We start from the raw sequence: 144,179 nt of genomic DNA on the forward strand, positions 1-144,179 counted from the left end.
CCTTTTTCTCAACAGTACAGATTGTTTTGATGACGGGACGTTTTTGAAAATTCACCGAAAAACTTTTAATAGCTTCAATTTTTACACCTTTTAAAGTCATTTCCTCAAGCAAAGATAACGATTTTGAAAAAAATATTTCATGTCAAACCCCAACTATCATCACCATTACCTCACCGGGGTTCCAAAATCGACCTGCCCTAATGTAACACTACTATATGCTGTATAGCAACTTAAATTATAAAACAGAAAAATTATTACCCAGAGCGAAATATGTTGTTGTTTCTAATTATTAAGACGAGATTCTCATCTTGGGTTTTTTTTTTGACAACGTTTCGGCCGTTAGTCAAAATAATACAAAAAATAATTATAAATCCTCATCTCAAAAATACATATTCATCATATCAAAAAACCGGAATGGACCCGGAGCTATTAATATAACACAAAATAAGGCGCTATTTGCATTTTAATTTCTAGCGGCTGTGTTCGTTGGGAAAGCAAATAAACCAAACATTTTTTCACTATTCACCAATAACATCCAGCACCTGAAGATGGCCGGAGGTAACATCGGCCGAAACGTAAAAAAAAAAACAACAACAACCAAAATGAAAATCATAGTCCAAATAATACAAGACATGATCTGGATTTTGTTATTTATTTCTGGTGCGAAAAACTTTTTGAGGAAAATCTAGCGATAAAATACATTGCCCAATATTTAGCGAAAAGAAAGGATAAGTTGGGGGATAAACAACTGTGTGTGTAGTTTTAGAACTTTGATGGGTACTTCTGATAATTTCATAGCAGATTTGCAAAAATGATTTTTGTTTTAAATTTGATTCGTCGGAAAAGGGTAAAGGTAACAAGTTGGAATGTATTATATAACGGCCGGGAATACTTGTGAAAAGTAATGTCAATTTTTTTTTAACACAGTGATCACCACTTATCAAGGCCCGGGAGCCACTCAGGGATAAGGGTTATTGCAAGTACATTACGTTAGTGTGGATATTTGATGAAGTGTTTACTTAAGGGGGCGGTTCATTAGGAATTTGTTAACGTTGGACTTGAGGACATCCAAGTTGGAAGCAGGCAGACGGAACAGAGTTCCACAGGCGTGCAGTTCTAAGAAAGAAGCTTTGTTCATGGAATCCGCGTTTTGATTTAGGCACAGATATAGAGTGGGGGAAATTTTTCACAGTGGATTCAGCTAGACGGGTGTTTTTCGTGAAAGATTGGCGAGGGGGGACCAGAGATTGGAGTTCAGACGACCACTTGCCATGGAAATAACGATAAAACAAGGATAGGCTCGCAACGTCTCTTCTGTGGGAGAGGTTGCAGGGTAGAGAAAAGGGCACCCCCCACTAAGCCACGAAGTCTATTTTGTACTCTGTCAAGGCAGGATAGGCTGTTTTTAGCAGCTTCAGTCTAGATATGGCAACAGTATTCCATCCTTGGACGTACTTGGCTTTTATATAGATAGAGAATTGCATCAGTAGTGAGATATCTTCTGGAGCGGTAGAAGGATCCCACCATTTTTCCAGCGACCTTGGCAACAGACCTGATGTACGTGTTCCATTTCAGATCAGGAGTAAAGGTCAAACCCAGAAGCTTGTCAAAACACGGGGCCCCACCCAGTCGAGAGCCATCCATCACAATTGATGCCAGATGGGGATCAGAGCGTTGATGATGTAAGGATAGGAGTTTGGTTTTGGATGTATTCTCCAAATTTACCAAAGAAACATCCGGTTGCAACTTACGCGCTTCAAACTGTGTGCATGTCATGTAGCAGTCATCGGAACAAGCTGTTTATTGTACTTCCTTGATTCGGAGCTACTTTTTCGATCTTCCGATTGTTGATATACTGCAAGGTTATTTGAAAGAGAATAAAACATTTACTTGAACTTTACATAGTTAGTATAACAAATTTACTTTCTGTACCTTTTATAAAATGGACCCAGAGTTGTCAAATTCCAAAATGAACTTGCGGTCAAACTTCCCATCTGTGACCGTTAACTCCTATCTCATCAATAGAGGCGTCGAAGATTGGTTGAAAATTAATGCTAATATGCATGAAGATTATCAATAAAAAAAAACAATGTATGCTTATCTTAGATTAACCACTGAACTAACGTAAAAATAATATCAAATAAAATATAAAGTGGTCGTCTATAGTCGAAGGCAATCTGATAGCTTCCTTTTCATAAGCTACTGAGATGTAAGTGAAGGCGCCCCTCATTTTTATATGATTACAATATAGAGTAAAACTGCACTTACCCTTGATTCTTCTCTCATACTGCCGAGTGTTTAACAAATGAGCATACAATACTACTTTTTGAGTCATTGGTGTGACTAGACTAAGGATGGATCCTTAATCTTCTGACTCATTAGCAAGAATTAGACCAAATGGGCCCGGTATAAACTTGCCCAATCGAATCTAAACAAATAAGGATGCATAATTATTAAAATTATTTAAAATACGAGTAAAGTGATTCGTGCGAAGGAGAAGTAGCTTTCCAAAATGGGGTTCTTTGATGTGCTCAACTGGTGAGTGAGGATAGCAGATCTATCTTCCAGTTGTTGATATACTGCGAATTTGTCCAAGGTTATTTGAAAGGGAATAAAATATTCACTTTTACTCCAAAAACTTCCCATCTGTGACCGCGAACGCCTATCTCATTAATTGAGGCTTCGGAGATTGGTTGAAAATTAATATAAATATGCATGACAATTCTCAATTAAAAAAAATGTATCCTTATGAGCTTTTCTTATACAGCATACTCACATTGACACACTGGTTCCCGTCTGAGCACCAAAGTTAAGCAACGTCGAGCTTCATCAGTACTAAAATGGGTGACCATTTTGGACTTTCAAGTGCTGTATGCGCTCTCCGCTTATCTCAGCATTGTTCCCAGTCAGTCTTGGACCTCTTCTCGACACTGGATTCAAGAGAGGGAATGTCACAGCTCTTGCCTTATAATTACAAATTGCCTTACAATTACAAATGTACAAATGTAGCCACCCTTATAGGGGTGTCCATTGTCTCTTGAGACTGAACGGAGGCATCGATTAGCTTTTCTTAGATTAACCACCGAACTGACGTAAAATAATCTTATAATAAGTAAAAAAGTAAAGTGGTCGCCTATAGTCGAAGGCGACCCGATGGCTCCATTTTCATAAGCTTCTGAGACGTAGGTTGAGATGTCCCCTAATTACCCAAGATTACTCCACTTAGCCTTGATTCTCGCCTCGTAATGGCAAGTTTTAAGCAAATGAGCATCAAGTACTACATTTTGAGTCGTTGGTATAGCTAGACTAAGGATTGACACTAGATCTTCCAACGAGCATTCTAACCATCATACCAAATAGGTCAGGTATAAATATGCATAATTAGATCCTATAAAGTAAGGATGTATAGTTATTAAAATTATTTCAGGTAAGAGTTATGCAGAGGGGTAGTAGCTTTTCAAAGTGACGTTATTTGATGTACTCGACTGATCTCCATGCGCAAAACACCATGTGATGTGCCTAAAGTTACTTTTGTTGTGCTATAGTCCGTAGTTAGTCCATATATAACGAATGTCTGTGCGTGGCAAAGAGTTACATCCTTCACAAAATAACATAAGTAAAATGCATTGAGATAGAACATAGAACACGTCAGAGGTAGAGAAGTATAATCGCGATAAAAGTATCGCAATCTTTTACAGGTAGTTTTAATTCCTATAGCGATCATCGATGCACGGATGCTTTAACAGAGATGAAGTGGCGGTATCAGAATAGGCTATCTGATATGATAATCAGAAGATACTGAAGGTCAAAAGGGGAAGATAGAACAGTTGCTGAGCACTGCTTTATAAAACACAGTTTATACCTTTACTCAGTTATCGTACACCCATAGTTTTCCTAAGATCAAAGAAAAGAGTAGAACAGTATCTGAACACTGCTTAATCAGAAACAGTACATAACTTCAATTACAGTACTCTTATAGCGTTCCGATATAAAAAAAGGGTAGAACAGTAGCTGACCACTGCTCAATAAAACACAGTTCATAACTTTACTCAATCATCGTACGCTCATAGCTTTTCTAAGACCCCCCAAAAGCGAGACCAGCAGATGAACAATTCAATAATTCGCAGTTCATACTTTTGTTAAATCATAGTACTCTCGCAGCATTTCTAAGATCTAGGACGAATGTAGAGTAGTTGCGGAAAGACAGCTAATACTTGTTTTTCGAGTATCAAGATCAAGGATAAGGGTAGAACAATAGTTTAGAACTGCTAAATAAAACACGATTCATAATTTTTCTTAATCAACTTTGTAGCGTTCGTAAGATCGAGAAAAATATAGAAAAGTAGTCCACCTCTGCTCAGTCAAATACAGTTCAAACATTTAATCAGTCATAGTACATAACGTTCCTTATCTTTCAACTAACAATCATCCAGTCTTATTAACTTTATCCTCGAGTGGCTCTTGATGATAACCATAACAATTTATAATCTATTCCAGCTGGATTATTCGGACTACTGTTCTCATCTTGAGTGATATTCTTACAATGCTTCGGTGAATGTGACCTTCGACCTTCTTCAGGCGTATTTTATCGAATTCGTGAATATTTCTGCCGAACACGAGAGACTATGTGGAATTTTGAAAAAAAGGGGGTTGTTCGAAATTCCATGCAGAATCCGACAGAAATATTCCCGAAGTCAGAGTTTATGTAAGTCGAAAGATTTCGAAAATAACATTGAAGATGAGAACAGTTGTCGAAATAATCCCAATAATACCAAACATACCTCATAGCAGAGGTGTTTTCAATATTTCCCATCTGTAGAATACAATACTACGGGGCTACTTTCCAGGTGACTGCATCGTGCTCATTTGTAAATCCAATGTTAACAAAATTTTGTCTAACTGCCCGGTTACATAATTAAATTCCAACCTTCGTTTCCAAACTTACCAATGTGCTTTTCATCGATTCTTGACAATTTCATTAATCCTTATCCTTGAATGACATTTAGGCCTGGACAAACGGTGACTCATTAGTAAAAAAAGCTGACGAGAAATATAATACACCTACATCATTGGTGCACATAGGTGTTAGCAGCCATCAAAAGATTCAAATGACAATTCTTTGAAAATCAACTCGAGAAAATAGAAGAATTCTCGACTTGATTGCTTAATTTTGGATGATATGTTACTAACAATGTTCAAGTACTTCAACTAGTTTTAAACTGATGATGATGTGTCTTATCGGCCTTGGATTCCTGGGAAATTTCACTAGAAACCAATTACAGAAAAGTCAAACGAGTTTATTTTCTCTCACACATACAAGCTATGATAAAAACAACATATAATCTATTAATAGAACAAACGGTCCTTTCTTTAAAGCTCTATAAAAGATTAACAGATTTGCTTGGATTTTAGAATCGCATCAGACTTTTCAGTCGATGTGCATTATTTTTTGTTGGACAGCGCCTTTTTTGCCAGAGTAACTGCTCCCTGTCATCTTTCGTCTGAAGAAGTACCAGACCTTTTGATCAAGTTAAAACAATGAGGTGAGATTTATGTTCCATTTTTTCTTGGTTCTTACTTAAGAATATACACAGTTGGACATTGCTATTTCAACATAATCACGAGAAGTTGTTCGAAAACTGACACATGTTTTTCAAGTAAAAATAATATAAAAGAGAACAATACCTCATTCGCATTATTCGGACAACTGTTTTTATATTGGATGTCACTTTCACAACGTTTCGGTGGATGTAACTTCCTATCTTCTTTGGGTGTGTCTTACCGAACTCGGGAATGTTTCTTTCCAACTCTGGAATTTTCACGGAATTTTGAGCGGAACCATTTATTTAATTCACAGGGATAGCATGCTCTCATTCCCGTAAATTGAATAAAGGGCCTCATTCAGAATTACGTGCAGATTCCCGAGTTCGACAGAAGAATATCCGAGATCTACGAGATGCAAATAACAAAGGTCGGAGATTACATCGACATAAACGTTATGAAAATGACACTCAAGATGAGAACAGTAGTCCAAAGAATCTAAATAATACGAATAATCAATCCTCATCTTATAAATTCAGAAACATTTATTCTTCACTTCTTATATATAGACAGTTTTTAAGTATGTAATTGGGTTAATATACAAAAAACGAATTCCATTAAAAATAATATAAAAGAGACCAATTCGTTGATGCTCATATTGCTTGGTATTTAATAATTACAAAATCATTACGCATAAGTTATATTATTGTTTTCAATATTAATTATAATGCATAATATAAAAACCTTATTTGGTAATATATTCTGTGTGAACTTTTTATGTATTTAATATATCTTTTGACTTATTACTACAAATTTTATAATACTTTGAAAAATTTAGCAGGTAAATTTAAATATAGTCCCTACATTTCCTAATGCAGATATTAAACCTAACCTTAAAATACTCATTTCCATATTCGATGGACACGTATATCGGAGAAGATTGTCAAAAATATATACAGTAGACCATCGGTTTAAGAACATAATTTATTAAATATTTTTAGGTATTTAATGATTTAATATACAAAATTATTAAGCATCGGTTATATGTTTGCTTTCAATAATAAATATAATATATAATATCCCACCTTATTTCGTAATAAATATATATCGTTATTTGCATGAACATTTTGTGATTTTAGCCACTTTACTATGCATTTTATAATATACTGGCAGGCCGCCCGGCATTGCCCAGTCGTAAGATACGCTTAAATATGATATTTTAATTCATATTTTAAATTATAGAGACACTTCTCTATCGATTATTATATTGAACCTGATATATAGCAGTGAGATCAAAACTAATATATATATATATATATATATATATTATATATATATGAACAAATGATTAATAAAATATGTTAAAAGACATCTTGAAAAAGAGTTAAAAACATATTTAATTTTAAAAAAGGAAGCACAAGATAAGTGGATAGTCCTTAATCCGCGGAGTTTCGAAGAAATACTCTCCTTCAGGGCAGGAATTAGCAAAATGCAGGATCGGATTTTGCATATAAAAGTATTTAATGAAACTACAAGTAAGTCAAAGATCTTACTTGGTTAAAAAAAGGGTGAGGTAAGGGGAACAGGAGGCAAAAGAAAAATAATAAAAAGATTTCACATGAATGGATAGTCCGGTGAAGGGTAAAAATCCAAAAATGGTAAAATCCAAAACGGTCGAATTTAAAATTTCAATCCACTGGGTAAATTCCAAATGGTCCAAACCCATCCAAAAGGCAGAGTTCCTTGGAAAAAAGTGCAAATGGAATGAATTCCAAATCATTAAAAGAAAAGTACTAGAGATAATATTTGAGACACGTCTGTCAAGGCTGGATGAATCAAAAAAATTATTATATATATATATATATATATATATATATATATATATATATATATATATATATATATATATATATATATATATATATATAATCTAAAGAAGTTTCGAGTAAAAAAGTAAAAATAAAAATAAAGAATGCAATTTAAATGGATTTTCACGAGATCAGTATCATTTGGAAGCACGATCCTCTGGACGACAAATATCGAAAAAATGGCAAAAAACATTAATTCATTCACCCTCAACTGGGCACTTTTCTACAGGAAGGTGTCGCTTTTTTGCCGATATTTTCGAAAGTCATCCCCTCTTTTCGATTGTCTAGCCTTAATTTAAACATACTTCACTTTCAGTGTGGCGATGGGCGCAATAGCAACGATGTCAGGTTTTTTTTTCACGTCTTTGCCCCTTTCGCAGGACGGGTTTGAGCCTGCCTGCCTACTACAACTGTTTTTTTTTTTTGCTCAATACACATCTGAAAACACCCAGGTCACGCAGACTAGTTAAAAATATAATTACAAAAGACAAAACTTCATTTTAAACTTAAATTCAAGCCATTATCACCGCACAAGTAGAAAGGCGCGGCATATAAAATCGACAGTATGTTTTTTGTTATGATAGGTACGCGTTCAAAATGAATGTTTCTGTTTAGAACACAATTGAAGTATAATATGTATTTTAAACTTTAATTCAAGCCATTATATGTAAAAATAATTTTATGAAATCAACAGTAGGTTCTCCACAGTGTAACGTAGATTACAATGTATTGTGAACTAATCATTGCGAGAGGCATGTAAGCTTCCTCCCGGTGAACCGCGATGGTTCTCAACTAGAGCAAGCAATTAATCGATTTTATGGAAAAATGAGCAATTTCACTGATTTCTATGACAATAATATGGGAGTGTGAAACATTTGTTGATCATCATTTAATCCCGGGCAACGTCGGGTCTCCCTGATAGTCCCCCTCTCTCTCTCTCTTTCTTTCTTTCTTTCTTTCTCTCTCTCTCTCTCTCTCTCTCTCTCTCTATATATATATATATATATATATATATATATATATATATATATATATATATTAGTGTTGGGACGATTAATCGGAATCGGGAAAATTTTAGCCTATTTTCCGATGCCAAAACCGATTCCTTTAATTATGTATTTTATTTTGTTTTTATAAAACGTCTTCCATTGCTTGTATCAATAATAAAATAATAACTATTTAAAATCTCTAGATCTTTTTTTTTTACACGGTGGTCACCATTTATCAAGGCTCGGAAGCCACTCAGAGATAAGGGTTATTGCAAGTACAGTATGTTAGTGTGGAGATTTAATGAAGTGTTTACTTAAGGGGGCGGATCATTAGGAATTTGTTAACGTTGGACTTGAAGACATCCAGGTTGTAGTCAGGTGGGAAGCAGGCAGACGGAACAGAGTTCCACAGGCGTGCAGTTCTAAGAAAGAAGCTTTGTTCATGGAATCTACGTTTTAATTTAGGCACAGATAAAGAGTGGGGAAATTGTTCACAGTGGATTCAGCTAGACGGGTGTTTTTCGTAAAAGATTGGCGAGGGGGGGACCAGAGATTGGAGTTCAGACGAGCACCTGCCATGGAAATAACGATAAAACAAGGATAGGCTCGCAACGTCTCTTCTGTGGGAGAGAGGTTGCAGGGTAGAGAAAAGGGCATCCCCCACTAAGCCACGAAGTCTATTTTGTATTATGTCAAGGCAGGATAGGCTTTTTTTAGCAGCTCCCGCCCAGATATTGCAGCAGTATTCCATCCTTGGACGTATTGGGCTTTTATATAGATAGAGAATTGCATCAGTAGTGAGATATCTTCTGGAGCGGTAGAAGGATCCCACCATCTTTCCAGCAACAGACTTGATGTACGTGTTCATTTCAGATCAGGATTAAAGGACAAACATGGGGCTTCTCCTAGACGAGAGCCATCCATCACAATTGATGCCAGATGGGGATCAGAGCGTTGGTGATGTAAAGATAGGAGTTTAGTTTTAGAAGCATTAAAGGTAACCAACCACCTCTTCCCCCACTGAACCACGCGCTCGAGATCAAAGGAGAGAGAATCAGAGAGAACTTTGTCATTTACATCTTTTGATGTGTTGCCGTAGATGGTCGTGTCATCAGCATAGATGTCAACGAATGATTTAAATATGCGTTTAGGGAGGTCATTGATGTAGATCAGGAAGAGAGTTGGGCCCAGGATTGACCCTTGAGGGACTCCAGCATTAATACTGCAGGCCTCTGATTTTTGTCCACCGTCACAAGTGTGTTTTTACGTTTGAGAAAATACATGCACATTTAAGATGTGTTTTTACAGTAATCGGGATAAAATAACAATTTTATAGTAAAATATTTAGAGATTTATAACGAATCGGAATCGGAATCGGTAATTGTATCGGAATCAGGAAAAATATTGGAATCGTTCCATCACTAACACACACACACACACACACATACACACACACACACACATATATATATATAACAAGTAAGAATACATAAAGCAAAATAATATATGAACACATACATTTTGTACATTAATTATATAGTATATAGCTCGAAAATATGCTTATAAAAAGTAAACTAATGTAATAATACAACTATATATACATATATACATGTATATCCATATATGTGTGTGTGTATATTATAGCATTCAACACACACTAAAACACCTCATTTACCGACGTGTGTGTGTGTGTGTGTGTGTGTGTGTGTTGTGTCCACATGTGGAGTTATATGTGAGCCTTCGTGTAGTAGATTGGTTGTTTTCATATCTATTGAATATAAGATATGAATATTCAAGTTGTTTTGACGACTGTTTAATCCATGCAGAGTTTTATGATCAGTGATGGCGGCTAGTTGATTAGTGAAGACTAGTTATCTGCGTTACTTACATTTTGTCTTATTTTTACGATTTGTGTGATTTTTAGTACAAATATTTAAAATAAGAATCGCTGAGCAAGTTGTGCAGTCGCTGAAAGGACGCCATCTTTACAAAATCTATCCTCGTGCATTGTTTTAATGGTGAATTAATTAATGCTTGTTTCTTTACAGTTTGCCATTCTATTTGAATTTTATTGCCGCTTCCTGTATATTTATTTTCGGGATCAAAGGACAATTCCCAAGTGGTGAGTTATTTTGTTTTGTTCTTTTTGTTTCTCGACGTAATAATAAATCATATATGCTTATATACATCCAAGGAAATACATCAGTAATCTAATCTGATTTTCTGCGCGAATTAAACATGAACCTATTTGTGTAGCTAAGTTTTCATATATATATATATATATATATATATATATATATATATATATATATATATATATATATATATATATATATATACTCCTACTAAGCAATACCCACGGATTGCGCACTGTTGAAGTAAATACTAAAATATAAGTACACACTATAAGATACCACCATCTTATTATGTTATATGCGTATATACATGAAACAGAACGGTCTGTTTGTCGTCTGGTTTCGTTTTAATTCTACAAACTAAAAAATACACTTACTATATACTCCCCTAAGTTACGTTAGAGAATTTCGAGTACATATTTATATTTTATCACGAACGTTATTACCGACGTATCAGTATACAGCACTTTATAAACTGCTGTTAAATAATGACAATATTTTGTTTACCAAAAAAGAACACGATCTTTTCGTTCCTTCATGATTTGAACCTGGAACACGCACAAGAAGGCACCGATACATTAAAATGTTAACCTGTCTACTTCATAAAGTAATCTTAATTTTCTCCTTTCTACTCTGGTAGCATAGAAATATAAACAAGATCGCAACATATAATTCCAATATGGTCAAGCTTCTTGGCAATGCCTGATATTTGAAAAATAATCGTCGTTTTTTATGGATTTTACATTTTCATACATTAATTCCGAGCAAACTGATTCTCCCAAACAAATTACTTAAAGGATATAGAATGAAATTTCATCGAATCATAAATATATACTAATACTCTGCCAGCATTCATCAACAAATTTCTTTCATCGTATCTACTTCTAAAAATGTCCGATATTGTTTCATTTACGCATTCCGTTAAATTATATTTTCCTTTTACTACTTTCTTATATAAATAATATCCGTTTCTTTTCACTACAAACTTTAATTTCCCGACATTATTCAGATGAATGATTTACTTTTGCTGAATGCACATCAAAATAAACATGACGTTTAGCTAAAACCACTTGTATAAATACAACGGTAATATTAAATTTCATACATTCCTTTAATTACTGACATTTCATATTTACATGTGACCATGATACTTCATTCGACTAGTATAATATACATTGAATGTGTAATAAAAGCCGGCTGCTTTAAACTCAGTGGATATTAAACGATTCAATGGTTTTAATTTGTAATTATAGCGTAATTATAAATTGATTTCACTTCGGTCAAAGCTAAAAACATGTCGCGTATCAAGCAAATTAGATTTTATTGCAACGGCAGTTTTATTAGCAGTTTTTTTATTGCAACGGCAGTTTTATTAGCAGTTTTTTTTATTGCAACGGCAGTTTTATTAGCAGTTTTTTTTATTGCAACGGCAGTTTTATTACCAGTTTTTTTTATTGCAACGGCAGTTTTATTAGCAGTTTTTTTTATTGCAACGGCAGTTTTATTAGCAGTTTTTTTTATTGCAACGGCAGTTTTATTAGCAGTTTTTTTTTATTGCAACGGCAGTTTTATTAGCAGTTTTTTTTATTGCAACGGCAGTTTTATTAGCAGTTTTTTTAATTGCAACGGCAGTTTTATTAGCAGTTTTTTTATTGCAACGGCAGTTTTATTAGCAGTTTTTTTTATTGCAACGGCAGTTTTATTAGCAGTTTTTTTATTGCAACGACAGTTTTATTAGCAGTTTTTTTTATTGCAACGGCAGTTTTATTAGCAGTTTTTTCCCCTTGGACCAGAGTCTAGGTCATTGTTGAGATGACTTGTTCCTGCTGACTGAGGTATGTCGTTGATCCTGCGCAGCTCTAGTACGTCCATTCTCCAGATATTGCCTTCTCCCTTTGAGAAGGGGTTAGTTTATTGCTAATCACCTGCGTTGAGGGAATGCCGACGGAACTGCCCAGACATTTTTTTGTCTGTCTAGAGTGCTTTTTCTTTATTGCGCTGATTTTTTAAATCTAATTTTTTTTATCCTTATCACATTATCCCGTCGTGTTAAGAAGATAAGTAACTTCATCATCGTCGTCATACAATGAAAATAAAGGCAGAATTTTAATTAATTTTTTTTTATGTATATGATGAACCTGCAGAGATGCAAAAAGACCTTTGATTACATTGGAGCATACTTGTTTACAATAATCTGGTTAATGACCCCGGTGAATGTCAGACTATGGAGGTCGTGTGTCTCTAAAATCCATCACGGAGTTTATGAAATACAGCGTGATTTATAAAACATGACTATATTTCATGATTGAATATTATATGAAGGAGACATAGTAAAAAATTAAGCTTATAATACAAATATAGTATTTAATGCCTAGTTTTATTTCACATGTTACGAGTGCCCAATATTGCCCCTTGCAGCGCAAACAACATCAATACGATATGAGAATTCTTCCCAAACACGTTGAAGCATATAAATTATTTAATTATAATTCATTATTGAGATGAGTATTATTTATTAATTTTATTTATTGCGGACTATTATCTTCTCAATTAAGAAAAGATGAGGATAATAGTCCGCAATAAATAAAATTAACGTTGAAGCATATCAGGATCAATTGAATTGTTCGCTGTTGTTATTCGATGTTTAAAGTTTTCCAGGTCAGTTGATAATGACAAAACCTTTCTTTTTTACATAGGGGTCATCACTTATCAAGGCCCGGAGGCCATTCGATGATAAAGGTTACTGAATGTACTGTAGTCAATGGGATAATATAGTAATCGTTAGTAGTGGAAATTTGGTAAATTGGATTACTTAAGGAGACGGCTCATCAAGAATTTGTTTACGTTGGACTTGAAGACAACCAAATTGTAGTCAAACGAAAGAGAGTTACACAAGCGTGCAGTTCTAAAAAAGAGGCTTAGAAGATTAAGACTTTATCTTTTACAAACCCCCAGAAAATAGAACACAAACTGTGAGGTCAGGAGACATACGAGATCAAGCAGAAAGAGCAATGTCACGGGCCCCTGTCCGACCAATCCATCGCTGAGGCAGTTTTTCATTTAAACATGCTCTTACTCAGAAGCTCCAGTGGAGAGGCGCTCCATCTTGTTGAAAATGGGTCCATTTGAATCAGCTTCCATTAAGGGGAAGAATCTGTTTCGTAACATATCCTTATCGCTTACCCTGTAAGAGAGTTTTCCTAGAAACCTTGTTGCAAGATACAACGCAGAAAACGTTTACTTTAGGAGAAATTCCTTTATGTTGAATAATTTCGTGAGGATTTTCGGTTTCACATTTTGTCGGTCGACGTTGCCATTCAGATATTAGGCTTCCTCACTGAAAATTAACAGGGAACAGAAACTTTCGTCGTCCTCCATCATTTACAGCATCTGGTTGCAAAATTCCATTCGTCGTAGGTAGTTATTGTTTTTAAGTGCTTCATGGAGCTGCAGCCTGTACGGTTTCGAATGCAGCGGGGTTTTAAGCAAACACCACAGCGTGAGTTGAAGAATTGCCAGCTCACGACTTGCATGGCGCATGGATTTCTTTGGGCTCCGAATAAACGCAACACGGATTTTCTACACATTTTACTATGAAGTTGCGATCGCTTTTATACAGGCATCCGTTCTCTTCAAACTGCTTAAACCACCTTCGAATGTTCTCAGGAAGAGGAGTATCGCAACTGAATTTCACTCTGAATGTACGCTGCACTGTAATCACGTATTTAGACTGCAAACTCAAGGACAAAAAATCTTTCTGTTGACGGATCGCCGTTTGTTTTTTTTTGCTGTCACTGCCAGGCGTATTCATCACGTGACAATCATAGAAAACAGGAAAATCTGATCTTCTAAACACTCACTCCCTCATTCTAATTCATAGATCTACTTATGAAATATTTGATCATGAAATAGGGTCATTGTTTTTGAATCACCTTGTATTTCCATTCTATAAAAGTTTACTGTGAACGCAATCTCCACAACATTATTGTGCCATCTTTGGACTGGACAGATACTGTTCGTTATTCTTCATCCGATGGCTAAATTGAAGTATATCATACTTCGAGTTCTATGTTCGAGACAACATTTATATAAAAACTAATCTGGGTGTCCGGCATTGCCCGGGTGTTTGGAGGTGTGTGTTTAGCAAAAAAAAAAAAAAAAAAAAAAAAAAAAAAGCGGTAGTAGGCAGTCAGGCCCGAACTCATACCGCAAAGGAGGAAAAGAACGTGAAGTTTAAAATCAAAACTGTTGGAAGCTTTAGGCAGAAATACATACATACATAATACATACATGGTGATGATTGCAACATCTTGTCAGACGAGTGCCACTCTCTTAGACACTTAAAGTCCACGAGCCCCAAAATGACTTCAATCACCACAGGACCATTTTAATAGACAAATGCCTGAGGGAGTAGCTATACACAGATGATGTTACAGAGTCTTAGCTTTGTACGACAGCTAAGTCTCTCTCTCGGTTCAAAATGTTGAGATCCAGCAACAAGCAAGAGCAAGATAGCTAGCAACAAGTTAAACTGCAAACCAGCTTAATGCGGGTACTGGTCTCCCGCTTTATGGTTTTTTAAATCAGAGATTTGCTTCTCATAGAAAGGTTGCCTTCACCACGGCTTACAGGAGCCCTCTCCACCCCAACACACACACACACACACGCACACATACACACGCACACACACACACTATGTGCTAGTTGGCCGTTGACCCCGAAAAAGGGTTCATTCGCCCTTTGGAAGGCCTTGTTTTAATCCTTCAGGTAGACTAGCCACCCTCCTTACCAAACAAGTCATACATACATACATACATACATACATACATACATACATACATACATACAGGTGAGATTTATATTATAGATGAAATTTTTAAAATGGCATTTTCTGCACTGCATTTTCGGTAGTCTGGCGATGCTATCTATTACAAAAAAGGGTTGGGTGATAACATACATATGGAAATGAAATTGCCTTAACGTATTATTATATAGATTATGATATTTTTAGTGCGTGAAATTTTTATGACGAGAACTAATGATTTGATTTTCTGATTAATCTTTTTTTTTTTCTTTTAACAGGTTTTCTGATGTGAGTATTCTACAAGGCAATGCACATTCTGGTGTACATCATTTTTCTCTTATTCAACCCAAACAAGGTACAGTGACACTTAGATATAGGGCCTACTATTTAGGACCATATTCACAGCGAAACTATGTAGGTAGTTGAGCAGCAAGATGTCTGTTCACATTACACTTAAACTTCTGCACATTTGAAAGAGTTAGGGAAACAATTTGATTGAAGAAACTACTAGAATAGAAGGCTTTCCGGCATCTAGGGATCTCTTATAGTGAAGGGGTGGAATTTTAATGCTTGTCAGATTAGTCGCGTGTATGTTCTATGAGTTCGTCAGAGCAGATTTCATTAACATACTTGTAAAACAGGAACAGGAATGTAACATTGCTGCAATAGGACTGGGGTTCGGAGTTTAGTTGATAATGCGAGACCTCATTAGGTTAGAGACTCGGGTCTTAATCCAGTCTAAGAGAGGAAGTGTAATGGTAAATGTATTAGCCTTGATGTGGCAACAATACTACATGAGTGGTGTTTATTTAGGGATACAGGATACGTTTAGGTGTGAGTCATTTTCTAGCACGCACGATATATATGCAGAAAACGACCTGTCATCCGGCGGCTATTAAAAAAGCGTAAAATATTATTTTTAAATGTATAACCTGCATTACATGTTTCTATCTCTAATTATATATAAATGGCACTTTGTGTGTGTTTGTGTATGGATTTTATGTGTCTGGGTATGTTTTTGAGATAGGTTTTGTATCGGAATATTTTCGATAAGTATCGACGATGAATAATCGGAAAAATCCGATTAAAGAAGAAACAGTTTGATTTTCAGCAAAGTTAACACCTCTATACAGTCTAAAATCAAAAGTGCATTTGAAAAGTTTTATCATAGCACAAGCAGAAGGGCCCAGCGCATAAAATCAACAAGTTCTTTCATAAAAGATGGGTTTGTTTGAAAGGAATGCGTCTGTTTAGAACACAATTGAACCATGATACTTCATTTTTGCATTTTAAACTTTAATCTAAACCATTATATAAAATAATTTTATTTAATCAACAATAAGATCTCTACAGTGCAATGTAGACTATGATGTATTATGAACTAAATCACTGTTAAGCTTTCTCTCCCTGCACGGCGGTGGGTCTCGGACTAGAGCAGGCAATTAATCGATTTAATTAAAAAATACTCGATTTCATGAAAATAAAATATTGAAAGTGTGGATCATTTGTTATTCCTCATTCAATCCTGGGCAAGGTTGGGTCTTTAGGTTAGTTTTTAATGTAAATCTATTCTAATTAAAAAAGAAAAAAAGAAAAATACTGACAGTTTTCTTTAAAATATTTCCCCTGAAAATTAGCAAACATAATATTTTAAGAAAGATTTGCTTTTTTATTATTATTAATTAAATTACTGTAATACTTTCTTTTAATACTAGCAATTGCATCTATATCTGAAAATAATGCAATAAAATTACAAATAAATAATAAACATTAATGTTGGGGAGAATGAACACTTCCACACCTTATGATTACGGCTACCAACTCAACGTATAAGCGAGTGGGCACAATGTGAATTACTGAGTGAGTTAGAGCGAGTGCAAGAGAAAGTACTCTCAGTTATTTAGAACGCGCCCCTGTCTTATAAAATAATCTACGATTGATTTTATATGCTGGGCTTTTCCACGACTACGGTGATAAAACTTCTCAAATACACTTGTGGTGTAAGGTTGTATAAAAGTGTTAACTTTGGTAAAAATCGGCCTTCCTTCTTTAATCGAGGTTTTTCAATCATTGATTTTCGATGCTAATAAGACGCATTCCGTTTCAAAGCCAGCGTAAAAACACCCCAGATACGTCAAGGAGCTTCATAAGAATTTAAAAAATCGACCTAGCTGTTTTGGAGTCCATAAGGAAAGAACACACACGCACACACACACACACATTCTCAAAGTTTATTTTTATATAATAGTAGAGAACAACAAATCTTTATTCATAGAATAGTTAAAACGAGATGATTTGCTCATAGCCAAATTTCTCGATATTTTGAGCGATAAATCCACGAAAGATATGGTTTGTATCTGTGGTCAGATGTTTTATCCAACTTTTCCATCTCCTGAATTAGTTGCCTAATCAACAATTAAGAGTTGAGTGGATATTAATATTTTCGTTCTGTCTCCGTTGACTGAGGTATGCCACTGATCATGGCAGGAGAAATAGATTCACATTTCTGAAAAAAAAAACAAAAAAACAAAAAAACTCAAGTGAAATAATATATTAATATATAATTTTGTTTTGTTTTTGAAGTTCTCTATTAATATAAAATTAGGTATCTGTATATGTTTTAATATTTATTTGAGCTCCTGCTTTATTACTTAAATAACAATAAACAAAACAATACACATTTTAAAAACAATTTAACTCTTTATGCGCTTTCCTCCATTCTCAATCAAATCCATCAGCCACCTATCAACAGATGATGTTAATTTATACACTTATTGAGGTGTGATTTCAGAAGATACCTCCTTAATCCTTCCCCAAAGGTCTTTTTTTACTGCTGAATTGATGCTTGTTTTCGTAAACCTTCCTCTTCAGAATCGACCAGAGGTTATCTGTCAGATTTAAATCTGGAATGAGGTGGCCAATCCATCAGATGTTTACCAGAGATCTCCGTGGCTGAAAGCCAAGCTTTTCTTAACCGAGAAGCATAGCTTGGGGCATTGTCTTGTTGAATAATGAGATTCTGGTTGACAGCATCATTTTGTGATTTCAACCAGGGCAATAAATTCTGTTCCAAAAACTTGCAGTAGTTCACAGAATTCATTTTGACACATTCAGGGACAAAAAAAGGGATAAGAATCTCACTACCAATAATCCCAACCCAAATCATCACTCCCCCTCCTCCCTGTTGACGTGTGAATTGCAAGTGTGGAATATTGCCTTTAAGAAGCCATCCCTTGGTCCAACCATCGGGGCCATCTAGGGTTGCTCACAGAATTCATTTTGACACCTTCAGGGACAAGAAAAGGACCAAGAATCTCACTACCAATAATCCCAGCCCAAATCATCACTTTCCCTCCTCCCTGTTGACGTCTGAATCGCAAGCGTGGGCTATTGCCTTTTAGAAGCCATCCCGTCGGGGTCATCGAGGTTTGCTCTAGTCTTCAGCCCAAAGAACATTTTGAAAATTGTTTTTGAAATATTTAGTGGCCCAGTTTAGTCGCTTCTGACAGTTGAATATCACTCAAAGGAGGACCATTTTTTTAGTGTTCTCCGGTCCGCTATTTGTTTCAAAATCCGATTTCGGGTCCTTTTAAAGATGCCAGACACTCCTGCATGATCGAAAATAGCGTTGCTTGTGCTGTGTGGGTTTGCTAGCACACTGCTCTGTATTTTTCTCAAATCTCGTGGTGAAGTCACCTTTTTTTCTTTCATCTTTTATGCTTTTTTCTTTCATCTTTGCCGTCAATATATATATATATATATATATATATATATATATATATATATATATATATATATATATATATATATTATTAATAAATTTAGGTTACCTGTATAAATCTATGGCTCACCTGAAAAGAGAAACATGTTTAACAATAATTGAATTTTTTTTTTTTTTAAACTAAAAAAATAAAGCAAAATTAATAATGAAATAAAAAATAGGTCTGCAAACTCTTTTTTCCCCCACAGTATATATATATATATATATATATATATATATATATATATATATATATATATATATATATATATAATATAAAAATATATACAGATGCCTACTTTTATATTTAATAAAATTATGTATTTGTATATGTTTTAATATTTATTTGAATAGGAGGCACTTCTAAAACCATTAATCAATAATTATGAATTTTAGAAAAAAGTTGCAAGGCGTGAGGGTCCAAAATGTGGGCTATATTTAGTTTGATATCGTTTCATTCAGGAAGTAAAAATAGGTGTGGGCGGAAGCCCGTCTTAAATATTCGGATACATTCTATTTTTGTGAAAGTTTAGCAATATGTGTAAGACAGCAATGGATAAAAACTTCTCAGATTTATCTCTTAAAATATATTAAAAGACTTTACAAAGGATAATATAAATATAAGCCCCCTCCATTAAAAAATTCACACATTTTACATTTGCATGACATTTTAGTTACAGTCATTAGATGACAATAGGAACGCATTTTATTTGGAAATTGAGGTTTAAAATACCATGTTCAGCATAAAATGACAACTAAACAATTGTTAATTGATTTAACAATTCCGATTAGGATGATCTACAAAAATATTACCCCAGTCTCTAATGCTATACTAGACTATCCGTGACCCGTTGGGTCAGTATGTTATATTAACTATGGAATTAATGTATGAACGTGACATTTGTGACGTAAAGAAAATATTTTTTTTGCGATATAACAGAAACATTTCTATGAAAGTATATTAAAATGTAAAAAGAATATAGATAGATTTCTATGAGTCGTTCTGTTTATAATTGTTTATTTTTGAAGAAACAAACAAACAAACTTACAGCCATTGAATTATAAGTGGTTTGCTATACTTATAAGTAAATGTGCACTGAACAGATACCATAATACTTAAAGTTAGATTCAAATTTTGATATATATTTTAATTTAAACGCGAAAAAACAAAAACAAATGGGATGCTGAAAACGTAAACAGTAAACTGATACGTTTTATTGCCGCGTTGATTATTTATTTGTAACGCAAATAAAAAAACATATTTTCGGGATTATTTATTTATGTTGGAAGTGTAGAAGAAAATATATGAATGTTTTTTTTTAAGAAAGGTGTGTTAAAAATGTAGAATAAATTAAAAAGAAGTATAGCGGTGGACAAATCGCCGTTGTAAAATGCTCTTATGGTTGTCAACGGGTTAAAGTAGATTTATTTGTAAAAAAATTAGCGTTAAAATAACTTAAACGTTATACGAAAATGAACGATGTAAAAAAAATGCAGAAAGTATTAACAATTGTTTATTCGGATAATTTAAACGTGAAAAAAAAAACAATTGGGACGCTGAAAACGTACACAGTAAAACAATACGTTTTATTGTCGCGTTGATTATTTGTTTATGTACGCATGCGCAACCGGAAGTCGTAAACCGGATGTTGGGTTACAACACCAGTTACAAGGTCATTTGAGTTTTATAATTATATAGATTATATGAACTGTGTGTGTGTGTGAGTTTGTTCTCTATGGACTTTAAAACGGGTTGGCCGATTTTTATGAAATTTCACACGAAGGTATTTTAAGTACCTGGCGGTGTTCGTAGATATGTTTTGCATCGAACTATTTACTGCTCATAATGTGACCTTGTACAACGCTGGCATCGTGAATTCAAACACGGCCGAAGTATGTGGAAACAGCTCCCAGACCTGGTCGCCCCCTTCTGCCATTGATGAGGCATCTGTCCGTCAAGTTGAGGCTGCCATTTTGGAAGATTGGTGCATAACTATTCGCCAAATAGCCCAATATGTCAAGATTAGTATAGGGTCTGTGGAAACAATCATTCATGACCATTTGCATATGCATAAGGTGTCTGCCAGATGGATTCCCAAATTGTTCACACCATCCCAGAAGCGAGAACGCGTCGAGTGCTCGAGTATGAATTTGGAGATGTGCCAAGAAGATGAGTCAAAGTTTTTCAAAAGACTGATTACACAGGATGAAACCTGGGTCCATCACTGTGATCCAGAGACCAAAGCCCAGTCAATGCAGTGGAAGCACTTGGACTCATCACCTCCAAAGAAGGCAAGGGTGCAGCTGTCCGCTGGCAAGGTCATGCTCACAGACTTCTGGGACCAGGACGGAGTAGTGATGAAAGATTTCCTGGCAAAGGATATCACAATTACAGGAGCCTATTATGCTTCACTTTTGAGGAAATTAAGGGAAGCTATCAAAATCAAGAGACGGGGCAAGATCAGCAAAGGTACCTTCCTCCTGCAGGACAACGCTCCGGTACACAACTCACATGTCGCCAGATCAGAAGCACGGGCGTATGGTTATGAAATCCTTCCCCATCCTCCCTACTCTCGTGACCTTGACCTTCTGACATTCACCTCTTCCCAGCCATGAAGTTGTTTTTGAAAGGAAAGCGCTTCCAGATGATGCAGCATTGATTTCTGAAGTCACATCGTGGTTGGAGGACCAACCTGGGGTGTTCTACAAAAACTGTCTCCAGAGATGCATCAAACGATGGGAGAAATGCATAACTCTGTGTGGTTCCTATGTAGAGAAAGACTAATAACTGTGCCAAGTTTCGTTGCTCTAGTGCTATAGTAAGTCAGGGGCATTATTTATTGCACGCCTCTCGTATATATATATATATATATATAGTTATCCACATGCAGTACTGTTTCGCTGTTTCACAGCTCATCAGTGCGGCTAGACAGGCAACTACCTTAAGCCAGGATTGAAACCCGACCGTCTGTACGACAGTCAACGCTCCTAACCATTACGCTATTGGCGGCCGCTGAACGAGTAGTGAATTTAACGATGTTTTGACATCGTCCGAAATACCCCCGCTCAATTTGTTTACACAAAGAGCGTCGCTTATATGCTAATGGTAATTCGTATATCACTTCTCAATATGCTCAACTCAAGGTGAGGAGAATTAATAAATATTTTTCAACCTAAGTAAACATTTTCGAACATCCATTCTTGTCAGTATAGGAAGTAATTACTACCACTCGGAGGATTCGAACTCAGTCACAAAGCAATCCCTAACTCCGCAGCATGGTATTCGACACATCGGTTACGGCCAATTAACACAACAAGTAAGAGAATTAAGTCCTATTAGATTGTCACAAATAGTAAAAATCAAATAGTTTTCAACGACAGGAAGTCAAAATATTGCATTGCGCTTAGATTACCCGCTTATTCTTTGTTCCCTGAAGAGGGCTTAAATTTTTTATAGTGGCCTTTAACTATAATATTTTTAAAAGTGTTTATAATTATATTCAAACTTACAGACAAATTTCGCTCTTGGTTCTCTCTCTCTCTCTCTCTCTATCTCTCTCTCTCTCTATATATATATATATATATATATATATATATATATATTGTGTACAGAAAGTTGTTAGTTGAGACAGATCATTGGTACTGTCGGTTTCAAGCCCGATAATAAGGCCCGTTTAAGGTATCCTTATCAAGCTCTCTTCAGCCAATATTCGTTCTGTACACAAAATATAAGTACGCTCTTAAAATTTGGATTTTCCTTTTAATTGAGCACTCTGCTGGAATTCTTTTTCCAAAAAAAAACTAATCATATATATATATATATATATATATATATATATATATATATATATATATATATATATATATGTATAATCTTTTTACATGAATTATTATAGAGTTTACATTGTTTGGTTACTGACTTAACATGTATTTTTGTCGTTCCAATTAGGCAATCTCCTCAAGAGTTTCTGTCGTCCAATACCTGTCCTTACTCGCCAACAATCACTTGTCCTACCAGTCCGACGTTTCGTCTTATTGATGGTTCTTGCAACAATGCAGGCTCTCCTTACTCAGGAAAATCAGGAACTCCTTACGTCCGCATCACACCTCCTATGTATTTAGGTGAGTAAAAACAAAACATAAAAACTTTGTCAATACACAATTCGCATGAATCACCATCGGTTACTTTTTATACTGGCTAAATTATCCTATTTGCATGTCCGCGATTAATTTTAGAAGCAAGTGCTTATAGAAGGAACTAGGTAAAGCAACATGTCTGACGAAAGAGATATATTCGTTGAAGTAGCTGAGTGGACTTTGCTACTACTCGAGTAATACTTTCGTGAGTTAACTAACTAAACGAGTTTTCGTGGGCGAAGCTGTTATTCCGAGCATGAGGCTTGAAGCTACCTTCAATCCAAAAGGAAGACAATTCAGTTTAAAAATTTCTTTATGCATGTATATTGTTTGGTACTTCGAAATTCTTCACTGACTTTAACCGGAGGGTAACTTCAGACGAATCCAGCTTTGTAAATCACTTTACCTCCGTGTAATTTATTGAATATATCTTCTGGGGATGTTGGAAGGTATCCATGATCTTTCAAACAATCAGTTAATCCAATCGAAAAACCAGCACCTACTTTGATTTTTAGACTTTCTTTTTTATATATACGATTGGAGACGCCCAATCTGTGTAATCGACTTTAGAAATGGCATCATATTTTTGAACCTTTCTATTTCTTCAGTTTTGAGTCAAGTGTCAAAAATAGTACTTTTTGGGGGTTTAAAAATTGATTGAACATTTTCTTTTAATTCAAAATCAGTTTCTGCTTTTGTTAGCAAAAAAGAAAAACAAAACGCAAGAGAATTCGCTTGTCAGATTCGTTATAGGTCTTTCTGTTCTCATCGTCTTTTCTCTACTTTAAGTTTGTTACAGAAAAATAATTGTTAATTCCCATAAGTTAAAGAGTACAATCCAGTCTAGTCCAAAAAGACTTTCTAAACCAGGAAGTACATGTATGAGGTTTCCCATGACCGAAATGTTAAATTTGAATTCTTCTTTGAATTTTAATTTTTTTACCTGATATCCCTCTGGAAATTATTTCTGTGTTTGTTAACGGTTTAAAAGTTTAAAAGTTTGTTCTTTTATTAGCGAGATATCACTTCACGAATTGAGTTATCATTTTACGGTTTTCCCATTTATTTTCTTCTTTGATCCTCCTTAATTTCGTTTTAGAACAACCTACATTTATTAGTGCTTGAGACTTTGGTTTTATTTGTTTTTGTTCCCCAGACAATGGAAACATTTATGACTCACATGTCCACAATCAAAATATATTGTATTTTTGAAGAAATTTTCCTATGTATATGTTTTCCTTCACACTCACTGACTATCACATTTTCTTTTATTTTGATTCGACTTTCGTATTACAGTCTGTATTCATAATATGTTTTCCCTTTCAATCCGATTTATTATCCTTAATATTCATTAAATTCTGGCGTTTATCCGTTATGTTTTGCAACATAACTCGAGTGCTTTGTTCCAAAATATCAAGAATTCTTGATCTACTTTCTTTGTACTTCGGTTTTGAACCTGGCGCTCGACACTGGGCGTTAACCATACCTGCATATGTTACAAAATAATCATCCTCTTGTTTTACAATATTTGAGCACTAATATCAAGTTTGAAACAGACTATTTCTTTGTTTCGACAAATTAATCACTATTGCATCTCTAAATTACATGCCTTCCCGTTTATTTAGAAACATTTAATTCACGTATTTAGTAGGTTTTTTTTGTTTAAAAAATTTTTAACAATAGAGTTTTTTTTTTCTTCTTCAGATCATTGTTCACATATTTTATTTCAAACCTACGAAAATAAGCTGAGAACGTTGTATTTAAATTCAAATAGTAAATTTGAAAATTCTTCAGCCGAAAAAAAAAGACTTATGATTTTGTGGTCTTTGATAATACGTCTTCTAAAAGTGTTTTATTGTCATTTGCCTGTTATTTGAATACCTTTTCAAACCTCTCTTGTTGTTGGAGTTGCTTTTGTTGTTCCGATTATTGTTGTTGTTGTTGTTGTTGTTGTTGTTGTTGTTGTTAAGTGGCTTGTAATACTTTGGTCGATTCCGAAGTCTGTTCTATTTTACTGACGTATTAACAAGGTAGAAAATTTATATAGACAATAAATTTTATCAATGCCAACAACAGAAAGGGGGAAATTCTTACTTTATGTATGCGTTAAAAATCTTTTTTATACCGTCCTCGTTAATAAGTTCGAAAAATGTGGAGAAAAATACTCACTTTCTGTATTAACGATAAGTCTTTCTAACGCTCTTCGTAATTTTTTTTCTTTACTAGTGAGGTCGTTTTGAATCATTCGTCGTTAGTATTTTTACTGTTGAGTTCGTTTAGAATCCCGCGTCGTTAGGTTTTTAAACTTGTAAGTTCGTTTCGAATCCTCTGTCACCACTGATATGTTCTGCGAAGGGGATATATTCGCTGAAGTAGTTTGGTGTCACTTGCTGTAATTTTGAGTAGTAATCTTGTGTAGCCTTACCGAACGAGTCTTCGTAGTCGCCTTACTGAACGAGTCTTCGTATTCTTAGTGTTAGACTTGTAGCGTACTTTTCGATGTCTATCCTAATGGTTCTCCTGGCCAGTTTCCATAGCTTACCAGCCAATCATATTTCTATCATGAGGAAAAAAATGAATGTACTCATATTCATTACATCATAAAGATTTTCAACATCTGCAGTGAAAATGAGACCATGTGTCAGACATCACTAACAAAAAAATAGCAGCAAATCAGTTGTCTCTGCCGATACCATTTTCACTACTCCAGGCCAGACGTACGTCACACATTCTTAAAATAGATGATTATCAATACAATAAAATTATACAATAATATAAATTATTGTATTATTATTTCTGTATTTAAATATTTTGACTGAATTGTCAGAAGGTTTCTTTTTCAGTTCGAGTCACAACACCCTAAAACAAGTTTGCCACATCTGGGGAGGACCTGCTCAGAAGAGTCCTTTTTCTACCTAGATAAGGTTCAAAACTTCCTTCGAAATATAGTAGGTGATGTCCTTTTCTCTTCTTTATAAACTCTTTCTCACAGAAGAAACGCTGCGAGTCTGTTTCTGCTCTGACATTATTGTCATGTCAAGTGCTCGACTGAGTTTTAATCTATGGTCCCCCTGTATAATATTCACAACAAACACTTATTTAATTACAACTGCTATCAACAATTTCCCCCACTCTCTATCTGTGCCTTAAACTAAACGAAAATTCCATAAAAAATTTATTTTCTTAGAACTGGCCGCCCGCCGAACTCAATAAAACAGTGGTGTTTTCCAACTGACTGCAACATGATAGCGTTCAAGTTCAATGTAAACAAGTTCTGGTTGAACAGTCCTTTTGAATAATCAAATTCTACCCAATTTCTGTAACTACAATGTTGTCTCACGAACCACTTAACACTCATTAATCCTTATCCTCGAATGATCTTTGGGCCTTGATAAGCAGTGATCCTTTGTAAAAATTACTACCAGCAGCAACAGTTAGCCTCCATATGTTTAAACTAAGGTGCTGGTTGCATCATGATCGCTGATCTTGGGATGAATCCTTCTCAGTTGAGGAGCCGAGGATGCGAGGGGAAGCGATTTCTGGTTTATATCAACGAGAATTAAAATTTACCTTTCCTGAAGATTTTAATCCCAGTGCAAAATCATTGTTTCGAAGAGACTTGGCAGAAGATCAGCTCTTTCATCTCAATAGAAGAAAAGTAGCGTTCTGTGACCGTGCTTGTGCTCCGTTGAACAACTTACCAGAGGATATAGTAACGATGCCTGCCATAGTAAGTCGTCCCATACGAGCATTAAGACCGTATATCAGTCTACCCAACTTCTGTATTTTTATATAGCTTGTTACACTTTGCTATTTTTCCAGAAATTTGATTTGATTGGGTTTAAAATAATCATCAAAGGTTGAATTTGAAAACCTCGAATGTAGAAAGAAGGCGGAAACGGATGTAAAAGGGAGGCCATGACGAATAATAGTATCCGGTTAAAAGCAAATCGTGGAAAAAGCCAAAGTAATGAACGTGTAAGCGTTAAATAAAGACCGATGAACAACTATCCAATAATACAACAACTTTTAAAAACTAACCGCCAAAGACGTGCCTTATATATATATATATATATATATATATATATATATATATATATATATATACATATATATATATATATATTCTCTCTACATTTAGATAGGGATCCACATCATTAAAACACGTTTTATACAATTATTTTACAAGTGGATCATCACTTATGAAGACTAGAGGGTCACTCGAGGATAAAGGTTAATGAATGTATGGTGATCACTGGAACAACAGCGTAATAATCGTTAGCAGTGGAAATTGGATATAATTTTATTATTTAAGGAGCTGACTCAACAAGAACTTGTTTACATTGAACTTGTAGACGACCATATTGTGGTCAGTTTGAAAGCAGGCCAGCGGAATGGAATTCCACAGATGGACAGTTCCAGGAAATAATCTCTGTTCATGGAATCTGTGTTTAGATTTAGACACAGATAGAGAGTAGGGAAAATTGTTATTAGCGGTTGTAGCTAGACGAGTGTTAATGTATGAAAGTATTGGAACACATGATTATACCACTTTTATGACAATTGCATTCTTCTGTCTGTATTAGTCCGCACCTTTTTATGTCATTGTATTCTGTCTGTATTTAAATATTGGATTGAATCGCATAATGAAAACATCTTTTAAAAATAAATTAGAAGTCTTTCTTTATTTTATGTCACCACATGTTTTACGGGATTGTCTGATTTTTTTCTATAATTTTATATTAGACCGACGATTAAAACGCATATACAGTAATTAATGTTGCGACGTACCTACTTTTTATAGGTGAACCCTCCGATGGTTCTCCTAAACAATGTTTTATTTTTAATAAAATTCTACGGATATAAGAACAATGGAGCTAAATTGTATTTTTTTTTTACTTTGAAAAGATGTCTCGCGTATATTAATATGTTTTATATATTGTTTTATTCTTTTTAAACAGGTACACAGACTCCAAGAAATATCAGTTTCTTTGGTACGCCATTACCTGATCCACGAAAAATAAGTCTTGACTTTTTCCAATCGACCAGTGCCGAATCTTCAGACCTTTCTGCTATAGCTTCTACCTTCGCTCGCTTTGTGGAACATGATTTGTACAAGACCAAATTGTTGGACGGTAAGTAATCTGACTTGTTATTTTTTTAAAAACTTATTATTAATGTAAGCGTGTTCCTATGCTGAAAACAATAACACAACGTGGCGACACAGTCACATTTGCTTAAATGATTCCATTTTCTTTATTCGTTTTGTGGCTAGAAAATGGAAGCAATTAAAATAATAACAAATAATTCTATTTATTTCTCTGAACTTATATTCACTTCTTTAAACAACAGGTATATCAAGATGAAGTGCACCATCCACTTCCAAACTCTAATAAAATGTTAGAATACCCTAAAAACTGGCCCGGTCATTTTAACGCCGAACTTTCCCTGGACGTAATTTCTTGCACGTGTTATGTTATGTAGTCAGGGATTCATATCGGAGACAATATATAACGGGAACTCGGAACAGAGGAAGATTGCGGAGGGGACGGACAATCAATACTCGGAAGGGGGTTATGGAAAATTCGTTTATAAGATGATAGAAAAACACATTTACCCTTTTCTTTTGATGGAATGACGACAGACGAAAACAACAGTTTACAAATACAGACGATTATTTATTCCAGCTGGGTGATTGATGATGGTCAGGGATTCAAGCCTTTATGATTACATGGTTTGGTCTCCTCCCCCCCTCCTTCGCCTCCAAGAGCGTCAGCTCTCAGTCTGACCGACTCTCTCTGAGTCTCTTCTCTCTCTGGTTCTCTATGACTGTCTCACTAACTTCGAATCCTGCCTCAATATATTGGGAATCTCCTTTCTTTATGACGTCACGTGAAATTCATTTACGTGGATTTTATCTATGTACGTCCAAACGCACTTTTGCCAAACAAGAATTCCTAATTTGAATTGTTTAATTTATAACCAATTTATTTCCAAATCTAACCCATTTATTAATCAGTACTTTTAAACTGCATTGTTCATATCTAACTCTGACATAAATAATATTTAGTTATTTCCTAAAAACAATGACAATCGGTCTACATTCCTAGGACTTCAATATGTATTGATTTTTTTATTTACTTCTTACTGGGTTCGATTCTAACCATTTCCAAATATACTTTTCAACTTATTTAGTTTGCTTTTTTACTTACTGGAGTCTGTCCCTTTTTACATAACAGTTAGCCTAACTTGAACTGTAGTAGAAAATTCCATTAACTAACCTTACGTGAAAACGAAACTACTTGGATAGGGTATACATGCCTTAACGCCCAGCATTGATTTAAATCAATTTTTAAATCTTTAAATAATTATAAAGCTCTATTAATATAAAAAGACTAGATTTTTCAGCCCGTTACGGCCGTTTAACTTAGAATTATTGCTTTGTGTCAAATTGATGATTTAATATGCTTACATTTGTCTCATGTTTGCATTAAATACGAATCCCTATTAATTTCTCATAATCTCTTACTGTGCATAGAACTAATACATAATACTTAGTTCGCAGCATCTTATGATAATAAACGTCCATACAAATTTTCAGTCAGATCGGGCCAGTAGTGCCCGTGAAAATTTCAAGATTAAATGTAGTATTACCGTTACTAATTATCAATCTATCAATCTATCACTCTGTCTGTCTGTCTGTCTGTCTGTCTGTCTCTCTCTCTCTCTCTATATATATATATATAATATATATATATATAAGACAATTCCTTATATATATATATATATATATATATATATATATATATATATATATATATATATATATATATATATATAAGGAATTGTCTTATGCGCATTCAATTAATGTCTGTTACATGTTATGGCATATCAACACTTTTTCCGGTATTTATTTTTGTGTTTTAATTTGGGTCATAAAAAAACGAATAGAACCGTCAAACTAATGGATTTCTCAACATGATTCGCAAGGAAAATATTTAGAATTGCAAGCTTCGCCCACATCGTTATCGCTTCTAAATTTAACTCGTGTTCACTACTTTAAATCATCGAAACGAAACTAATCGAAAGATAAAGAATACAAAACTAAAAAGATAACAAAATAAGGCAAATCTAATCAATAAAAGACAACTAATCGATAAGAAAAAAAAAGCGAAACTAATCGACAAGAAAAGTGGACAAAACTAATTTTTACCCATAAAAATGTAATTTCCAGATGTGATTATTTTTTATTTACTCATTAGTTGTCGGCATTTTTAAAAAAATAAGTCTACTCCTACTTTGTCTATAAAATTGACATACTTGATTATTCATACTGCGAAGCGAATAGGACACGCGTTCGTTCAATTTTATTATTTACCAGATTTAATTGGACTCATTGGGAAAAACGGAATTAAATAATTTTCAAATTATGAAATTTCATCAAAAAACCAACTTTCATCCTCTCTTAGCCAATTTTTATTTGTCATTTTGTATCGTATTATTTGCAATATAATAACGTAAGCTATTAAAATACTTAGTCTAGTCCAGACGATTGGTAATGTCGAAACATTTTTAAGTAATCACCTAGAAGTAAAAGATCATAAACGATTTCACACTATAAAAGGAATTGTGATATAATGTTTAAGATGAGTAAACAAATAACACTTAACAAATAAATGACTATTGAGTTAAAAATAAAAACTTATAAATTCAGTGGGGTTCTAACAGTATTTTGTATAGTTTTTTATTTTTAACTCATTTTCCCAAACTTACAGTGTTTCACAGAAAGTCGGGCGCCATTTTAAATTTGCCAATACATCGGTAAACACTACATGTCTTTCGAGCTGAATAAACATGTTATATTAAATATAAACACTAAAAAATTATCCAGTTAGGTAGAAAAGTAACTTATCTTCTCTTTGATAACCTTTATTTGTTATATATTTGTTTTTTTTTTAACAACTTTTTCGAATCTGTGTGCACAGTAATACAAACCCGATAATTGATACATTTCAAAATCAACATCTTTAAGTAATTTCGAGCTGGTTATATATATATTTTTTCTGTTTACAGAGTGAAATAAGTTCATTTTTGTGTGGATAACATTTTTATTCTGAGATGAAGTAATTATCTTAACTACCTCTGATATGCAAAGCTGACAGAATGTCGAGCCTGGTGCATATGGTTTTGACTTCTTAAGTAATTGCCCATTTAATAGAAATAGATGTGTCTTTAGATCCAAGGTTTTTAATTTAAACCAAAATGTTTCTATCAATTTATCATAGTTATCATTATTAGAAGAATTACGTGGTCTGATATCTATGATTTAATTAGGGTGGAAGTCGCTGTAATCTATGTAAGATTTTAAGGGATGTCTGCATTATGTCATTAGTGTAATTGCTTATATTAAAATTAGGTGGTGCATAACTTATTAAGTTTGATTCGTTCGTATTACTTCGGGTTTGGATTTTGGGTGTGGAAATTGCAGAATGGGTATCCGGGGGATTAGATAGAGGGTGTGGAATTTGATAGTGTGAGTATTATTGGGTGATAAAAACTTGGATCATTTATTGGATCTGAACTATGAGTATTTATTAGAGTAATTGTTGGAATAAGTGAATTTTATATAGATCAAATAGAAAGTGATTTGGTTGTAATTCGGTTACGCTGCATGAATAAATTACATCCCCGTTTACGCACTCATTATTAAGTGGGTATTGCTGTTTATCTAGGCAATTGCAATTAGTATTGGGAAGTGGATTGATTGAGCTGCTTTAATTTTCTTATAATTCAATGCGATTATTGTTTAGGTTAAGTTCGGCATTGTGGAATGGAGTATGAGATTTGAATAGAATTATTATTTAAAATAGTGCTATATCTGTGTTGATATTAAAAAGCGTTTTCTGTAATTTTAAGAATTCTTTCGGTATAGTGGTTTTAACGTTGCTGCTATAAGGGGGATTGAACCACATATTTTTCTTCCACCTTATGCGCTTGCGTGAAGCAAAATAGTCTGGTTTATTCGTTGGGCTTAATCTATATGCATTAAGAAGGTTGTTTTATTATTATTATTTGTATTGGATCTCATTAATATAGTTTTTTTCATGCATGATTAAGGCAGTTGGTAAGAGGAGGTATATCTTGGCTAAATTTTATTTTCTCATAGTCTGAGTTTAGTAGGACATTGTCAAAGAATGTAGAATTTTGGTAGTTTGTTTTTATCAGTCAAAAGTCTAGATATTCTGTTTTAGATCGAGGATACTATTGATTTTATAATTTAGTTGGATCAATTAGAAAGTTTATCGACATAGAATAGCGTTAGGTTGGGCTAATGGTAAGACTAGAGAATTTAGTTTAGTGAGACATCAAGGAAGTTAAAGTTTTTTTCACAGGATCAATGTTGTACAGAGACTGAAATTATTAAAGAGAGCATGTAATTTATTAATGATTTTATTGTATTCTGTTGGTTTAGTTTTAGTAATAAGAAGGGCATCATCTGTATATAATCTTCTGGGGATGGTCTTGAGTTCTTGCTTTTTTAGTAGATATAAGCCTACTATCTCTGTCACTAGGCCGAGTCTGGGGTTCCCATAAGAAGTTATTTGGGAATCTTTTCTAGTTCAGAAGTTATTATCAAAGTGTAAAAGGGATTGTCTAATTAATATGATTAATTGATTTTCTGAGATCAGTGTGGTTAGAGTTCATTTTAGCAAAGCTTAGGGATTTATTTAGGAGTATTAGTAATATTGACTGATAATAGTCATTATTGTCAAAGGTTACAAAGCTCAATCTCTGTTTACCTTTAAGGTTAAGAAACCAATTGATAACTGCGTCAAGACTTTGCACAAAGTGGGAACGTTCTATCTATTATTTTTTTTAATTACTGATCCTAAGTCAGAGATAGAAGTGCAAAATAAATCCAATAGTTGGGTTGTCATAGAAGATTGGCTTGTGATCTTTGAAGGAAGATCTTGGGGATTTCGGTATAATTTTAAATTTTCATTGATTTTAGGAAATTTTTAGCCTTGATTTTTATATCATTTAGAGTATTAAGTGGAGCAGCTTATAGGATTTGTTGAGTTCCTTATATATGTTCCTTATATGTCAGGTAATCAAGTTTATAATGTTTTTCTTGTCAGCGGGGACGAAAATCTGCAAAGCGATTTATTTTTTTTTTTAGGGTTGGGCGGTGTTTTTGTATTTTCAATTTGATCTAGGTCTATCATAACATTTTCAAAGTCATCAAGGTGCGGATTATGTTTGCGGTGGGATGTAGTTTTTAGCCGATATTAAGGTTAAACCTTGGGTTTCTCCCTTTAACTTTAAATTAAAGCATTTAAAACTTGTAAAAACTGTAATTTATTACTCTGAAAATTTTCCACCGGCAACCTCATCACTTAAGAAATATATAATCTGAATATCCCAATATTGCCTTCATATATATATATATATATATATATATATATATATATATATATATATATATATATATATATATATATATATATATATATATATATATAATTAATCACTTATACCTACAAACACTAGTGTTCCTGCTTATGTTGTGTTGTGTAACAATTCCTGACAGCCAAGGGTTTCGAACCTAGCCACGAAGACACCTCTTGTTCCATTTGCAGAACCTCTACCTCAGGGGCACCATTCATGAATGAAGGGAATTAAGAACTATTAAACGCCGGATTCAGGCGAATACAATGACAGTCTAGAGTCTTCGTACGATCGGAATCGTGAATATCGAATAGACACAAGTGAACTGTCTTAATCATTATTCCTCAGACAGTATCCATCTTTAAGTCTTCTTAAAAGGGGCTTGATAATGATAATTAAATAACAATTATTCATTTATATCTATAGACACTAATGTTTCATGCTTACGCAATCATCAGTGTAGGGTCACAATTCCTTCTGGTCATTCGTAAAGATGTATGATGATTATAATTAAAGAATAATTGTTTATTTGTTATCTACAGACATTAGTGTTTCATGCTTACGCAATAATACGTGTAGGGAAACAGTTCCTACCGGTCATAATATTCGAACCCAGCCACGGAGCTACCTTTTGCTTCACTTGCTAAGCCCCTCTCTTTCTTTCTCTCCGTCTCTTTTCTCTCCGTCTCTTTTCTCTCTCTCTGTCTTTCTCTCTCTGTGTCTGTCTGTCTGTCTCTCTCTCTCTGTATATATATATATATATATATATATATATATATATATATATATATATATATATATATATACCTGTGTGAGAGCGCGTATAGACTTTTCCATCGTTTATTTTGTGATAATCCATTTAATGTCTTTATTTTTTTTTCAGCAAGTACCTGTTGCACTGCGTAAGTAGTATTTAATTTTCTTCTTAGTAAGTCTTCTCACCAAGAAAAATATATTTTTAATCTATTCTGGATATGAAATTATATAAAATTATAACATGTCGAGTTGACAAAGGAATTTAGTTTAGCGTAACGTGGATCAATTATTTGATTGCAACTGATTCCCCGGACGTCAGCTTATCATATTAGAAACTTGCCGTCTTGATATGTAGATGACAAGTAACGGTAGTTTGTTGTCCTTCCTTTTTGGTTTATGTGTAGATGACATATAGCAGCAGTTCGTTTTCTTTCCTCTTCTTTTTTGTTGCAGTGTAGATGACACGTAGCAACAGCTTGTTTTTTTTCCATCTTTTTGTTGTTGCACATAGCACTTCAGTTCGACAAAAAGATTTGACATCTAGCATTCCCGAGTTCGACAAAGATCCCCGTGTTCGACAAGATATATTAGAAGACGGGAGGTTACATCGAATGCAACATTTTAAGTAAAAGTAGTTATAAAAATTAAGCGTTAAACAACCTTGTTAAGAAATACACATCATTTTCCGGAAATTAGACATTTTAAATATTTTACTCTTTCGCGAAATAATTTTGAATTTTGTTTTGATGGGACAAAGAGCCATAGCACTCAATGTTGCCTGTAAATTTTCTGTTTTAGTGCTTAACCTTACATATAATAATGCACTTTATTTATTGTCATGTTATGTATTCATTTTTAAAAATTCACTTACTATAATTGAATTCAAACTCTCATTTCTGGTTAGAATCAAAATTCACTTACTATTATTACCGGAATAATATGTCCTTCAGCGTTTATGTTGAAGTCCTGCATTCATGACAGTCGGACTGACGTATACTTACACTCTTCATTTGTTGTATTTACTTTTTTATTCAATGTGTTCTGTTTCCACCAATTATTGAGTTGTGTCTTCCTTCCGGACCCTTACCAAACCACAGCACTTTTATTCTAACCACAAATCAGAGTTTGAAGGCGGCAACATCAATTTGCGTTTTTCACGTCATGACCATAACGGCAATTTCTTTTATAGCATGGTTGGGAAAAATTGCCGTAAAATATTAAAAAAGTTTATTGCTATTACCATAATGTTAGCGTCTTCTTTCAATTTGTTATCGACAAAGCGATTACTATTTATGAAATAAACAGAACACCTAACCAAAATAGTGAATTAATATAACACATAACAGAAAAATAAATATAAGACAATATTTAGCATAACAATGAATAGAATAAACACACAAATTAAAATATATAAATCAATGTATGACATTAAAAATAATAACAACACACGAACTCAATACATAACATAATAATTAATAACACAGTACATAATATAATACTAACTAAAAATAACACATAATTTAACAATAAATAAAAACAATACTTAAACATGACTTAAACTAATAACAAAAACGCATCACACAAATAACAACGCATAACCTTACATAATTCAAAACAATACAACATTAAAAAATAAAAACAATAAATAAATTAGTAAATACATAACATAATATATAAAAATTACTCCAATTTAAAGCATAAAAACCATACATATGAATTTATTAAAAAATATTATATTAAATAAAGAGACTAGATAACATGGTATTAAATAATATAACATAACAATAAATAAAAAAATCATAACATTAACTAAAATAAACACATGACATAAAATATTGAACCATGGATAAATAAAACACGCAATACAATAATAAATAAAATAATACATGTAATTAGATAAATAAAATCAACTCATTATGTAAGCAACAATGCACAACTTAATATTAATAAAGATACTCAGCATTAAGCAATGGCAGCAACAGATAAATATAGCACCAATATATGGCTAAGCAATAAATAAAAACTATGCATAACATTATAAAATAAAAACAACACATAAAAATCAATAAAATACAATGCATAAAAATAAATAAAAACAGTACGTTATAACATGAGATAAAACAATAACATTTAAAAACATTAATACATAACATAACAATAAATAAAATAATATATAACATAAGAATAAATAAAACAATATTTAATAATATTTTAAAAAATTAATACATAACATAGCAATAAATAAAACAACATATAACATAATAAATAAATACACTAAATGGCATTAAGAATAAAAACAGCTCATAAAAATTAAAAAAAATAAATGCATAATATAACAATAAATAAAAACAATACTTTACCTGACATTAAATATAAACTTCACATAACGTTATAATGAATGAACACAAATCATAACATAATATTAATAAACAAATAATACATAACATTACGCTAAAACAACACATAACGTATTACTAAATAAAATACATAACATAACAATAAATAAAAATAACACATAATATAAAGATAAATAAAATACATAATGAAATAGAAATAAATTAATGCACAACGTAAAAATTTTAACAATACAAAAAGCACAATATATAATATAACAATTAATAATAATAACAACAACACATAATAGAACAATAATAATAACAATGTATACCATTACATTAAATAAAGGCAGAATAGAAAAGAATAATAAATATAAACAATACATAGAAAAATACAAAACAATGTAAAACATTAAATGGAAACAATACATAGCATAAAATTGAATAAAAACAATACTTTAAATAAACAAAATAAAGTCAATGCATAACCATGAATAAAACAATACCTAATATAACAATAAATAAAAACAATACATAATATAACCATGAATAAAACAGCACAGAATATAACAATAAATAAAAACAATAAATAACAGCAATTAATGAAAACAATGCATAACATACTAAGTAATGCTAATAATTGTTCATTGAGTTATTTTATAACAAAAACGCCAAATCTTAATTGGATTTTAAAATCATGTATGTAAAAATGACATTTAAAAAATAATTTCCAAGTTACACAGAATCTATTTAAATTCATTTATACTAAATATTTTAGAGTGTTCAGTCTTTAAATTTTGAAAATATACAATTGATTTTTACATTTAAAGTTGTTGCAATTAAAAGAATCTTTTATGTGCATTAATCAAATTACGTTTCTCGTTTTCATTGTTATATTCACAACATTTCAGCCCATTTTACCTTCGATCTTCTTCAGATACATCTTTTAGAATTTTAGAAACTGAGAATCGAACTTGAAAGCACACAAAGTAAACGCTTCACTTAATCCTCAGTGTAAATTGTTCTCATAGGATTTTGTGAATTCACTTTATTGTTATTATCGTCTGTTATAAGGATTTAATTTGTAAACTGGCCCTGTCGGTGGGGCATTAGAATACGCCGACTGCCCCCCTGCAGAGGGTAAAAGTCCCTCAATGGGGGTCCTGGATATGACCTTAAACTATATCCAGTGGTGAGGACCCAGCTTGTGGGCTTTGGGGAGTGTAGAACCACCCTTTAATTACCATTGCTCCCAGCTCCACTCTGATCCGGAGTGGTAGTACCTGTTAGGGTCCCAACTATGGGTTAAATAGAAACCGACGTGAAAACAACAAATATATTCTATTAAAATAATTTTTTTTCCAAATGTTTGGATTCGGCATTAAATAACCCAAAAAGGGTTGATATGCCGTAAAACAAAAACAACCAACCAACCTTAATTTGTAAACTCCAAAATTACTAAATGTATAAAAAAATAGTGTATTGATGAGAAAACATTTACACCTTAATTCATTTTTTTTTTCAGATCCCAAAGTGCTGGGTAAGAATATATAAATTTTTTAAATACATTTTATTTTTGCTTTTAAAATTTAAGATTTACATTTTAAACATTTAACTTTGTACATGAAACTTCGAATTTTGTTAAAACTTTCAACTTTATTTTACTTTTGCAGCTTTTAATTTATCAATAATCTTCATAAGTTTACCTGTAAAACTCAGACTATACATTTGAACGCTTTAATTTTGATTTAGAATTTTTAACTTTGTATTTACATTGCTTTAAAAGGTATTATTTGACTTCGGAAACATTCAAGTTTGCTTTTAAAAGTTTTACTCTTAAAACGGTTTTGTTCTGCTTTTAAAGTGTCAAATATTTTTCTTTACGTTTAAATTTATGTTTAAACATTTCAACTTGGTTTCTAAAACGTTTAAAGTCTGACGTATAAAACTTTCAACTTTGGTGTTTAAACTTATAATTTGTTTTTTAAACTATGTTTTTTTTTCAAACTTTTAACATTACATTAAAATTAGCTAATTTTTATTTTCAATATTTAACATTACATTAAAATTAGTTGATTTTTATTTTAAATATTTAATATTGCATTAAAATTAGTTAATTTTTATTTTTAGTATTTAACATTACATTAAAATTAGTTGATTTTTATTTTTAATATTTAAAATTACATTAAAATTAGTTACTTTTTATTTTTAATATTTAACATTACATTAAAATTAGTTGATTTTTATTTTTAATATTTAAAATTACATTAAAATTAGTTACTTTTTATTTTTAATATTTAACATTACATTAAAATTAGTTGATTTTTATTTTTAATATTTAACATTACATTAAAATTTGTTGATTTTTATTTTTAATATTTAACATTACATTAAAATTAGTTAATTTTTATTTTTAATATTTAACATTACATTAAAATTAGTTAATTTTTATTTTTAATATTTAACATTACATTAAAATTAGTTAATTTTCATTTTTAATATTTAACATTACATTAAAATTAGTTTATTTTTATTTTTTAATATTTTACTACTATTTTAAACTTTACTTTCAAAGTTTTAAAATTTTCTTTTGAAACTTTCAACCTTTTTTTTAGAACTTTTACTCTTCATTGGAAAACTGTTAAGTTTCTTATTAAAACTTTTAACTTTGACCTTAAAATGTTTAACATTTCACTGTCGTTTTAAAACGTTATATTCACTTAAAATTCTGAAAGCAAATCTTAAAAGACCTTAAAGCGTGGTACAAATATAAATGAACTTTTATAAGTTTTAGCTTCCGTTATTTATATCTGTACCACGTTTTAAGATCTTTTAAGATTTTAAAATATATTTTCGTCTTTTTTCTGTCTTTTGTAGAGTATGTGACAACATAGCTATTTCCGACACAGATACATATTTCCAGACATACTTGAAAAGGTGCTTGCCCAAAGGCAACATTGTTGCTTCTAAGAAACTCGACTGCCAATCAGGAGGTACTACTACTACTACTACTACTACTACTCTGCCATTATGATTACTACTAGTGATAACGATAGTGTATAAAATGCAACCAGTGAATAAAAGCATGTTATTCATATAGATATGTGCATTTTCAGTGTATTAATACTTTTAAAGGTGCATGCTAGTATATTTATCCCCCCTATGCAGTCACAGGAAGGGGTGACACAAGGTCGGAAAGTGGGGATTGAAAATCCAACTCACAAGAGAAATTGTTCACTGGCCCACATAAATGCTTGAGACTCCTCGTAGGTATTCCTCGGCAGGGGCGCCTCACGCGATTAGTCATACAATAAATCATCCCCAAAACGTGGAAGGTTGAACCACTTAGAACTGCAAAAAAGAAAAACTGTTTTGTCGGTTTGTAGAAGGGGAATTTTAAACCGTTGTAATCTATTTTATGCTTATTGTCATTACTTAAACATACCATCATAATTAATTTGTCACTTATTATCATTCATATTTTTCTCATGTTTACTCGAAAACGACCTTCTTTAATTATCAGAAAGAGAGTAATCTCCCATCATGATAATGCTCGTCCTTGCGCAGCACTGATAAATTTGGTTGGGAAATCTTGTCCTATACGACATATTCTCCTAACTTAGTTTTCTCGGATTATCACTTATTTCGATGGCAGCACGAGAGAAAATTGGATTATCACTTATTTCGATTGACAGTCCGAGAGAAATTGGATTATCACTTATTTCGATTGACAGCGCGAGAGAAAATTGACAGCGCGAGAGAAAATTGAATTATCACTTATTTCAATTTTTGAATTATCACTTATTTGAATTATCACTTATTGATTATCACTTATTTCGACTGACAGCGCGAGAGAAATTGGATTATCACTTATTTCGATTGACAGCGCGAGAGAAAATTGAACACGAGTTATAAATTCATTTTTCATATAAAAACCTAAAGAATTTTACAAGCGATGCATTTATAAACTCATTGACAGATGAAATCAAATTATAGGGAAACAAGGCCGCCATGAATAAAAAATTAAAAGCAAAAACAGTTTTTAAATTTTAAGGTGAAATTTTAAATCAGCAAAATCTTTTGCACTAAGTTGATATGTGCATACCTTTAGATGTATATCTGTATATATATCTTTAGATTTATAGGCCTGGTCATAATTGAAAATTTCTCCTTGTGTTCTTTGCCAAGAACAATAATGAAGACTGAAACGCAAATATAGCACTATGTTATTAAAAAAGAATGTCCCCAGATGAGAAGTGAACAATTGGAAGAGAGACACATTGGACTTAAATCGCAAAATTTATGCATTACTTGTTATTCATTGACACCAGCTCTAAACACAAACTCAATCTGAAATGCAGTATACCATCAAATTAGCTCAGACAATTGTAATATTAAAAGTACATGCATTTTTGGCCACCACAACTGGTATTAACTTTTTTAATACCAGGCGGGCAACACCGGGTAACACTGGGTAACATCTTGGCCTTCGGGACAAGATCACAGTGTAGTATCTGTTCCGGCAGATATTGCACTTAAGATAATTTGTACCAGTCAATGGAGGGGAAACCCTCTATACTGGGACAATTATTATTTTTGGTAACCAGAGTGCCCCCTTTTTGCCTACTTTTAGGAGAGCTGGTTTTTACCTCACATTAAAAACGGCCTTGTGCCTAATTTGCTCAGTGGGGGAGCAAATAAATACCATCTGTTCTTCAGATGCTCCACTTCAATTTCTTGTTCTCTGTCAGTGGAGGAGAAATCCTTCACGACTGAGACAATTTTTTATTTTTGTTCCTTTTCTCCACGTTAAAAAACGACCCTGGTGTCTAACTCTGTCCCGTGGGGAGGCATTGTAAATAGGAACATTATGAGTTTCTTTGCAAATGCCATCTGTCTGTATGAATGTCTCTTTTCAACTCCAAGTAATCCCGCTAGTAGTGTCGTATATTTCATGCTGATGTATGAAAAAAGCCATACTCCTTTCCGACGACAGAAATTAAAAATAAAATGACAAGAGATCAACATCTCGAAAGTGATATGCATCAGAACATTGTAACCCTGCTAAAAGCAGAAAAGCGATCTTACTGCCTAGTACTTTGTGAAGTTTTAGCACAAATATAATAATTTGAAGCGGAAGAAATCTTGAGATGGTTTTCCGAAAGATAAATAAAGCGCGAAACTTGAACATTAATTTATTGTTCAGACAGATCAGATTATGAACACACTCAGCTTGAAATTGAATATACTATGACGTTTATAGAAACAGTTTACTCTTTTATATGAACAAAAGAAATCTGATAAATCAATTAGCCAATATAAGTTTATGTTTTTTTTTATTCGATTTTTTTTAAAATTCTATAAATACACAATTGTTAGTGTAGTAATTGTTTTAGAGACAGAGCAAGAGAACCCTGTTACTAAATATGTTGATAACTGGAGTCACTTATTAATTTAGATTGTAGCACAACATTCCTTGATTCCAGACTAATATAATATCTTTGGCCGGCGTCTTGTGGTACAAAGCTAAAGTTTTTTTTTCGTCGACGCATCGTAAGTTGTAGCTTACTGGATAGCGACGTCTCTCTGTTTCTTTCTTTCCTGCTTTCTTCTTGTTCCAGTCGCCCTCTTAAATAATAAAGGTGTCAAGCGATCATTTTTACAATATACGGTATAGATACATTATATTAATAAATCATCATCCATAGCGTGGTAAGGATCAGTTGTCCCGAAACTAATTGCAATACCTCGCTATATACAAATAAAGAGAAAGAATTGACCAGCTTATCTTTATGTCTGCGACGGGATATCTAAACTTATAACTTCTATTTGAAATTTCAAATATTCTGCTCTAAAGAAAATTCCACTTTTAACATTCTTTTACTCGAGTCCTATATCGTTGAAGAAAAACCACATTGGGTTCTTTGTCTTTCATTACAAATACGAGAGATACTTTACGAAAAAATACTCGCGATAAATTTTACTTAAAAACAAGCTAAATAAACTCGCGTCCTCTTCTAATTATGCAGATAAAACATTTGTTTTTTTTATAGAGTAATTAATATTATAGTCACAAAAATAGAATATTTTCATCGAAAAAAATGTTAGCTTTTTTTTTTATCAGTTAGTAGACTCCTCTGCATTACACATTTAATACTATCAATTATTATTACGATTAAGATTGACATCCCATCTTTCTGATATAAATTAATTTGAAACGAGCTTCACTCATACACATTCACATATATTACTAATTATTTGCTTTCTTTATAATTTCAGGTCCCGTAGAGCAAATTAATGAAAATACGCACCCATTGGATCTTTCTAACATTTACGGATCAACATCAGCAGTTTCAGATCGACTGAGGGCGAAAACAGACGGTAATCCTGTTCTTCTGTAACATTTGCATTGTATTATCAGAACTGACGGCAGTGCTATGGTTGCTAGTGCTGACTGTGGTTTCATTGGTTTGAGTTCAAATTCCATCTGTACTACTTCCATTAAATCTCACAGAAAAAAAACTATTACTACATCACGCAATTATATAGTGTGCAGATTATTTTGTAGTATATTTCTTGCGTTAAAAAGCATTATTTTTTCTCATTTTAAGCATTTGTCTATTTGATATACATTTATATATCTTTATCATTCACAGATACACACATCTATCTATCTATCTATCTATCTATCTATCTATATATGTATAGTCATCCACATAAAGTACTGTTTCACAGCTCACCAGTGCGGCTAGACAGGCAACTTCTTCAAGTCAGGATCGAACACGACCGCCCGTAGGACAGTCAAGGCTTCGAACCATTGCCATAATCGGCAGCTGCTGTGCGGGTAGTAAATTAACGATGTTTTGACATCGTCCGAATACCTAAGCTCGATTTGTTTACACAAAGAGCATCGCTTAATATGCTAATAATATATCTTGTATCACTTTCCAATATGCTAACCCTCTCTCTCTCTTTCTCTCTCTCTTTCTCTCTCTCTCTCTCTCTCTCTCTCTCTCTCTCTCTCTCTATATATATATATATATATATATATATATATAATGTAGCCTAATTTACTATAAATTTATTTCAACACAATTGGCGCTTTTAGAATAAGTAAGCTGTTCGAGGTTTGTCGCCCGACCGAGAAGTTAAAAATAATTCACAAACCGTTTTAGATGTATTAAGAAGGGGAAGAAAGAAAGGGTGGAGTTGGAGGTGGCGGAGAGAGTAAGGAGGAGGAATATTTATCATTGCAATATCATCGCTAGGTCGAGATGCCAACGCCCGTCTACATGCCTCCATAAAACAGGAATTTATTTACTAAATACTCTGGAACAAATGACTTGATAATTAACAGTTTTTGCATCTCATTTAGATTTTTCACAACACTAAAATGACAAAAGCATAAATAGCTTTTAAGTTTCGATTTGGAAATTGTTTATAAATTCCGATTTTTTTGTTGTCCTTTTTCGTTCTTCGAACTCTTCACTATATTTGCCCTTCTGTTAACGTAAGATTATAGGCAGCGTGGGACTTTTTTGATTGGACCATTTTCGTTTTGTTTAGTCTGGTTTTTTTTATATCGTCCCCTTACCGATAATATGCCAATTTTGTCCCCAACATTAAATCGTTCTGTGGTCATGAAATCATAGACGCAAGCACATTTTCGATCATTTTGGCAATGGTTTATCTTTCCCCAATAGTTTTCTGAAATATCACTTAACAATTATTTCCAATTAATTATCTTTCGCCAATAAATTATTTTTCAAAATGTTTTTCTCCAATAAATTATTGTTCAAAACAATTTTTACGCTCGTATAAGCTAAGCCAAAGCCTAACCCTAGACTAATTCTAAACGTAACTATCACCTAACCGTAATTATCAGATCCTTGTTAACTGCCCTAAAACGCTACAATGATTCGAAAATGGGGATCGTTTTATGTTGTTTTGCCTGTCTTTTTCTTTTCAATGTGTTCACACGTAAACGCCTAAAAGGTAGAAATTTCCTTTATTTAAAGGGAGATTTAGTGGAGTGTAAATAGTATATACATTTTAGAAATCAACAGATATTTTTTGCATCGCAAACCTGATAATAAAAATGCACAATTGTACAGTTATTTATCTGAGCACGTCTGTTTCTATTTCGCGCTAGGTTTATTGAAAGTGAGTGACACAAATAATCTTTTGCCGACGTATACACTGACAGAATGTAAACTTCCTACACCAAATACAAACAATGAACATTGTTTCGATGCTGGTAAGTGCCCACATTTTCGATATTTCCCATCAAGCAGATAACGAATTACAAAAAGTACAAATTCAAATATATTTTTTTTCAGAACCAAAAATTTTATTGTTTAAAAAAATACTCCATCAAATAGTTATTCTCGATTGACACGTATTGATACATTTTATCTAAAAATTATTTATTATGCTTAATCTGAGTTATTCCCCCTTGATGCAATTCTTCTAAGAGTTATTTCCTCCTAAACGCAATTTACTCAAGAGTTATTCCCCCTTGAAGTATTTTATCAAATAATTCTCTGATTTCACTTAAGAATCATTAACGCCTATTCTCTTTATCTACGAGTTATTCCCCCTTAAAGCATTTTATCTAAGAATTATTCCCCCAATATGATAAATGGATAAAAATTGTACAACGAATAACCTACCATATATTGCACCCAATATATTGTAATGATGTCAAAAGTTTTAAAAGAAATATGACTTGAATGCTATCAGCTAGAATTGAAACAAAACATTTAACTATCAGATAAGTAATATATTAACACACTTATGTACTAGTTACGACATTGAATCCGGCGATTCTTTACGATTAAATCCTGCAGGCGTCTTATCTAAGTTTATATATATATATATATATATATATATATATATATATATATATATATATATATATATATATAGGTGGTGTTTGATCAACACTGCTATATATATACGCATACATAAATATAAAGAGAAAGAAGTTTGTGTTTATTATACTCTTTTTACGCAACTATTACGCAAGTATAAATCATGTAGAATATTTGCATTTATATAATTACACGTAATACTAAACTAAAAATGATCATCCCACAGTAAACTGAAAAAAAACCCCAAAAACTAATAGCTAATCAATTAAAATGAATGTTTAAAAGAATATGCAAATTAGCTAGATCTTTCGCAGATGAATGCAATTCCACGACCCGTATAAAACAAAGTTGCATTTTCTTTTTAAATAGAAAAAAAGGGTTTTAATACGAATATCAATACAAACAAACAAACAAACAAACAAACAAATAAATAAATAAATAAATAATTTTTAGGAGTATACAAATTTGTTGTACATGGGTTGTGAAATTCATCTGCAAAAGATCTAGCTAATTTGCATATTCTTCTGAACATTAATTTTAATTAATTTCCTAATAGATTTTTAAAGTTTTCTTATGGGGTGATCACATTTATTTTAGTATTACGTATCTATATATCTATAAAAGTAACGTGTCTGTCTGTCTGTCTGTGTGTCTGTCTGTCTGTGTACATTTCCCTACGCAATAACTCTGTCAATTTTTAGTCTATAGACTCGAAATTTGAAATACCGGGTACTGAGATTTGGGAAATCGATGTGACGGGTGTCAGCCAGAAATTTGGCTGTTAAGGGGTCAAATTTCAACGATTTGACCTTTAAGAACTCTACCAAACTCCTCCGACAATTTTGGGTCTAGACACTTGAAATTTTAGATTTAGGTTCCTTGAACATGGATCTTAATAAAGTGATTTGAGCCCGAAACAATAAATTTTAAAGGGTCATAATAGGGGTCAAAGTTTTAAAAAATTAACCATTTTTTTTGTTTTTTTGCTTTTTTTGCACAGCATACACCTCCAAACACCCGAGCAACGCCGGGCACCCCTGCTAGTAATTATATAAATGCAGATATTCCACATGATTTATACTTACGTAATAGTTGTGTAAAAAGATTATAATAAACACAAACTTCTTTCTCTTTATATTTATGTATCCGTATATATATTTGTTAAAAAAATTTGCCTATCAAACTGCTCTGTCAGTTTTTGGTCTACAGACATTAAACTTAATGTATAGGGTATTCGGACCCACGCGAAACTTTATATTTTGGTTTTAGCCGGGGAAAAATCGGTGAAAAATTGTGAAAATGAAAAAAAGTAAATTTACCAGGTAAATATTACGAATATGCATGCATGAATAATAGCTATTGGTTTGTGTTTTAATTTTTAGCCTTGCACAAACAAGTTTTCATAGCTCAGACATTAACGTCAAAGGAATTAGTAAACCATAATTTAAACGTTTTGGTTTCTATTCTCGGTGGTGGCGCACGAGTTATTAATTTTTTTTTTAAATCAATAGCATTTCAGCTCGGTGTTGCCCGGTGTTTGGATGTGTATGTTGAGCCAAAAAAACAAAATAAAACAAAAAAAAGATCATTTTTTTTTTAACTTTGACCCCTATTATGATCCCTTAACATTTATAGTTTTGGGCTCAAATCAAGTTAGTAAGTTAGATCAATGTTCAAATAATCTATATTTAAAATTTCAAGTGTTCAGACCCAAACTTGGCGGAGGGGTTTGGTAGAGTTCTCAAAGGTCAAATCGTGGAACTTTGACTCTTTAATAGCAAAATGTTTGGCTGAAAACCAATTACAAAGATTTTCCCTACTCTCAGTACCCTGTATATCAAATTTCGAGTTTGTAGACTGAAAACACAGACAGACAGACAGACAGACAGACAGACAGACACTTTCACTTTTATATATCTACTAGCATTTCAGCCCGGCGTTTCCCGGGTGTTTGGAGGTGAATACTGAGCAAAAAAAAAAAAAAAAAAAGAAAAGTGGTAGTAGGAAGGTAGGCTCGAATCCGCAGCACAAGGGAGGAACAGAACGGGGGAAAACATGACGTCTTTGCTGTTACGACCACGGCCAAACCGGAAGGGACGTAGGTTAAAATTAAGGCTAGACAATCGAAAAGAGAAGATGACTTTCGAAAATATCTGCGAAAAAAGCGACCCCCTCTGTGGAAAAGTGTCCAATTGAACGTGAACATGTTAATGTTTTTAGCCAATTTTTCTATATTTGTCGCCTGAAAGGTCGAACTTCAAAACTATACTGATCTTGTAAAAATCCGCCGCCTCTGTCGAAAGTTTAGTCAGACACGCAAACATACATACATACATACATACATACATACATACATACATACATACATACATACATACATACATACATATATTTATATATTGCTACCTAAACATTTTCGACCCAAACCAATTAAAAAGCTTACCCTATCTCTGAATACCATTAATGTAAAATTTCAAATATTTAGACCAGAAATTGTCTGAGTAATTTGGTAGAGACCGCGGAAATCAATTTTTTTTTACTTTGACCCCTATTTTTTTACTTTGACTCTTATTATGACACCTTAACATTTATTGTTTTGGGCTCAAATCAAGTTAGTAAGTTAGATCAATGTCCAAGGAACCTATATCTAAAATTTCAAATGTTTAGACCCAAAATTGTCGGGGGAGTTTATTAGAGTTCCCGAAGTTCAAATTGTTGAACTTTGACCCTCTAACAGCCAAATTTCTGGCTGAAAACGATGACAAAAATTTTCCCAAAATCTCACTACCCTTTTTATTAAATTTCGAGTCTGTAGACTAAAAATTGAGAGAGTTATTGCGTAGGGAAATGTACAGGGGTACACAGACAGACACACAGACACAAAGAAACACACATACGTTCACTTTTATAGATAACTAGCACTTCAACCCGGCGTTGCCTGGGTGATTGGAAGTGTAGACTGAGCGAAAAAAAGGGGGGGTAATTTTTTTAATTTGAACCCTATTATGATCCCTTAAAATTTATTATTTGGGCTCATAACAAAGTTATTAAGTTAGATCCATGTCCAAAGAACCTATATCTAAAATTTCAAGTGGTTAGACCCAAAATTGACGGAGGAGTTTGGTAAAGTTCTCAAACGTCAAATCGTTGAACGTTGACCACTTAATCGCCAAATTTTTGGCTGAAAACCGATCACATAGATGTTTACAAATCTCAGTACCCTGTATATCAAATTTCGAGTCTGTAGACTAAAAATTGACAGAGTTATTGAGTAGGGAAATGTACACACACAGACACACATACAGACACACAGACAGACACACACACAGATACACAGACGCGTTCACTTTTATAGATATATAGACTTGCATTTCAGCCCGGCGTTTCCCGGGTGTTTGGAGGTGTATGCTGAGCAAAAAAACAAAAAACAAAACAAAAAAAAAAACCCAAAACAAAAAATAAAAATAAAAAATAAAAAATAAAAACAAAAACGGTCAATTTTAAAAAATATTTTGACCCCTATTATGACCCTTAAAATTTTATTGTTTTGGGCTCAAATCAAGTTATTAAGTTAGATCTATGTCCACGGAACCTATATCTAAAATGTCAAGTGTTTAGACCCAAAATTGTCGGAGGAGTTTGATAGAGTTTTCAAAGGTCAAATCATTGAATTTTGACCCCTAAACAGTCAAATTTCTGTCCGAAATCCGATCACATAGATTTTCCCAAATCTCAGTACCCTGTATATTAAATTTCGAGTCTGTAGACTAAACATTGACAGATATATTGCGTAGGGAAATATACACAGACATACATACATACATATAGACAGACAGACAGACACGTTCACTTTTATAGATATATACATATATCTATAAAAGTCAACGTGTCTGTGTGTCTATGGATCTAACTTAATAACTGGATTTGAGCCCAAAACAATAAATGTTAAGGGGTCACAATAGGGATCAAAGTTAAACAAATTTACGCTTTTTTTTTGCTCAGTATACACCTCCCAAACCCCGGGCAACGCCGGGCACCTATGCTAGTATAATAGATTACTATATATTGGGTCAAATATAATATAATAAATAATACGAAAACTGCATTGATCAAAATATCATATTTAAGCGTATTTTACGTACATAATACTTGTTAAATGAATCTAAAAATTATTTTTATATTTAAAGTTTCATGCTTATGTAGTTATCAGCGGAGGAAGTCATACTTACTGTTGTTTAGGGGGTTTGAACCCAGCCACAAGATCAATCTTGAATTCCTAGGGTAGCATTATACCTCAAATCTACCGACAAGTCAAACAAGAATTATTGGAAATTAAATCCTTATACATACCAAGTCAGCGGGCTTACTTAGCGAGTTTTATACAACCGGAAGTAGGAATGTTGCGTTTGCGATAAAGTTGTTTTTAATTCCTCATAGAGGGCTCAGCTTTAATTTCTTAAAAGAGGGCTTATATCAATAATATATTTTAAAATAAATATTAAGAATTATTTTTTATACCTACAGACACCAGTGTTTCATGCTTAGTGCTGTTTTCTTTCCGTTTATCTTTTCTTAGGCGATCTACGTGTTAATGTTGATCCCCTGATAATGACTATGTATACTGTATGGGTACGTCATCATAATGTTATTGCCTCAAAACTGAAATACATCCTTAAAGATGCCAGCGATGAGAATATTTTCCAGACAGCCAGGCAGATTGTAATTGCGCAATACCAGCATATCGTGTATAATGAACTTTTGCCGGTTTTTGATAAAAATACACCATCGAAGACGGCAGAAACTGGGACCAGTTTATACGTATCTACTAAAAAACCATCTATAGTTAACACATTCAGCCTTGTGTACACTGCGATCGTTGATTCAATGGTACCATCAAAGATTACAGTCGATGGAAGCGAAATGCTATTGGATACCGTTTTTTACAATCCAACACAATTATTTAAAACTGATGGCATAAAAAATATGTTGGAAGCAATGCAGAAAGCAAAGGCAGAGAAAGTTGACAGGTATTTGTTTTTTTTGTTTTAATCTTTTTATCTATATAATAAGAGAAAGTTCTCCTTTACTCCATTGACTATTGTAGCCTTGTGTTCTTCCTTTTTTAACTAAATTAATTCATGCTAATGTTAGGGCCGTTTCTCGCTCTAACGGTTAAGTCAAAATGCCTTATTTCAAGATAATTCGACTTAAACAATAGACGCATCACCTTTATATATCCTGCATACGTATATACGATACAAATCACAGGATCAACTGATTTGCGTATTAGTTTTATAAAAAGACGTCGCATCAATTGATTAATTGATTATTATATTTTAATGATTATTTTGGTTTTGACATAACAAACAGTTCTGTTCCCAATAATATTTTATTTCTTAGAAAACTATTTAACATTTGTGTTTAAATGTCCTTGGCTTTAAATGGGCGGACCTGAATTTCATCAGGTAACAATCTAGTTTTTAATTTCTATTTGTTTCTTTACAACCACGTTAAAAAGTAAATAAATTTGGATTGAAATTACGAAAATATTAATGTTTATCTATCTATTGGGTTGGTGCAAAAACAATATCGTTTTCTCACATGTTACTTTTATATATGATTTCTGAATACATAGATACAGCCATGTTATATGTCATTTTGAAGCGCGTTTTTGGCTCTACCAAATCGTATAATTGACAAAATTCCAATCCTCAAGATTTTCTTGTTCCAGTTCAACTAGGCGAAAAGCTGCCAAGACAGCTCGTGATATCAATAATGCATTTGACCCAGGAACCATTCTGGAACACAATGATGATGAGAACCTCGAAGATGAAGACGGTCACGGCCGGCCGACTGCGGTTGATAACGAACATTTGAAAGCCTTAATTGAAGCCGATTCTCGCAAAATCACGCGAGAAGTTGCTGTTGAACTCGAGATCGACCTCTTAACAGTCGTTCACCATTTAAAATAATTAGAGAAATCAAAAAGTTCGATAAATGGGTGCCGCAGGAATTGAACGATGATAAAAAAAATGTCGCTTTTAAGTGCCTTCCACGCTCCTTCTGCGCAACAAAAATTACCCATTTCTTGACCGGATTGTGACGTGTGATGAGAAATGGATCCTCTACGATCAACCGGCGACCTTCGGCACAGTGGTTGGATGCTGTAGAAGCTCCACAACACTTCCCGAAGCCGAAATTACACCAAAAAAGGTTATGGTGACCGTTTGGTAGTCTGCGGCCGGTCTCATGCATCGCATGCGAATCGATTACGGCTGAGACGTACTGCCGACAAATTGACGAAATGCACCAGAGACCCCAACGAATGTGCCAGAGATCGGTCAATGTGAAGGGACCAGTTCTCGTCCATAACAAAGTTCGCCCACGTGTTGCTTAATTAACCCTGCAAAAGTTGAAGAATTAGGCTACGGGACTGCTTCATCCACCATATTCATCGCATCTCTCGCCCACCGATTATCACTTTTTCAAGCATCTCGGTAACTTTCTGCGAAAAATGCTTCAAAAGCCGAGATTATGCCGAATCTGCCTCCAATGATTTAATCGTTTCCAGAACTCCAGGTTTCTATGCTAATGGGATAAATAAACTTGTCTCTCGCTGTCGATTCTAATGGTTCTTATTTCGATTAATAAAATTTATTATGAAAGAAGTTATGATCTTTTGAAGTTGAACGCCAAAAACAGCATCATTTTTGCACGAACCTTATATATGAATAAATGAAAACCATTTTGTTTTATTTTTTACAACAATTTATACGAATAAAATGTTCTAAATAAAAGATTATAAATTATTATTTAATACGTATTTCAAGTATTTTAAGTAGTGAACTTTGCTAAGCGATATCGGGATGGCAGATCCAAATAGTTTTTATTTAGATCTGCAAGATCTTCGCCTATTTAATTGACGTTAAAAGCTTTTCTTATAGACGTATATAAAATATGTTTCAGCTATTAATTTGTATTCTTAAAAACTTTCTCGATGTCTGGGTTGCGCCCCTTACATAAATATTTTATAAGAAGTTCATAGGGCCTTATTTTGGTCTGGTAAACAATAAAACTTGATGGACTAATAATTCAGTAGTTGAAAGTTGGTGCCAGATATTTAATGAATTAATATACTTTCCTGTACAATGCCGAGACACTGGTAAGCTAGTATTATATCTATACTCCCATTTGTTTTTAGTATGAAAAACCTTTTTCTCTATTTATTTAAAAAGAAAATTTGTTTTATATGAGTCGTGGAATTGAAAACATCTGCAAAAGATCTAAGTTGCATATTTTTTTAAACATTGAATTTAATTATTTTCCTATTATTTTTATCAGTTTTATTATGGGACTATCACGTGTAATTATATTCATGCAGATATTCTACATGATTTATACTTGCGTAATATTTGCGTAAAAAGATTATAATAAGCACAAACCTCTTTCTATATATATTTATATATGCATATATAATTTTATTTAAAAAGATTTGCCTACCATACCCTTTGTCAGTTTTTTGTCTACAAACATTAAACTTAATATATAGGATATTCGACCTCATGCGAAACTTTATATTTTGGTCTTAGCCGGGGAAAATCGATGCAAAATTGTGAACATTAAAAAAAAGAAGAAATTTGCCAGATGGAGGTATAACGACGGCATTACGAATATGCATGCGTCACGTAATAGCTATTGGTTTATGTTTTAATTTTTAGCCTTGCAGCAAGCATGTTTTTACAGCTCAGGCATTAACGCCAAAGAAAAAGTACACCGTAAGCTAAAGGTTTTGGTTTCAATTCTCGGTGGTGGCACAGGAGTCATTTTTTAAAAAAATATAATATAATATAGTAATAAATACGAAGTCTACATTAATAAAAAATATATTTATGCGTATTTTACAACCAGGCAATGCCGGGCGGCCAGCTAGTATATATATATATATATATATATATATATATATATATATATATATATATATATATATATATATATACATGCAGGTATGGCTACATTATGTAGCCAGACTTTGCGGAAGCATCCTATAGATTATGTAGCCAGACTTTGTGGGCACCCGGTATATATATATATATATATATATATATATATATATATATATATATATATATATATATATATATATATATATATATATATTCAGTAATGTGATTGATAATTTAAAATTCAAATTAGAATTAAATTAAAAATCCGTTTCACAAGAAGGAACAACAACAAAGTCATTAATTTGTACGATCGTTTCGGAAAACAATGTTTTTATTGTGGTAGACATTAAGTCACGGACAATAATTTATCAGAAAAAGTATTGGGAAGGGTTTTTAATATATGTAAAAGACACCATAAATAAACCTAGCATTAAAAGTAAGGCAGATGTATCTGGAAAAAATAAAAATAAAAAGTATTTATTTACTTGATAAGCAAATTAGTATGGGTTAAAAATAGAAATAAAATAGAATTAAATTATAAATCTGAATTTGGTTTAAATATAATATTATAATAATATATTTCTAATAAAATTCATAGACACACACATATACATATATATATACATATATATATACATATATATATACACACACATATATATATACATATACATACACACGCATATACACAGATACATACATATATATTTATATATATAAATATATATAATTATTTACCTTTTAATTCTTCGCCTTTTGAAATCAGCAATTAAGGTCAAAGTATTCATATGGATGTTTATTGTAGCTTTTCAACTTATGAAATGATAAATTTTTTAAAAAGAACGCTCATGGAATATTTTATATCGGTTAGCATACGTTTAATTAAAACGCTAAATTTAAAACTGAAGAAAGAAAGGGGAAGATAATCTTATTTCTTTAATTAAACAATGCAAGGGGAATAATTAGTATTTTATTTATTATTAAGGAATAATAAATCAAGCAAACAAAATATTATAATCTATTTTTAAATTACTGAATTGAATATTTGATAGGCTCATGTAAAATAAAAAATGTAGTCTATAGCTGCACAGTATCCAAAAACCCAAATCTAAATGAATTTAATAGCAACCATAACTCAACCCCCCGATTAAATAATGACATTAACTTTAACCAATCTACCAATCAAATACAGACCAACCAACCATATAATAATCCAACACCTAATCTACCGGAAAATAATTACACTAAACAAGAGGCAATATATTTTGGATCCACATCTAGCTTAATAAAACAGAATTTCAACGCACAAATATTCTTTTAAAAATCACTCCCTGTTAAACCAAACTACCCTACCCAAGCATATTTTGCGACTCAAAGATAACAATATTTCTTTCAATTTTAAATGGCAAATAATAGGATCTTACAAAGCATACAAGCCAGGAGATAAATTCTGTGCACTTTGTACAAAAGAAACCCTAAAAATTTTAAAATATGAAGATATAAAAAATAGAACCAGTCTCTTAAATTCAAGAGAAGAACTTATTTTCGCCTGCAGTCATAAACGTTGGTTTAAATTTAATAAATGTAAACCACCTTAAATCATTAAAAATGTTACTTATTAATATTCAATATTAAAATTAAACTATAACTTGACATGCTTATTAATAATAATTTTTGATCATCAATATTATTGTTATTATTAATTGATCTGATATATCGACCATTATTATATGTTATTAAAATATATTATTAACCTTAACCTATGATATATTTTTTAATTTCAGTAAATAAATAAATGATCAAATATTAAATTCAATAATTTCAAAATAGATTATAATATATTGTTTGCTTGATTTATTATTCCTTATTAATAAAAAAGTTAAATATTAATTATCTCCCTTGCATTGTTTTAATTAAAGAAATAGGATTATCTTCCCCTTTCTTTTTTTAATTTTAAATTTAGCGCTTTCAGTCAAACGTATTCTAACCGATATAAAATATTCCATTAGCGTTCTTTTCGAATCTTAACATTTCATCAGTTGAAAAACTACAATTAACATCCATATGAATGCTTTGTCGTTGATTATTGATTTCAAAAGGCGAAGAATCAAAAGGTAAATAATTATATATATATGCGTGTATGTATGTGTGTGTGTATATGTGTATGTGTGTGTGTATATGTGTATGTGTGTGTATGTATATATATATGTATATATATATATATATGTATATATATATATGTATACATATATATATACATATATGGGTGTGTCTTGGTATTTACTTTTTAAGTTTTATTAGAAATATATTATCATAATGTTATATTTAAACCAAATTCAGATTTATAATTTTATTCTATTTTATTTCTATCTTTAACCCATATTAATTTACTTATCAATTAAATACATACCTTATAAGTTTTTCCAGATACATCCGCCTTACTATAAATGCTAGCTTTATTTATAGTATCTTTTACATATACTAGAAACCGTTCCCAATACTTTTGATGATGAGGAAACTTAGTTTTTTTTTAAATACTATATGTAAAAATTATTGAAATTAAACTATAACTTGATATGCTTATTAATAAAAATTTTGATCATCACTATTATTTTTAATATTAATGGATCTGATATATCGACCATTATTATATATTATTAAAATATATTCTTAGCCTTAACCTATGATATTTTTGATTTCAATAAATAAATAAATTATCAAATATTAAATTCAGTAATTTCAAAATAGATTATAATATTTGTTTGCTTGATTTATTATTCCTTAATAATAAATTAAATACTAATTATCTCCCTTGCATTGTTTTAATTAAAGAAATAAGATTATCTTCCCCCTTCTTTCTTCAGTTTTAAATTTAGCGTTTTAACCAAACGTATGCTAACCGATATAAAATATTCCATTAGCGTTCTTTTTAAAAATTTATCATTTCATAAGTTGAAAAGCTACAATAAACATCCATATGAATACTTTGACCTTAATTGCTGATTTCAAAAGGCGAAGAATCAAAAGGTAAATAATTATATATATATATATATATATATATATATATATATATATATATATATATATAATATATATATAGATTTATAATTTTATTCTATTTTATTTCTATCTTTAACCCATACTAATTTGCTTATCAAGTAAATCCATACTTTTTATTTTAATTTTTTTCCAGATACATTTGCCTTACTTTTAATGCTAGGTTTATTTATGGTGTCTCTTACATATATTTAAAACCCTACCCAATACTTTTGCTGATGAGAAAACTTTGTTTTTTAAATTACTATATGTACAAATTATAGTCCATGGCTTCATGTCTACCACAATAAAAACATTGTTTTCCGAAACGATCGTACAAATTAATGACTTTGTTGTTGTTCCTTCTTGTGAAACGGATTTTTAATTTAATTCTAATTTGAATTTTAAATTATCAATCACATTACTGAATATTAAATTAGCTCTAGGATATTTATCTATCGAACTTATTATATATCTAAATTACAACGAGCGCCTTTTCTTTTCCTGTATTTTAATTAAATTAGTATTTTTTATTGCATTTTCATCCCAAACAAGGCACATTGCCACTTTGTTGTAGGGAGCTACTATCAGGGACATAAGCATCAGGGTTACTATGTAGGAAGTTGGGCAGCAAGATGTCAGTTCACGTTACACTTGAACTTCTGCATGTCAGTACAGTCGGGGAAGCACGAACCCAGAAGGGAATTCCAAAGTCTAGCGGTTCTGGGGAAGAAACTACTAGAGTAGAAGGCTCTCTTGCATCTTGGGATCTCTACTGTGAAGGAGTGGGATTTAGCTGCTTGTTGGGTTTGTCGGGGGTATTTACGTTGAGGGCGCACAAGTGCTTGCAGTTCGTCAGAGCATTCACCGTTAAAGTACTTGTAGAACAGGCAGAGGGATGCAACATTTCGTCGATGTGACAGAAGCTGAAGTTTAGCTGACAGTTCAGGACCTATCAGATTGGCGACTCTCTTTTGAACCTTGTCTAGGAGCGAGAGACTAGTAGCCGATGCACCAGCCCAAATATGACAACAATACTCCATACACGGGCGAATGGTGGCCTTATAGAGTTATAGGATACTTTCGGGCGTTAGTAGCTTTCTAGCACGGTAGAGAGAATCCACCTTATTCGCAGCGGTCCTGGCAATGTTCACAATGTAATTGTTCCAACTCATGTTTCCTGTGAACGTTAGGCCGAGGATTTTAAAAGATGTACTTTCAGATAAAGAGTCATTGGCCATTGCTATTGGCGGTAGGGAAGGTTTCTTGTAATTATTGAAGGAAACAAGTTTAGTCTTGGCAGCATTAAAGGGGACCATCCATTTTTGTCCCCATTCCATTACGGATCGGAAGTCTTCCTCTAGTGTTTGTGCCATTTCTTTAGATATGTGTGCATTTGTTTTCCTGTTGTGTCTGTTATAGAGCGTGGTGTCATCAGCATACATACCCATCTCACAGACAATTTTGTCAGGGAGGTCATTTATGAATATTAGGAATAAAAGAGGTCCAAGGATAGACCCCTGAGGCACTCCCGCATTTATATCATATTGTTTAGATCTACGACCGTCGAGGACAACCTGGATTTTTCTCTTATTTAAGAAGGATTTAATTGTTAAAGATTCTTCCAGTGATACCGTATGATCTGATTTTCTTGAGAAGACCCTAATGCCATACCCTGTCAAAAGCCTTAAATATATCTAGAGCTACCGCGCTACCCTCTCCCGCTTTGTCCAGTGAATGGTATATACGTTCTGAGATTACAGTTAGGATGTCTGGTGTGGAACGGGCATGCCTAAATCCATATTGTTGGTCAGTCAGAAGTTTAGCATCTGTAAGGTGATGGACTAGAGCTTGGTTAATTATGGTCTCAAATATTTTGGTGAAAAGTGGTAGGAGACTAATGGGGCGATAATTTACTGGGTCATTTCTTTCGCCAGAATTCTTGAAAACTGACACTACAGAAGTTTTCCAGCAGGCAAGAAAGCAAGATTCATTAAGGCATTTGTTGGAGAGAACTGGAGCTACTTTGGCGGAGCACTTTTTTAATAGCACAACCGGGATGAGATCAGGTCCACATGCTTTTGCAGTGTCAAGCTTTCTTATGATAGCATGCACCTGAGCAGGGGTGATTTTCAGATCGTCTAGTGTGGCGTCTGTCCGCAAAGGAAAGTCAGACAGGAGGTGGTTAGCAGAGTCCAGTGTGGAGTTGGAGCCCAACCGTCTGGCAAGCATGTTAGCCTTCTCAGTTGCAGAGCAACCAACCTCATGATTGTTGGATAGTGGGGGAATTGTTGATTGCCCATTATTTATTACACTGTTGGAGATTTCCCAGAAGTCTCGGGTTCCTAATTTCTGTGCTTCGATGCGTTTTTTTGGTGGTCTCAGTAAATTTTCTCTTAGCTGTCGCTATTTCTTTCTTACAGTTATTTCTGGCTTCTATGTACTTCTGTCAGTTTGAACTGGACTTATGTTTGTTAAATTTGCGGTACGCATGCTGCCTCTGCGCTATGGCAGCTGCACAAGTAGAATGAACCACTGGGGAGAGTAGGGGTTGCTATAGAACGTATATATGAAAGGAATATTTCCATTATTTTCATTAACGTTATAGTTTATTTTTAACAAGAGTTGCATAAACATATGTTTCAACAGTCATTTATTGGTTCATGTTCTTAAAAAAGTAATTTTTAATGAATATTTATATTTAACTTTGACCAATATTTCATTTTGTATATAATTAGAGTAGAGAGTTTTTATTCTCTAAATCAGATCTACTTCTGCACTACCCATAATCACTATGAAAAATTAATACGACACACTTTTTCTATTTTTGCTTATTTTCAGGTTCGTGGTAGAAGCGTTAACAAATACATACTTGCAGGGGGCACCTGGCTCAGGCACGGATAAAGTTGCTTTAAATATTCAACAATCTCGAGAAAATGGCGCTGCATGTTATTTTATCTTCTATAGTATCCTGAACGGCGTATTTGATGGAACATTAGCAGAAAAAGATACGTCTATCACGACAGTAGACGTTCTGTATCCGTAAGTAAATTGATCAATAATAATAATAATAATAATAATAATAATAATAATAATAATAATAATAATAATATCAAGAAGTTCTACATCCCCATCACGCATCCACTCCCATTGTCTCATCAGCGTCAAGTGTGATACTAAATAATGATGATGACCTATGAGAAAGCTCCATGCAGCAAACAACAGCAACAACAACAACAACAACAACAACAACAATAATAATAATAATAATAATAATAATAATAATAATAATAATAATAATTCATGTTACCCGACTATTTAGATAACACAAAATGATTTACAAATGTTATCAAAGGTGGCGGAGAATCCTGGAAATACTTGAATAAAATAATAATTGTTTACATTCTACAATATTTTTTAGCGAAAAAAAAAAAAAACCCAACAAAAAATAAAAAGCAAACAGTATGGCAACCTCTTGGTCCGTCAAAATAAAAACTAGGTGGTTTTTGAACATTTTTTAGACACAAGTGAGAAGTAAAAAAAACAATGTAAACAAAATCATAATTAAAAGCAAACATCGAGAATTAAAAAAAAAAAAAATGAAATACAAAAACCAAACAAATAGTATCCCGGGATTTAATATAGTACAATTGTGAATTATTACAAGGGTAAATAAGAAAGCACTGGGCATGTAATTACATTGGCTTAGAATTGGTGGATCATTTTCTAATGATTGAGAGAATAATTGAGCTGCAAATAAAAGTCAGATAAGCATAGATGAAATGCTGTTTAGATTTAGTTCTGGGCATAAAATTATTACTGATACTATATTTATCCTGAGGCATATATAAATGAAGTACATCAAGTATGCAGAGAAAGCTTTTGGATAGAGAGCCAAGCAAGATTCTCTGGTGGGCTTTGCGTAAACTATGCGAAAATAAGTGGTTGAAGATTGTGCATAGAAATCAAAGTCGTGCTAGAATTAACAACATAATTGATGATAAATTTAATGTTAAAGTAGGAGTAGATCAGGGCTATAAACTGAGTTCGTTGCGTTTCATTTTTCATTGTAGAAACTGTTCTAGACAAGGTATGAAGCCACTTGGTGTAAGAAGCTAACAAGAACGAAAATGATATTAGCAAAACGGCAGATGCCTCTTGGCAAAAAAAAAAAAAAAAAAAAAAAAAAAAAATCAGCAGGAAGAGTGTTCTATAAGTCTGTAATTTTATGGAAAGAAGCTACGAAAATAGGAAGCTGCATTTTAATGAAGTATTAAAAGCGAATTCATGTAGAACACTGGAACAACGAGTCACACGAACTGGAAAAAAAGGAAGGAAGGAAGGAAGGAAGGAATATATGAGATAATATTCTAATGAACACATGCCATAATAGTATTTATAGAAACAACTGAGACTAGTAGAAATTGCAGAGCAAAAAGAAAAGGGTTTAGCCAATCAAATTACAGATATGTCTCTGCATCTTATCAAGAACTCTCAAATGGGACAGAGATTCACCAGCTCAAGTATGACAAGTATAGCAAGGTGAATCTCCTAAAACCACTGTACGAAATCAACAATTCCTTCGCCGGAAAAAAAAAAGCTATATCAGCAATGTTCATACTCTGACAGTTTTTGCGCAGAGGTAAAAACCGCAGTAGACGTTGCTTGTGGATTAAAGAATCAGCAGGCCTACAAGCATACGCCTGGTAGGCGGCCATAAGCAGTAGACACGTTCACCAGTTATATTTTGAATTCCATTATGCAACTCAGCTCAAATATTTCACTCTACTAGATTGTTGAGTCCGTTAAAACGGGCAAAAGTTATAGAACATTGATTCAGAATGAGTCATTTATGCCAAATTAATGCTTAAATATGCTAAAATATGTGCTCATATTTGTGTTTAATATGAATACCTATTAATTATAGCTAATACATAATTGTGCATCAGATAAATACTGCAATATTTACTTCGACGCACCTCATCATAACAAAGGTCCCTACAAAATTTAAGCTAGATCGGAACAATAGTTCCCCAGAAAATTTCTAGAGTAAATGTGATATTTAGGTGACTAATAGCTATTAATCCCTCTTAACTCCAACTGTGCATCGGATAGATACCATGACACTTAGTTTGCTGCACCTTATCATAACAAAGTTACATACAAAATTTCCACCATATCGGCTCAGTAGTTTTCAAGAAAAAGTGGAACGGATAAACAGACAGACTAAGAGGTATATAATATAGATTACAAAGAATTCTAATCAGGAATTAGTGTTTTTTTTTAAATCTTTCGTGCACATAAATTTCATTTATGAATAGAAATATTAACGTGCACTCTATATTTAGAAATCCTATATTATAGTTTCTATTTTATTTTTCGCAATCAGGAATGAAGTCGATATTGAGCTCTTGCCCGGCCTCTTTTCTGAAAATCTTGCCACTGATGCACTATACGGTAAGACGACGCAGAAATTAATGAACAAGCAATTCGAAGATTTAAAATATGGCGATCCATTCTTTTACAGTCACTCAGGAGTTTTTACACCAGGTAAGTTTTCATTTCATTTCTTAAATATACAGGTGTACAAAATGGCACTAAATATTTTAGCCTGAATCGTGAAAACTTGGATTGATCAGCAAGATCACCAGATTTAAGCTCTCATGATTTTATCCTTGAGTTACTCAATGGAAAATGTCGTCCAATATCGTTCTCGAATCTTTGAGGTTTCCAAGGAAAGAAGCAAAAAAAAAAAAGTGATTATATGACAAACTTACATAAATGACTATATCAATGTATTGCCAACAACAGCTGTCTTGAACTTTTGTCTAAGAATAATAGCAATAGGAATAGAATAGTATCTGTTTTGAAGCATGTAAATGGGAAGAACGTACGCAATTTGTTTTTGTTTATGCAATATTAGATTTACTCTTTTATATCTGTGTAACATTCGTGAACTACATGTATTTTAGAGAACCTCTCACCATGACGTAAGCAACATAGGATCGAGTATGCCGTGCATAACGACAATGCTAACTCTGTTGAAGTAAATACTAAGTAAATATGAATGATTGCTATTTGTCTTTTATTTTTGCTCATGCAATATTAGTTTTAGATTTTTACCCATATTAAATTATTCGTGACATACTTGCAACAGAGAGAACTTATCATTATGATGTAAGCAAATTAGGATGGATTATGTTATTTTAAAATCCATAAAAACAAAGCTATATTTTATTTTATTTTAAAAGATATGTAATCAGTTTAATTTCCAGTATGTTTGACCTTTTATATCTATTAAAATATTCGTTATATTTATAACCCAACATCTACATACTTGTAATAGACAAAACCTATTACAGTTACGTAAGCGACACAGAATCTATTGTGCCCGGCATAATGGCGATTCAAATTCCGATAAAAGTAGAACGCTGTCACCACGAAGCATTTAAAACAGGCGTGAAGCGGTTATATAATATTAGCATAATACAAATGTAATATCATATAAACCTCTTTTGTAATATAAATCTATTAATAAAAATTGAATGGTTTTTATATGTATAGAATAATATATTTTTATTTTATAGAAAAGTTTGCTGACATTAAGAAGACTAAATTGGCGAAAATTTTATGTAATGGAGACTTGGTTGACGTTCTCCCAAATGCTTTGAAGGTAGAAGCAACAGAGTAAGTATAACATATTTTTTCTTTCTATTTAAATATATAATTTCACATTTTAAGCTGAAATACTTCCTTGTTTTTTTTTTCTTTTAACAAAGTGTCAAATTTCTTTATTGAAATCTTAAAACTGCTAAATTTGCTTTTGAATGAGTTCATACGGCATAACCACGTAAACACAGATTCCCATCAGATAAACGAGGTTTAGCAATGTTGAACCTATCTAGTAATGGATTGGTGACCATTTAGGAATACTAGCCGTAATATATATACGGCGGTGACGATCAGTATACATATTCAACCATTAGAAAAAAAATGAAACCAATTACGACATTACCTGAGCTCAGAATATGTCAATGTTTGATCTTCCCTATGTGGTGTGGTAGGGTCATTTTGAGTTTCGATTTCATCTTTGGGTATTGCAAAAATCACATCAAAAATTAATACAGTGTTTATAAAAGTGTATTTATAAATAACGAAGAAATAAAAACAATGGTATAAACGGATGCATGCATATTAAAATGGAAATAAACGAAACATTGAAAAATATTTGGGCCACCAGCAAGCAAGTGGTAACTTAACATGAACAGTGTTTTTTGAATGAAAAATTAAAGGAAAATGCATCTAAAACCAAGCTTCTACCTTTACATCATCTACACTCTGATGCCAATCTGGCACCAATTGAAATGAATGGCTCTCATCTTGGGGAGGCTTCATTTTTTTATAAGCTTCTCGGCTTGACCTTTACTCCTGACCTGAAATGGAACACGTATATCAAATCCATTGCCAAGATCGTTGGAAAAATGATAGGATCCTTCTACCGCTCCAGTAAATATCTCACCCCTGACGTAATTCTCTACCTATATAAAAGCCAGGTACGGCCATCGATTGAGTACTGTTGCCACATATAGACTTCGTAGCCGTTTTCTATTTCCTGCAATCTTTTTCCCACAGAAGAGATATTGCGAGCTTGTCTCTGCTTTATCGTTATTTTTATTGCAAGTGCTCATTTGAGCTTCAATCTATGGTCCCCCTCACCGAACTGTCACGGAAACCACTATCAATAATTTCCCATACTCCTTGTCTGTGCCTAGACCTAAATGTAGATTCCACGAACAAAGTTTCTTTCTTAGAACTGCACGCCTGTAGAACTCTCTTCCGATTGCCTGCTTTCCAGCTGACTACAATCTGATTGTCTTCAAGTCCAATGTAAACAAGTTCTTGATGAACCATCCCCTAATGAATCCAGTTTACAAAATTCTCACTACTTATGTTTACTACGCTATAATCACATTAACTAATGTATACCCATTAACCGTTATCCTCGAGTGGCATCCGGACCTTGATAAGTGGTGATTTCTGTGTTAAAAAGATCACAAAACATTTATATAACATTTATATAACTATCAGTTTATAAAAAAGTAAAAACCACTTTTAACCAGGCATTTTTATTTGCGAAAGTTTATACAACTCGTGTCTTTAATTGGAAAATGTTTCGTGAATAAGCAGACGTCTATATATATTTGTTTGGCTAAATACGCACGTATGAATAATAAACAATGTGAGTATTAGGCAGCGTGGCACTGTGTGTGTTGGTTTACCTTGTTTTCGTAAGTGCATATGTAGATGTGCGAGAGATGAGGAAAAGTGCACTTGAGGTTTTGAAGTATTCCTTTTCACAACTCCGACCAAAGGCACGTGTAAGATAAAGTTCGAGGTAATTTTCGAGGTACATCGGGTTGAATCTTGGAAGAATTTTGATTATTTCCTAGCTTTCATGGAGACTTCTAAATTCGTATCGGTTGGTTCGATTTTGTGCTTAAAAAGGTTTTTATTAGTTGGAACATTTTAAGTTATCACATTCTTGTTAAAACTGCAATAAGCTTCTGGAAGTGAAAAAGAAAGCATATCACAAAAGAGGCGGAAGAAAGAAGAGTGTAGCTATTCAAGCCAGTCAGTTTTTGTGTTCGTTCAAATCGCATATCGATCTGACTACACACTTACTGGTATAAGATGATTCAACTCGGGGAAAATCGTAGTAAAAATAAAACTCCAACTTCGGAAACTGAAATGCAGTTAGCAAGCACAACGTCATGTGCAATATCTAACACTACAACCGTTTTGAATGCCACATCATAACCTGATATTGAAGGAAGGAGTCCCAGTTATATTATTAAGAAATATTGATCCACCTAAATTGTGCAATGACACACGGTTAGCAATAAATCTTTGTAAACTAATGTTCTGGAAACCATTATAATAACTGGACATTTTAAGGGTGAAACTGTTAATTCCTTGGTTTCCTCTTATTCCTTCTGACATGCCATTTCAGTTCAAGCGTTTACAATTCCCAATAAAAATTAGTTTTGCCATGTCTATAAACAAAGTTCAAGGTCAAAGCCTAAAAACTGTTGGACTTAATCTTCAGACACCTTGCTTTTCTCATGACCAGTTGTATGATGGTTGTTCACGCATTGGAAGTCCTGAAAACGTTTACATTTACACACCTGTTAGAGGTCACACTAAAATTAATGCTACAGGTTCATTTACCAGTTTTTAGATATGCACTGGTAGAAACTTAATTTTAATTATTTCATTAACAGAATAGATTTCTAATGCCATATATATATATATATATATATATATATATATATATATATATATATATATATATATATATTGTACATTAAACAGTTAAAACAAAGAGAGTTAACAGTTTTGAAATATGCAGTAAAATATAAAATAATTGCAATTCTTACATCATATTTCGAAAAAAGTACTAGAAGATCAAAGATTACACTATTAAAAACGATTAGGTCTACTGGCGAGACCTATATAAAATAAAACGAACTACTGCTTCCACCACATGGGGTGTGTGGAAAAAGAATCCATTATGAATTTGTTTTGTTGAGTCTATATTTATTATAATGTACGAGGGCAAAATATTCAAATATATCATATACAACCTGGCAAGGCCGGGTATTTCAGTTAGTCTAGAATAAATTTCAGATGGGAATATAAAAGTATGTAAAATAAATATACATAAACTAGGGAATTATAGATTGCTTCGAAATAAATTCTAACAACCACGGAACAGTAACAGATAGCATTACCATATTACATTATTTTTAAAAATTTATTTTTTAATTGTTTTCAGAAATTCACCAGGAACCTGCGCCAGTTTGGATGATATAGATATTTGTCTTTGGTCAACTGCTGACTGGTCAGATTGGATAAACCTTGGTTGCTTCATGGGAAAGAGTGTACATACCCGTCAATGTAATATTTTACCTGGCAGTTCGTGCACATGCAAAGGAGAACCAATCAAATTCGATTCATGCCCAATGTCACTGTTTCAAAATATTGTGGACGTTCAAGCAATCCAGAAAATAAACGATACGTTTTACCAAAATTTTGGTCATGATGGTAAGCCATTGAATCCGAATACACCAAATTTTGTTGATATTTTGAGAGGGCTGGCACTATAAAATTGTTCATTATTATTTCCAATGCTTTCGTTACTTACAAATTTAACAATAAAAATTTGTTTGAAAATCTGATATTTAGTAAATTTAATAATCAATTTTGTAGTATATCAAAGTTTTCAAACGAATTAATAACTGTTACAATACCAGAAATATGAAGAAACAAATAAAATATTTTGATCGTTGTTTTGAACCATTTTCTTTTTTATTATTTCTTTTTACATTTATAACAGGAAGAGAAATTCATAAGATGCGTTAATTTTTCTCTGCGCATATAGCGATGCAAATGCTATCCCAAACCTTTGCGAGGTAATCAATAAAAAATATCGTTTCAACATAAGGGTGACAGAATTTAAAATATAAGTTCGAACATAAGCATGGCAGAAAAATAAAAGTATTCTTTCAACTTAAGCGTAACATATCAACGCAAACACTCCTTAAACAAAAGCGTGACAGATCAATGCAAATACTTTTTAAAATAAACGTGACAGACCAAAGCAAATACTCTGTCAAGCAAAAGTGTTACAGAAAAACGTAAATACTTTTTCATACATAAGTGTTACAGACCAAATCAAATATTCTTTCAAATATAAGCTTTACAAATCAACGGAGATACTTCCTTTAATATAAGCGTTACAGATCACGAACGAAAATACCCGAAATTAAATATCAGCATTAATGCCTAACACAAATACGCCTTCAAACATAGCATTGGTATACTAAGCTTAATACGCTTTCAAACATAATCCTGACATACTTTTTGAACATAATGCTATATAGCGAGATCCATATAAACGTGTATAAGCACTTTACAAAAAAATTCTATTTGAGATAGCGGGTTTATATATGTTAGATAGTAGCAGGGTTAAATATGTAAATTATCTATCTATCTATCTATCTATCTATCTATCTAACTATCTATCTATCTATCTATCTATCTGAATATTTATCTAGCCAAAGTTATGAGGACAAGAGATCTAAAGCTATGTTTTGACAGGTTATCAAAACATGTCAAACTGTGACCTGATCAAGTTTGCACCGGAAAGTATCCAAATGTTCAACGGAAGTAGATGTGTCGAATGTCACATATTCCGGTTTGACAAGCATAGTGTTGAGTTGGATTTCAGACGTTGAATAGAGCGAATGGGTTAAACGGATCTCTCTCCCCCTGAGAGGGCGGTGACGTGTTTCAAAATGAAGACTTAGAGAAACCCAAAGGCCAGATGTTCACTTTCCATTCTTCTGCATAACGACACCTGGGGAGTGAAATAAAATCTTCATATAAAACCAATCATTCGTTTTGGGTTGTTTGAAAGGTCTTTGACCAACAGATTTCAGCTCCCCCAAAGACGGAGAGCATCCGCAGGAGGGGGCAAAAGACAGGTCCCACAGTAGTTTTAAAGATGTTACCGATTAAAGATTGTATACAGACAGTGCTAAATTCCGTTTACATGGTCAGGTAACTTTTACCACGAAAACGAAACGGCCCCCAAACCCTTATTTCGGGCTTTTTGTGTGACTAGGCGTTGTTCATTACATACAATATATAGATAAGGGCAATCTAGGGACTCACAGGAAAAAAAAAGAAGTTTTCGATTCGGTGCATCCGTTTGAAAGTTTTATTGGTATGTATACACGCACATAAATAAATAAATAAATAAATATTTAGAATTTTATTAATAGTGTAGATAACTTCAGTTCATAGATTTGTAAATTTCCCCGGAGATTTCTCAACTTCTCGCTAGTTCTTATATCCTAAATGCGTCCTTTAAAGCTTTCTGAACGCAAGAAACAATTCTTCCCGAGCAAATCTCTTTGGTAGATCGAACTCAACCCCCATTTGTTTATTTAGAAAATCCTAGATGCAACGGAAATTGGTGTCTATTTACACCACCCTCACGTAAAACGATCAACACTTTGTTACAGTTAACTGTAAACATTTTAACATATTTTGCTCAAACAAACTCCCGAAGTCCTTTGTTTATTGTAACCATCCTGCGCGTATTAAATTCCATTTTGTTATTGTTTATTCCATAACTTGCTTTCTGACATTCTTTTTGCTTACGAAATATTTGCAATTATTTCATTGTCACAAATTAATTGTCTTTGTATCGTCTGGGTGAGGCCCCGTGTTTTGACAAGCTTCTGGGTTTGACCTTTACTCCTGATCTGAAATGGAACACGTACATCAAGTCTGTTGCCAAGGTCGCTGGAAAGATGGTGGGATCCTTCTACCGCTCCAGAAGATATCTCACTACGGATGCAATTCTCTATCTATATAAAAGCCAAGTACGTCCAAGGATGGAGTACTGTTGCCATATCTGGGCGGGAGCTGCTAAGGACAGCCTATCCTGCCTTGACAGAGTACAAAATAGACTTTGTGGCTTAGTGGGGGATGCCCTTTTCTCTACCCTGCAACCTCTCTCCCACAGAAGAGACGTTGTGAGCCTGTCCTTGTTTTATCGTTATTTCCATGGCAGATGCTCGTCTGAACTCCAATCTCTGGCCCCCCCTCGCCAATCTTTCACGAAAAACACCCGTCTAGCTGAATCCACTGTTAAAAATTTCCCCCACTCTTTATCTGTGCCTAAATCAAAACGCAGATTCCATGAACAAAGCTTCTTTCTTAGAACTGCACGCCTGTGGAACTCTGTTCCGTCTGCCTGCTTCCCTCCGGACTACAACTTGGTTGTCTTCAAGTCCAATGTTAACAAATTCCTAATGAACCGCCCCCTTAAGTAAACATTTCAGCAAATCTCCTCACTAACGTAATGTACTTGCAATAACCCTTATCCCTGAGTGGCTTCTGGGCCTTGATAAGTGGTGATCACTGTGTAAAAAAAAAATCTGCTAGTTAACGTATCTGGGTCTTTTCATTTTCAGGGCCCTAATATGTTACAATAAGAGTTAGAGACCGACGTAAATACTCTTTCAACATGAGTTACATACAAACACAAATATTCTTTCAAAGATGACCGGTATAGACCAACGCAAATATTCTTTCAACATGAGAGTTGTAGATCAACGGAAATACTCTTTCAAACAGAAGCGTTACTGACTAACGCAGATACTTTTTCAAATATAAGCGTAACAGACTAACGCAAAAACTTTTTTAAGATAAGAGTTGGAAACCAACGAAAATACTTTTTCTACATCAGTTACAGACAAAAGCAAATATTCGTTCAAACAAAATCGTGACAGAATAACGTAAATGTTCTTTAAGAATGAGAGAAGAATTTCGTACACATGGAAATACTCTTTGAAACATAAGCATGGTAAACCAACGCAAATACTCTTTAAAATATAAACGTGACAGACAAACATAAATAAGCTTTCAACATGACAATTACAGATGAATGCAAATACGTCTTAAATGAGAGAGTTACAGCGCAACGGAAATATTCGTTCAATTTTCTCAAGGCAGGAAAGGGTGCCCAGAGCAGCTCATCTCCAGATGTGTAACAATTCTTCATTTTAGGACGTATTTGGTCCTTGTACACGTAAAGATTGCGTTGGGAGAGAGATACGTTCTGGAGCGGTAGAATGATGCAACCATTTTTCAGCGACTTTCGCAACAGATTTAATGTAACTCCGCCATTTCAGGTTAGGAGTTAAGCTCAGTCACAAAAGTTTGTCGAGGCAAAGTGTGTGGATAAATTTATAGAAGCTTTGGCTGCATTAAAATTAACCGACGGCCACATGTTTATTAAATTGTTAGTTTAGAAAAATTTAAGTTAAGTTTATTTACATTCTTTCTTGGAGAAAAAGAGGGCCTTTCCGTTAATTGGGAGTACAACCACTCAGGAGATTTACCTCCCCTGTTGTTCGTAACTTTTCACAACTGCGCCCGGGCCAATCATGCAAAACACGATAAAACACGATATTTTTTTTTAAATGATGAGCATACTTATTCTTGCATTATAAAAAGTATCTAAAACAACTTTTATTTAGGAATGCAATTTTCTAATGAGCTTTTAGTTTTATAAGCACCAGAGAAATAAATGATCTAACTTCCCGTTTTCCTTTTTCAGAAATTATCGTCTATTTGCCATGTACACCACACTTTAATCTTCACATTTCTATTCAAAGCAGTGGTTTCGTTTATAAGTCATCTGTTCACAACGCAGAAAATGTTTTAGATGTTCAATTTATGAGGTCATGTGTAGGGTACAATCAACAGAAAATAAAATTCTGCGCGTTGTAACGGTTGCCTTCTTAGAGTAAGGAGCCATTTGCGATTGAATGTGAAGTCATACATTTTGGTGCAAACGAAAATCTGACTATTTATAATTGTGCCATGATCGCCCAAGCCAGAGTGACTGACCAGATATATTGCAGATAAAACAGAATTTAGAGCAATTTTAACCCTATTCAGTAATGAATTAGACGCAAAAAGCTTATCCTATGTTAACGGGCTATGACTTTTTCACCAGTTTTATTTACAATTTTTATGAATTTGGTCGGTTGGTTCTTATGGAATATCGAGATAAAACAATTATTTTATTTTCAATTGAGTGTCTATGCAGGAGCGGATGACGATTATCTATGGAAATTGTATAGTTGACATCATATCATCCGGTTTGGCTATAAAAAGGAATTGGACTATAAACCCGTCGGAATCGAAATAAATCGCAGAGGCTAAAATCCAAGATAATACATGTGCGATTGGCATTCACCCAATAGCTTTTAGCAGGGAAATTTCGTGGCTAGAGTTGATTGTTATCTAAGAGGGTTGAAATCACCGACTCATTGACTTATTATCATGAGTTATTTTGATATAGTCTCGCAAAGACTTGGGGAGGCATGCAGTCGGGCTGATTAGATATTTCGTCATATCTAAGAATCAAAGCCATAGCACAACATCCACAATTCTGACAACAAAGTTTCCTGACGAGAAACAAAAAACTCGAAGAAATAGAGAAATAGCCGGAAAAAATTACTAAGGCGGTAAACTGACAAGATAATACATCCTTATAAAAGGATGAAGGCAATGGCTTAAATCCGCGATTCCGTCAACAGAGTTCTTTGAAAAGAAACAAAGTTCGGAGAAATAGAGAAATACCCGAAGAAAATTGCCAAGGCGATGAACCGACCGGATAATTAATCCCTGTAAGAGAATAAAGGTAATAGCTCGAAATTCGTACTCCTATGCTAACGTCGCTCGAAACGTGAAAAGGGAAGGATACTATGGTGATAAAACTCCCCCTCCCCTTCTCACTAAAAGCATATACAGTCACTGCTATTTTTATTTACTTCAGTTAGTTTTAATAGATCAAGTAACTCCCTCTTGGAGCTAGCACTTGATTCCATTACGACTTAAATTTATATCCAAGGACTCTTTTAAGAACAGACGCCTTTTCTCTATATGACTGCTATCTGTATTTCGTAACAGCTTGGTTTTCCAGCAGTTGCTCCTACGTATTTATGAAGATTCTTTTTTAATAGACTATTGCTCCTATCACGACTAGTATGATGTTCATTTCTTTCCGATATCATGTCGTTTTTAGATTATTTTTTAACTCCTGATATTTTGTTTTCTTTTCTCGTTCAGAGAAATATCAAACGGAAAAGTGACTGTATTCTATGACAAAGATATACAGGCGGGCAGATAGATAAAAGACGAGACCATCAAGCCAGACATTGTAATATGGAACAAGCCCGAAAGCCATTATTACATTTATTAAAGCCAAAGTCATTTGGGACTTGTTCCATATTACAATGTCCGGCTTGATGGCCTTGTCTTTTATCTATCTGACCGCCTGTATATCTTTGTCATAGAATACAGTCACTTTTCCGTTTGACATTATCCGTGGTGAGTCATGTTCCCAGATTTTCAACGATCTGTCAAGTTGCCTCTCTCCACAGATCTACCAGTTGAGGTATTTACATACTTTATTATAGCGGACAGTGTAAAGACTATTTGCCAATAAGAGCATTGCCAAGGCTGTTGCAAGAAGGTGGGCTCTCTCTACCATGCTAGAATGTTACTTACTCCTGAAAGTATCCTGTACCTCTACAAAGCCACCATTCGCCCATATATATATATATATATATATATATATATATATATATATATATATATATATATATATATATATATATAATTATTTTTTTACTATAATAATTAAATATATATATAAATATATAAATATATTACTATAATAATTAAAATATATATATATTTTTTTACTATAATAATTAAATATATATATAAATATATATATATATATATATATATATATATATATATATATATATATATATTTATACTAGCATGAGTACCCAGCGTTGCCTGGGTTTACATACAGTTCCGTTTGGAACACACCTGCTACACTAATCATTTTAATCATGGGTAACATGGATACCCTCACAAGAATTCCATAAATAAAAGAACGGATAAATACATATAAATTTAATCGTTCCTTAAAAGAAGAAGTACCTGATACCTCTCCACCAGATATTTCGGCAGAATGGATACAGATAGAAGAAACTATTTCCCGGATATTGAGTACTATAAATACTCACCCTAAAAATAAATAATTAAAAATAAATCATTAGAACTTTTGTTTCACCAAAGATAGCAGCGAATGCCCGCGTGATCGCAAAAATAAATAAATAAATAAAAATAACCAAGTAGATAGTGTAACCAAGTTATGGGGTTGATATGCCGTTATATAGAAAGAGCCAAAAGAACGAAAAAATAGGACGATCAAATGACTCTTTGGTTAGAACAGACAAAGGAAAAAGTATGTCAAGAGATACTTATTGTTGTAACGGTCAGAGTTTGGAGTGAGCTGGCTGTTTATTTTGAAACACAGAATTCGAGATAAAATGACAGGCGGTTGTTTATTTTAGAAAACAAGGTTTGAAAGCTGATGACAGGCAAGTTTTCTTGTTGTAAACAAATACAAACTCGTGATGTTTAAAGGGCATTGATGGATATGTATATATTCCTCGAACACAGAGAAAAGAACAGAAGGAGAAGAGAGGAGGGAGAGAAGAGAAGGAGAAGAGAGAATTCGATTTTGGCGAATTCAGATGGTGTTAAAGTCGGGCAGAGAGGGCTTTTGACTTAAAACACGTATCTCCAATGGCCGAAAAACTTATCTGAACTCGAGCCACAAGCTACCGTTTTAAAATAGCTACAGCCAACTTCCTTCAAACTCTGAAATATTATTAGACCATCATTATTGTGAATAAACCCAGATTAATTGTTTATTCGTGTGTGGAATCGTTTTTATTTCCTTTTTCACCACACTAAAATCCACGGCTCTCTTTTCGGCGATGTTCGCCGGTAAGTGAGTACACAACGATAGGTCCGGAGTATAAATTTAGACGATCAACTGATAATTCTGTCATTACCTCATACCAGCAACATTAAAACGGCTAAGAATTATCACCGGCAGTGGTCACTGGAAGGACGAAAATAGTGATCTGCAAACCGCCAGAGTCGGGTCGTTTTCAGGCTGCCGTAATTGGAGTGGAAGAGTTTTGAGGTTGACGATCGTCTCAACCGACCGGCTGAAGGGGGTGACATTTGGTGCCGTTGACCAAGAATTATCGAAATCAGGAAGAAGGTGTGTTAGCTAACCAGGCAGACGGATTCAAAACCAAACAAAAAAAAAACAGGAGGTTTACTGTTTACAACAGGTGGGACCTCCCAACAAGCGAGTCAACAAAAGCAGCGCAGAACCAACAACATCTCAGCGATCAGGTAGGAAACCACCTTATTTTCGTTCTTATCACTTTCTTTTGCTTGTCGGTATTCGTTTTTGGACTTCTTGTGGGCTTTTTCAAAGAGCACTTATATTTTTTTTTGTTTTGTCGATTGTTATTTAATACGTAATCCGCTAGGACTACTACCATGAACGGTAGGTCTGTAGAGGAGTTAGGGCGTAGGATTGAAGAAGAAGCGGGACGGCTAACCCCAAAACTTAACGTAACGGGATCCAGAGTCCCACTGTTCACAGGTTTGGCTGTGGAGTTTGGACCCTGGCTCAAAGCAATAGAGAAGAAAGGGCGCATCTATAACCTGTCGGATGCCGATATGATTTCACTGGCATACGACTATACCGAGGATGCTGCTTCAGAATGGATTGGACAGTATTTGGATAAATACAAATCCCAAACCAACTGGAAGATGTTTGAAAATGACATCCAGCGGCACTTCGGCAGTCACTCGAGCCGAACGGAGGCAGCTCGAGCGCTGGTAGGTGTGAGGCAGAGGGGTGGCGAATCCATCGCTCACCTAGAGGGACGCATGAGCGTTCTCGCTAAGGTAGCTTACCCAGATCAAGATCGGAGAAATGATCCGGCTACCCAGGCCCATCTGGCAGAGTTCTTCACGGACGCTTTGAGCAATTCCCTGTTGCGTGAGGACGTGGCAAGGGCACAGCCTAACACGTTGGAGGAGGCCTTTGCACAGGCTCGAAGAGCTGAAGCCCTCCTCCTGAGATTAGGAAAATTAGAGGAGAACCAGACAGCCTGGTTGAAGGTCTGCTACGGATGCGGTCGACGAGGACACATCCGAGCAAAGTGCCCTGAGCTTCACCAGAGTGGGGAAGAAGAAGCCTCGAATCCAGAACACTGGGACTTAAGGGAAGGGGGGAGACACATACCCCATCCCAACTTTAAGAGGGGTCTAGTGTGCTTTGTTTGCCAGAAAGAAGGGCACAGGGCACATGAATGTAGGAATAGGGATAGAAAGAATCCACCCGGACCCAAATTAAAACTCACGTCCCCTAAGAAGATTCCAACAAGGAAATCTTTAAACTAGTTAGGGTTGCCCCAATAGCAAAAGGGCGGGTGACCCCTAGGAGAGATAAGAATGTCCGGAAAAGCATAGATGGGGCTTTAAAATTAAAATGCTACAATTGCGGAAAAGAGGGGCACTATAGTTACCAGTGCAGAGACGGGGTGCACTGTTTCAACTGTGGCCGCCCGGGACATTCAAAGTTGCAAGGCGAAAGAGTTTGTACGGTGTGACGAGTGTAAGGAAAGAGGGCACACAGCAACTAGCTGTCCACTAAGGAAGAAGGAGACATGCCAGGAGTTTGGGAAGAGCGGGCATTTGTGGGACAGTTGTAGAAAGAGGAAAAGTAAGGTTAAGAATCCTTCGAATAAGGATAGAGAAGGGATTAGGGCAGCACAGAAAAAACGTAACAAACGAGTCAATGATGGAAGGGTCAAGAAAACATATGACGTTGGCGACCCAGTATACTACAGAGCACAGGTTAGAAAAGGAAAATTAGATCCTAGATGGAAACCGTACTATAGGATAGTAAAACAAACGGGACCAGTGACATATAAAATATGGGATCAACTGACGAATAGAACGAAGAGGGTTCACGCGTCAGACATCTGTGAAGCCAATATTAGGGAGTGGAAAATGCCTAATATACAGACAGATAGACCTGTAAGGAAAGCCACCCTGATAGATCCGGAAGGAGATTGGGAAGATACGGATAGGTGGGCTGATGAGGTAGCGGATGAACAGGAGTTATAGTTAGAATTTGAGGTAGAGAATACCGACTCGCTACCAGAGATAACAACTACGCCTCCAGATTCGGAAGGTTGGGAACCTGAAGATGATATTCCGCTATCGGTACTGAGAGATAGAGAGGCTGGTAATGAGAATAGGGCTGAAGAATCAGAGAGCAATGCGATTCCGTCGACACAGCCCCCAGAGGTAATAGGCAATGTTAGGGGACCTAGACTTTTGCGAAGCAGTGTAAGACGACCTATCAATGTTATCTCTAAAACGAGGAAAGTTACAAATAGCGATGAAGAGGATAAGGAAGACGAAGAGGATGAAACTGATTCTTTCGTTAAGTTATTTATGGAACTGGAATTGAGTGACTAAAAATAAAATGGAACAAATAATAAAGGAACGTTACTATGTGTATTTGTAGGATGCGGCGTCTAATAATGATGATGGCGGTGATGGTTGGATTGACAGTAGCGTTACGCCACACACACAGTACGGTATTTAAGAAGACCAGCGAGGTAACGATTACTCATTCTAAGTGGATCCTGACGTTCGTCATTGATCTGAGAGCGTATCGGAAGGTTCAAATGGAACTAGAAGACGAAGTTAACTTAGCAGCGCACTTAAAGCTGCAGATGCAAAAAAATCAATCAAAACTTGGGATAAATTCTAATACAGCGTTATTTGTATCACTAGGAGGACGGTTAGATAAGATGAAACAAAGACTCCGATACATTGGAGGATATTTTAGGGATATTGGATTGCTAGCAGCAGATGGGACCCAAAAACGAGTTAGAAAGAGATCTATACTTCCGTTCGTAGGTAAAGCACTACACGTATTATTCGGGACCGTATCGGAGAGTGACACAGAAGTATTAGAAAGGCATATAAGCAGTTTAGAGGAAAATCAGCAGAAGATAAAGCACGTCATAGAGGAAAGCTTATCAATAGTGAACGTTACTAGATACGAACTGACAGAACATAGACAAAGAATAAACTGGCTATCCCATACAGTCGTCAGCCTAAACGAAAGTTTGACTTTTATGGCTAGAAGAATAAGTATGGTAGAGGTTGTAACTAAGCAAATACTGGAACTGATGACGATGACAAACCAACTCGACTCATCAATTCAGTTATTGACAGTGGCAATGGAACATGTTAGGACACAATTAGATTTACTTTCATTAGCGCACATGTCACCGAGCATCATACCCCCAAAGACTTAAAAACAATACTTGGGATGCTTCAGGCAGACTTGCCACATACTTTACGCTTACCAGTAGATCCAAAGAAGAGTCTATGGGAATATTATAAAACCTTGAGTTGTGCTACGATGTTACAAAATGATAAGATTTACGTAATGGTTGAGTTACCTTTATTGGATAGAAATAGCGACTTCGAAGTATTTAACGTAATTAATTTACCGATACCATTTCCTACTAATGTCACTGAGAGGAGATCAGTAGCAAGGTACAAAGTTGAAACCGAAGGAATAGCTTTTAACCCAGCCCGAACCAAATTCATAGTGTTGTCACCTAGCGAAGCACTAGCGTGTAGCATGAATGCACTAAGAGTTTGTGCAGTAGAAAGTCCCATCTATGCAACTAACGGACACAAGTTATGCGTAGTTCAATTATTCCAAGGTAATGAGGAGGGGATCAATAAATATTGTGGAGCAGAGGTGTCGATTGATATACTAACCCACCAAGCTATACATCTATCTGATGGTGTTTGGGCAGTTGCCTCAACTAGTGAACGGAAGTTGTCGAAAGTCTGTAAGGGACGGCAACAAGGGGAAATACTTATTCATCCACCTATGACCATTATAGATCTACCTACGAGTTGCGCAGCGTTTGGCCCAACTCTAGAGATCTTGCCGTCCTACAGATTTAAAGAGAAGTTTGAACTCAGAAATGACTTTCTGTCATTAACTAGAATACCGCGTGTAAATTGGTCAAAGGTATGGACACCTATCACTAAGGAATTTCCGAAGATAGAAGCTCGCGAAATTCCACCTCTTTTGAAACTGGACGGAAAGATCGATATGAGCGAGTTATTAGATGAGTTACGAGCAGTGAAGAATGGTAATGAACCAGAAAAATGGCGATGGGAAAAAGTAAGTAAATGGTTAAATCCTACAATAATCATCTTGGTCGTGATAATGTTAATAGCCTTTCTAGTGTATGGGAAAAGGAGAGTTAGCTACATCAATAGCCTCCTAAGGGCTGGAAAGGATGCTAATAAAATAGATAAGGACGAGAGTAACCCTCAATTAGAGCGCTTAAAAGGAAAAGTCCATTCGTTGTTTGAAATGAATAGGGATGAGCATGAAGTGAGGGACGCTACCGTGGTTTCTGATAAAAACACCAGACCTGATCAATCTGGTACAGAATCAAGACTACCAGTGAACCCCGCATCTAATACCCTACCAACGTTGGAGATACATATGTGAAGAAGCCGGATAACCAAGAAAGAGCCATGGAATGAAATCCGAGGAAAAATGGACTATTGACTAAATAGTTGCATGCATTGAAATGTGTATATGTATATATAAAAAAAAAATTAATGAGGTTTATGGACAATCGTATGAACTGAAAGCAGATTTGAAAAACGCTAAACACTAAAAGACAACTTTTTGCATGTGCATGAATGATACAGTTTTTTCTTTAAGAACGAATCGAATTGATGAACTATTATAAATTGTAAAACCACAAAGAGCCATGGTATTAAGGCCCAGAAAGAAGAAGTGGGTTAGAAAAAATATTGAGTCCAATATTGTTTCTTTTAAGTGGGGGAGGTATGTAACCAAGTTATGGGGTTGATATGCCGTTATAGAGAAAGAGCCAAAAGAACGAAAAAATAGGACGATCAAATGACTCTTTGGTTAGAACAGACAAAGGAAAAAGTATGTCAAGAGATACTTATTGTTGTAACGGTCAGAGTTTGGAGTGAGCTGGCTGTTTATTTTGAAACACAGAATTCGAGATGAAATAACAGGCGGTTGTTTATTTTAGAAAACAAGGTTTGAAAGCTGATGACAGGCAAGTTTTCTTGTTGTAAACAAATACAAACTCGTGATGTTTAAAGGGCATTGATGGATATGTATATATTCCTCGAACACAGAGAAAAGAACAGAAGGAGAAGAGAGGAGGGAGAGAAGAGAAGGAGAAGAGAGAATTCGATTTTGGCGAATTCAGATGGTGTTAAAGTCGGGCAGAGAGGGCTTTTGACTCAAAACACGTATCTCCAATGGCCGAAAAACTTATCTGAACTCGAGCCACAAGCTACCGTTTTAAAATAGCTACAGCCAACTTCCTTCAAACTCTGAAATATTATTAGACCATTATTATTGTGAATAAACCCAGAGTAATTGTTTATTCGTGTGTGGAATCGTTTTTATTTCCTTTTTCACCACACTAAAATCCACGGCTCTCTTTTCGGCGATGTTCGCCGGTAAGTGAGTACACAACGATAGGTCCGGAGTATAAATTTAGACGATCAACTGATAATTCTGTCATTACCCCATACCAGCAACATTAAAACGGCTAAGAATTATCACCGGCAGTGGTCACTGGAAGGACGAAAATAGTGAGCTTCAAACCGCCAGAGTCGGGTCGTTTTCAGGCTGCCGTAATTGGAGTGGAAGAGTTTTGAGGTCGACGATCGTCTCAACCGACCGGCTGAAGGGGGTGACAGATAGAACTCCTAAAAAAAATAAAGATCTTTCAACAATTAATTTCAAAACAATTAAATAACATTTTTCATCATTTTATGCTTCTAATGTAATCTCCCTCTAAAATAACAAAAATGAATTTGTCATATGTTGGGGTTCATTTTGTTTATAAAAGTGTAAGGTGAAAGTACAGAATGGTGTCATAAAAATTAATTAAATTTATAATTATTTTATGTTTCAAATGTAATTCCCACGCCCACCAAACAAAAAAACTGTATTTGTCATGTTTTGCCCCATCAATCTCGATCGCTAAATTTGAAAAAAAAAAAAAAATGCTAGAGATGATATATCTCGTTGAATGCTTTGTGGCCAAAAATGGGTGTTCATTTTTACGTTAAATTTATATAGAAAAGTGATCCCCCACTTTAAAATGTTAATTTTCTTTTTTTCGAAATTACTTCTTTCATATTATTTATAAAGAGTGTTTAAACGTATTAGGGCCCAAAAAAAGTAGGTCCTAATTTTTTTAGGGATTAAAAGACTCTGATTCACGTCGTAAAAATTTACCCTTTTTTTTTTATTAGAAATTAAAGTTTGTAATCGATGAGATTAACGTGAGAAAAAAGAAAGAAAAGTGTAAATTGTGGAATTCAGAGGGGGGCAGTAGATGCTATTTTTTTTAGGTATTAAACAACGATGGGTCACATCGTAAAATTTGCGATTTCTGTATAGCTGTTTAAAGAATAATAACAACAAACAAATGAAATGATCGGAAGATTCTAAGGGGCAAATAACTCTAAAAGTTTTTTAAAAATTCGATGTTGAAATAATAATTCCCCCCAAAATAAATGTTATCCATATAATTATTGTTTAAAATGTATTAAAAACAATTTTAAATAAAACACTGAAAACAATTCTCTCGCTAGAAACATTAATTAAGATACCGCTATTTAATAAAATCGATTTTTCTTAATGTCATATGCAAATGACATAATCTTTTTATTGTATCTAGTTTCCAAGAATGAAGCTATATATAGAAATAAATGCAAGAGTAAAGTAAGGAAACTTTTGTATATATTAATCAAATTGTGAACAAACAATCAAACAAACAGACAGGATTACGGATTTATATATATAATAGATAGATAGATATATATCGTAGAAACATTAGCGATGAATGAGAAATCAATTTGTACAAAGTTCTGATTTTCTGTTAAAAAAATAAACAAAATAACTTGTGCAAAAAACTAATATATATATATCAGGCTGCCCGGCATTGCCCGATCGTAAAATACGTTTAAATATGCTATTTTGATTAGTCCATATTTCGTATTTATTAATATACTAGCATTTCAGCTCGGCGTTGCCCGGGTGTTTTGATGTGTATATTGAGCAAAAAAAAAAAAGTGTTGATAGGAAGGCAAGCTCGAACCCGTACCGCGAAGGAGGAAAAGAACGGAGAAAAAAAGTTGACGTCTTTGCTGTTACAACCACCGCCAAACCGGAAGTGACGTAGGTTTAAATTAAGGCTAGACAATCGAAAGGAGAGGATGACTTTCGAAAATATCGGCGAAAAAAGCGACCCCTGTAGAAAAGTGCCCAATTGAAGGTGAAGATATTAATGGTTGTAGCCAATTTTTCAATATTTGTCACATGAATGGTCGAATACGATAATTATCTTGGTAAAATCCGTCAGCTCTGTCGAAAGTTTTAGGCAGATATGCAAACATACATACATACATACATACATACATACATTCATTTATATATCGGTAACTAAAAATTTCGACGCAAACCAATTAAAAAGCTTGTCCTATCTCTGTATACCCTTTATGTAAAATTTCAAATATTTAGACCAGAAGTTGTCTGAGTAATTTGGTAGATACCGCAGAGGTCAATTAGTTTTAACTTTGACCTCTATTATGGCCCCTTAATATTTATCGTCTTGGGCTCAAATCAAGTTATTAAGTTAGATCCATATCCATGAAACGTATATCTAAACTTTCAAGTGTTTATACCCAAAATTGTCAGAGGAGTTTTGTAGAGTTGTCAACGGTCAAATCGTTGAACTTTCACCCCTTAATCGCAATATTTCTGGCCGAAAACCGATCACAAAGATTTTCCCAAATCTCAGTACCCTGTATATCAAATTTCAAATACGTATATATATATATATATATATATATATATATATATATATATATATATATATATATATATATATATATATATATATATATAAGTTCATATAAGTTAACATATATATATATATATATATATATATATATATATATATATATATATATATATATATATAAATATAAAAGATACAAATAAAAATACCAGCGGAGGTTTACGTTATGTTTTGAGAAAAATAGAAAAACCGAATGAAATTATTAAATTTCGTCCTTATTTCAGAGGACATCTTCAGGATATTGAAGTAAAAATGCAAGAAAATAAAAAGTCAGCGATCACACGAAAAAGAGAACAGTTTTTGAATCCTACCCATGTCGGGAAGGACAAACATATGTGTGCGTATGGGAAGGTTGGGTTGTTCAATGTCTATATATACACTTTTAAAAATGCGTGAAGTAAATATGTACATTTTTTTTCTGTAAACTTATTCATTTTGTTGAAATATTTAAGGAAAACGGTTAGCCAGGATCTGTTTTGATATTTTGTTCTCTGATTATTATTTTCCCTATGTTAGGGGCTAAATGGTAGAAGCCTTTTCTTTGCGTAATAGTATTAGTATTTAATATCAGTGCTGATTCTAAAAGTCTTCTTTTAGCTCCATCTATCATGTATTTAATAATTTTCGCATGATCTAAATTAAACGAGTGATCGTGTTCTGCACAATGGCAAAAGCGTGCATTTAGGGCGTTACCATTCCTTATATCTCTTCTGTGTTCGTAAAGTCTTAATTTCAATTTTCGCTGTGTTTCACCTATGTACGCTTGTTGACAGTTGTTACATGGGATGGAATATATACCGGCGTCGGATGTGAGGGTTTTGGGAGAGTGCTTGGTAGTTTTTAATGTCTGTTTTATTGTTGAGGAAGTTGTTTGTATCAAGTGAAAACCAAGTCTATTCAGTGTGTCGTAGATTTTTGTATTTTTGGTCTGGGTGGGAATGAAAAGATGTCTGTTTAGTAGCGAGGTATTTGTTTTATTTTTCTGTCTGTTTATATTATAGTGTATTTTCGTAGCTTTTTTTCTTGGCATAAGAAATGAAATAGGATGGGTACTGTAGTTTTTTTAAAACATTCGTAATGTATTAAAATTCATCATTAAGATATTGGGGGCTGCATATTCTAAAGGCACGCAAGAAAAAACCAATAATCATGGCAGTCTTTATTTTATCATTGTGGTGCGAGTAGTAGTGAATATAATCGTTTTTGTGTGTGGTCTTTCTATGTACTTTGAAACTCAGATCGGTTTCTGATCTGATGAGGAGTATGTCTAGAAAAGCTAGGGAGTTGTCTTGTTCGGATTCATGTGTAAATTTTATAGATGGTTCCACTGAATATAATTTATTTCTAATTTGTTCTATTTGTGTGTTTTTAGGTAGGAAAATAAGAATGTCATCTATATATCTAAAATATGTGGAGTTGTTAGGAAGTCTGTGTTTAAAAGAGTTGGTTTCTAAGAATTCTAAGAATAAGCAGGCTAGTACACCACTAAGGGGGTTACCCATAGGGAGTCCAAATTTCTGTCTGTAGTAAGAGTTATTAAACTGAAAGTAGGTTCTATCGGTGATGAGTTGTATGATTTGTATTAGTGTATATGAGGAAAAAGGTAGGTCGACTTTAATTTTGATTAGCTGCTTGTGAAGAAGATTGAGGCATTTTTTGATTGGAATATTGGTGTAGAGAGAAATTATGTCTAAACTATGCATGGTTTTATTTTGTATGTCCATATTTTTTATTCTATTTAGGAGGTAACCAGAGTTTTTGATATGTGAAGTGCTGATGGTGCCCATTAGTGGAGTTAAAATTTGGGCAATAGCTCGTGCTAATTTATAGGTGACGCTTCCAATGTTAGATACTATAGGTCTCATAGGGACGTTTTCTTTATGTGTTTTGGGGAGGCCGTATAATACAGGAATAGTGGGGTGGTATTCTATGTTATTTATCCATTCTTTATCATTTCCGATAAGTTTTTTTACGCATTTATTAAAAGTTTCGAAATCTTTTTGTATTGATTTTAAATCTATCGGAGTATATATATCTCCGTCTGCCAATAGTGTGTGCATTTTCTTTAGATATATGTCTTTATCTATTATAACTATACCGCCTCCTTTATCGGCTTGTGAAATGATGATGCCTTTATTTTTTGTTAAAAGTTTTAAGGCATCAATGTATCTCTTTGGTAGTGCTGATTCTTGAGGTTGGGTAGTTGTTAACGCTATTATCCCTTGTATGAAGCCCTTAGTAAAATCCGAGTCATCTTGTCTATAATTTTTTAGGGTTGTGTTAGTGGTGATTTTCGAATGTTTGTCGGTAGCGAACTTAAGACCGAAACTGAGAGCTTCAGTTTCAATATCCGAGAGTGGTTTTGAAGTAAGTTTTCTCATCGCTTTTCAATCTCCGGATAATTTTTCGATTAGATAAACCTGGAAAGTGGAGATTAATGACACGTTGACTAAGAGAAGTTCAAGGTACATGGACTAAATGCTACGTTTTATAACCTGGAACAACAACAATTACGATTAGAGATGCTAAAAAGTGGATATTTTAAGCTGTTTATAAGCCCATTTATTGCTGCAGAGTTCCTATTTTTCTTCTCGATTTGAAGCTAATTTTTTACATTGACGTGAACACTAGAATACTTCAATTAAAAGTCAAATATGAACAAGTAAACTTATAGAGGAATAAAAGTCGAATCAAATGAGATATAGGTTGTTTAAACAGTTACATTCAATTTAGCTTAAATTTGCAGTTTTTTGAAAAATGACAAGTGCAGACTTTCTTTTTGGCGGTACTTTATATACTAGTTGTTCGTTACCTGGTCGTAAATACGCTTAAATATTATATTTTTATTTATACAGACAGATTTCATATTTATTATTATGGAGACAATATTATATTGATTATTATATAGTTGTCATTCTAAAAGTTAAAAAATATGACTTTGGTGCCATTAGCTCGAATCGAAACCGAAACATTCAGCGCCCCAGCCTTATTCGTTACCGTTTGGGTTAACGAAAGGTAGATATGAAAACCGTAAAATTGAACCCACTTTAACGTATATATTTATATTTGCGCATGCGTGAAAGAGAACTTTAAGTCGACTTACATCTGTAGTATCAATATTTCGTTGCATTCCTATATAAGTTTTATAACTCGTAAATACCTCTTTAGGGAAACACACACGTAATATTGTTATGTAATCGCCGGGCAACGCCGGGTAGAAAGCAGTTATAGGCTTATCTATTTATCTGGTTGTTTGTCTGCCTTGCTAAGCAGATGATAGTTTGAATAGTGGGGAATCATGGGTTGAGCGTATACAGGTGTAGAAAGGGTCAAAAGGGTCAATATTGTGACATGTATCAAACTGGGTGACTGGCAGCTGCAACAAAAGCTAGGTAGATGGGGCCGAATCTAACGCGTCAAGGATTCCGGGTTGAAGAAAGTAAGCCAAAGATCACCATTCGCTCCAGTTTGCTCCGACGAAAAACGCCCGGGAGCGAATACAATAACATTTTTTTTATCTGGGTAGGAGCTGCTAAAAACAGCTTATTCTGCCTTGACAGAGTACAAAATAGACTTCGTGGCTTAGTGGGGGATGCCCTTTTCTCTACCCTGCAACCTCTCTCCCACAGAAGAGACGTTGCGAGCCTGTCTTTGTTTTATCGTTATTTCCATGGCAGGTGCTCGTCTGAATTCCAGTCTCTGCCCCCCCCTCGCCAATCTTTTACGAAAAACACCCGTCTAGCTGAATCCACTGTGAAAAATTTCCCCCACTCTTTCTGTGCCTAAATAAAAACGTGGATTTCATGAACAAAGCTTCTTTCTTAGAACTGCACGCCTGTGGAACTCTGTTCCATCTGCCTGCATCCCACCTGACTACAACTTGGATGTCTTCAAGTCCAACGTTAACAAATTCCTAATGAACCGCCCCCTTCAGTAAACACTCCATCAAATCTCCACACTAACGTAATGTACTTGCAATAACCCTTATACCTGAGTGGCTTTCGGGCCTTGATAAGTGGTGACCACTGTGTAAAAAAAAAACATATATAAAAAACAACCGATCGTCTTGAGTTTTTGGACTTGAAGCGTCTTGTTGCAGAACCAGCTTCCAAGACGGTTGTAAATCTCGCAAGGAGGCAGCAGAAAACAGGTATCTCGTCAAATATGTGTATTATTTTATATTCGGACAAATACCGACACATAAACATTAACTAAACGGCCACGAGCCTAATAAATAAGAATGATAAAAAAAGTAAACAAGACAGCTAAAGAAATAGAGAATGGATACACAAACAAATAGATAAGTAACGCACCACCTTAAAAACAAATAATATAACAATATAATCGTCGAAGACTTCGTCATGTGGTGGCTCATTACGTAATACGTCAGGTTGTTGTTACAGCTTTTTTTTTTACTCGTTACTAGAATGTTTATATCGTTTTTTCTATCGTTCTTCAGCCGTTCGTAGGGTTATAGCTGATTGTTATTTTGCTCGCCTCATAAAGAGGGTTTTTTATGTTACGTATTTTCGTCAAGCTCATAGTCACCAATCTGAGAGCTTCTATATATATATTTTTATAAAGTAATAGGGTTCGTGTGTTTCTGTCTGTGTGTACAGCTCTCCATCATCAACGAAATATAAAGGAGGTAAGAGGGTAGATCTCTCCTGGTAGAGAAACATTAGAACCCATTTTAGGATGTTTCTGTTATAGGAGACATAAGAATCTTTGCCTAATTTCTTTATATACTATTCTACAAACCACCCCCATATCGAATGACTTATGCTCATTTGCATATCACATTATATTAAATCTCTTTAACTAATTACCTCGACCTTATTACATATTGGAAATATTCTAATCATTTCAACTGTACTATTTACAAAATCTATTTAACATTTAATTATTTAATATATTTTCATTTAATTTTATATTCGATTTATTTCACTTTACGTATATTATCTGAAAGGTTTACTGTTTGTGCAATCGGAGATTTACGTCATTACATGTTGTCTGTAATAGATATTTTTCTTTTTATTGGATTTTTTTTCCACTTATTTTTATTATTAAATTTACCTTTTTAAAAAAAATAACAATATGAAAATGTTTATAATTTTAACTTCTGGTGCTTACGCATTAACACTTGTTTAACCTATTTTCAAAAATAAACAATAATTTTTATTTATTTTAAGCATAACTTTATTAATACTTTTGTTTTTATCTAAACTTGAAATTTCACAATATTTATTTAAATTCCCACCCCCCTCCTCACACTACGAATGCCTTTCGAAATAATAACGTATTCTTTCCGCACGCTACCAAACCTACAGACATATCTACGTTTGCTCTATCAACTGCTGGATTTTAAGTTAATACAACATTAAAAAATTGAAATTAATATTAAAAAAGGTTTGTGAACAATATTTCTTTCAAAATTATTTTTTATATCACTGTTCTGTTTATATTCCTATAAATTTATATTGTGAAAATTTACCACTTACCAATAATATAGACGAATTTAGGAAAACTCGTCCCGGGAAAACTCGTCTCGGGAAAACTCGTCTCGGGAAAACTCGTCTCGGGAAAACTCGTATCCGGAAAACTCGTCTCCGGAAAACTCGTCCCCTTTCGCTAGGTAGGAAAACTCGTCCCTTATTGAATAAATATCGATTGAAAACACATTTTATGATCGTTCTTGAAGGAGATATTGCTTTTTAAAATAGACTATAGCCCCCCCCATAATATTTTTAAAAAAATATTTTTATTTGTTTAATGTTTTTTTTTTTTCTTAAATAAAATCGATTGCCCGTTTTCTACCTAACTGGCTAAGTTCTTAGTGGTTTCACTTATTTTAAAGCGTTTAATATGTTCATACAAAGTTAATTACAATTTTTTTGTTTCTTATTTTAACGATGTTTTTTGGAGTCATAAAAACAATAATAAAAAACAAAACCAAAAAATTAAAAACTGGGAGCGTTACTTTTTTGTTTTGGTTTTTTAATTATGATAGTTTTTTGTTGTTATGTTTTTGTTTTCTCTCATACCAAATGCACTCATGCGTTATTTAAAATTATAATTTTATCCATTATCAACATTTATTGTCGTCCTGTCAAATTTTGCAAAAATTAACTAATAAATTAAAAGCGAAATATTTTTTTGGCGCGATAGATGCCATGTGCTTACAATCTCTCGTTAACTAATTTTTAATTTTTTAAATTTTTACTTCAAAATTCTAAAATCAATCATTCAGAGAAAAAGTAATCACTAGATAAATTTATTAATCAATTTTATTGAAAACTCCGCTATCGTTTATCAAGAATCTTTTTAATTTTATTTTTTATGTTAAATTCATCACAAGATGAAATTCAAGAAAGGCAAAGATATGCACTGGAAAGAGAAGCAATATTACGATCGAATGAATTATATGAGGTAAGTAGACGTACACAAGGTCAGTTGAGAGTGGCTCAACGACATCAGAATGAATCGGAAACCCAACGAAGCTTTCGCCTATACCAAGGGCAACAACGAGAGGCTGCATGGAGAGAGAGTATGACTTTGCCCCAGCAATTGACAGAAAACGAGGCAGCTAGACAACGAATGACTGCTTTGAGACACCATGAAATAGAACACTGCAATAGAAAAGGATTGCTCTACAACAAAAATGACTCTCTCACTACAGCTGATATAGGAAAAATGAACAAAGTATGTCAACATTGCTCAGCTGTAAAATTTAAAGGAGAAACCCCTGGTTGTTGTTGTTCTTCTGGCAAAGTTGTGCTTGATAGCTTTCCACCACTGCCTCAGTTGCTTCAAGATTTGCTCTCCGGCAATGGTCCCATCTCTAAAGATTTTCTGCAAAATCTACGCAGTTATAACAATTGTTTTGCAATGACATCATTTGGTCACAAAATTGCGGCAGTACATGGGTGGAATCCTTCTTTTAGAATTCGAGGCCAGGTTTGCCACCAGATTGGGAATCTTTTACCACCTGAAGATGAAACAGCAAAGTTTATTCAAGTCTACTTCTTGGATAGTCTGGAAGAGGAACTACATAATCGGGGACGTGACAGTAGACTCAATAGAGACCTTCTCCGAAGTCTGACTGAATTTTTACATGAGAACAACAGCTTCATTTGTCAGCTGAAAACAACAAAGGAGAGGATTGAAGAAGAACACTTGGTAGAACATAAAGTTGTCATAAGGGAAGACCGAAGGCCGCAAGAAGTGCATCCACGGCGGTTCAATGCTCCAACAACAACGTATGAGATTGGAATATTAATGGAGAATGAACCAACAGCTAACCGGGATATTGTCTTGCGTTTTAGAAATGATACATTAAAACGGATCTCCGAACTACATCCCCTCTACGATACTTTAATGTACCCGTTAATGTACCCCTATGGTTCTCCATCTTACAACATCTACATGAAGGCATCCAATGGGCGAAAAGTTACCCAACAGCAATTTTATTTTCTCTGGTACCGAAGGCTATTTCAACAATGGCTGGTGGATGTGTACTGCAAGATTGAAACAGAACGTTTACAGTTCCTGAGGCGTGAGCAACAGACCCTGAGAGCTGACAATTATAGCAACTTGAGAGATTCAATTCTTAGGGAGTATGGGAATCCAGAACAGTTTGGTCAACGAGTTGTACTTCCGGCAACTTATACAGGAGGCCCTCGATACATGTTTGAGCGTCAAAGTGATGCCATGGCATATGTTCGGCGAATGGGCCGAGCCGACCTCTTCATCACGTTCACAACAAATCCAAAGTGGACAGAAATTACAGAAAATTGTCTTCAAGGGCAAGACCCTCAGGATCGTCCAGATATTGTTGCCAGGGTTTTCAGGCAGAAGCTAAAAAAGTTACTTGAATTTATTAAAAAGGGAGGATTTGGCAGGTTGAGGGCTTTCCTGTACAGTATTGAATATCAAAAAAGAGGACTGCCGCATGCACACATCCTCACCTGGCAGGCCCCAGAGGACAAACTTCTACCAGAAAAAATGGATCTCTGCATATCTGCAGAGATCCCTGACAAAGAGGAAGATCCTGATCTTCATGCTAAAGTGATGGCACATATGGTGCATGGACCTTGTGGACCATTTAATCCAAATTGTCCATGTATGATTGACAACAAATGTTCCAAAAAATACCCAAAAGAATTTCTTCAGTGTACCGAGCAAGGCCAAGACTCTTACCCCAAGTACAGGCGAAGAAAACCAGAAGATGGAGGCCAGACTGGTACAATAAGGATGAAGAGAAATGGTCGGTGTGTTAATCAAGAAATAACAAACCAGTGGATTGTTCCGTACAACAAGGTCCTCCTTCAGCAGTTCAACGCTCACATTAACGTAGAAATTTGCAGCTCGATCCAAAGCATCAAATATGTCCTCAAATACGTGAATAAAGGATGTGATCAAGCAGTGTTTGAACTACAAAGAACTGATGGAGCAGCTAACCAACAAGGCCAAGTACAAAGTCACATTGTGGATGAGATCCAGCAGTTCCAGAATGCAAGGTATGTCGGCAGTTCAGAGGCGGCCTGGAGGATATTGGAACATCCCATCCATGAACATTTCCCCCCAATTGTACAACTTTCTGTTCATCTTGAAAATGGGCAGCGTGTCATGTTCTCAGCTGATACTGCTCTGGAACGAGCCCAAGGTCCACCGCCTGCCACAACTTTGACAGCATTTTTTCAACTCTGCCATGAGGATGACTTTGCAAGGGGTCTCAAATACGTAGAAGTCCCTGAGTTTTACACTTGGAACAAATCGACAAAGAAATGGATGAGAAGAATGCGTGGGGTACAAGTTGAAGGTACTGAAAATGTATGGAAGGCACCATGCATTGGGAGAATCTACACGATTAGTCCAAAAGCAGGGGAGTGTTATTTCTTACGCTTGTTGCTCAATGAGGTTGCTGGTCCAACTTCATTTCAAGATTTGCGAGCATACAATGGTCAGGTGTTTGAAACATACAGAGCAGCGTGCCTTGCTCGAGGCCTTCTAGAAAATGACCATCACTTGCATCAAGCAGTAGGAGAGGCAAGTGCCACTCAATCACCTTCAAATTTGCGAAGCCTATTTGTGATAATTTTAACAGCCTGTGAGCCAAGCAATCCTCTTGAGATCTGGATGGCTTTTCGTGATGTAATATCTGAAGACATTCTTCACAGATACAGGCAAGAAGTTAACAATCCAGAAGCAGATTTTAATGAGGACATCTACAATAAAACTCTTTGTCTAATTGAAGAAAAAGTTCTCCTTATGTGAGGTCAACCATTGGCAAGCTATGGATTACCTGCACCAACGCAAGGGAGAGATGAAAGACTCGCGAGAGAGTATCAACGTGAAGTTACTTATAATCTTGAAGAACTTTCCCTACAAGCAGAAAATATGCAAGAAAAACTGACCGATTCTCAAAGAGAAGTTTACAATTCATTCATGGCAATGTTGGAAGCACAAGGTGAAATGAACAAAAACATGATGTTTCTTGATGCTCCAGGTGGTACGGGCAAGACTTTTGTAATCAATTTGATCCTTGCAAAGATTAGATCCATGAGAAAGATTGTGCTTGCAACAGCATCCAGTGGCATTGCTGCTACTCTACTACAAGGTGGCCGCACTCTTCACAGCACTTTTAAAGTACCCTTGGATACTCATCGAATGGATCAGCCAGTTTGCAAAATTACTGGTAACTCAGCCATGGCAAATGTAATTAGAGACACCTCTGCAATCATTGTAGACGAAGCCCCAATGACGCACAAGAGTGCTTATGAAGCAATTGACAGAACACTGCAAGACATCACAGGAAACAAGAATCCCATGGGTGGCATTCCAACCTTATTTTGCGGTGATTTCCGTCAAATCCTCCCAGTGGTTAAAAATGGCACAAGGGCTAACATTGTCAATGCAAGTTTGAAACAATCCTATCTTTGGAGGCACGTTATAGTGAAGGGACTGACTACTAATATGAGAGCCTATATCTCTGATAACACAGCTGCAGCAGACTTCTCAAAATTGCTTCTCCAAATCGGTAATGGTCAGTTTCCTATCACTTCTTCACCTGACACAATTAAGATTCCAACTGCGCTTGGTAAATGTGTCGGTAATCAGAAGCAACTGAAAGACAAAGTGTACCCAGACCTGCAAAACAATGGAAAATCACCGGATTGGCTTGCTGAGAGGGCTATTATTTCGCCATTAAACAGCAATGTGAATCATTTGAACAATTCAATAATGGATGAATTTCCAGGAGACACAAAGCAATACAAGTCAGTTGATTCGGCTACTAATGAATATGAAGCTGTTCACTACCCTGTGGAGTTTTTAAACTCTTTGGAGATATCTGGAATGCCTCCACACATTTTAAATCTCAAAATTGGATCGCCAATCATGATTCTTCGATCCTTGGAACCGCCAAAAACAACAAACGGAACCAGATGTGTTATCACCAGATTGCACACCAATGTACTTGAGGCCACCATTTCCTGTGGTCCCTACAAAGGCGAAACCGTTCTACTGCCAAGGATCCCCTTAGTTCCATCGGACTCAGAACTTCCATTTAAATTCCGGAGACTCCAATTTCCTGTGAAGGTGTGTTTTGCAATGAGCATAAACAAAAGTCAAGGTCAGACATTTAACACCATTGGCGTAGACTTGACATCAGACTGCTTCAGTCACGGTATGTTCTACGTCTCCATCAGCCGGACAGGAAGTTCAGAAAAACTCTACATTCTGGCTCCAAATCAAAGCAGCAGAAATGTAGTTTACCCTGAGGCTCTTCAGTGAAAAGTTCGAGAAATGGATATGAGGAAAAACTGACATGATCTGATTGTGGTAAGTTTTTAGTATTGAATGTGCAAGATAAAATTTAAGCAAGAGTTGAAAATTACTTCAATGAAAAATTTACTATGTAACATCAAGTAACCTTCCTTTTTGATGAAAATGTTTTGTGAAGTTCCTGATTGAATTTCAGTCACTACAAGAGGTAGTTAAAATGTTAATCACCTTATGCAATCGTTGCTTTTACAACATCAACTTACTGGAAAGGTGCCCACAGATTTTGGTACCCGAGTGCGCAACAAAGCTCCGTGCGAAGCACGGGTATCTTTGCTAGTATAAAAATATTTTTACATGAGCAAGAACTTCTGAAATATGTAAAATGAATGTGATGTTCATTACAATAAAATTCCTGGTGCTACTAGATCAGGCTGTCTGAATATATTGGCTTCCTGAGACGAAATGCAACTAACATTGATGCCTTTTGTTTTTCTACTTCTTTTTGCAAAACTTAATTATGTTCTGTTAAAACAAATACAAAAACAACAACTCACCTTTTCCTCCTTTTCCTTCCTTCTATTTTTCCTTTCTCTTTTTATCTTCCCCACTTCCTGACTGCTTCTCTAATTAATTATGTAACCCTTTTCTCTCTCTCATTGGCAAAAAAACAAAAAAACAAATCCCCGATAAAATCCATTATAAAACAACCAACAAAGCTAGCGATTGAAGATACAAAAAGCTTAAAGAATAAAAACCTTCTACAAAATAACTGGATGTAACATGAATACTATTTCTAAAATAATTGGATTCGGCATGAAATAATCTGAAAAGGGTTGATATGCCGTAAAACAAAACAACCAAACAAAACCAAACTAAACAATAAAAATCGAACCTAGCTTACCTTTTGTATCTCATTCTCGTGTCTCGTGACTATGTCTTCGAAGTGCTTGCTTCCCGCCGTTCTTCGCCTCTGAAAAAAAAATGAAGCTTTCTCAGCACATAGTAATAGATACGAGTCTCTATGCCCCTGTCCTCGACAAGTGAGTTTTATTTAGCATCATTAATTGTACCACAGTCGAATTCGCGTAGCTGATTCTCGCTCCCTTAGGAGGGAGCAGGAATCTTTATCTTGCTATGATATCAGCCGCCATGTGCTTCTTGTCAGCTTTACGAGAACTCTAGTCGATCCGAGATCCAGAGACCGACTTAGGAACTACCCACTGAGCCAGACTAACTACGATTTCCCCAATCAGCTGTCACGAAATATCATCACAATCTTTCCCAAATTGCGTTTTCACAACCATGTCACATTACAATCCACGACAACACACCTTGTGTAAACAATTGCTTTGCACCGTGTGACCCATTTCTCTAGTGTGATCATGAGACTTTTTGTAAATAATTGTAGCTGTAGGCGTAACAGATTATTTTTAACTCAATAACTTTCTAATCTAGAACCCCCCCCCCCCCAAAACAATGCAATGAACCTCGATTTTCAATTCTATGTATTCGTACTAGCCAAAACTGCCAGTCTGTCTACGTGAGGTCCATTATACAACATGCCTGTCAAGTTTCATTGTTTTTCAATTTTGAACACTCAGCAGCTATATTTACCGGCTAAAAATCAAATCGAATTTGTTCCATAGGTCCGAATCTACCATCTCTCATGTTTATATATATATATATATATATATATATATATATATATATATATATAGATATATATATATATATATAGTAAGTTATAAAATATATATGGCGATTACGCTACACTGAATATTCCGCGTTTCATCCACTCTAGGACTCTTCAGGCTTATGCGCGAATTCTGTGGTTGTTTGTCGTTTTTATACGCGCATCTCCTATTGAGATTTTAGTTAGCCAGTCAGCTTTCTAGTATCCACCGAACCCTTCCTATCAGCCAATGAGCATGCATTTATCGGACAAAGGCCTATTTGACCTCTGGTTGACCTGCTCCTTTGTGTGTGCGCTATTTAGCCTGGATTTTAGTTTCTTGATCTGTTTTAAATCTCGGTTAGTGTTTTTTTAAATGTTAGTTTATATATAAATATATATATGTGCACACACATATATGCACATATATATACATATAGATACATACATATATGTGTGATCGTTTATGTATATTCATGTTTATTTAATTTATTTATTTGTTTATTTTCTATTGTTTTTGTTAGTTTTAAAACTATTTTGTATCGCTATCCTAGAATAAATTTTATCTTGTGAACACAGTTGTTTGCTATTTCTCTTCTACAGTTTAATAGATGTTGGGGCTCTTTAAAGTACAGTCTAACCAAAAGTGCAGTTTACCAGGCCACAATATTTGCGAAAGAAAACCCGAATAACAAGAAATATTACGTAGGTATGACTTCCTTAGATTTCAAAACTCGATATTATGACCACAAAAGTACATTCAACAATAAAAAACACCGTATGAAAACAACACTAGCGAATAATACTGGGAACACAAGGAAAGCGGACATTCGCCGGTAGTCGAATGGAAAATAATAAGAGAAGCTACCATGTGTAGGGACCTAGACAACCCATATAGATTATGCCTTCATGAAAAATTTGCTATCTTGTACTTTAGTTTTACCATCTTGGATCATTTTGGTAAATTTAATTGTAATTTTTACTTATACATATATATATATATATATATATATATATATTTAATGTCTAGTAAACTATATATTTTTATACAACTACTTTTAGTTCTACTCACATGTAAAGCATTGTTCAAAAGTACGAGAAATCTGTATATATATATATATATATATATATATATATATATATATATATATATATATATACAAGCTAAGACAATAATTGAATAGATGTAAAAATGAAATCAAGCCTAAGTATTGAAATCAGTTAATATGAAGTATTAGTAATAAAGTTTCTTCTAAACGAAATTATTTCGTTGTGAAAATATATTAGTTTGTATATATGTATATTGTATATATAAAGTTTGTAAGTTGAGAACCTAAATTCGTAAAAGCAATAAAATATAAAAGTAATAGATCTTATATTAACTTTAATTTTTTTAATTTAAACATCCATTTTTACATTTTTATATTCGATTGAAATGATGGTAGTATTATGCTGTGTCAATGGTAAAGATATTTTATCGGAACCCCAGCTTCCCTCTTAAGGGGACTTTATGCCCAACATTTTTATACTGTTGTATTTTAGGACCTTAAGACTGTATTTTCGGTGTTTCCATGAAACTGCAGATATCGATGGTCGATCGAACTGAAATGCAATGTTATTAAACTATAAAATATTTCAATAAAGCAAGAATGTTCAAAGATAAATATTTAGAACAATCAAAAATCTTAAAGTCGCAATAAAACATTTTAAAGCCAGTTAAAATATTTATTATAATAAAGGACTTGGAATTTAATTCAGTCAAACAATAATATTTAAACTTAGAAGTAAAAAGCTAGACGTTTGACGTAAGTCTTACATAACATAGAAAACAAATACGTTTTAATATATGCAAGTAAGCACGAGCCTGTCAGTCAGTCAGCGGACGTAGTTCAGTTCGAACCACTCGGCAGGAATATGGAGTTCGGAAGCTTCAAGGACACATTTATTGTTCATCTCTTGTTAAAACTATTATGAAGGATCGAATAACTATATGACAATTAGATATACTTGTAGAGTAGGCATAGTTTCTGTATCTTAATAAAGGCGAACTGCTTAATATCGCTGAAATTCACTATATTATGAAATTTATTTAATTTCTGGTAATGAAGAATATGTAATGTATGTAAAATGTGAAAAAGTGTGGTGTATTAGATATTTTGTTTTCAGTTGCAATTGTTACAAGTGTGTATCTTACTATGTAAACAAATTCGGTGTAACAGTTGTTGGTTGCAGTATATCTTAATCAGGTAATATAAACCTTCACAGCTTTCTCTTCATGTGACTATGAATATTGATCAGGACTAAATAGTGACATCAATTACATATTACGGGTTATACGATTAAGTGATCTAGTGTTAATATTAACAAGGTTATCATTTAGTACATGCCTTAATTATTTCAAGAAACGAGTGATATTGAAGAGGGTGACGCAGAGGCAAAAAAAACAAAAACAAAAAAAACTGTAGAAAAAAAACAAAGTCTAACGATGACGAATAATGTAACATTTTTGAGCGAGAGATAACGAAAGCTGGATCAGTTCTTTCTTGGAAGCCATGTGAATAAGATACGGCCAAATTATGTAGAAAACTAATAATTTTAATAAATGTAACCAATGTCTTTGTGCGTCCGCGTCACAAATTTCTAAAGTTAGAAAGCAAGTTTAAGAAGTAAATAAGTATTTAGTTATCTAGACTTTACCTCCTTAGTAAATTCTCTGCAAATAAAAACCTTGATAAACACTCAGCGAACGTCGACTTGCATCTTTTATCTATGAAAAGTGTTATTCGTCTCAGTAAAGGGCTGACAATCACTAGACTAAAATGCCATTTATGAAATACGGCGAAGAGAAACAACAAGGATGAAGAGAATAAAAAAACCAGCACCTATAAACACTTCACGCATGTATTTATAAGAACTTTTATTTGGATTATTGATTGCTCGTTGATGAAAACATTACAGCTATAAAGGATACCCTTTTTATCTCTGTGTTTGTCATGACAAATTCCTTTTTCAAACAAGCGGATCAGATAAACAAAAATTCTTTTTTAATATATAGCGAGGGTCCATAATAGAAATAAAATGTATAGGACAGTTGTAAACGTCAGGTAAAATATCCAATAGCTTTATTCTAAATAGATTTGAAATTATCGAATACAGTATTTTATAGTATTAAAATTAAAAGGGGATTTCAATCAGGTAACATTAGTGGATTATGAAATCGACAACTTTGCAGAATTCGGAGGTGGAGTTCAAACTAAAGTCGCTGCCAACTTAGGCAAGGTTCGATGCCACAATGTCCTTTTTGCAAAAAGTCCAGTAAAATATCTAATTGTCAATTAGAAGAGCTTATTCGCAAAGTATTCCCGCCTGTGAACAACATTTATGCAGGACTGCTTTCACGCTAATTACAAATCGCTCATCTTCAAATGAAAGGTCAAAAATTATTATCCTAAGATCCCACATGAAACCTAGTTCATACGATTGGTCAATGTTAGTAATCTTGTAATGTCTCTCAGCTTTAGACTAATAATTATTCCATTATTAATATTTACTATCAACACTTCTCTCTACTAGCAAACACACAGGAAGTTGGAATATTTTTGATGGGCCTTGAATAATATAAAAATTTAGAAAAAATATTGAACTGGACTGGGTTTCAAGAAGGCGGCGCTATTCTTCTTCTTATTATTATTATGTATTAATTTGCAAAGAAAATGTCAGTAATTCAACGAATATTCTACGGTCCGTAGTCAAGAATCCATGGTGGAAATCTATTATATAAAGGTCAGTTTAATATGTATGTGTGTATGTTTGTGTGTCCAGCTAAAACTAAAAAAAGAAAACACACACACACAAAGTTGGTATATTCTTGATCGGTGTTGTCCTGGATGCTCTGCAAAGCCCAAAATAAACATTTAGAACAAATATTAATTCTCTGATGTGTCTGGGCCGACTGTCGTCAGGGAGGTGGCAGTGTTTTATTGTTATTATGTATTAATTTCGAAAAAGAATGCCAATTAATTCTACTAAGAATGTATTATATATAAGAAAGTTGTCAGTGTGCATTTACAGTTTGAGAGAAATGGATTGGGCGACGGAGAAATAGAGGAGGATAGTGAAAATTTAAGAGAAATATAAAGAGACATAAAGAAAAAGGAGTTTAAATAGAAATATAAGTTTGTCCAGGAAAACACTGGGAATCCCTAATATAAATTATATAAGAGAGTTGTACATTATCAAGACACCATTTCAATTTTGAAATTACAGGGATATTTTAAAGACTTATGAAACAGATGTGGACATCTATTTTAAAGTCGATATTGCAGACTTGTAACACATTGGCGTACGCTTCAATCATTTAAAGATCTTCATTTTAAAAAGTATCACTATCAAAATAGATTTTAAATTATCCAATACAGCATGTGATGATATTAAAAGAAAATTCAATCTGTTAGAATTAAAAAATTAAGTGATCGGTAATGTTTACAAGAGTTTTATTTTAAAGATATCACTATCAAAAATTATTAAATACAGCATATGATAGTATTAAAACTGAAGATGAGAATTCAGTCTGGTAGAACTTGAAGATTAGGTAGTCGGGAATTAGAGAAATAAGACACACACTAAGGATTTTCTACATACGAAAAGTTAATTTCACAAAAGTAACAAATTCTTTTTACATATGTACATCGTTCAGTTCACCAACACATTTTAAGCCTCACAAATCTATTCTTCGTCTCCTGGATGGCAGTCACAATAAAGAGGGGGGTCGTCAGGCGGCTCTGGGAGCTTAGTTTCTCTCGAAATTTGGCCTCAATCTGCTCCCAACCGCCTGTGCGCTTGTTTAAATATTCAGGGACGGGTTGGAGTCCGGCGGTTTGCCAGACCAATCAAAATCAAACACGTCACGAGGTGAATTCCCCAGCCATTTTGCGTGTGTGTAATTGATCAACCCGTCCGCAGTTCTGAAATCTGAAACCAACAATTAAATCATTTCTACACGGCCCTAGGGGGTCAAATGCTGTCATTCAGAAGCTATAGTCTGAACAGGCGTTCTCCAGGACAACAAGTACAAATCTCGTTAAACAATAAAATTTATGTCTGTTTTAGTCCAAGTACGTTTGATCGGTCACTCGCCACTGTCCGGGATTCAATTAACGTTGAACAATCTCAGCATATTTACCGGCCTCCCTCAGGGTTTAGCGGGGTCTCAATCTTTCCAATGGGGAGCAAATCGCTCCCTCAAAACGCTGGCATCACACATTTAATCTGCTCCCACTAGAGTATTTGAGGCAAGCATTTATTTCTTCTGCCAATGTTGATTGAGGAATTACAGGTAACTTTTGTCTAAAATGTCCTGCATTTCCAAATGGTCTGACATTGTCACGCAAATGTTGCAAGGATCGATAAAGAGCCTCAAGTAATTTTTTGTGAGCCATTGTGTATTCATCCCGAACAATAAGTTTGCATTTCTGCAATATTTTTCCCCATGTTGGATGTTTTGGAGATATTGAACATAACAGTTTTGAAAAATTGAATTTTTAGTAGTAATTTCAAAGCAAAATAAGTAGTTATTCTACCTGGTTGTAAGGTCGGGTCTATTCCGAATGGAGCAAGAGTTAAGGCTTTATCATTTTGTGGTCGAATGGCTGCCAAAATAAATTTAATTAGAAAGATCTTACCAGTTCCTTATGGTGGTGTTCTAATTAGCCGTAATTTTCAATTAATTTTTTTTTGTACGATCGTTTCGGAAACGATATTCATTTATTTAAATTGACAATAATGATTGACAATAATTGACAAAAGATTTGTCTTGAAATTTAATTTCCTCATTTGCAAAAATAGGGGTGGAGTTTAAGACACCAAAATAAAACTAGCATTTTTGTTGTAAGTAAGGCGGATATTCCTTATTGGTTTTCTATTATAAAGTTTTATAAAATATTTTGTTTTTCTTGCCTTTTGAAACTGATTTATAATTTACAATTATTAATTTTTTTAATCAATATATATATATATATATATATATATATATATATATATTGATTAAAAAAATTAATAATTGTAAATTATAAATCAGTTTCAAAAGGCAAGAAAAACAAAATATTTTATAAAACTTTATAATAGAAAACCAATAAGGAATATCCGCCTTACTTACAACAAAAATGTATATATATATATATATATATACTAGCAAAAGTACCCGTCGTTGGCTGGGTTCAAAAACAGCCTACAGAAAATGGACTCTGATTTATTAAAGTATGATAGGTTATGAAAAGGAAGGGTTGTAAAGAGATAGCTTCGAATTTGAGGGTATCAAAACCAAAGCAAAATATGATGAAAGTAAAAATAAAATAGATAAACCCCATAATTTATTATACCATACCTGTTCACACTGAAACACTTATCACAGTATTCTATGGATCTATATTGAAACACCTTGTTATACTTTGTGATATATTTCCATTCTATGGAGGTCAGGTGCGAACGAACACCCCATAATTTTATTATACCATATTTATTCAAACTGAAACATAATTATTAAAGTATACTTACGCAGATAGATATGAAAAGTCTTTATTAAAGTTTGTGCCTATTCCCATTCCATGGAGGCCAGGCGCGAACGCAAACCCCACAATTTTATTATATCATCCCTATTTAAGTTAAAACATACTTATCAAAGTATTATTATGTACATCTATATAAAAAAACACCTGTAAACGTTTTTTTTTTAAAATTTTTATCTTTTTTATTTCCATACTTTGTGGACCAGGCGCAAACGCCGACCCCACAATTTTAATGAATCACCGTTCTGCACGATCAAACATACTCATTCCTGTGTCTCGATACATCTTTTATCATTATATGTAATCAGTTTTTTAAAATAGTCAACCATATAGGGGCCTATTCGTGACCACACACACACACACACACACACACACACACACACACACACACACACACACAGCTTTATATATATATATATATATATGTATATATATATATTTTTTTTCTTTGGAAATATTCTATTCCCTTATATTTCCTTTTTATATATACCAATCCTTATTTTAAAAGCCCGATGTAATTACAGACCATATAATGGATTTTATATGTATATTTTATTGTATGGATATTTTATTCATTCAAATTAAATCAGCGTTTCTATAATTGAACATACACATATGACGTTAATCACGTGTAGCCAACGCCATGTTCCAACATCTCGAAATACAACAGCTTAGAAATACCGCTCGGATCTTTACAAACAGAATTTTCTTTCCCCAGATTTACAGCATATAAAGAAAGAAGAAGAAAAATAAAAGAAAGAAAAAAACATACTGAGGATGCAGTTTGACTACGAAAAATATTTAAATTATAAATTTTAAGTAAGTAAAATATTTGTTTATTTTCCTAATATTGCGTTGTGATTTGGCTTTCAAGCGAACTTGATGCGTATTTTATTTATTCAAATTAAATCAAAGCTTCTATTATGAAATCACACCCTTGATATATATATATATATATGTATATATATATATATATATATATATATATATATATATATATAAATATACACTAGTAGCAAAATTGAATATTAAAATGCCCATATCTGTGGTTAAACGAGATGACACTGCATAAAAATTTGAAGACTTTTTGAAGATAATAATACTATTATTTTATGACGTTTGGTAAAAAAGAAACTGGATTTTCAAATCAATAAAATATACCTAAATTTACCTACATTAGTATATCTATTTGTATATCCGGGCAGGCCAGCTTCAGTTTTGCTACTTTGGGATGGATATTGCTTATTTTCTTACATTGTTGCGTCCCCTTTTCTTTTGACAGGCCACTGATAAGCTCTACTATCTATTTCGTATTTAGCTTTTTTATTCGGCTGGGATGAAATTATCTCTATATATAAACAATGTATTGAAGTTTTCCATTGCGTATATCAGGTAAATACTACATGCTTTTGATTTCATTAATATATATATATATATATATATATATATATATATATATATATATATATATATATATATGGACGTTTTTCCCGGCGCAATGCCGAGAACGTCCGTTTGAGTTTAGTTTATAATTTTGTAAAAGTCGACGTAAATAAATCTATAAGCTACATGCGTTCCCAAATCCTACATATTATTATCTAGGACCTATACACACAGTTTTAAGCGATATTAACGACCCTAGGAACGTGTGCGAGAAAAGCCTTTTGAGGACATACACGAAATAGTCACACACATTTTGCCTTTTATATATATAGACTAGCATTTCAGCCCGGCGTTGCCCGGTTTTTTGGACGTGTCTGTTGAGCAGGAAGAAAAAAAAGCGGTAGTAGGAAGGCAGACTCGAACCCGTACTACGAAGGAGGAAAAGAACAGGGGGAAAACCGGACGTCTTTGCTGTTACGACCACCGCCAAACCGGAAGTAACGCAGGTTTAAATTAAGGCTACACAATCGAAAGGAGAGGATGACTTTCAGAAATATCGGCGAAAAAAGCGACCCCCCTGTTGAAAAGTGCCCAGTTGAAGGTGAAGATATTAATGTTTTTAACCAATTTTTCGATATTTGTCGTCTGACAGGTCGAACTTTAAAACGATACTAATCTTGGAAAAGTCCGTCGCATCTTTCGAAAGTTTTAGGCAGACATGCAAACATACATACATACATGCATTTATATATTGGTAACTAAAAATTTTAGACCGAAACCGATTAAAAAGATTTCCCTATCTCTGAATACACTTTTTGTAAAATTTTAATTAAGTAATTTGGTAGAGACCGCAGAGGTCATTTTTTTTTTAATTTTACCCCTATTATGACCCCTTAACATTTATTGTTTTGGGCTCAAATCAAGTTATCAAGTTAGATCGATGTCCAAGTAACCTATATCTAAAATTTCAATTGTCGGAGGAGTTTTTAGATTGTCAAAGGTCAAATCGTCGAACTTTGACGCCTTAATCGCCAAATTCCTTGCCGAAAACACAACACGTCGATTTTCCCACATCTCAGTACCCTGTATATAAAATTTCGAGTGTGTAGACTTAAAATTGACACAGTTATTGCGCAGGGAAATGTACACACACAGACACACAGACAGACAGATACACAGACAGACAGATACACAGACACGTTCACTTTTATAAATATCCTAGCATGGGTGTCTGGCGTTGCCGGGTGTTTGGAGGTGTATTTTGAGCAAAAAAAAAAAAAAAAGCGGTCAATATTTTTAACTTTGACCCCCATTATGAACCTTTAAAATGTATTGTTTTGGGCTTAAATCAAGTTATTAAGTTAGATCCACGTCCAAGGAACCTATATCTAAAATATCAAGTGTTTAGACCCAAAATTGTCGGAGACGTTGGGTAGAGTTTTCAAAGGTCAAATCGTTGAATTTTTACCTCTTAACAGCCAAATTTCTAACCGAAAACGAATTAGAAAGCTTTTCCCAAATCTCAGTATCCTGTATATCAAATTTCGAGTGTGTAGACTTAAAATTGACAGAGTTATGGCGTAGGGAAATGTACACAGACAGACAGACAGATACACAGACAGACAGACAGACAGACAGACAGACAGACAGACAGACAGAAAGAACCCTTCACTTTTATAAATATACTAGCAGCGGGGCCCGACGTAGCTCGGGTATTTGGAGGTGTATGGTGAGCAAAAAATTTAAAAAAAAAAGAAAAAAGGCGGTCAAATTTAAATTGGATCCCTATTATGACCAATTTATTGTTTTGGGTTACAATCAACTTTTTAAGTTAAATCCATGTCCAAGATCCTATATCTAAAATTTCAAGTGTCTAAACCTAAAATATTCGGAGGTGTTTTGTAGAGTTCTCAAAGGTCAAATCGTTGAATCTTGACCCATTAATCGCCAAATTTCTGGCCGAAAACCTAACACGCCGATTTTTCCAAATATCAGTTTTTTTTACAAGGTCGTCCCCACTTATCAAGGCCCGGAAGCCACTCAGGGATAAGGGTTATTGCATGTACAGTACGTTAGTGTGGAGATTTAATAAAGTGTCTACTTAACCTTTTTTGTACCAATGTTCCTTAAATGGAACATAGTTTTCAACATACTATAGTAATTGTAATTTTGCTTTTAATTCAATTTTTATAAGTTATTTCTATTAAAGTAGCTTCATTTTACTCCATATTTATGAAAACTTTTATAAATTATTCTTATACTTAAAATAAATGGAATTTAAAATAGAGCTATAATCACTGTTTTTCTGGATGAGAATTCGAAGGCCTGAAATAACCATTAAGCAACCTGAGAGAAGTTTTTGATCAAGAAGATATCCTTCAGCAGCAATCAAGGTTTGTATGTATTCTGTTAAAAATATAATACACCTAACAAAAAATTTGATATGAGAAAAATAAAAAAATGTTTAATTTATAAAACATTGGGAGGTTACTGCTCCAAAGGTAGCAACATATATCTTGTATTGTATTACCTAATAATGTACGTTTTATAAGGTATGCACTAAATATTTTAAAAATTATAGATATAAATTTTATATTTCTGACAATATTCATCCTTTTTTCATAGATGGATCCTCATAAATTTTATGGAAGAAAAACGACAAGAGTTTCTACACTTGCTGAAGCTCGTGAGGTAATTGAGCAATCATCAGATCCTGTAGCCATTGTTGTGCTACCTCCTACTGCAGGAGATGCAGCAGATCAAGAAAGTGATATCGAGGAAATTCCCGAAGACCCGGAAGTTGGCTGGAGAAATTGAAATAGAAGAAAATACGGAAAGCGAGTCTGATCACGAAATCCTGCCACTTCAAAAAAAAAAAAAAAAAAAAGAAAAAAAAAGGAAACAGAATAGTAACATTGTTTGGAAGAAGAGTGCTATATTTAGCAAGCCAATGCAAGTTGGAAATGCCGTTATAGATCAGAAGCTTGAAAAACTTGAAGGAATGACACCTTATGAAATTTGGAAGCTAATATTTTCTACTGAAATGTTGACACATATAGTTTTTCAAACTAACATGTATGCTAATAGTGATAAAAACGTTGAAAAATTCATAATATTAGAACATGAAATGGAACAATTTTTAGGGATCATCTTGTTATCAGGATATCATCTTGTACCACAAGAGAAGCTGTATTGGTCAACCCAACCTGATGTTCGTGTAGAAATTGTTGCTAAAACTATGAGTAGAAACAGGTATCTTGAAATAAAAAAGTACTCACACTTTGCTGATAATCTGAAGCTTACTGCAGGTAATAAAATGAGTAAAATCTCACCATTATATGATATGATGAATGAAAATCTTGTGCAATTTGGTGTTTTTCACAAACTGCTCAGTATAGATGAGTCAATGGTTCCATATTATGGACGTCACAGTGCTAAAATGTTCATCAGAGGGAAGCCAATACGTTTCGGATATAAAATCTGGTGTATTTGCGGCAATGATGGCTTTCCTTGTCATATGAAAGTCTACCAGGGAAAGGAGGATAACCCTGGAAACTTGCCCCTTGGTACTAGGGTAATCAACGGCATGGTAGATGTTATAATGTCGAATACGGATATTACTTGCCCCGAATTGTACTTTGATAACTTTTTTACAAGCTACAACCTACTGTCTGAACTAGGTGATAAAAGTGTTAGAGCAACTGGAACAGCAAGAGAAACAAGAACATCTAATGCAACGAAAAAGCTCATCTGCAGCAAAATTCTCAAGAAAAAGGAAAGGGGAGCTTTTGATTATTGTTCTGATGGAAAAGTTTATGTTGCAAAATAGCATGGCAACTCAATTGTAACAATCGCAAGCAATTGGGAAAACCATAAGCCTGTTCATAAGGTAAGACGTCGTGTCAAAGGGGGAGAAAAGCAGATTCCGCAGCCGCATCTCGTACACTCTTACAATAAAGGAATGGGTGGTGTCGACCTAATGGATAGACTAGCTGAATCTTATCGACCTAGTATACGGGGTAAAAAGTGGTACTGGCCACTCTTTATCAATGTAATAAATTTGTCAGTGATAGCAGCATGGAGGCTTCACTGCAAAACCGATCAAAAAATACTATCTCATTCGGAATTTCGCAGTCAAATCACACTGTGTTTGCTAAAGGCAGGACTACAACGTGGAAGAATATCTATGTCGGCTGGAACATTGCCCGCCAATGTAAGATTTGATGGAATGGATCATACATTAGCGTCCACAACACAAGGGAGATGCAAAGTGTGCAGCAAAAATACTAAAAATATGTGCAGAAAGTGTAGTATTCGGTTACATGCGGAGAGGGGAAAATTGTGTTTTGAAAAATATCATAAGAAACAATGAAAACATAAAATAAACACTTCTTTTCTTATATTTTAGATCTAGTATATTATACATGGAATTTTATTTTATAGCTTTATAAGAGATCACTTATTTTACAAAGGAATCAATTGTCAGAATTTCAATGTCGTTCACCTGTAACCTCCCAATGTTCCTTAAATGGAACACACAATAAAATAAAAAATTGATATCGTATAAAGTTCAAATTTTATATATAAAATCATTAAGCTATGGTGAACTCATATTTTAAAAATGAACGAAATCGTAAAGCAAATGCTATGGTCGGTCCAAAAAAGGTTAAGGGGGCAGTTCATCAGAAATTTGTTTACATTGGACTTGAAGACATCCAGGTTGTAGTCATGTGGAAAGCAGGCAGACGGAACAGAGTTCCACAGGCGTGCAATTCTAAGAAAGAAGCTTTGTTCATGGAATCTACGTTTTGATTTAGGCACAGATAAAGAGTGGGGAAAATTTTGGACAGTGGTTTCAGCTAAACGGGTATTTTTTGTAAAAGATTGGCGAGGGGGACCAGAGACTGGAGCTCAGACAAGCACCTGCTATGGAAATAACCATAAAACAAAGATAGGCTCGCAACGTCTCTATTCTGTGGGAGAGAGGTTGCAGGAAAGAGAAAAGAGCATTCCTCACTAAGCCACGAAGTCCATTTTGTACTCTGTCAAGGCAGGATAGGCTGTTTTTAGCAGCTCCTGTCCAGATATGGCAGCAGTATTCCATCCTTGGACGTACTTGGCTTTTACATAGATAGAGAATTGAATCAGTAGTGAGATATCTTTTGGAGTGGTAGAAGGATTCCACCATCTTTCCAGTGACCTTGGCAACAGACTTGATGTACATGTTCCATTTCAGATCAGGAGTAAGGTCAAGCCCAGAAGCTTGTCAAAACATGGGGCTTCTCCTAGACGAGAGCCATCAATTTCAATTGATGCCAGATGGGGATCAGAGCGTTGATGATGTAAAGATAGGAGTTTGGTTTTAGATGTGTTAAAGGTAATCAGCCACGTCTTCCCCCACTGAACCACGCGCTCGAGATCAGTGGAGAGAGAATCAGAAAGAACTTTGTCATTTACAGCCTTTGATGTGTTGCCGTAGATGGTCGTGTCATCAGCATAGATGTCAACGAATGATTTAAGGATGTGTTTAGGGAGATCATTGATGTAGATCAGGAAGAGAGTTGGGCCCAGGATAGACCCTGAGGGACTCCAGCATTCATACTGCAGGCCTCTGATTTTTGTCATTGACCGCTACTCTTATGAGCCTATCAGAGAGAAATGATTTAATGATTGAGAAAACATTTCCAGTTATACCGTAGCTGGAAATCTTGTGAAGTAGACCTTTATGCCATACCTTGTCAAAGGCCTTTGATATGTCAAGAGCAATAGCCCTAGAAAGGAAGCCTTTGTCAAGAGATTCGCTAATCCTATGAGATATGTTGGTTGGTTGTTTTGTTTTACGGCATATCAACCTTTATATAACCGTTAGCACATCTGCGGTAGATCTTGCAGAACGGAAATCATATTGCGTGTCACTAATAAGGTTATTTCTGCTGAGGTGATTGACTATTTCTCTATTTAATATGGATTCCAGCACGTTACTCATGACACACAGGAGACTTATTAGTCTGTACTGAGAAGGAGATGACTTATCACCTGAATTCTTAAATACAGGGCATACTGATGAGGTTTTCCAGGGTGTTAGATTCACTTTTCCTTGAGGCAACGCTTAAACAGTTTCGCAAGTATGGGAGCAAGTTCTGGTTGGAGCTTGGTTAACATTATAATTGAGATGCCATCAGGGCCAGTTGCTTTACTGGAATCAAGGTTTTTAATTAGCTTGGCGACCTCATGCACAAATATTTGTATGTTACCTAGCGTGTTCTGTGTTATAGAGGGAAATATGGGGAGTTGATGGCCTTCGTCGAATAGGGTAGAATTAGCTGCGAAGTTCTTGGCAAATAGTTTGGCCTTGTCTGATGCTGATGAGATGACCTCTGGTCCATTGATAATAGTTGGGATAGAACGCACACTTCTGTTCAGGATCCTATTTGTTATTTGCTAAAACTGGTGGGAACCAAGCCGCTGATCAGCTACTTTGGATTTAACAGACTGAGCATATTAATCTCTTGTATTTTTTATTACTCTTTTATAGTGGTTGCTGGCAGTCCTGAAAGCAGCTTTAGTTTCAGTGCATCTATTACGTTGGTAGCTTTGGAAAAAGTGATTTCTGTGCACGATAGCAGCAGCACATTTTGGGGAGAACCATGGCTGGCTGTTAGATTTTTGTTGGAATTTTTAGATGGTATGAATCGGTCTATGCCTAAAATTAGCCATTTGGTCAGGTCTGATACTATAGAGGACACATCCTTTTTAAATATGGAATGTAGAGGTAGATCAGATATGAATGTACGGAAGCTATCCCAGTCAGCCATGGAGTATCGGTATACAGTGCGGTGGAGGGGTACGTCTGGGGACTTATTACATTTCATTTTTATCTTAACATACGACGGAGTGGTCGGAGGATCCTAGAGGAGAAAGAACGGAACATGAACATAGCTCGTGGGAAGTTGAGAGAAAAAGGTCTAGAAGGCTTGCATACTGACCAGTAGTATCGGGCACACGGGTGGGCTCGCGAACAATTTGAGTGAGGTCATAAGCAGTGGCAAAATCATGGCAGAACCTCCCCTCATCGTCTGTCTTATTTGAGTGGGGCAGCCATTCCACGTTATGGACGTTGAAGTCACCACAGATGTGAATGTTGGCCGAGGGATGTGCATACAGGATGTGGTCAATTTTCTCAGATATACTCTTAAAGCTGGTAACTCCACCGTTATGGGGACGATAGAGGGCAAATATATACGCAGTGGTGTAAGCAAATGCAACTCGGAAGCACATATAAGATAAATTAGGATATTCTCTAGATATATCCCTGCCACACGGGAAGCCATCTTTAATGTATATTCCATATGGCATATTTCATATTCCATATGGGCATATTCCATGCCCATGGCGATCTTGGGGGTCAGATTTAGATGTTAAGTTAGAGTATCCGTTAATTATGAACTCATCTAAGGAAGTGGTCGGCCCTATTCCAGTTTCGCTTAGAAAGAAAGAAAGAATATGTTCGGTTTCGTCTCCTGTAATTGGGTTTCAACCTCTGGAAGGTTGGAACGTAGACCCCTGATGTTGGAGAAGGAGACATGGTAGAAGGAGTCTACGTTGGAAGATGGGGTTCTAGGTTTATTCGAGTTTATTCTGGAGATATTTCATGTTGAGGTTTTGGGATTTGTGGAACAGGTCGGCATACTTGGTTAGAGCAGGATAGAGAGGGAAAGTAAGAGAGAAAAATGACAGGGTTTTTTATGTAGCACATAATAAAGTAAAACCGTATCAATTACCCACTAGTATGGCATCGAGAGGCCGAATCAGAGACTACTGCATGATCCAGAATCCATTCACTAAATGGCAATAAAGCAGCCCCGGTACTTTGCACCTGCTGATAGGACAGCCTCCTTAGTGGTTAATCCAAGTTTCGGATCCCTGACTATCAGGCGGATAACCTCAGCCCAGACAAAACATTTACCTCTAGCACCCTTACTAGTGACATGGCCACAATGATAGACATAGATACAGAAAAATTTCCGACATCTCAGACTACTGTTCACCAAGTACTACCGACATCGAAAGCAGCTTTTTCTTCACCTTTTGTCAGAAAAATCACTCACTTGAATGAGGACTGAGGGATAAAAAAGGAGAAGCGAGAGTTATTGTAGCTGTCGATAACACATCCAGTGCATTATGTACTCTCTATTAAAACAATGGGAATAGATATACCACTATCAGCCGGTCACTGATGTGTGACCGACAGACGTGTTATAGTAAATGTTTTAAAGCGGTCTCATGAAGATATGAAGATGGGCCAGTCATTAGGGTCTGTGTAGTAAGAAGAAAATCATACCTGAGATGTTGGATCTGGGTGTGGCTCCTTTCTTTCAAGATGATCTCTTCACCCTGGTGGCATTCTGGTGGGAATCTTCATCTCTTTGTCCTCAGGACCGCCTTTCGACTTCAGACATTTATGAAGGCATTCATGGTAGACACAAGAAAAATGACACGCGACACAATTGTAATATACATAAGGTATAACTAACTATTTTATTTTACATTAGAGATACAATATATATTACAAAAAAAACAATTTACAATTAATTTTTACAATTAAAACTGGACAATAGGGTTTTCAAAGCTAACTAACCTACCATAACTAGGGTTGAGGGAGGGGGTGCCCCCCTCATTCACAGAGAGACAGACTATGCGTCCTCACATCATGGTGGTCGTGCAGGAAAGAGACAGAAAGATAGCAAGGGAATTATGGAAAGGGATTTCTTTGTATCTCTACGCTCATGGACAATTTAACACCCGTCCATGCTGCAGAGTGTGTTAGAAACAGTGGCACAAGGAAATAGTGCCACATAGATACGAGGGACATATTAATACTTACTTAGTATAAGTCCGGTGCTCAATAATCAATTCAGGACGCTGTTTGAAGATAATCTCCCCTCCCATATTAATGTGAGGATGTTTTTGGCGTTATCTATCTCGAGTTTGAATCATTCCAGCTTCACCTTATAATTAAAATCCAACAATGAACTTTTATCAATTTTTGAAGTCGGCTTAATTTTGTATTAATTTACATTTGAGTTTAGATTTTAATTAAGGGTTTAATTTGGAAGGTTCTCGTTTTCATGGGTGACTTTTTTTTCTTTTCGTTTTACATGTAACAGGACAATATTGGTTAATAGCATATTTGACAAAAAAAGACTTCAGAACAAAAAAGCAAAAAAAAAAAAAAAGCAAGACAAGATAGGTAAAATTAAGTTACGGGTTTTTAAGTCAAAGCTGCAATAAGAAAACAGTTAGCAGTAATTAGCAGAAAATAGATTTCAAAAAGTTAGAAACATTTTTTAACCTTAGCATAAGAGACTGGAAAATGCGACCTATCCTTCTTCAGGTCGTATCGAAAATGGGAAACTAGCAGACTTTAATTCTAGGTACATAAAGATATGGTGGACGTTGTGTGTGTATGTTGGGGAGGGGGTGATGCTTTTATTTATTTTTTTTTTTATTTCTTTGTCTATTTTTATTTTTTAAAATTTTTTGTCTTATCTGTCGGGTTTGAATCTTCGAGATTCACCTTATAATTAAAATTATATAATGAACTTTTATCAATTTGTGAAGTCGGCTTAATTTTGTATTAATTTACATTTAAGTTTAGATAATACCCTGTATATCAAATTTCGAGTCTTTAGACTTAAAATTGACAGAATTATTGCGTAGGGAAATGTACACAGACAGACAGACAGACAGATACACAGATACGTTCACTTTTATAAATATATAGATAGATAGACTAGTTCGGCGTTGCCTGGGTGTTTTGATGTGTATGTTGTGCAAAAGAAGTGGTGGTAGGAAAGCAAGCTCGAACTCGTATTGCAAAGGAGGAAAAGAGCGGGAAAAAATCCTGACGTCTTTGCTGTTATGACCACCGCGAAACCGGAAGTGATATTTTCATAAAATTTAGGCTATACAATCGAACGGAGAGGATGACTTTAAAAAATATCGTCGAAAAAAGCGACCCCCCTCCCTGAAGAAAAGTGCCCAGTTGAAGGTGAAGATATTAATGGTTTTACAAATTTTTCGATATGGTAAATAGTTTAGCCTTGTCTGATGCTGACGAGATGACCTCTGGTCCATTGATTTTTCGATATTTGTCGTTTGAAAGGTCGAACTTCAAAACGATACTGATCTTGAGAAAATCCGTCGCCTCTGTCGAAAGTGTTGGGCAGACATGCAAACATACATACATACATACATTTATATATTGCTAACTATAAATTTTCGACCCAAACGGATTAAAAAGCTTGCACTATCTCTGAATACCCTTTATGTCAAATTTTAAATGTTTAAGCCAGAAATTGTCTAAGTAATTTGGTAGAGATCGCAGAGGTCATTTCTTTAAACTTTGATCCCTATTATGACCCCCTTAACATTTTTTGGGGGGCTCAAATCAAGTTATTAAGTTAGATCCATGTCCAAGGAACCTATATAAAAACTTTCAAGTGTTTAGACCTAAAATTGTTGGAGGAGTTTGATAGAGTTCTCAACAAATCGTTAGACTTTGACCCCTTAACAGCCAAATATCTGGCTGAAAACCGATCATAGATCTCAGTAGCCGGTATATAAAATTTCGAGTTTGTAGACTAAAAATTGAGAGAGTTATTTCGTAGGGAAATGTACACAGACACACAGGAAGACAGACAGACAGACACACAGACATGTGCACTTTTATAGATATATAGATAGACTAGCATGGGCGCCCGGCGTTGCCCGTGTGTTTGGAGGTATATGCTGAGCAAAAAAAAAAGGGGGTCAATTTTTTAAACTTTGACCCCTATTATGCACCCTTAAATTTACTGTTTTGGGCTCAAATCAAGTTATTAAGTTAGACCCATGTCCAAGGAACCTCTGTCTAAAATTTCAAGTGTTTAGACCCATAATTGTCGGAGGAGTTTATTAGAGTTCTCAAAGGTCAAATCGTTGAACTTTGACCCCTTAATCGAAAAATGTCTGGCCGAAAACTCATCACATGGATTTTCCCAAATCTCGGTACCCTTTATATCAAATTTCGAGTCTGTAGACTAAAAAGTGACAAAGTTATTACGTAGGGAAATACACACAGACACACACAGACACACACAGAGACACTTTCACTTGCATATATATATATATATATATATATATATATATATATATATATATATATAGATAGATAGATAGATAAATAGATAGGTAGATAAATAGATAGATAGATGGATTGACTAATAGATGAAACAAAAATATATACGTATAGATAAATATATATGGAAACAATTTTTTTTACTGTAAAGATTTTACGGAAATATTAGAAAAGGATAAATCATGTAGAATATCTGCATGAATATAATTACACGTAATTGTTAACTCTAGATTATCATTCCATAAGAAAACCGAAGAATATAATAGGGAATTAATTAAAATGAATGTTTAAAAGAATATGCAAATTAGCTAGATATTTTGCTAGTGAATGCATTTCCACAACCTATATATAAGAAAATTGTATTTTCTTTTTAAATAAATAGAAAAGAGGTGGTTTAATATGAATATCAATACACACAAAAGAAAAAAACGAATTTATATGAGTATAGAAGATATACTAGCATTTCAGCCCGGCGTTGCCCTGGTGCTTGGAGGTGTATGTTGATCAACAAAAATGTGGTAGTAGGGCTGCAAGCTCAAACGGGGGAAAAACATGTCTTTACTGTTACGACCAGCGACAAACCGGAATGGGCGTAGGTTTTAATTAAGGCTAGTCAATCGAGAAGGTTGGGATGACTATCGAAAATATCAGCGAAAAAAGCGACCCCCCTCGTTTAAAAGCTTACAGTTTAGGGTGAAGAAATTAATGTTTTTAGCCAATTTTTCGGTACTTGTCGTCTAAAGGGTCGAGCTTTAAAATGATACTGTTCTTCTGAAAATCTGTTGCATCTGTCGAAAGTTTTAGGCAGACATACATACATACATACATTTACATATGAGCAGCTCAAATTTTCGACGCAAACCGATTAAAAAGCTTGCCTTATCTCTGAATACCATTTATGTAAAATTTACAATGTTAAGACCAGAAATTGTCTGAGTAATTTGGTAGAGACTGCAGAGATAATAATTTTTTAATTTGACTCCTATTATACCCCCTTAACATTTATTGTTTTGGGCTCAAATCAAGGTATTAAGTTAGATCCATGTCTCAGAAATCTATACCTAAAATTTCAAGTGTTTAGACCCAAAATTGTCGGAGAAGCTTGGTAGAGTTCTCAAAGGTACAAATCGTTGAACTTTGACCCCTTAACTGCCAAATTCCTGGCCGAAGACGGATTGCAAAGATTTTCCCAAATTTCAATACCCTGTTTATGAAATTTCGAGTCTGTAGACTGAAAGTTGACAAAGTTATTGCGTAGGGAAATATACACAGACACACAGACACACAGATACACACACAGACACGTTCACTTTTATAGATATACTAGCATTTCAGTCCGGCGTTGCCCGGGTGTTTGGAGGTGTATGTTGAACAAAACAAATAAGAAAATAAGCGGTCAATTTGTTTAACTTTGACCCCTTAAAATTTATTGTTTTTGGCTCAAATAAAGTTAAATCTATGTTCAAGGAACCTATATCTAAAATGTCAAGTCTTTAGACCCAGAATTTTCGGAGGAATTGGGTAGGGTTCTGAAAGGTCAAATCGTTGAACTTTGACCCCTTAACGGAAAACCGATCACATCGATTTTCCCAAACTCAGTACCCTGTATATCAAATTTTCAATTTATAGACTTAAAATTGAGAGAATTATTGCGTAGGGAAATGTACACACACTCACACACACAGACAGACACAGAGGTACACAGACACACAGATGCACAGACACGTTCACTTTTATAGACATACTAACATGGGTCCCCGGCGTTCCCAGTGTGTTTGGAGGTGTATGCTGAGCAAAAGAAAAACAAAAAACAAAAAACAAAAAAAAAAAAGGTCAATTTTTGTAAAATTTGACCCCTATTAAGACCCCTTAATATTTATTGTTTTGGGCTCAAATCAAGTTATTAAGTTAGATCCATGTCCAAGGTACCTATATCTAAAATTTCAAGTGTTTAGACTAGACACCGCCAAAAATGCCCGAAAAATCAAGTTGCTTTTGTTTTTAAAACGAAATTACATTGATTAAAATCCATTATTTCTGAGTAACTTTTTTTTCCCAGAAAGATAAAACCCTGAATTTTATCATATAGAAAGCAGAATAATGTAAAACTTTTTCTACTATTTTTAATTAAATTTTAATTGTTAAATTTGCCCCAAAAGTTAACAACTGACATTTTTTGTCTTGCACAAAAAACGTATATAAATAGTTAAAAAAATGTTTTTGAAAGAATTAATTTATTTGTTGTCTAACTAACATTTAGGGTGATTTTCTATGAGAATATGCAAAAATATTATGATATATGTACCTGGATTTCAAATAATTCCACTTATTCATATAGGCAACCAGTTACTTCGCGTCGATTTGATTACAATGTTTACATTTGTACTTGATAAAAAGCAAACTACCGAAGACCAAACAGGCCAAAAAAAAACTTATTTTTCAGTGACGAAATTTTCAACGTATTATTAACGCCGAGGCTGACCAGTACCAGATGGGTGACCATTTGTATGAGTTTGGTTTTTAATGTGTATGTGTGTGGGGGACAGGCTCCCCAAAATTGGGGGGGGAGCAATTTAAAGCAGAATAAAAAAAAATATTTCAGCGCGTTTGGTCCACCGTAGTCGAAAGGCGGCAAACGTTTTCAAACGGGATCGAAAAAAAAATGATATTTTTAACACAAAGGGCACAATATTTATCGATTTTTTTAATCGATTCTTCAAAGCATGCCCTGTTTAATAATGGTCATGCATTATTCGGCTCGCTAAAAAAATTTTACTTTATTTATCAAAGATTTTAAAATGGCTTTTTCGTATAAATAATAAAATTTTTTTGTTTGTTTTGCTTAACTTTAATTATTTTACTTAACATATTCACCGAATTTCACACTTGAAAACTCAAAAGCGAGATAATTAAACACAATGGAAGTTCTAATATTCAGACGTCAAAATAAGGTATGCAAACAAGTTTTTTTTAAATCTATAATCCTGTCCTTTACAACAACACAATATGTTTTGTTCAGTTTCAGATGATTATTTTAAGCATATTTGGAACCCTCTCAAAACAAGGGGGTGGGGTTTTGTCAGCCAAAAAATATCGTTTATGAAAAATAAGTACAAAGTAATTACAGTTCATTCCTCTCTTAATAATCGCTGAAAATTTCGTATTGATCAGATAATTAACTGATTTTTGGTAGATTTTTTAAAAGTACTTACCTGCCGCCAAAACTAGTTTAGACCCAAAACTGTCGGAGGAGTTTGGTAGAGTTCTCAAAGGCCAAATCGTTGAACATTGACCCCTTAACAGCCAAATTTCTGGCCGAAAATTGATCACAAAATTTTTCCAAATCTCAGTACCATGTATAACTAATTTCGTGTCTGTAGACTTAAAATTGACAAAGTTATTGCGTAGGGAAATGTAAACACGCAGACAGACATACAGACAGACAGATACACAGACCCGTTCACTTGTATATATATATATATATATATATATATATATATATATATATATATATATAGATAGATAGATAGATAGATAGATAAATTAAATAAAAATATATACGTATACATACATAACGAAACAATTTCGTGTTTACTGTACATTTTTTACGCAAATATTATGCAATTATAAATCATGTAGAGTATCTGCATGAATATATTTACACGTAAGCTATCTATATATCTATAAAAGTGAAAGTGTCTGTCTGTCTGTGTGTCTGTGTGTCTGTGTGTGTACATTTCCCTACGCAATAACTCTGTCAATTTTTAGTCTGCAGACTCGAAATTTGATATACAGGGTACTGAAATTTGGAAAAATCGATGTGATCAGTCTTTGGCCAGAAATTTTGTGATTAAGGAGTCGAAGTTTAACGATTTGACCTTTGAGAACTCTACAAAACTCCTCAAACAATTTTGGGTCTACACACTGGAAATTTTAGATATAGGTTCCTTAGACTTGGATCTAACTTAACTTGATGTGAGCTAAAAACAATAATTTTTAAGAGGTCATAATAGGGGTGAAATTTAAAAAAAAATGATCGTTTTTTTTTTTTGCCCAACATACATCTCCAAACACCCGGGAAACGCCGGGAACCCATGCTAGTATATCTATAAAAGTGAAAATGTCCGTCTGTCTTCGTGTGTATCTGTGTATCTGTGTGTCTGCGTGTGTACATTTCCCTACGCAATAACTCTGTCAATTTTTAGTCTATAGGCTTGAAATTTGATATACAGGGTACTGAGATTTGGGGAAACCGATGTGATCTGTTTTCGGTCAGAAATCTGGCGATTAAGGGGTCAAAGTTAAACGATTTGACTTTTGAGAACTCTACCAAAATCCTCCGACAAATTTGAGTCTAAACACTTGAAATTTTAGATATAGGTTAATTGGACATGGATCTAAATTGATTTGAATCCAAAACAATAAATTTTAAGAGGTCATAATAGGAGTCAAATTAAAAAAAATTGACAACTTTCTTTTCCTCAACATACATCTCCATATACCCGGGCAACGCCGGACACCCATGCTAGTATATCTATAAAAGTGAGCGTGTCTGTGTGTCTTTCTATGTGTCTGTGTACATTTTCCTTCACAATAACTCTATCAATTTTTAGTCTAGTGACTCGAAATTCGATATACACGGTACTGAGATTCGGGAAAATGTTTGGGATCGGGTTTCAACCAGAAATTTGGCTGTTAATGGGCCAAAGTTCAACGATTTCACCTTTGAGAACTCTACCAAACTCTTCCGACAATTTTGGGTCTACACACTTGAAATTTTAGGTATAGGTTTATTGGACATTGATCTTACTTAATAACGCGATTGGAGCCCAAAACAATAAATTTTAAGGGGTCATAATAGGGGTCCACCCTAAAAAATAGACCCCCCTTTTTTTTTTTTTTTGCTCAGCATACATCCCTAAACACCCAGGCAACGCCGGGCACCCATGCTAGGATATTTATAAAATTGTACGTGTCTGTGTGTCTGTCTGTCTGTGTGTGTGTCTGTATGCCTGTGTACATTTCCCTACGCAATAAATCTGTCAATTCATTTTACAGACTAGAAATTTGATATACAGTGTACTGAGATTTGGGGGAAATCTATATGATCGGGTTTCGGCCAGAAATCTGTCTGTTAAGAGCTCAAAGTTCAACGATTTAACCTTTGAGAACTTTACCAAACTCCTCTGTCAATTTTGGGTGTAAGCACTTGACATTTTAGATATAGGTTTCTTGGCCATTAATCTAACTTAATAACTCGATTTTAGCCCAAAACAATAAATTTTAAGGGGTCAAAATAGGGGTCAAGTTTTAAAAAATTGACCATTTCTTTCTTTTTTTTTTCTTTTTTTGCTCAGCATACACCTCCAAAAACCCGGGCAACGCCGGGAACCCATGCTAGTATATATATAAAAGTGAAGGTGTCTGTGTATCTGTGTGTCTGCGTATCTGTCTGTGTGTGTACATTTCCCTACGCAATAACTCTGTCAATTTTTAGTTTGCAAACTTGAAATTTGATATACTGAGATTTGGGAAAATCGATGTGATCGGTTTTCGGCCAGCAATTTCACGATTAAAGGGAAAAGGTTAAACGATTTGACGTTTAAGAACTCTACCAAACTTCTCCGACAATTTTGGGTCTAAACACTGGAAATTTTAGATATACATTCCTTGGACATGGATCTAACTTAATAATTTTATTTGAGCCCAAAACACAATGTTAAGGTGTCAAATTTTAAAAAATTGATCCCTTTTTTTTTTTTACTCAACATACTCCTCCAAACACCCGGGCAACGCCGGGCTGAAATGCTAGTATATCTATAAAAGTGAAAGTGTCTGTGTGCCTGTGTGTCTGTCTGTGTGTCTGTGAACATTTCCCAACGCAATAACTCTGTTTATTTTTAGTCTACAGACTCGAAATTTGATATACAGGCTACTGAGATTTAGGAAAATCAATGGCTGTTTAAGGAGTCAAAGTTCAACGATTTGACTTTTGAGAAGTCTACCAAACTCCTCCAAACATTTTGCGTCTAAACATGTGACATTTTAGATATAGGTTCCTTGATTTGAGCCCCAAACAATAGTTGTCAAAGTTTAAAAAATTACCCCTTTTTGTTGTTTTTGCTCAGCATACACCTCCAAAGACCCGGGCTACGCCGGACACCCATGATAGTGTATATATCTATAAAAGTGAACGTCTCTGTATGTCTGTCTGTTTGCCTATCTGTTTGTGTTTCTGTGTACATCTCCCTACGCAATAACTTTGTCAATTTTTAGTCTACAGACTCGAATTTTGATATACGGGGTACTGAGATTTGGGGAAATCGATGTGATCGGTTTTCGGCCAGGAATTTTGCGGTTAAGTGGTCAATTCCGAAATAGTGCAAGTATATATATTGTATTTTACATAACATTAATATGTCGGTACACACACACACAAACACACATATATATATATGTGTACTTATATTTGTAATAATTCAATGTTAATTATTTAATAATTATATATATATATATATATATATATATATATATATATATTATAAAGATTTAACGACAAGTAAACTATATGTTTCATAAAACTACTTTTTAGCTCTAGAGCACTGTTCAAGAAAATACTAGAAATATCTATCCATCTATATATCTATAAAAGTTAACGTGTCTGTGTGTCTGTGTACATTTCCCTACGTAATAAACCCGTCAATTTTTAGTCTACAGACTCGAAATTTAATATACACGGTACTGAGATTTGGGAAAATCGATGTGATCGGGTTTCGGCCAGAAATTTGGGTTTTAAGGGGTCAAAGTTCAACGATTTGACCTTTGAGAACTCTAACAAACTCCTCCGACAATTTTTGGTCTAAACACTTGAAATATTAGATATAGGTTTCTTGGACATTGATCTAACTTAATAACTAGACTTCAGCCCAAAACAATAAATGTTAAGGGATCATAATAGGGGTTAAATTTAAAAAAATTGACCGTATTTTTTTGTTTTGTTTTTTGTCGCAGCATACACCTCCAAACACCCGGGCCAAAATGCTAGTATATCTATAAAAGTGAACGTGTCTGTGTGTCTGTGTGTCTGTCTGTCTGTATGTCTGTGTACATTTTACTTCGCAATAACTTTGTTATTTTTAGTCTACATACTCGAAATTTGATATACGGGGTACTGAGATTTGGGCAAATATCTATGTGGTCGGTTTTTGGCCAGTAATTTGGTTGTTAAGAGGTCAAAGTTCAACGATTTCACCTTTGAGAACACTACCAAACTCCTCCAACATTTTGGGGTTTACATACTTGAAATTTTAGATATAGGTACCTTGGACATGGATCTAACTTAATAACTCGATTTGAGCCCAAAACAATAGATTTTAAGGGGTCATAATAGGAGTCAAATTTTAACAAATTGACCATTTTTAGTTTTTTTAGTTTTTTTTTTTTTGCTCAGCATACTCCTCCAAACAGCCAGGAAACGCCGGGCTTAAATGCTAGTCTATATATCTATAAAAGTGAACGTGTCTCTGTGTGTGTCTGTCTGATTGTCTTTGTACATTTTCCTACGCAATAACTCTGTCAATTTTTAGTCTACAGACTCGAAATTTGATATACAGGTTACTGAGATTTGGAAAAATCTATGTGATCGGTTTTCGGCCAGTAATTTTGCTGTTAAAGGGTCAAAGTTCAACGATTTGACTTTGAGAACTCTACCAAACTCCTCTCACAATTTTGGGTCTAAACACTTGAAATTGTAGATATAGGTACCTTGGACATGGATCTAACTTCATAACTTGATTAGAGCCATAAACAATAAATGTTAAGGGGACATAATAGGGGTAAAATCTAAATAAAATTGACCGTTTTTTTGTTTTTTGTTTTGCTCAACATACACCTCCTACCACCCGGGCGACGCCGGGCACCAATTCTAGCATATATATATATATATATATATATATATATATATATATATATATATATATATATATATATATATATTAACGCGTCATATTCCTTTACAATACGTATATATACATTAGATAGTATATATACAGGATGTCTAAAAAAAAATGTACCCACACTTCGAATGACGAGAAATCCTTTATTTATGAACATGCAGTGAAATGGAATAGCTTCGAATACAGAAGATAAATGTGATTAAAGAATCATGTTCGAAATTTGTTGACCAACAAACTCCTGAAGCAAGTTCAACAAACTCCTGAAGCAAGTTAAGGTATCTCTCACCAGTGACAGTTCCGTTAATAAAAAATGGCCCTATGATGCCTAGTGCGGATATCCCACACCACTCCTGGCAAGTTTACATTGTGTTCAAGTGTTACATGAGGATTTATAGGACCCCAGTACGTGCAATTATGGCGATTAATGGTGCCATTTAATTTGAAGGTTGCCTCATCGCTCCACACAATTTTGTGGGGAACCCCTACATCTTCTGCACATTTTGCCAGGAACCATTCACAGAATTCGACTCTCCGGTCAGGATTGTCTTCGTTGAGAGCATGAATTAGTGTTGGAATGTAGCATTTCTAGTGCAGACGCTTCATAATGGGATGGACGCTATCTTTTGAGATAAGGGTTTCCCGAGCAATTTGTCGAAGTGATTTCTGTGGTGATCGAAAGAGTGTTTCCTGCACCTGCTCTTCTTTTCCAGGGCTCGTGGATGTCCGAGGTCGTCCAGAAGGTTTCTTTTTGACGTTCTGGACGGTTCCATCTGCTTCAAATCTCTCTTTGATGCGAGCAATGGTCCGGCGCGTTGGTGGTGGTGTTGCGAATTCCCTTCTGAATCGTCTTTGCACTTCAATGGCGTTTTCTGTCTTCCAATAACATTTCAGGACAAACTTCCTCTCTTCCAAGCTAAGTTGATTTCCTGCCATGCTGTGGTTCACACCTCACACCTGCAACACAAAAAAGGCAGCATGTTAGCAAGGTTTAAATTGTGAGTACATTTTTTTGAGACACCCTGTATATATATATATATATATATATATATATATATAGAGAGAGAGAGAGAGAGAGAGAGAGAGAGAGAGAGAAAGAGAGAGAGAGATGGTAATTGCTACGTCTTTACAGACGCCAATGATATCCAAAGACACTTTATCAACTCTCCAACACTAACTATTACTACAATACTATCCCATTGATTACTGTACACGCAATAACCCTTATCCCAGAGTGGCTTCCGGGCCTTGATAAAAGGTGACCTCCATGTAAAACAAAACATCATAGTTTTTAGGTTAATCGTCAGCGACACCCAAACCCCGTCCGTGGACTCGAAGATGACTTTTCAGACAAGGATTTTACTTGCACAGTCTAACGTACATATGGCAGTTGTGTGTTCTTGCTCCGTTCTTTTGCTCACTTTGCTCATGGCATGTGTTCTTGTAAGCCGTGATGTAATACAAACACACACACACACACACACACACACATACACACACACACACACACACACACACACACACACACACACATATATATATATATATATATATATATATATATATATATATATAAGCTGAGACAGTAATTGAATACATGTATAAACGAAATTAAACGTAAGTATCCAAATCAGTTAATACAAAATATCAGTAGTAAAATTTCTTGTAAACAAGATTAAAACTTTTTTCTTTAAATATGATAATTAGTTATGTATAAAGTTTGTAAGTTGGAAACCTAAATTTGTAAAACGATAAAATATAAATGCAACACATATTAACTTGAAATTTTTAACTGAAACATACATTCATAAAATTTTCCTATTCCATTAAAATGATGTAAATATTATGCTGTGTCAATGGTAAAGCTATTTTATCGGAACCCCAGCTTCCAACGGAAGGGGGATTTTTGTCCAACTTTCTTTATGCTGTTGTATATTAGGGCCTCAGGACTAGATTTTCGGTGTTTCCATGAAACTACAAATACCGATTGACAATCAAACCGATGTGCAATTAGATATAGATTACTGACTTGTAGGCATGGTTTCTGTGTCTTAATAAAGATGAATTGCTTAATGTCGCTGAAATTTACTATATTATGATTCTTTTTTAATTACTGGTAATGAAATATGTGTAATGCACATAAAAATGTGAAAAATTGTAATGTATTATCTGCTTTGTTTGCAGTAAACAAATTCGGTGTAACAGATGCTGGTGGCAGTATATCTTAATCAGGGAATATAAACCTTCACAGCTTTCTCTTTTGTGTGACTATAAATATTGATCAGGCCTTATAGTGGCATCAATTACATATTAGGGGTTATACAATTAAGTTATCTAGTGTGAATATTAACACGGTTATCATTTAGTAAATGCCCGAATTATTGCGGGTGAATCTGAGGCGGGAGAAGCAGAGGTAAAAAACTGTAGAAAGAATAGTCTAATAATGACGGATGACGTAACATTTTCGGATTAAAGAAAACGAAGCCTCTATTAGTTTTCCCTGGGAAGCCATACAAAAAACAAACAAACAAAAAAAAAACACGTCTAGATGATGTAGAAAACTAATAAGCTCAATAAATGTAACCAATGTCTTTGTTCGTCTGCGTCACAAATTTCTAAAGTTAAAAAGCAAGTTTAAGAAGTAAATAAGTATTCAGTTATTTAGGCTTCGCCTCCTTAGTAAATTCTCTCCAAATAAAAACATTGACGAACACTCAGTGAACGTCTCCTTGCATCTTTTATATAGAAAAAGTATTATTCGTCTCAGTTAAACAGAAGAATCGACTGACAATCACTAAACTAAAATGCCATTCATGAAATGCGGCGAAGAGAAACAACAAGGATGAAAAGAGAATACATAGACCAGCACGTGCATAAAACCTCACGCATGCAGTTATAAAAACTTGTATTTAGTTTATTGGTTGCTCGTTGATTAACATATTAATTATACAGTAAAAACGAAAAAGGATATTCTTTTAATCTATGTGTTTGTAATGACGAATTATTTTTTTCAAACAAGCAGATCAGATAAACAAAAATTCCTTTTTAATATACAGCGTCGAAAGTTCGTAATAGAAATAAAATGTATACGACGGTTGTAAACGTCAAGTAAAATGCCTAATAGCTTTATTCTAAATAGATCTGAAATTATCGAATGCGGCATTTGATAGTATTAAAAAGAGAATTTAATCAGGTAACATAAGTAGATTAGGAAATTTACAACTTTGCAAAATTCGGAGGTGGAATTTAAACTAAGGCGCAGTGAATTCTATAACCTGAGGTCAAGGGTTGATGCCACAATTTTCTTATTGTGAAAAGTCAGGTAAAATGTCTAATTGTCAATGAGAGGAGTTTGTTTGCAAAGTATTCCCGCCCGTGGACCACATTTCTGCAGAACTGCTTTCACGCTAATTACAGCTCGGCCATCTTAAAATAAAACGTCAACAAATTATTACCAATTAATTCTACTAAGAATGTATTATATAAATGAGAGTTGCTAATGTGTATGTACATTTTGAGAGGAATGGACAGGGCGGGGGAAAAAGGGAAATTGGAAAAACGGAAGAGGGAAAGTTAGAGGAAAATATAGAGACATAAAGAGAAAGAAATTTTAATAGAAATATGTTTGCCCCGGAAAACACTGGGAAACCCTGCTAGTAAACTAAATAGAGTTCTTAATTATGAAGACATCATTTAAATTTTGAAATCATAGGGATATTTTGAAGACTTATAAAATAGACGTGGACATGTATTTTAAAATGGATATTGCAGACTTGTAACACATTGGCGTAAGCTTCAATCAATCAAAGAGCTTCATTTTAAAAGTACCACTATCAAAATAGATTTGAAATTATCCAATAGTGACTGTGATGATATTAAAACTTAAGAGAATTCAATCTGTTAGAATTTAAAGATTAAGTGATTAGTAATGTTTACAGGAGCTTTATTTTAAAGGTATCACTATCAAAAATTAATAAATACAGCATATGATAGTATTAAAACTGAAGATGAGAATTCAATCTGGTAGAACTTGAAGATTAGGTAGTCGGTAATTTTTATAGGAGTCAAAGTCTGAGTGGGAGTCATGATTCTTTAAAGCTAACTTAGCTGCCATATACACAGGCGATAAAAAGAAAGTCTGCACGTGTAATATTTTCAAAAACTGCAAATTTAAGCTAAATTTCATGTAACTGTTTAAACAAACTATACCTACCTCATTTGATTGGCCGTTTATTCATCTATAATTTTATTTATTTATATTTTACTTTTAATTGAAATATTCTAGTGTTCACGTCAATTTAAAAAAATAACTTTAAATTTAGGAGGCAAAAAGAAAGTCGGCACAACGGAAAATTATTATTTAAATGTAACTTTAGGACATTAATGCAACATAAATACAACAAGAACACAAGAGTTAATATTTAGTAGCATATCCCCTCTGCGATTTGATAGCCTGCAATCGTTTGGGAATTCCTTGAATTAGACTACAGCAAGACTGCAGCGGGGAAAGAGAATTCTACTTTCTTTAATTTTTGCCCTAAGTTCTTCTAAATTTGATATTTTCTCATTGCGTAGCTGTTGCTTGATGTAATCTCATACGTTTTCGATAGGATTGAGGTCTGGAGATTGTGCAGGCCAATCCAAACACAGAATATCATGCTCTTCCAGGAACCTCTTGACATTGCCAGTTGTGTGGATGGGAGCATTATCCTGCATGAAGATGGGATTATCACACAAATTCCGACCAAAGTAGGGTAGAAAATGCTCGGTCAACATATTAATGTACTTGGTCGAATTAATTCCACCTTGTAAGCGAACTGTGGGCCCTGGACCATTGATACTAATAATGCTCCACACCAGAACTGAACCTCCACCACCTTGCAGCGTTGAAACTGAGCACCTAAGATTAAATTCTTCGTTTTTCCTCCGACAGATGTACTGCCTACCATCACTGCCTAGCCTATTGAACTTGCTTGCGTCGCTAAAAAGTACTTTTGACCAATATGAAGAGTCATGACCGTCATTGCATCTGACGAAGTCCAGAAGGCGGTTTATGTTCTTTACAGAAATACTGGCTTGCTTCTTGCAACATATCCTCGCAAATTTAATGCCTTTAATCTGTTCTTAACAGTAAAAATGTTGTTGGATTTGGGGAGCCATTTCCAATCTGTTTCTTAGGCTGCGGATTTTGATAGCCTTGTTTTTTTCTGTTAGAAGTAACTCTAGTACAACCAGAACACGAACACTACCGTACCGTTTTTCTCATCACATTTCAATCTGCGGCCGATTTCCCGATTGGATAAACCAGAAAGTGGAGATTAATTAGCTCCTGACGATCACTAAGAGAAAGTCGTGGCATGGGGACGAAAATCTTACGTTGTATAACCTGGAACAACAACAATTACGATTAGAGATGTTCTGTTGCCTGTTGGTGAATATTTTAAACTGATTTAGGGGCGATAATTTAAGATGGTTTTAAGCGAATTTGTTGCTGCGGACTTTCTTTTTGCTTCCTCAATTTGAAGTTATTCCTTTAAATTGCCGTGAACACTAGAATATTTCAATTAAAAGTCAAATATAAGCAGATAAAAATATAAAGGAATAAAAGGCGAATCAAATGAGGTATAAGTTGTTTAAACAGTTACATGGAATTTAGCTTAAATTTGCAGTTTTTGACAAAATTACAAGTGAGGACTTTCTTTTTGCCGGCACTGTACCTGAGATCGGGAGTCGACGTCAGAAAAATTCTTTTTCAGATAATGAGAGTAAACCCATGAATCGAATCTAAAACAAACAAACTCAAAACAATGATACCAGCAATCAATAAGTGAATTACTATTTTGAAACCAAATGAATAATCAAAGTCGGATGTCCGTTTTTTTTTTTTTTCAGAAGTCCGGAGTCACCTTTTTTTTTCAAACTGGCATCCTAATTGAGATTGGGATCTCTGCTTTTCGTCAGCTTAGTATGAAAAAAACAAAACAAAAACAAAACAAAACAAAAAACAATCAAAAAAACGAAAACGCAAAATGTTTTTACAATTCACATGCATCAAATTTGGATAGTGTGGGAAAGTTTTTTAATTATTACATTTTTAATGTGTAAATAGCAATGGAATTCACAATTCCTAATGCAATATCAACTGCTCACAGAGAATCAACCGGAATATACACCTATGGGAAGTGATCAAGAAAAGCGCACAAGATACAATATAATATCCTGCTTTATGCAAAAAATTCACACAGATTCACTATTATGCAGGTTTGTGCCATTCAATTGTCGAGGTTGAATAATTTTATGCAAAAACCATGTGCTGTAAAACTTGACAGGTTGTTTGTTTGTATCGTATATTAACACTTTTACGCTAATTTAATTCTGAATCCAGACATAAAGGGTAAAAGTTTTGGCTTCAAGTTCTTTACATATTCAAATATTTATTTTTGGCATTTGGTTTTGTTGTTTTGTTTTACGACATATCAACTCTTTTCGGGCTATTTAAAGCCGAATCTAGCCATTTTAGTAAAGGTGTTTAAGCTTTCTTTATGTCATTTATATCTCCAAATATTTATTCGTAGTGTTTTGCGTGATTTTTTTGTTGGAGAAAATTATTATTATTTTTTTTTTATAGCTTTGCAGAACATGATTCTATTTTGTAAAGGAAAATAAAAAAAAACAATAACAATCATATTTAGTGCATTTTAGGCCCGAAAGCCGGTATCTTCAGACAGCCCAACTTATTAAAACCAACGTTGTAAAACTTGAACCTAAAACAAGAGAACATTAATAAAATAAATTCCGTTACCAAATTACATACATTGTGCTAAGATAGTTTTATCGGGGAGAATATTTGGGTTTGTCCAGGCAATAGAGGCGTCTCTGGAACGGATGTAACATACTGGACACGGCAACTAGAACCCCAAGTATTAGATACCATAGTTTTTCTCTTTACGGTGTCATTAATTACTGGACCTTCGAAAAAATCTATTTAAAGATTAAAACTGAATTACAATTCTTCTCTCGTCAAATGAGAGGGCAAGGGGGGAGTGAAAAGAAGAAACAAATAAGTATATAGATAGATAAAATACATTACTATCTATTGTCAAGAAAAGGACATAAACAAAGGTAAATGTTGGAAAGAACATTATTAAAAGAAATTCTGTTAACCCTTGAGATTTGATAGGGTTTTATGGTGACGTAATGTTTATTATGATGAAGCGCTTCAACGTTACGAACGTGTTCATTTCGCGATATTTATTCATAAAACAAGATCAGCGTACGAATGAACAACGTCATTTAATTTCGGCTTGATGTCATTGACGTTAGAGTTGGATATATGCGAAAGTCCTGCTAATTGAGGAAATAAGTCTTCGAATTAAGAGTATATCTTTTCATGTTTCGGTGTTGTAGGAGTAACACACACACACACACACACACACACACACACACACACACACATATATATATATGATTTTATGCACACAGATAGATCAGCAGAATCGATTTATTTATTCTGCAAATATGACATATACGGCTATTGGTTTTCGCTTGTGTATAGCCAAAAGTGAAGGAAGGAAAATCTAAACTCTAAAAATCCACAGTTAAGTCCTTCAAATGTCCAAAATTTTATAAATGTATAAGACAATCTTTAGAATAGGACACTAGAGAAAAAGAAAATTGCGACTGTTTAAACATCCAAAAATCCAAAAAGCTAAAGTGGGTTGAGAGTTAATTCCTGGTAAAAATAATCGTAAAATCCTGGTAAAGTTCTGAAATTTAATGTGAGTTTAGAGTAAAATCCCGGCAAGAACTTCCAGACAAAAAAAAAATCGACAGAACAGTTCCGGCAGTTGGCAAAGTCTCCCTCAAGTCGGGGTAGAAATGCACATGGAAAAAAAAATTGGAGCATAATAAGGTGGCGTAATATTTCTTAGAAGAGATACAGTGCAAAGCTGAGAGAACGTGGTATAACAAACCCAAGAAAACTCTTACGCGCTTCAAATTGCATATATGTCATGAAGCATTCATCGACACAAGCTGTTTATTATACGTTCCTTATCTCTCAGTTACTGACAATCATTTAGCCTTATTAACCTTATCCTTGAATGGCTTTTAATCTTGATAAGTGATAGCTATAACTAATGTTTCTGAATTGTTTAGATAAGTATTTATGATTTATTTTAGTTGGACTATTCAAACTACTGTTCTCATCTTTAGTGATATGCTTAGAACGTTAAGGTCAATGTAACCTTCGACCTTTTGTGGGCGTATCTTATCGAACTCGTTAATCTTTCTGTTGAACTCAGGAATCTGTACGGAATTAAAAAAAAAAAGGTTCTGTTAGAAATTATGTGCAGAATTCGACAGAAATATTTTCGAGTTCAACAAAGAAAACGTGAAAAATGTCGGAAGTTATATTAACCGAAATTTTGCGAGCATAACACTCAGGACGAGGCTCTAAATGCATAAGAGCTAAATACACTCTTAAATGGATTATTGCTACCACATCTGAGGAGGAGCTACCCGCAGTACCTTACCCTGCTTTGAAAACCAGCTTCGAAACCTCGTAGGTGATGCCCTTTTCTCATCCCTGCAACCTTTTTCCTACAGAAGAGATGTTGCGAGTCTATATCCGCTATACCATTATTTTCACGATAAATGCTCGTTTGAACTTTATTAAATGGGTGCCTCACCAAACTTTCACAAAAAAAAACACCAGTAAAGCTACAACTACTACCAACAATTTCCCCTACTCTCAATCAATGCCTTAATCTAAACGCAAATTCTATGAACAAAGCTGTGGAACTCTGTTTCATTTGTCTGCTTCTCAGATGACTAAAACACGGTCGTCTCCAAGTCCAATGTGAACAAATTCTTGCTATCCCGTCCCCTTAAATAGTCTAATACTGCCAAATTCACACCAAAATCTATCATTGAGCTGTTGCCTTACACTTATTACCCTTATACTCTAGTGGCCTCCGGGCCTTGATAAATAATAGCTTCTTTGTAAAAACAGAACATTAGTCGGAATAATCAAAATAATACACATTTTACTCCATAAAAGATTTTTTTAGTAATTTCCTTCTGTAAAATACAATATCATGGAACTACTTTCTAGCTGACTACATCATGGTGATTTTTAAGTCCAATGTTAACATATTCTTGTTGAGCCCTCCGCTTACATAATCAAATTCTGACAGTTGTTTCGAAACTTATTAATGTGCTGTTCATCGACAACTGGCATTTTTATTAATCCTTATCCTCGACCTGCATTTGGGCCTTTATAAAAGGAGATTCATTAGTAAAATAACTGTCAAGAACTATAATACACCTACAGTAGTGATGCACACAGACGTGAGCAGCCATCGAAAGATTCAAATGAATGTTTCTTGAAAAAATGAGTTAGGACAATAGAAGAGGAATTCTCAATGATTGCATAATTTTAAATAATCTATTTCTTCTGATACTTGGGTTTTAAACTGATGATGATGTATCTTGTCGGCCTTGGATTCCTGAGAAATTTCAGTAAAAATAAATTACAGAAAAGTCAAAAGGGCTTATTTCTCTCACACGTACGAGAACAGGAAAAACCAAAAACAACGTAAAATCTATTAATAGAAAAATTCACTCCTTTGTTTTTAACTCTATAAAAACTGGACAGCTTTGGTTGCATTTTAGAATCGCATCAGACTTTTAGTCGATGTGTATTTTTTGTTCGATAGCGTCTTTTTTGCTGCAACCCTTCGTCTGAACAAGAACCAGAATCTTTGACCAAGTTAAAACAATGAGGTGAGATTTATGTTCCATATTTTCTTGTTTCTTATTTTTTTTTTCTTAAAAATATACACAACGGAACAGTGATTTTCCAACAATTAATTCAGAAAACTTGTTTGAAAGCCAAATTATTCAAAAACTACTATTTATTTTCCAATTTAAAATAATATCAAAGAGAATTTCTTAATTCGTATTATTTTGGTTTGTCGGACTACTGTACTCATGTTAAGTGTAATTTTCACAACGTTTTGTTCGATGTATCCTCCGACTTTCTTTAAATGTATATTGTCAAAGCCAGAAATATTTCTAGAAAACTCGAAATATGGTTCCCATATCATGTTAAACTTTATACTAGGCCTGTTTAGTAGTTTATCGTTACCAGTATATGCATTGCTTCTTTGAACCGCTTCACTTTCGAGTGTTCTTTTTTATAAAAAAATTATTTTATTTTTATAAAAGGAGATTCATTAATAAAATAACTGTCAAGAACTATAATATACCTACAGTAGTGATGCACACAGGCGTGAGCAGCCATTGAAAGATTCAAATGAATGTTTCTTGAAAAAATAAGTTAGGACAATAGAAGAGGAATTCTCAATGATTGCATTTATATATATATATATATATATATATATATATATATATAAAATATTTTTGATAAAAGAGGTTTAGTAAACCTGATCCAGCGTGTTAGTATAAATTTTGGAGTTCATTCTGCTCTCACATATATACAATAGTTCAATGCCTGAAAGAAATCATGCAGAAATCACGCTTCCTCCTTTGACAGTTGGACCAATACAATCAGGATGAAATGCCTCTCCTTCTCTACGGCGAACATAAACCGCTCCAGGGGTGCCAAAAATCTGATGAAAAAAAATGAGAGTTTACTACAATTGTTGAATAGATTTTATGGGTGTGTATTCACATAAAAATTTCAATTGTCCCTTTTAAAGTTTAGGAAATATAAGCTGTTAACTTACCTCAAAGTTATTTTCTTTAGACGAAACAATTTTGGCCCAATCATCATTATGTCTTCATCCTTGCGTTGCATCCTTTAAATTGCGTTTCTATTAAATCTTCTCACAATTTGAGCTGATATGTTTTTGTTTCTATCCTCCTTAAGTTCAGTAGCAAGCTCTGAAGAAATTTTATTCCTATCTACAAGGGATGCTCCTTTCAAAGATCTGTCTTGCCTGGCGATTGTAGACTTTTTACGGCCTTGCTTTTGAAAGTTTCCTTGTACTTTCTAATCTTTGTTGGAACTCCCTTACTTGAAGAATCCATTCTTCATCAGATAGAACAACTATTTGTGGCCTTTTAATCCCCGAAAGCGGCTTTTTAGAGGCATTTTCAATTAAATATATTTTTGTTGCACAGGCAGGAATCAAATATTACCTGAAAAATAATTTGTGCCTTTTAACCTCTGAAAGCTGCTTCTTTGGGGGGGGGATTATCAATTAAATATACCATTATAGCACTGACAGGAATCAAATATTACCTGAAAAGTAAGAAATAACTTTTAGTATGACAATGAATCATTTGGAATATTGGAATGGATTTAGTATGAAACTCAACTAAAACTCTTGAAAAAAGGCTTTAAAGCAAATACATACTACAATCTACTGTTCAATATTTCTCATTTGCTCCTAGCTGTTCACTGTAAAATACTTAACATTTACGTGCATAGGTTTAATCTATTATCTAAGTTTTTTTTTTATATAGATACTCCATAATTTTGACCATGGCTATATATACATAAGATCTTGTATTATGCATCATCGTTAGTAATTCTATTTTTCTTTTATTTGTATTTTTACACTTGCGGTTAGTCAGTGTTCGTTGTATATGGGCATTAGTTTTACGTTTGATAATTTCCTTAAATTTTCTGCGATTTTCATCATTGTTGAGAGTTGTATGGGCTCTATTTTCCCTTTGATTCTAATTTCTTTTAAAAATATTTAGGATAGATCTAAGTGCTTTTACAAGTACCAGTATTATAGTAATTTTCTACATGTTCTGTATTTCTTTCGATCTCTCACACTTGAAGAGGGTGACCATCCTTTACTATATAATAAAGAGCAGTGTATATTTATTTGAACAATTATATATTATATAAAGTTATATATATATATATACATATATATACATATATATATATATATATATATGTACATACTTATATATTTTTATGCACATGATTTTCTCCTTAACTAATTAACCGGTCATTATGAATTGCGAACTCTATACCTAAATCTAAATGAAACAATCATGAATAAAAATTTCATGTTAAGAACGTCTGTTGAATGCAATACTACAGGAATTAATTCTCGCTGAGCACAAGATGGTCGTTTCAAGTCTAATGTGTTCAAATTCAAGTTTAGCCACCCAATTAAATAATAAAATTATGACCATTGTTTCCAATCCTATCTAAAGTGTTTTTCATCGCCAACTGAACATCATATTCATTTTTATTCTCGAGTTACCTATAGGCTCTTATGAGCGATGGCCTATTATTATATAAATAAAGTAAACATTACTTAAAATTAACTAGCAGAATCACTTGAAGTTGTCTGGGATTGAATGATGATCAACGAATGTTTCACACTCTCATATATTTATTGTTATCGAAATCGGTGAAATCGCCTATTTTTTAATCAAATCTATTGATTATCTGCTCTAGTTAAGTATCCATCACTGCGCACTGGAAAGAATCTTATATGTCTTTCGCGGTGACTTAGTTCACAATACATTGTGGTCCTGGATATGACCTTAAACTATATCCGATGGTGAGGGCCCCAGCTTGCAGGCCTTAGGGAGTGTGGAGCCACCCTTTAATTGCCATTGCTCCCAGGTCCACTCTGACCTGGAGTGGTAGCACCTGTTAGGGTCCCAACTATGGGTTAAATAGAATACGACTTTAAAAACAAATATACTATATTAAAAAATCGTTCTCCAAAATCACCAGATTCGGCATTAAATAACCTGAAAAGGGTTGATATGCCGTAAAAAAAAGAACCAACCAACAATACATTGTAGTCTATAGTGTACTATAGAGAACCTACTGTTGATTTTATAAAATTATTTTTATATCTAAAAAGTTTGAATTAAAATTTAAAATGAAAAAGTCAATTGGTCTCTAAACAAAAAAAAACATTCATTTTGAACGTTCCCCTGTCTTATCAAAGAACATACTGTTTATTTTATATGCCTGCCTTACTTGTTGTGCGGTGATAATGGCGTGAATTTATGTTTCACATGAAAAAGTAAAGCAGCATGGTTCAATTGTGCTTTAAACAGAAACATTCATTTCGAACGCGCCCCTGTGAAATCAAAGAACCTGCCGTTGATTTTATACGACGGAGACATTTGTTTGTACGGTGATAAAACTTATCAAATGCATGTTAGACTGTGAAAAAGTGGTAACTAAGATCAAAATCAGACTGTTCCATCTATAATGATTTTTTTTGATTATCAATTTTCGATAATTATCGGAGGCAATCCGGTACAAACCATATCTAAGGACAATCCCAGAAACAGAGGGTACATTTGTGTAAAATTTCAAAATGTCGGCTCAGCCGTTTTGGAGTTCAGAGAGAACAAGCTCACATACAAACAGATACAGAGACAAAAGTTCCTTTTATATAATAGTAGAGACGAGAAAATAAATTCATTGATTATTTTAGTTAATTTATAAACAGAGTTTATCGGTTGCTAAATTATGGAAATTACTAGTGATAGGGACGATTCCAATATTTTTCTCGATTCCAATATAATAACCAATTCAATACTAAGTTCCTGATTCCGATATAATTACTGATTCGGATTCCGGATCTTCAAAATTCTGTAAATATTAAACTATAAAAATGTTATTTTCTCTCGATTACCGCAAAAACACGTTGAATGTTTATATATTTATTTAAACAGAAAAAAAAACACGCTTGTGGGGGTGATTTATGGCTTTTAGTTTTACTGGTAGTTTAAAATCAGTAAATATTTATTATTTTATTATTACTACTAGCAGTGGAAAAGTTTGTTTTAAGCAAAATCAAATAAAAAAGATAGTTAACGGAATCGTTTTTAGCATCGGAAAATAGACAATAATTTTTCCGATTCCGATACCAATTCCGATACTCCAAAATATTCCAATTTTTCCGATTCGTAATTCCGATTCTGATTAATCGTCCCAACACTAGAAATTACTGAAATAATTAACAGACTCATAGCTCTGTATTTACTGAGCAAATATACTGTAGAATACAGGTTCTATAAACTACAAAATAAATAATAAAATCAATGTCTTACTGGATGTAGAAAGTCTATTCACGAAATAATCCACATCATTCTTCATAATATATATAACTTGCCCGATAGAAACCTGACGCCCACCTCGCAAAAAGTAAGATACGGTTGTTTTTGTTGTTGTTGTTGTTGTTGGTGGTGGTAGCCATTGCCGTCCCTGAACAATTGCAACACTGGCGGCCGTGGCCGAAATGAAATAATCTAGCTTTCACTGACGATTGGTCTGGGGCGATAACATGCAGGTACTGTTTAAATTAAAAAAAAACGCAATTAAGGAAATGTGTAAATCAGTATGAATTAACAAAATTACGAAAATGGTTCATTATTAGAATAATGGAAAGTCAAAGTAGAAGTTTTAGAAGTTTGGGATACTCGCTGTATATGAACTGTTTAGAGTAATCGAAATCAGTAGTAGCAGTCTTAGCTGTTTACCTTTGTTGTTCAAGTCTTCCTCTTCTTTTCAACTCTTATATATAATCCACTAGGTTCGTACTTATTATGTTGTTTGAAATTAATTATTTTTAAAACATATATTAAATTTCCACATTTTAAAACCGTTAAACTATTTTCTGTTGCAAATTCACATTTTTCAAACTAATAAAACTGTAAAAAATGTGACACATTCATTGTTTTCTTTTCATGTTTCTGTAAATAAATATATTTTAAAAACATCTAACCAGCTTGACAAATTATGTAATATATTAACTAAAATAAACATAGTTATTTGAAAGCGATTAAACAATAAAAATATCAATTGATGAAAAAGATTACGTATTTTTATATATTTTTATTATGAGGGTGTGAAAAAAATGTGGGTAAATATAGTTAACCATAAAAATAGTCTATCAGTTTTAATATGTGAATATTTCACATATTTAATATTAAATTCAAATATATCACGTTTATATATATATATATATATATTTAATTAAAAAATATTTCACAAATTAAACAATAAATTGAAACAACATAATAAGCACAAATGCAGTAGATGATATTGCCGAAACATTTATTTTTAAATCGGTGACGATCGTTATAGATTGCGCAGGTTTAAAAAAGTATATTTAAATTAAGTGCATTAAAAAAAACGTAACTATGTTTGAAAACAATATAATAAATTACTGAAACAAATGTACAATACAAGCGAGCGAGCGAGAGAGAGAGAGAGAGAGAGAGAGAGAGAGAGAGAGAGAGAGAGAGAGAGAGAGAGAGAGTCAGGGGGAAATAAATGTTTGTTGCGTTTTCTTCGGCATCGCCGCGTAATGTTTGTTTTTTTCTTCGGCAACAAAAGAAATATAAAAAGCGAGAGAGATCGAGAGAGATCGAGAGAGAAAGGGAGAGTTGAGAAGAATATATACAGAGAAAGATATGGAGGGAAGAAGGGAGAAATGGAAGGAGGGAGAAAGGGGAAATGCAAACTTAGGTTGTAAAATCTAAGAAAATGAACGCAGCAATTTACTCAGAGGGCAAAAGTAAGTACCACTGCGACGCCATATTTGAATGGTACATTAGCGTTCGTTTAGTATGCGAATACCATTTATCTAGAATATAGGAATAGTTATAGCTCAGCCAATCATATTGAGCGGAATTAGCCTGAGTAGACTTTATTATTTTTAAATCCGAAAAGGGAAAGATTATGCTATGTATATGAGTTTATGGTCCAATTATGAAAGCCGAACCCCCATTTTTATCGAAAGTGCAGAATTTCTATTCGGTGATGACTGGAGGCCGTATGAGAACTTGATATTTAGAGGGGAAAATAGGATCTACTACTTCTAAGGATGGATGTGATAGTGATGATGTAGCACGAAGAATGTAATGTAGGATTTTATTATAACGACTAAATGTGTCTAAAATCGCGTTATAAAGTTACATGATAGTGATTAATAGTCTAAATAATATGATAATAATAATAATAATAATAATAATACTAATAATAATAATAATAATAATAATAATAATAATAAATTTGTATGTGGCATCCGTTGTTGTAAACCTACGGTACTTTGGTCCAAAGAGGAATTTCTGCAATCAAAATATTATATATGGAGACTGAACCCATCTCTGTTTCTTCCTAAAATCAAGCGTATAGTTCTAAACAATAACTACTAATTCATACAATAGAAACCCCATTCTACAACCACAAAAGAAACGTTTATACACACAAATGTTCGTGCATCAATGGGTTTTGTACTTAGAGTAACATTCAGCAATGTCTACGTGTTTAATCTTGAAAATAAAATATTAAATACAATCACAACCCTCCATCTATATTAGGTACGTTGACAATAATTATCATTCTTATAGAAAATAATAAAGGATATAAAAAAAACTCCAAGCAAATTATGTAAAGCATTACCCTGCGAACCATACGTTAACGACACAATTATATTTTAGGTGTACTAATTGACCCCAACAAAGATGAATTCACCAGTCTCCATCTAAAAACTTATGCCTGTTAACAATGAGAATACACCCTCACTTAATATCTGGCCACTTAGTATCCAATATATATCGCATACCACTACCCCTAAATTTAAATACTTCCTCAAAACAGGAATCCAAACGACATCCATTTTCAATAATTATTTTAATGTAACGATATTTTACTATAATTAAAACCCATATAGATATACAGTCTGCCTTCACTAAAAAGGTACTTTCTTCAAAAGGAACACCCAAACGCGTTTCACCGGTTTCATACCGGTAATTTAATTTTGAACGCCATTCTTCAATTTGTTTTCCATTTCGGAATCCGCTGATGATTGCCTTGGATTTTTAAATATCTTTTTTCTACACAAGAATTACCACTTATTAAGGCCGGGATATCACTCAAGGACAAGGGTTAATGGGTATACATTAGTCATTGTGATTATAGCATAGTAAATATAAGTAGTGTGATTTTTGTAAATTGGATTACTTAGAGGAACAGTTCATCAAGAACTTTTTTGTTTGTTTGTTTGTTAGAAACTGCTCTAACAGTATATGTGGATTTGGTGAATAGCGGTAACTGAAGTCTACCACTGGTATTACTACCAATAGGGACGTTCACCCCTCTAACCGTTAGTTGGTTAGGGTAAAAGGTTATTTTGGCCCGGTTCCTTTGCAACCAATCCGCACCCAGTATCAACTCCCGATCCAAGTCTAAGGTGATATGTAACTTTGACGAAGCTTTCGTCTTCTTTATTTTAATTGTCAAATTGGTCATGCTTTTTAGTGCTATCCTTTACCTGTTTGCAATGGTAACTGTTAGGTTAGAATCCCTTTTTATGTGTTTTGAACTTCTCAAAAGTCTGATCTTTTGGGGAGCGATACTTCCAATCAAGTGTCGATTAGTGCTTCTATCGGTCTATCTCTTATATTAACTATACACTCCATTCCAGAGCCCTGATTATGGAGTTTATTTCTTCGGGATTCTCTATTTTCCCGAGTTTTCTTGGCCGATTTATTTCTTTAGTAGGCACGTCCACACCTACTCTCGCCGCGTTCTGGACATTCACGACCTCTGGTGTTCATCCTTCTCAGGGTAACTCCTTTTTTGAGGATTTGACATGGTTTCATGTCCGTGTATTTGTCTTCAGTGGCGGTCGGTGGCGAGGGGGTCTCGAGAGTAAGCTGGCCTTTCTTTTTCCTGAACTTAAATTATTTAATTTTTTCCTTAGACTCGTTCTAGTCTGGAACGCCATCACTGCGATCTTGCCGAAACGCACCAACAAAACTTACTCCTTACAGCATTGATTTATTTGCTGTTGTAGAATTCAGTTTCATGTAACCTAAATCTTGGTATCCCCCTGGTCCTTGATGCCCGTTAACGATATAATTTAATGATATATGATTTATGATAGCCTGATCGTTCATGTTATTTGCTTTGTCTCGCACAATCAAGGCCTCCGATAATTTGCCAGATTTGATCTGGCCATTTCCTCCTTAATAAAGGGGTTACTTAACGCGTCTAGGAAGACTTCAGCTAAGTGCATTTGCACAACTGAACCTCCCCTTATCTCTGCGTCCCTATAGGCTAACATGGCAAGTTTGTTAATCCTATTTGCTAAGTTTGAGAGTTGTATTGGGCTGCTACTTGATCGAGCAGATCCTTACTGGTACAGTTCGGATGGTCATCGAGATATTTTCCGATCACTAACCCTAACCATGTCATATGCCAGGTGTGCCAGTTCTGGGCCAGTTAACTGGTAGACTTGCTCTTTTTCAGAGCTGCTAATTATGGCCTAAAATCAGACGGATTTACAGTAAAGACTAGGATCTTCGATCCACATGTGAAGACTCTGCTAAATTGGGCTTGGTTAGTGTTAGCTATTTTTTTAAATATATATTATTTTTGTCGTAGCCGACATTAAAACAAAAAGTTCTGTCCACAAAATAATTTTTACATATTATTAAAACAAAAAAAATCGCAGATTAACCAAAATCCTTAGCTTTTCTGGTGTTTTATAATGTCTTCTTTTTCCTGCATAGATGCTGGGTTGATGTGTCTGTTCTTGCATTAAGTTTTTGAGTGGTTGTGTTTCCATGGATTTTGATTCATCTTTAGTGTTTTTTGTTGTCTTTTCATCTAGTGGTTGTTTCCTTAGGTTATTGTGTCCATAGATTTTTCTTCAGAAAGATTCCTGGTTTTCAGGCACCACTGTAACAATGTTCGGGTCATTTAGTTATTAGGACCGATGTTGTGTTTTGTGATAACTCAGGGTGTATACTGGTCACGGCACCAATATGTGATCTGATCTAATTTAATGATATATGATTTATGATAGCCTGATCGTTCATGTGGAGACTTCGGAGTAGCTCATTGAGCTTTTCGCTTTGTCTCGCAGCAATCAAGGGGTTACTTAACGCGTCTAGGAAGACTTCAGCTAAGTGCATTTGCACAACTGAACCTCCCCTTATCTCTGCGTCCCTATAGGTTAACATGGCCAGTTTGTTAATCCTATTTGCTAAGTTTGAGAGTCGTATTGGGCTGCTACTTGATCGAGCAGATCCTTACTGGTACAGTTCGGATGATCATCGAGATATTTTCCGATCACTAACCCTAACCCGACCGCCCGTAAAGTCATATGCCAGGTGTGCCAGTTCTGGGCCAATTAACTGGTAGACTTGCTCTTTTTCAGAGCTGCTAATTATGGCCTAAAATCAGACGGGTTTACAGTAAAGAATGGGATCTGCGATCCACATGTGAGGACTCTGCTAAATTGGGCTTGGTTAGTGTTAGCTATTTTTTTTAAATATATATTATTTTTGTCGTAGCCGACATTAAAACAAAAAGCTCTGTCCACAAAATAATTTTTACAGATTATTAAAACAAAAAAAGAGAGAATTACTTGGTTGAGAAACGCCCCGCGAACAGCAACTAACTCCTCAGGTGTTATATACGATCAAACAATAGGCACATGGACGATTGAGCATCAGCAGGTCGATATGGCGTTGGCTCTAACAAACTGGCATGGACCTCCTCTTGAAGTCATTGCGGGTAGGATTGCATCATCATTGTTGATAACAGGAACTGTTACGCTGAAGTTGAACGCTGCATAGAATAAGAAAACAAAACAACTTTTTTATATGAAAATAAAATTATTCTTAAAAATTAAAACGAGCATTTTTTTTTTACAAAGGGCCACAAGATATCAAGGCCTGGAGGCCACTAAAGCATAAGGGTCAATGTGTGTATTGTAGTCATTGAAAGAGTTGCGTAAAAATCGACTGTATGGGAAGGAGCTTTATTCATGGGATCCATGTTTAAATTTAGGCAACGATAGAAAATAGGGGACTATTTGATAGTGATTTTGGCTAGACGAGTGTTTTTGTGAATGGTTTGGTAAGGTAAGACCATAGATTGGAGCTTAGTCGACCACTTGCCATTCTAAACCGTCTGGCACAAACTACTATATGCGTCGCTAGCATGCGACCGTCTGTCTTCGACAATTTAAAAGAATATAATATAATTCAATTTTCTCTTTCTTTATTGAGAGAGAGAGAGAGAGAGAAAAAAAAGGGACTGAAAGAGCGAAATAGAGAGAGAGAGAGAGAGAGAGAGAGAGAGAGAGAGAGAGAGAGAGAGAGAGTTAGAAAGAAATATAAGCGTTAACGTACATGTTTTGTTTTTCAAATTCTGTTGTCAACATACAAGACTGATCTTCTACTGTTGACCCAATTACACAAACAGCTGTCAATCATCGTGTGCCAAGTGTCAACTTTAAAAAAAATTGTGCACTCACTCAGATGTGTGTATTTGCTTCCCCGCAAGCGCAGAACTAGTTGTGCACAATCTTTTTCAATGTAGAAGCCCCCAGCTCCCCTTTAAAGGAAGCTTCATTGTGCCACATGTGGCTTTCTTTATGATTTAAATAATTTTTCTATTACAAATATTTGCATTAACAATGGGCGAGCATGGCGCACAGTCCCTGATAAATAATCACATTTACAAGATCTGTCCTTGTTCATTGTTTTAATGGTGGATTAATTTTCGTTTATTTCTTTGCAGTTTGCCAGTCTACTTGACTTTTATTGCCGCTTCCTGCGTGCTTACTTTCGGGATCAATGGACAAGGTAGTGAGTTGTTTTATTTTGTTATTTTTGTTACTCGGCGTAATACTGAATCATATATATGTATATATGTCATAAGGAAATCATCAGGCATTTAGTCTGATGATTCCTACGAGAATTATATATGAATGCATTTTTATTTCTAATTTTTCATATATATATATATATATATATATATATATATATATATATATATATATATATATATATATATATATATATATGTATTCATACTACTACTAAGCTCTACTTACGTATTAAGTACTGTTGAACTAACTACCAAAATATATGTACACAATGTGTCATATCACTTTGTAATATACGTGTATATACATGAAATAGAAAAAACTTTTTCCTTCCGTTTTGATTCAACAAACTAGATAAAACATAGGTATCCTGTGTTCCATAATTTACGTTAGCGGATTTCCAGTACATATCTACACTTTATCACGGACGTAACTGTCAACAGACCGATATATATCACATTATACACTGCTGCTAAATGATGAAAATTATTTACCAGAAAAAAATAAAATCTTTGATTTTTTTTCAAAGTTTGAACTTGCGACGCACAAACAATACGAAGTTAATCCCTTTACATTCATAAAGTAATCTTGATTTTCCTCTCTCAACTCTGACAGCATAGGAATATTAACAGAGCCCTATATATACTCCTAATATGGTCATGAAACCTGGCAGTACCTATCAAATAATAATAATAATAATAATAATAATAATAATAATAATAATAATAATAATAATAATAATAATAACAAATAACAAATAATACTTAGAGGAGATAAAAAGATATTTTACCGTATCATGAAAAAACGCTAATACTTTCCAACTCAGCAAATACACTTCATCGTACCAACTTCTCAAAAAGGCCTTATTATTCTCCTATTATTACTTACATATATAACTATTCCCCGTTCTATTTTAATAATTCAAAGCTTTTAATATGTAATTATACAGTAATTAAAAATTGATTTCGTGTCCGACAAAACTGAAAAGTCTCATCTAGCAAGTACGATTTTGTTACAACATGAACGTCAGTTTTATCATTATTGCTACACAGCTGCGAGCCCTTGGCACCAAATCAAATAGGACCTGGCCGATGTTGAGATGGCTTGCCCTTGTTGATTGAGGCATATTGCTGGTTCTGCGCAGTTCTAAAACATTCATCCGCCTAGATTTTGCCTTTTCTCTTTATAAAGGCGTTAGTTTATTGCTAATTGCTTGAAGTGAAGGGATGCCGATGGAGCTGGCCAAGCATTTTCTTATGGTCTGAGTGCTTTTTTTTTATCATGTGCTGGCTTTTCAAATCTTACTTTCCAACCCTTATCTCACACCATCCCGCCGTGCTAGGAAGATAAAGACCTATTCAATGAAAACAATGGTAGTAGCTTTACAAATTAAACGTTATAGTTATATGACGAACATTCAGAAATGCAGAAAAGAATTTTGTTTAACATTAACATATTTATCTAAGTAATCTGTTAATGTTCTTTAATGATATCCAGTTTCAGAAGTTAAGGTTATAAGAGCAGTGTATCTGTAAAACACAGCAAAGAGTTTGTGACACATTTCCATTCTATGAAAGTTTCTTGCGAACCCAGTCTCTACAACATAATTGTACCCTCTTTGAACAAAACAGTTACTTTACGGTATGCCTCGTCCGATTGCTAAATTAAAGTATATTTTAGTTAGAGTTACATGTTCTCAACAAAATTTATATGAAATGAAATTTTTAAAATGATATTTTCTGTACTACATCATTGATGATCGGGCGATCTTATTCCAATAGAAATGTGTGATAACATACCCACGAACATGAAATTGTCTTAACGTACTATTATATATAGATAGAATTATA

General features: G+C 34.1%; 3 protein-coding genes across 20 annotated transcripts in view; 2 read left to right on the top strand and 1 right to left on the bottom strand.

The window, feature by feature from the left end:
- The first annotated feature begins 5,294 nt into the window (after positions 1–5,294).
- Positions 5,295–66,983, top strand: LOC145277946 (chorion peroxidase-like). Of its 2 annotated transcripts, XM_080130032.1 has the most exons (14): positions 5,295–5,543; positions 10,447–10,524; positions 23,047–23,219; positions 28,196–28,369; positions 34,567–34,585; positions 38,301–38,315; positions 39,653–39,768; positions 43,055–43,156; positions 44,928–45,032; positions 50,225–50,675; positions 59,469–59,669; positions 62,017–62,177; positions 63,215–63,314; positions 66,463–66,983. In XM_080130032.1, the coding sequence occupies exons 1-14, from the start codon at positions 5,539–5,541 to the stop codon at positions 66,791–66,793; spliced, it is 2,031 nt and encodes a 676-aa protein (XP_079986158.1). In that variant the 5' UTR covers positions 5,295–5,538; the 3' UTR covers positions 66,794–66,983. The 2 variants fall into 2 exon arrangements, with proteins under 2 accessions (XP_079986158.1, XP_079986159.1); XM_080130033.1 differs by lacking the exons at positions 5,295–5,543; positions 10,447–10,524 and adding an exon at positions 15,615–15,692.
- A 54,827-nt stretch (positions 66,984–121,810) lies between these two features.
- LOC145277948 (uncharacterized) overlaps positions 121,811–144,179 on the bottom strand; it is a 163,530-nt gene continuing 141,161 nt past the window's right edge. For 2 of the 17 annotated variants that reach the window (XR_013868255.1, XR_013868252.1), the window contains exons 2-4: positions 141,082–141,284; positions 132,430–132,947; positions 121,811–122,635 (exon numbers count right to left, since the gene is read on the bottom strand). Coding sequence is in view for 10 of the 17 variants with exons in the window: in XM_080130035.1 (XP_079986161.1) it covers positions 122,267–122,614 (348 nt within the window). In the remaining 7 variants the exon portion in view is untranslated. Of the gene's footprint in view, positions 122,636–132,173; positions 132,313–132,429; positions 132,948–135,751; positions 135,994–141,081; positions 141,285–144,179 lie in introns of those variants that run through there. The other 15 variants (XR_013868257.1, XR_013868256.1, XM_080130043.1 and 12 more) reach the window with 13 other exon arrangements.
- The window catches only part of LOC145277947 (salivary peroxidase/catechol oxidase-like), a 65,115-nt gene continuing 52,266 nt past the window's right edge, over positions 131,331–144,179 (top strand). Inside the window, exons 1-2 of the mRNA XM_080130034.1 lie at positions 131,331–131,464; positions 142,242–142,306. Of these exons, the coding sequence (XP_079986160.1) occupies positions 131,460–131,464; positions 142,242–142,306 (70 nt within the window). The 5' untranslated portion in view covers positions 131,331–131,459. The remainder of the gene's footprint in view (positions 131,465–142,241; positions 142,307–144,179) is intronic.

This window comes from Euprymna scolopes, chromosome 6 (genome assembly GCF_053919585.1).
Source record: "Euprymna scolopes isolate OS-2025 chromosome 6, ASM5391958v1, whole genome shotgun sequence".
Classification (NCBI taxonomy): domain Eukaryota; kingdom Metazoa; phylum Mollusca; class Cephalopoda; order Sepiida; family Sepiolidae; genus Euprymna; species Euprymna scolopes.

Coding starts and splice junctions, on each gene's coding strand:
- LOC145277946 (XM_080130032.1), top strand. Junction 43,157..44,927: donor ACTGAGGGCGAAAACAGACG/GTAATCCTGTTC, acceptor ATTTCGCGCTAG/GTTTATTGAAAGTGAGTGAC. Junction 63,315..66,462: donor TTGAAGGTAGAAGCAACAGA/GTAAGTATAACA, acceptor AATTGTTTTCAG/AAATTCACCAGGAACCTGCG.